Source organism: Macrotis lagotis, chromosome 1 (genome assembly GCF_037893015.1).
Source record: "Macrotis lagotis isolate mMagLag1 chromosome 1, bilby.v1.9.chrom.fasta, whole genome shotgun sequence".
Taxonomy (NCBI): Eukaryota; Metazoa; Chordata; class Mammalia; order Peramelemorphia; family Peramelidae; genus Macrotis; species Macrotis lagotis.
Window position 1 is genome coordinate 907,291,119 of NC_133658.1, and position 144,179 is coordinate 907,435,297.

Genomic DNA, 144,179 nt, shown 5'->3' on the forward strand with positions numbered 1-144,179 from the left:
ATAGTCCCAAACTGCCTTCAAAGTACAGTTCAATGATCCAACCATTCTGGAGGGCAATATGGAACTATGGCCAAAGAACAATAAAACTAATCATACCCTTTGACCTAGCAATACCAACACTAAGCCTGGGGAAGCTAGGTGGTTCAGTGGATAGAGTACTGGTTTTGGCTTCAGGAGGACAGGAATTTGAATGTGGCCTCAGACACCTGCTACTTTCTAGCTGTGTGACCTTGGGCAAGTCACTTGCCTCCCATCCAGGGTCATCTCCAGTCATTCTGATTCATATCTGGCCACTGGACCCAGATGCCACTGGGGGCCCTCAAATCTAATTCATGTGCTTGTCATGACATCACCTCCCTGATGACATGGTCTTCTTCAAAAATGGAGGACAAACATTATTATTATTATTATTATTATTATTATTATTATTATACTAGGCCTATATCCTGAAGAAATCATAAAAGATAGGAAAAGTCCAAAATATTCAGAGTAGCTCTTTTTGTAGAGGCAAAGAATTCAAAATGTAGAGGATGCATATCAATGGGGGGATGGCTGAACACGTTTTGATATATAAATGTACTGGAGCATTATTGTTCTATAAGAAATCATGAATGACCACACTCTGGATTATCACCGAGCAAATTATAGGAACTGCTGCTGAGCAAAGGGAGTAGAACCAAGAGAACATTGTACACATTAACAACAACATAGTGAGTTGACCAACCTTGGTGGATGCAGCTCTTCTCAGCAGTTCAGAGAGCTGTGACAATCCTAGGAGACCTGCTATGGACAATGCTGTCCACATTCCGGAAGAAGAAAAATAAACAAAATCCCAAAGAATCTACAGACTCTTAATGAACACTTCATTCACTTTTTTAATATTTCTCTTATGTTTTTCTTTCCTATCTCATCTTTCCTATCTAATTCCTCATACAGAAAATGACTAATCTGTAAACAAGTTAAACACAGAGGTGTCTTTGTCAGGGAAGGGGATGGGGAGGGTGGAAGGAAATGATGTACCTTAAAAATATGCATATGCATTGTGGATGAATGTTGAAAAATTTTCCTAACATGTAATTGGAAAAATGACATAAAATGTCAATTGGGGAAAAAACCAAAGTATAGTTCACGTGCTTCATAAGATGCAACCCCTCTCCCCCATTAATGCTCTGACACTTTTAATATTATATTTATATTTTTCTCTAGTGCTTAACAGATGCCTTAACATAGTAAACAATTTATACCTATTGTTGAATTGAATAGTTTATTTAAATAAGTCATTTTCAAGTTATTGAAATTTAATAACAAAACTTCCTTTATTCTTCTAATTTGATACTGGTTTTGCTCATTATTCTAACTAGTAGATAGCCTGACTGTACAGAGGGAGCTGATAACTCCTACATTAGTTAATTAGTAAATTCCTATCTTAAAAAAGTTGCATTTTTAAAAATAGTCTGTTATGAACATTATTACTTCAATAGAGACACAGAGTCCCAAAAAGGGATGCAATGATAAATCAGCTGCCTTCTGTTCTAGTCAAACCACAGAGTTTTAGTAAACACTGATGAAATCTGTATTAGACCTAAGGTCAACCAAGGAAGTGAAGGAACTGGAAACTGATCTTATAAAACAGGCTTAAAGAGAACACAAAGAAGGAAGATATGGCTTCAAGTATTGGAAGGGTTCTAAGTTTGGGAGAGAAATTAGACAGCCACAGGAAATAAAACTAAGAGTAATAGATGGAAGCTGTACAAAGGCAGATTTCTCCTCTAGTGTAATGTAAAGTTCTCTAACAATATGAGATGTTCTCCTAGATATAAGGGATACTGTAGAGGATGTGGTAAAGGGCTGACTCTTTAGTCCTTAAATGGGTATGTCCTCAGGCAAACTGAGACCTGGGAAAGATTTTAAGTTCAGAAGGCCAAGACTACCTCCTGCATCCTAGGTCATCTCCAGTCATCTTGACCTTTGTCTTGCCATTGTGTGGCCACTTAAATAAATTTCAGAGATCTCTTCTAGAGGTACAGGTCCCAATCAGTTACAGAGACAGGCAAAGGGAAAATGACCCAAAAGTCACATTTATCCTAACACAAACCACCACCACCCTCACTGACCCATTCTCATTTTATAATCCAAACAGAGACATATGCTCCTTCTTGAAGACTCAGTAGATAAGGAACAAAAGTCAATTTGCCCTTCCCATTCTGGTCCTAATAGCATTCACTGGTATCTCACAAGTTGTTTGTCAGAGGAAGGGGTCAGAAGAGACACAGTTGTAACCTATAATATTCTCCTGAAGAAATCTCAGACTTTATCCCACTCACCATTGGACTTTTATACTCTGTAGTAAATAATGAGTCTCCTTGACTTTGCCCTTCTCTGCCCCTCATATCCAATTCACAGGCAATTCAAGACCCCTCCCTTGATGACCCTGATCCTTTTCAAAAGACAAAGATGAATAAGAACAATCCTCTTTCAAGTGGAGGTGACAATTTCTCATTCTTAGGAGAGGCCATTGTTGGTGTTGTGATTGGAATCCTGGTAACCAAAGCTCTGATTGGAACCTTTATTTTTCTTTTTATCCAGAAATACTTGGATTTTGCTCCCCTCAACTCAAAGTTTGTCTCCCTAAAAGTTGGAGAGAGAACTATCCTGCCATCCTTCTCCCTCTCCAGAGCTCTGGTTTCCCTCCCTAAACTTCTGCTTCCCAGCACTAACTTCTCTGGTTGTCATTGTTCTCAAATTTTTCATCATACTGCAAAATCCCAACTTTTTTTTCTGTACGAAACAGTTTTTCCTTCCCCATTTTTTGGAGGAGAGGTACTAGACCTAGACTTTGCATAGATCTTCATGCAAAAGAGACGAAGTCTAGGCAGACAGAGAGGAGGGAAAGAATGGGGAAGCAGCAAGAGGGACAGGGAAAAACCTAGAAATAGATTCAGGTAGAGATGGAGAAGAGCTGTCATTAGCCTCATCAGTAAGTTGGAACTCAAGGGCAATGAGCTTCAGTAGCTCCATGGGCTAAACATAACCAAATTTGATGGGCTTCCTCTCTTCATTTCTATTTCCAGAATGACTTTGGGAGCTTGCAGCTCTGAACTGAAGAGGATTCCTGGACTAACTCTGGAGCAGAGCTGAGAAGCAGGAACACTCTCACAAATAACCCAACCCTTCCATGGCTCCCACATCTGCCCCGCTAGCATCAGATGCAAATCTGGCTTCCTCACTCATCCCTGGCCCCAAATCTTCATCTTATTGCAGGTCTCTTTATGCCCTCCAGATGGCACTAGCAGGACACAAAGGATTCTGGTCCATTACTCTCAGAATTCCCTGGAGACATCCTAGGTTGGAAAACGTTAGAACTATAAAAGGGTAGAGTGCAGACAAAACTGGCTCTGTTTCCTGGACAATCCAAAATATTCACATATCCCTTCAGAACTTCAGTTTTCTCTTCTGTAAAGGGAAATAGCTGGACTAGATTCCCTCTAAAACACCCTCGGAATCTAACTCCTAGCATCCTCTGAGTTTGGCTTTCCTGGGGCTTTTCCATTTGTCCCAGGAATTCCTTTCAGTATACAGAACAGAGAGCTCAGAACAAGGAGAAGCCTGTAATTTTGTTCCTACAGAGCCATGAAGCTGGCTGTCGTGACAGGGCAGAACCAGCAGCAGGAACTCCAAGTAGAGACAAGCCTACTATAGTGTTGCCAAAACCCAAATCTAAGACAAAAAAAAAAAAGAAATGGAATAGAAAGAGGTAACAAAATGATTACTTTTTACAGATAATATTGATGCAGGGGAAGATGAAGAGAATTTGAATGTAACAGAAAGAATTTGGGTGGAGATGTAAATTGACTTGAAGTAGAGAATTATGATTGTAACAGAAATAATTGTAATCTTGGGTAGGGACCCTCTCCATTTTTAAAGTACAATTGTTTAATGTAAAATTTGTATCCTGCTCTCCTTAGGCTTTATCCTCTACCTAATTCTGAGTTGAGTATAGGGGAAGTTTATTCACCTTTTGCCCTCAGGATGAGAGGCAAGACATAAAAAACGGAATTGTACTCCAGTTCAGGGCCAACTCAGTCTTCTCTGACAAGGGCCCAGCCAAGGCTGCTTGGTTTTTCTTTTATCTCTCTCTTTCTCTCTCTCTCTCTCTAGTCCTTCCAATGTCTTGTAACCATTTTAAACAAATTTTTGTTTTATTTCCACCCATGCTTTCCCAGTCTGAAAAATGAATCCTCATAGTCAGAATGGAACCCAAGTAGCCAGTGGCTACAATATGAAAGTATCCTTAGAAAACCCTAGAGAATCAATTAAAAATAATGGGTGCAAGAATTAACAGCTTTAGCAAAGATGCAGGGTAGAAAATTAACACATATTAATCATCAGCATTTTTCTATATTACCAACAAAGTATGACAGCAAGAGAAATCTGTGTAAAATAACTATATTTTATTATATTTATATATAAATATATTTATATATTTATATTATAAAATACTAGGCAGTCTGCCTCTCAAGTCAATTATATTTTATATATATAATTAAAACCCATTTAAATAACTAGAGAAATAATAATTGATCTTGGGTAAATTGAACTAATCTAATAAAAATGACATTCCTATCTAAATTAATTGACCTATTTAGTGCCCTACCTAAATAAAGGAGATTCAGGAAAACTATATTTTGCTAAAATGTATCTTAGACAATGTACCAAACATTATTGGCTCTGAAAAAAATTTTATAGACTGAAAGAACCAGATATAAAATACACAATAATAAATGATCATGGTAGCTTTGGGGCCAAAAACTATTTGAAAAAAACTGATGAGGAAACTGGAAAATCCAGATTTCTAGGTACAAGGTGGGAGCAGCTGGAGGGCACATTGCGAAGAGGAGGAGGATATCACTCCTCTGGGTCCTTCCAACTCTTGGTTGGTGGGCAGCCTTGGAGAGTTGAAAGAAGGGGCCTCTCTCCTCTTCCCCTTTCCCTGAAATTAGTTCAGAGCTGGGCCGGGAGACTGACAACTTGCAGTGTGAAGGTCCTGTGGAATAAGATCACAATCCACACATAAAGGAGGAAAAAAATCTCATTGTGATTAAAATTCATGTTAGTGATCATTGGGAATGGAGTCATGGCAGGTGGAGTCTGGGTATTGATGTTCTCAGATGCATGAAATCCATCCTCACCCTGAAAGGCAAAGAGTGAGATCAGTGGGGTCACACTGTACAGAGTGCCCCTTGGGGCCCATATGGTCTAATGTGTACCAGGAACCCAGACCCCCTCGAAGTCACCTTTCAGTCAGTGGTCATCCAGGCTATTTGTAAGACCTTCAGTAACAGGGGGCTCACCACCCCTAAGCAAGGCCACTCACCTTTTGAACAGTTCTCTGGTTTTATGGGAGGTACTTTGCCTTTTATGAAATCTTTTTTTGTGATTCTGGATGACACCATAGGTCTCAGTCCTATTCCCTGAATGAATCCTCTTGTATTGTACATGCTACTGGAGGGGACAGGGTTTTGTCCCTAATACAGAGTAGAGGGCCTTGTATTAAGCAACTGGTTGATAAAGGTGGGATGGAGGTCAATGTACCTGTGTGGCCCAGGTCAGATCAGCAGCCTCTTAAGGAATGAATTGAGGTATGGATTGATAAAAAAGAGTGTGAGGTGGGAGAGATGGAACTGAGAGGACTAAGTTTGGGTCCTAGTCCTGCTTCTGATCAGCTTGTTTCCTCAAGAACCAAAGCAGGAGAAAGCCCAGGCTGTAGTGCCAAGAGATGGATTGATTTGCAGACCACATATATGCAAGCTCTTATAGTTATTATTATCATCAGATTTCTCTGTACTTAAGCTGTACTGCTGGAATCATCTTTTGGTGGGAAGAATGAAGCTTACCCTATTAAGTGAACCGCAATAGCAGGTCTGACCTGGGAAAGCAGAGGACAATAGTTAGAAATCAGCATCAGGTCTTTTCATTTCTTGCCCTGGCCCAGGATTCTCACCTTCTCAAGGAAAGAGAAAGTGGGAGAAGAAGGAGACTGTGGGAAGGACCTGGGGATGGCAGAGGGACCATCAACCTTAGGAGGAAATGCTTCCTCAGTTCTCACAGTACTGAACCAGCACCCTTAGCCCCAAAGATTGGTATGGAGAGGTGCCTGGTTAGCCCATTGCAAATTTCCTTCACTCCTTAAAAATCTCAGTGTGATAACTATGTTCCTTGACTGGCGATTTCTAGTCAAGGGGAGGGGCAGGAGGATCCCAGAACACCTACAGGAAAGTCAACCAAAGGAAGAGATCCTCATCTGAAGTACAGAGCCATGAACAAGGAGAAGGAATAAGGTTGGGGACATGACTCCTGGAAACAGGAACCTGTGCTGCAGGCCTGGCTTGGCTGACTGGGGATGAATGGTTCCACTAATCTGTGCCTCAGAGGGGAGGTCTTTCTCCTCAGGGCTGGGAGGGGCACACTCCCAGATGCTCTTTGCTAGTTAGATCAAGACGTAGCCCTGGGAAGACTCAGAACTGGAGGTTAGAGGAATGTTTCATGGCAAGGGGGTCCTCAGGAGAATCGACTTGTTGCTAAATGGACTGGTCAGGGCCTTTATTTACTATGGTTGATTGCTGAGGATTTGTAAGATGGTGTTCTCTGGCTCCAGATAAATATTAGATATGATGTGACTGAAATCTCAGGCAAAGCAACTGAAGCCCTTGAACCAGAAGGGACACTTGGAGTATAGTTTAAAGAACTATCTTTGGATCACCTTAGATTTCATAGTCCTCTGTAGGTCTTCAGGCTTCTTTTTCCTCTACCACAGCTTATTCCTAAAGTACAACCAACTCACAGTTGGTTTCTTTACCTCTAGCTACTACTCAGCTATACTATGCAGTTTGGATCTGCCTCAGTGGCCTTTTCCTTGCTGGGTTTCTCACTAGGTTTTGAGTAGTTACCTATATTCTTTTTCCCTGCTGCCCCTTCCATCCTCTACTGCCTTCCTGCACTTCAGTCCCTTTAGTTGGGGGTCTGAGAAAAATAATGAAGTCTTGTTCCCACCCAAAAGGGGAAGTGAACACCTGTTTCCCAAAGGCCCTTTAGTATGATGGATGGGAGAGGATGAAAGCCTAGAAAAGGAAGTCACACAAGAGAATGAGTGCTGAAAAGTAAGACACTGGAAAAGGGAGGTTAGTTCAGAGTTAGGTCCAGAAGTGGATACAGGTTGCAGAAGAACATCCTAGTCTCTCTGCCCCATTCAGAGATACGGATCAGGAGGGAGGAAAACCAAAGGAAGCATCATCCTACCTTCCAGAGTTTCTGAAGAGTCTTCCCTAATGCACTGGCAAAAGCTGAAAACCAAAATGAGGAACACAGCTAGAATTCCAAGCCCAATGCAAATACCAGCCCATTCAGGGAGTGAGGAGCCCTTAGCTCTTCCTGTAAACATTTGGGGACAGAGAAGAGAAAAAGAACCTTCAGAGCTTTTTCAAGGATCTCAAACATGAAGTGCCTGGTCTTCCGTAAATAGTTAATGCATTGTTGATCAATGAAGTCAATGTGGTCTTTGTTCCTAAGAGCCTGGGAATCTCCTTGGCAAGGTCACATCACAGGGTATCTGGCAAACATTGGGGATACCTTGGAGAAGCACATCAATTCTACATAGTTAACTGCAGAACTCAGGATTTTTCTCCCCTCATTGTATCCACTGCCCTTCTCTATTTGTTGAAGGCACCACCAAACTCCCAGTCACCTGCTTTGAACTTTTCTCTCCTTCAAACTTTTTACCTAATCAATTGTTGTGGCATTCTACCAATGTTGCTATTATTTGTGTTGATTCTATATGGACAATATTTTTCACATCTAACCTCTCAGTTTCTACTCCAGACCCCTCATCTCTTCTCCAGAATATGATAATTTTTATTTATTTTATTCTAAAATTAAGAAATCACACAAACATTACCAGAACATAGTACGATAGAAAAAAAAGATGATTAAACATGAAATTGCAAATCTTCTGTACAACTTGCTATTCCTTTTAAATATATATTAAAGTTGCCATGTACCTTTATTTTTTCTTTTTTTTCTTTCCTTCCCCCTACCCTAGAGATGGCTACCATTAGGAACAAATATGTTCATATATGTAAAATCATTCTAGACATATTTTTTATTGGTCCTTTCTCTAGATGTATCTTCTTTCACATGTCTTTTGTAGTTAATTTGTTATTTATAATAAATCAAAATACCTTAGTCAATCAGTTGTTTTTAAAATATTGCTGTTACCATATACAACTTTCTCTTGGTTCTGCTCATGTTACTCATTTCATGTAAATCTATCCATATTTTTATAAGATCACTGTATTAATCATTTCTTATATCACAACTGTGTTCATCAGGATCAAAAATTAGTTGTTCAGCCAATCCCAATTGGAAGGCATCTCTAAAATTTTCAGTTCTTTGCCACCACAAAGAGAATTACTATAAATATTTTGGAATATAGAGGTTCATTTCCTTTCCCCTGATCATCTGTGTAAGCAGACCTAGTAGGCATGGGCATAATGACTCTTTCAGCATAATGTTGGATAGTTTTTCATAATGGTGGGATTAGTTCACGGTTCCAGCAATAGTAAATTATTGTCCCGATTTTTCAACATCTCCAACATTTGTTGATTTCCCCGTCAATCATTTTTACCCAGTTTGATAAATGTAAAATTATACCTCAAGGTTGTTTTCATTTGCACTTCTCTCACCAATAATGAGTTAAAGACTAAATTGTTTTGATTTCTTCATCAGGAAACTGCTTGTTTATGTCCTTTTATTTATCAATGAGGAACGGCTCATATTATTATAGAACTGACATAGTTCATTATATTGAAGAAATGAAACCTGTATTTGAGAATTCGCCTTTAAAAATTGTTTGCCCAATTTTTTGCTTTCTTTCTGCTCTTGGTTATGTTTAATTTTTATAAAACTTTTTAAATGTAATGTGCTTTAAATTACTCATTTTAAACCTCACATTGCTTTCTATTTCTTGTTTATTCATAAATTATTCATCTGGTCATAAGTCTGATAAGGTAATACATTTCATGAACTTCAAATATTTTTGTAATCTTTTTTACACAAATAAAAATTAGATTTAAAAAAGGAAATATGAATTATTTATGGGTAGCCAGGACCAAAGGCATAAAAATGACAGTTTTACTTAATTTATATTCAATTCCATCCCAATTAAATTACCCCAAAATTACTGAATTAGAAAAAAGCTAGAACAATTCATTTAGAAGTTCAAAACATCAGGAAGATCCCAGGAACTAATAAAAATGTAAAGAAGGAAGTCTAATAGTATCAGATCTTAAACTGCATTATAACATAATTATCACAACTTTCTGAGGCTGGCTAAGAAACAAAACGGTAGATCGGTGGAACAGAGTAAGGGTAGACTTGTAATTTACAGCAGCAAATACATATGGCAACTTCGTATTTGAGCAAAGGGCAGCGGATGGCGCCCGGCTCCCTGGCACGGCCTTCCTGGCCGTCTTCACGGCCCCCTCAGCAGTCCGCCTTCTGCCCGGCCCGGGCCTCCCTGCCCACCCAAGACCGCGGCGGCCCGCTACCTGCGCGCTTCTTGGGGCACCGCCCCCATGCCCGGGCCGGGCCTTCCTCTTGCACTTGGCCGCGCCCTCGGTGCCGCCCCTCGGAGCTCCGCCCGGGCTGACAGAGCAGACCTTGTCCCAGAGGGGCGGGAAGCGCCGGGAAGGGCCGCCCCGGGCCGGGTGGGAGCGCTAAACATTTTTTATCGGGGTTTTTTTTTATTGGGTACAAGGATATGCTATCTGCGTAGGGGAAGGCATTAATAAAAGTTTTGAAATTTACAAAAAAAAGCTTTTTCTGCATCTATTGATGTCATCACTTTTTAAAACTTTAATTATTGAGATAATTATGCTGATAGTTTCCCCTATGTTAAAATGTCCCTGCATTCAGGATATAAATGCCACTTGGTCATACTGTATAATACTTGTAATATATTGTTGTGATCTTTTAGATTTTTAGCATCTATAATGAATGAAATTGAACCATAATTTTTTTTAACTTTTCCTTGTTTAGGTTCAGTATCTTATTTGTTTCATGACAGGAGTTTAGGAGGATCCCTTCCTTATTATTCTAAATAATTCATTTAATATTGGAATTAGTTGCTCTTTAAACGTTGCCTGTTAAATCCATCTGGTCCTGGTTCCTTTTTCCTTAGGAAACTCACTGATGATCTGTTCAATTTCTTTTTCTAAAGTAGGTCTCTTTAGAAGTCCTGTGTCTTCTGATGCTAATGGCAGTTTTCTTTTCTTTTCTTTTTTTTTTTTTAGGTTTTTGCAAGGCAAATAGGGTTAAGTGGCTTGCCCAAGGCTGCACAGCTAGGTCATTATTAAGTGTCTGAGACCCTGAGAAAAGTGAATGGAAGCCGAAAAAGTCATAAAGCTAATGACATCTTAAACTAGGTAAAAAGATTTCCATCCGGTTTGGAAGTTTTCACTTACGAATTTCCAGCAAATCTGATCTTTCACCTCCCCTCGCTGGCTGTGCTAGTGGAACTTTCTGGACTGCTTTCGTTTCCCCCCCGCCCCCCGATTTTTTGAGAGATTCCATCTGAATGACTCCATTTCCTCCTACCCCTCGTATCACTTCAAGATAAACCTGATTCTTAAGTTTTAAGTCTGGGAAACTGGAGAAACAGTGCTGAGGTGTGGGGGTCCTGAGAGGGACAGGCTTGTGGACTACCCAGGACAGCTCATCCCCTCTGCCCTCCCTTGGGGAAGTTCCTGTCTCTGCCAGAGAGGCTCCACCCTTCCAACTGAGGAGAACAAAGGAAGTAAACTGAACTCTGCTCCAGGATTCCTTCTGCTTTCTGGATAACTGACCAATCCTAAGACTGAGAACAAGTGAGTGTGAAGTTGTGATTTGAAAAAAAGTAGACATTTGGGTATTTTGCACTTTTCTCTGGATGTGTCAGTGTGGCGGGAAACCCCAGTCACGTGGACTACTCCTGTCCCCAGAGCATGCTCAACCCACCTTTTATATTGATCCCTTATACTTTTGGCAGTGGATTTCGCTGAATCCCACAATATGAAATGCTTGGAATAAATTGCTCAGGTGTAACCTATGACACCAAATAACTGAATTTATGAATTGAGTTTCTGTATAACTTTTAGAAAACAGATCTAGATGGAATGAAATTTCTTTTGGTCATATTTTAAGTGAAATCTGTCTCTTCTAATTTGCTGTTTAAGTCAGAATTTATTATACAATTTGATATTAGGACAAACTGGGGAAATGGATGGATTTGCAACTTTTAAATCAAGTAAAGTGAAACAAAAATCACCTACTTGTAAAGTGCCTGGCAGAGGGCAAACAGAATAAATGTTCATGGTCAGTATTATTCCCTTAATTAGGATTAATGTTTCATACATACCTGAGCATTTTAAATGTGAATAGTCTATGATGCCACTGGTGACAATATGCTCCTAGGGAAATCTGAGTATGCATTAACTGGATTGAAGCTACCTTTTAAGGAATGAGTTCATTTTAAGTTTCTCTTTTTTTTTAATATTTATTTATTCTTTTTGTACAAATAATGTTTTTATACATTAATAAAATATTCTTGTTTAAGAGTAAACAGAATACCCCTCCCCCCACAAAATATAGACTCGCTTGAGCGATAAAGTAAAGGGGAGAGAAAAAAATTAAAATAAAAAAATAATAGTAATAATTGTAGGTATGGCCAGATGGCGCAGTGGACAGAGCACCAGCCCTGGAGCCAGGAGCACCCGAGCCCAAATCCGACCCCATACACCCAACAATCACCCAGCCGTGTGACAGGCAAGCCACCCGAACCCCACTGCCCTGCAAAAACCAAAAAAAAAAGGAAAAAAAAAGACCCAAAATAAAATAAAATAGTAATAATAGTAGGGGTGGCTGGGTGGCAGACAGAGCATTGGCCCTTGAGCCAGGAGCACCCGGGTCCAAATCTGGCCTCAGACACCCAAAGGTCATCCTGCTATGGGGCTCCAGGCAGGCCACCCAGCCCCATTAGCATTAAACCCCCCCAAATAATAATAATAATAAAAAATGTGCTTGAGTCTTTGTTCCAACACCAACAACTCTGTCGTGGGTGGATCACATTCTTTATGATAAGTCCATCGCAAAAGTTACTTCCATATTTTTCCAATGTTGCCATTGCTGATTACAACTCCCTTCTTTTGTATTTCTTCACTACCATGTACTATATTTTCTCTCTCCTTTTACTCTGACTCTGCTGTAGGGTAGCTGATTGGCGCAGCAGACAGATCCCTGGCCCTGGGGCCAAGAAGCCCTGAGCCCCCATACCACAACGTTAGGTCCAGCATCTACCTGGCCCTATGGACCTGGTCAGGCCATCCAATCCCAGCCCCTTGAAAGAATTAAAAAGGAAAATGTGTTATATCTGACCACTCTCCCCCCATGGTCCATCCTCTCCTCCATCACTCACATCCCCACCCCTTCCCCCCTGTCCCCCGCCTTACTCCAGATGTCTATACTCCATTGAATATATATACTATTTCCTCTCCTAGCCACCTCTGATGAGAGCGAACATTCTCTCATTCCCCCTTGCCTCCCCCCCCTTCCATATCACTGCAATAGCTCATTGTAATAAAGAAAAAACTTATATGAGATATCTTGGCCTATTCCCCCTCTCCATTTTCTTTCTCCCATTACATTTCCCTTTTTTCTATTGACTCCATTTTTATACATTTTATTTTCAAATTCAGTTTTCTCCTGTGCTTCAACTATAAAAGCTCCCTCTACCTGCTCTATTAACTGAGAAGGTTCATATGAGTATTATCTGTGTCATTTTTCTATTCAGGAATACATGCAGTTCATCATCATTAAGTCCCTCATATTTTCCCCTTCTCCTCCAATCTCTGTGCTTCACCTGAGTCCTGTATCTGAAGATAAAACCTTCTATTCAGCTCTGGCCATTCTAACAGGAACATTTGAAATTCCCCTGGTTCATTGAAGGTCCATCTTTTTTCCTAGAAGAGGACATTCAGCCTTGCTGGGTAGTTGATTCTAGGTTGCATTCTAAGCTCTTTTGCCTTCCGGTATATTATATTCCAAGCCCTATGAGCTTCCAATGTAGTTGCTGCTAAGTCCTGTGTGATCCTGACTGCAGCTCCACGATATTTGAACTGTGTCCTTCTGGCTGCTTGTAATATTTTCTCTTTGACTTGTGAGTTCTATAACTTGGCTATAATATTCCCAGGGGTTGGTTTTTTGGGATCTCTTTCTTGGGGGGAATCGGTGGATTCTCTCCATTTCTATTTTGCCGTCTTCTTCTAGAACATCAGGGCAATTTTCCTGTAGTAATTCTTTGAAAATGATGTCAAGGCTCTTTTCCTGATCATGACTTTCAGGTATTCCAATAATTTTTAAATTATCTTTCTTAAGTCTGTTTTCTATATCAGTTGTTTTTTCAATAAGATGTTTTACATTTTCTTCTAATTTTTAATTTTTTTGGTTTTTGAAGTAATGAATCCTGGTTTTGTCTCCTCAGAGAGTTTTCTTATCTCTTTTTCCATTTGGCCAATTTTGCTTTTTAAAGCATTCTTCTCCTCAATAACTTCTTGAACTGTTTTATGCATTTGACCCAAGCTGGTTTTTAGCACGCTATTTTCTTCAGCATTTTTATGGATTTCCTTGACTAGGCTGCTGACTTCATTTTCATGTTTTTCCTGCATCTCTCTCCTTTCTTTTCCCAGTTTTTCTTCTAACTCCCTCATTTGATTTTCAAAGTCTTTTTTGAGCTCTCATAGCCTGAGCCCAATTTCTGCTGTTCTTGGAGTCTTTAGATGCAGGAGCTTGTGCTTCTTCATCTTCAGACTGAGTATTTTGATCCTTCTTGGGCTCATATGCAAAATATTTCTCAATGGTGTTCCTCTTCTCTGCTCATTTTTCCAGCCTGAGCCTGGTTTTGGGGTGCTTCCTGAGCTTTTGGGACACTCCCACAAGGGTCTCAGTGTGTGAGGCTCTGTCCTCCTTCCTGGTCTGTGAATGACCATATGTGCCCCCTCTGCCACCGGGCTGAGGTGGGGGGGGGGGGGCTAGGCTGTGATCAGAATCTGAATGTGGTCAGAGCCCCAGAGACCTGTTCCAGGGGCAGAGGACAGCGCTCTGCAGTCTCTCTCTCTTCACTCCCTTCCCTCAGCTCAATGGGCTCATGCTCTGGGGCCTCCTGCTTACCGGCTCTGCCTGCTTCTGTTTCCTGGATCTGGGCTGTGGAAAGACCAAGTTGCTGTCTGTGTGCCCTGAGGGCTGGGCTCCAAGTGCTTGCTCTGGCAGAGGTCCCCCTGCTGTTCCCCTAATTTGTGCCTGGTGCTCCCTGGGGCGTAGCTCAGAAGACTCCCCCGCTGCTGTGAGCCATGCCTCCCAGCACCCTGGGGCTGCCTCGGGTAGGCTAAAGTTCTTTCGCTCTGGTGGGCCACCCCTCTGGCTGGCCGCCCCTCCGACCCCTGGGAACAGAGCCTTTCTGCTCTTTTCCAAGTTACCTTGAGTAGGAGAACTGCCTCATTAGGTCCCTCTGTGGGTTCTGTCTCTCGAAAATTTAGTTAGAGTCCTTAGTTTCGAAGTTTTATGAGAGAGTGCCTAAGAGATATTGCTCTCTTGTCGCCATCTTGGCTCCGCCCCTCATTTTAAGTTTCAAGTAGTAATGATAATTGTTTTTTATATTGGACAAAATGTAAACTTTTGTACGGATCATGTTGAACAACTTTCTATAACTTTCTGTAAGCCTTTGAATTCAACAGTTTTCTCCCTTTCTCTTGACAGTGAGTCATCTGAAATATAATACAAATATAACTATATGGATTAGATTTCTATATCTGTCAGGCTGTGAAAGAAGAGCCAGAACAAAAGGAAACAAAAAATGACGAGAGGGTAAAAATGTATAAACATTTTAAATGGAAAATAATCTGCTTTTGTCTGCATTCAGACTTCGTAGTTATTTCTCTGAATGTGAATGGCATTTTCTATCAGAACTTTAAAATTGTCTTTGATTATTGTGTTGCTGAGGAGAAATAAGTTCATGTTAGTTGATCATTACTCAATTTTGCTGTTGCTGTGTCCAGTGTTCTCTTGGCTCTGTTCACTTCATTCACCATCAGTTCATGTATGTCTTTCCAGGCTTTTCTGAAGTCCAACTGCTCATGATTTCTTCTTTTTTATTTTGGTTTTTGAAAGGCAGTGGTGTTAAGTGACTTGCCCAAGGTCACACAGTTAGGTAATTAAGTGTTTGAGGTCAGATCTGAACTCAGGTCCTCCCAACTCCAGGACGAATGCTCTATCCACTGCATGTCTGGGTTGTATGGAGGCTGAAAAAAATTAATAACTATAATCCTAACCAAAAAAAAGTCTGATTTCTTTCTATTGTAAGAAATGGAATTTTACTCCCCATATATTAATTGCAAACTTAGCATGACAATTGATTAAGGAAGTCAGAAAACTTGTTCTGACCTCTTTATACTTCAAATTCAGACGAGACAACATTTCATTCTCATTTAGACCAGGTAGTATTGTATCAGGATGACAGTGGTTTTTTTTTCTTTTTAGGTTTTTGCAAGGTAAATGGGGTTAAGTGGCTTGCCCAAGGCCACACAGCTGGGTAATTATTAAGTATCTGAGACCAGATTTGAACCCAGGTACTCCTGACTCCAAGGCCGGTGCTTTATCCACTACACCACCTAGCCCCCCCAGGATGACAGTCTTTGAAAAGCAACTCTGCTGCCCAATATTGTACAACCTTATAGACAGACCTCTAAGGAGTATGATGATTTCCCCTATCCTTTGCTTATGTTTAAATATTCCTTTTCCCTCTCTATCTGGGGAGCTCATCTTGGATAGAAGGCCTCTGCCTTTAAGTTTCTCAGTAAATATTAGAGACTAAAACTTCCTAACTCATGTCATTCTATCTTAAACCTAAATTGTTAAGTTTTATGTGACACAGCCTTACTCTGGGTTTGCACTTGGACTCTGTACACTCTCAGGAGGGGAAGACAGAGAATGCTGGGAAGAAAAGTAGTCACAGGTGGGGAGCAGCACAGACTTATGGAGAGACCCTCAGAAGCTGCTCACAGTGGGGGCAACACCTGGAAGAGGCTCCTGATCACAGGTGAGATACCAGCTCTGTTGGAACCCAGGGGAGATGAGAGGGAGCTTGGGGGATTCTAGCCCAGGTATAGACAAGTGAATCAACATAGGAAGGAGACCAGTCTGGGGGTGGGGGTGGGGTCCTATCACAGACACAATCTCCATAGACCTGGCCAGAAGAGACTTCCCTGAGCCAAGGGCAATGATGGAGGCAGCAGCTCAGAGCTATCAGTTCACATCATTGAAATTGGGGCAACACTCAGTGCTAGAAGTGAGAAACCTCTAAAGGTGCTAAGAGAGGCTTTGATGTCAGAGGATATCTTATTCTGGGGACAGTTGATGGTCCTGGGCCTCTCAGAAGAGACCTCTGCTTCTTTCTCCCCTCTCAGTCTCCATCCTTCACTGCCAGATCCAGCCAACACCTGCTCAAGGTGCTCCAGTCAATGTTGTGCCCAACCCTCCCTATGGCACCGTGGGCAGCAGCATCACCTTGAACATCCAGGGTTTCTCAGGACAGGCCCTCAGCTATACTTGGTACAGAAGGTCAGTAGAAACCTACCACCAGATTGCTGTCTACAGTGTTCCTTATGGAGTGCAGAACCCATCACATATCCGGCAGAAGGTGCTCCCCAACGGCTCCCTGCTCATCTCCAACCTCATCTTCAATGACAGCGATGACTACTTTATACAAATTGTTGATAATACAATTGGTGTGATAGAAACAGGAAAAAGATATTTATCAGTGTATGGTAAGTGCTGCCCTTCCCCCAGTTCAAGGGGCACTCCAATACTCTCCCTCCATCTGGGGTGAGGTCACCCCTAAGTTTCTTACCAAGGAAGCAGGGAGAATGTAGAACATGATGTACTCCTATGTAGAGTAAACCAAGGAGGTGAGAACCCCCAAACCCAGACCAACCTGGTTATGGTCATAGAGAGCATAGGAGAGCTCAGAGGTTCCCAGTCTAGCTGTCCCCTAGGTAGTATCTTGGGGGAGGGTAACTTCCTTCTCCCTCCCAGCTTTCCCAGGACATGCTCTGAAAACAGGAGGGATCAATAAGAGCTCAGAATGGCACCTGGCCCTTCCAGTTCTGCCTGGGATAGGTGACCTGTTCCTGAAGTTCACCTGCCCCAAGATATTGAAAAGTCCATGGGGCAGGGGGAGCATTGCTGGGGACAGTCACTGACATTCCCTTGCCAGTTGGGTCTAGCAGAGCTCAGATCTAGGCTGCCTACTCCCCAAGCAAGAAGCCTGGCTGCCTGGTGCCTAGGACCATCTGGATGCCCATTCATCCTAAAAGGAAGAGAGGGACTCTATGAGGATGGGGGGAAGGAGAAGGGCATCCAAGGCTGAGTGGTATAGTTCAGCCCTCTGTAGTTGGGATTTTGGAAGGAAGCTCAGCCCAGTAGACTCTCTGAAGAGCCTGGAAAGAAAGACACCCAAGAGAACCCAGTGATAGGAGCTGAGACAAGGAACTTGGGTGGGTCCAGAATTGCCTCAGTTTCCCTGCAGAGCCTCATCAAGTCTGGAAAGGATCATATCCAAGGATTGGGCTCTCCTAGGGCTTCCAGCTTCTGCTAGGAGGTGGGTCCAAGGAAAGCAGAGAGCTCTAAAGGTGCATCAGGAGATCTGGATTCCTATTTCTGTTCCAGCATTTACTGTGGGACTTCAGGTGAGTCACCTCAGCTCCAGGACTCTCTGTGCTCTCATCTGTAAAAATGGGGGTATGACTCCTAGCATTCCCTGCTTCTCTGGCTGTCCTGAGGAAAACCCTTCAAGGGTGATGGAGATGGGAAACACCCACACTCCTTGGATGTTCCATTAGCTCTTTCTGCTCAATTCATGTCATCAAATAAATTGAACAGTTATGTGGCCCAGTCCTTTATCAAGAGAAGAGTATAAAAACACTCTGAGGAAGGGGCTGCCAGCTGGGGCAGGGGACATGAAGGTAAGACCTCTTCAGAGAGGTGCAATGTGAGCTGAGCCAGGCAAGAAGAGGATTTGTGTAAGAAAAAAAAAAGAGGGCACTGGTGGTGATGGCAGGTCACAAAGGAAGGAAGACAACCCAGACTCTAGTACATTCTCTATCAGATATGACTTGATTTGAACAATTTTGTGATGGAAATCAAGGGCGCTAGAACATTTCCTGACCTGAGTCATCCAGGGTGGAGCCAGAGAGAATACCTGGAGAGACTGACTCCCCCAACTTTGTGCAGTGATGCCCTGAGACTAGAAGGGCTTATGTTGGGTGTCAGCTTCTGGTTTTTGGGTCTGGGATGTTGTGTTGTCTCTCTCAGGGAGCATGAGCTCTCCAGGCTGCTGGGGCTTCTCCTGCTGCTGATGGCTCTGAACACCCCCAAACCTATGAGGAGTATTCTCCTTGCTCTGGCCTCCTTCCTTCTTGTCGGTCATCCCTTCTCATCTCTTCCCATAGCCTGGGAATCTTGTAGGTCATGGTCTGTTGAGTCTCATAGGAGGGAACTCAGGCAGACACCAATATGATGCAAAAGCTGGTTCATTTATTGATCACAGGATACATACTTTCATACTCTTCATTTATGTAACCACTTACATAAGCGTTTTAGCAAGCATTTTTTCACATGCATTTCCTTGTTGTATGTCTTAGGTGAATGTTTTGAGAACCAAACAGTGTTTTGAGAAACAGAGTACAGAATGCTTTGAGAACCAAACGGGGTTAGGAGAAACCAGAGTGCAGAGTGTTTTGAGAACAGTGCAGAAGGTATTTTCTCAGAATGTGCTTTCTTATCTGAGACTGGGAATACATCTTGTTAGCTCAGACATTCAGCTACTCCCTTATCTAAGCTCTGAAGTACATCTTGCTTGTTAAGGCACATAGCTATTTCTGTGTTAACTCTTCATAGCTCTTAGCCTGGAACACATATAGACACCACAATGGTCATTCCTTTGGATCAATAAAAATGGGATTGTCCATGCTGAGGGAGCTCCCTAAGGAATTTCAACCCCAACCTGCTACTCCTTCTCTTCTCTAACGCAGAGCTTCCCTTGGACTGGTCAGAGCTGGTGTTTTGGCTAATGAGTAGACCTAGAGCTGGAAGGAACCTCAGAGACTATTTAGTTCACCATGAGGTACAGCATACTCTGGCTGCACTTTCTGTCTTGAATGTCTCTTGGGACTTTATTTAAAAAATAAATTTCTCTCATTTTCCTCTATGTAAGATATAATATATTGTGGTACAGTGAAAGAACAAAGGATAGAGACCCAGGAAGACCTGAGATCAAAACACTTATCTGATACCAACAATTTCTGTAGCAACAGGCTGCTCACTTCATATCTGAGCCTTGAAAAGCTTCCAAAGAAATAAAGAGATACAAAAGACCTGGGTTCAAATTCTGTTGTTACTTGCTGGCTTTTTGACTCTAGGAAAGTCACAACACAGGGTTCCAAGTTTCTCCTTTACAATTAGAACATTGCCTGATCTAGATCAGTGATTCTTAAATTTTAGGGGAACCATAAATGTGAATGGGAAAACATTACATCTTTCTTGTCACCAACTTCTGGTTTTCTATATTAGACTTTGTATTTCTTTTTGTGATTTTAAAACCATGACTTTGAGAATGTTCCATAGGCTTCCTCAGACTAAGAATCTGAAGGATCCATCAGACCCAGAAGGTGAAGAGCCAGCTGTCCTGATGATCTCTGAGGACCCTGCCAGCTCTAAAGCTGTTACCCTCTAACCCTATGAACTGTGATCCAAAGATTGGAGGTGGCAGAGCCTGGGGCACACCTCATACACAGACTGCCATTGAAATTGGTCAGAGGATATAATAGTGGAAAAGAGAGGAATGAAATAAGGTATAGAGAAAGAATGATTTAAGGGGCTGCAAGGACCTGAACATAAGTTAAAGGGCTTTGACCCTGAGGAGGAAAATAATAGTGAGCTCCTGAAGATCCTCATGGAGGACAGGCATGACATCACCTGATCCATATCTACTTCCTATTCTTTTCCCAGGTATGTGATGGGTGAACTGGGGGGGGGCACAAAGAAAGATACAGAAACACGGCCAATAAGAAAGCTGGACTCCTCAATTTAACTCTCAGATGTTAATACACCCCTCTCATTTTAGAAATGAGGAGCCTGAGACCTGGTGATTGAAAGAGACTTAGCCAGGGACACATAGATAGTAAAGATTTGAATAAAGGACTCTCTGATTCTAAATCCAAGGCTCTTTCCACTGTAACCTTTAGTGGGCAATGAGGAGTCTTGTATCTGGATTCTGTTCCCCTCTCTCCATGATCCCTAGCTCCTGTCAGACTTGCTCAGGGACCAGGATAGAGCATGACCTCAAAGCCTTGCTATGCCCTTTTCTCTCTCCAATAAAAGCCTTCTTAGTGGGACCTGCCTCCTTATAAAAACATAATAGCTCATGTCTGCACACTTTATGTTTTACAAAGAAATAATAGAGATGGTGTCATTTGTTCCTCTCAACATCTATGATTGGGCACTATGAATCCCATTTTATAGGTGAAGAAACTAAGACATGAGGGGTAAATGACTTGTTAGTAAATCAAATAGCTAGAATTTTCTGAGGCAGGATTGGAATTCAACTCTTTCTGAATCAAATAATTTTAACACTAGTCACACTGTCATATCAGGAACAATGTCCACAAAGGCTGCCAATGTGTTTTCCAAAAAGTCCTACCATGGTGTGGTGTTCTAATATGTTCCAGGCTAAGAGCTATGAAGGGTTAACACAGAAATAGTTATGTGCTTTAACCAGCAAGATGTACTTCAGAGCTTAGATAAGGGAGTAGCTGCAGGTCTGAGCTAACAAGGTGTATTCCCAGGCTCAGATAGATAGCACATTCTGAGATAAATACCTTCTGCACTTTGTTTATCAAATCACTGTTTGGTTCTCAAAACAATCTGCATTCTGTTTCTCAAAACACTGTTTGGTTCTCAAAACAATCACCTAAGACATACACAAGGATATGCATGTGAAAAAAATGCTTGCTAAAAGGGTTATGTAATTGGTTACGTAAATATAGAGTATAAAAGTATGTATCCTGTGATCAATAAATGAACCAGCTTATGCATCATATTGGTGTCGGCACTGAGTTCCCTCCTCAGGACTCCACACCATGGTGTTCATTCCTTGGAGTATGCTCACTGCTTTGCATCAGAGAAGGCTAGCTGGCCTCAGGTTTATAAGATTCTTGACCAATCCCACATAGCCTTACTGGATCCAAGGATCTCTCATTATTTTTTAAGAAATAGGGAATCTTCTTTCTCACTCCAATTTTTTTAGGTTCATTTTTTTTATTTCTAAGGTTCATTTTTTCATTTCTAAACTGAATACATCAATGCCTGCAGAACTAGCCTCAGAGTTGTTGTGTGACTTGTATAAGTACTGTAGATATCACACTAAAAGCTGAAAAAGCCACGTTCCCAAGAACCCATTATTCACTTTGTTAATTTACTTTTTTAATTTAATATTTATTCTCATTTTGTACAAATGTTTTTTTACATTAATAAAATATTGTTAAGAGTAAATGAAATACCCCCTCCCCCATATAGATTTGCTTGAGTGATAAAGGGGAGAGAAAAAAATTAAAATTAAAAAAATAATAGTAATAATTGTAGGTATGGCCAGGTGGCACAATGGACAGAGCACCAGCCCTGGAGCCATGAGCACCTGAGCCCACAGCCAGCCCCGTACACCCAACAATCATGCAGACATGTGACACACAAGCCACCTGAACCCCACTGCCTTGCAAAAACCAAAAAGAAAAAAAGAAAAGAAAAAAACCCCAAATAAAATAAAATAGTAATAATAGTAGGGGTGGATGGGTGGTGGACAGAGCATTGGTGCTTAAGCCAGGAGCACCCGGGTCCAAATCCTGTCTCAGACACCCAAAGAACACCCTGCTATGCACCCCCAGGCAGGCTACCCAGCCCCATCTACCCTGCACTCACCCCAAAAATAATAATAATAAAAAATGTGCTTGAGTCTTTGTTCCAACACCAACAACTCTGTTGTGGGTGGATCACATTCTTTATGATAAGTCCATGGCAAAAGTTACTTCCATATTTTTCCACTGTTGCCATTGCTGATCGCAACTCCCTCCTTTCATATTTCTCCACTACCATGTACTATATTTTCTCTCCATTTACTCTGACTCTGCTATAGGGTAGCTGATTGACGCAGCAGACAGATCCCCAGCTCTGGGGCCAAGAAGCCCGGAGCCCCCCTACCACCCCTTAGGCCCAGCATCCACCTGGCCCTATGGTCCTGGCCAGGCCATCCAATCCCAGCCCCTTGCAAGAAGTAAAAATGAAAATGTGTTAAATCTGAACACTCTCCCTCCATGGTCCATCCTCTCCTCCATCACTCACATCACCCCCCCTTCCCCCTGTCCCCCGCCTCCTTACTCCAGATGTCTATACCCCATTGAGTATATATGCTGTTTCCTCTCCTAACCACCTTTGATGAAAGCGAAGATTCCCTCATTCCCCCTTGCCTTCCCCCTTCTATATCATTGCAATAGCTCTTTGTAATAAAGAAAAATCTTATTATACGAAATATCTTGGTCTATTCCCCCTCTCCTTTTTCTTTCTCCCATTATATTTCCCTTTTTTTCTAGACTCCATTTTACACATTTTATCTTCAAATTCATCTTTCTCCTGTGCTTCAACTATAAAAGCTTCTTCTACCTGCTCTCTTAATTGAGAAGGTTCATATAATTATTATCAGTATCATTTTTCCAAATAGGAATACATGCAGTTCATCATCATTAAGTCCCTTATATTTTCCCCTTCTCCTCCAATCTCTATGCTTCACCTGAGTCCTGTATCTGAAGATCAAACCTTCTGTTCAGCTCTGGCCATTCCAACAGGAACATCTGAAATTCCCCTGGTTCATTGAAAGTCCATCTTTTTCCCTGGAAGAGGACATTCAGTTTGGCTGGGTAGTTGATTCTCGGCTGCATTCTAAGCTCTTTTGCCTTCTGGTATATTATACTCCAAGCCCTATGAGCTTCCAATGTAGTTGCTGCTAAGTCCTGTGTGATCCTGACTGCAGCTCCACGGTATTTGAACTATGTCCTTCTGGCTGCTTGTAATATTTTCTCTTTGGCTTGGGAGTTCTGGAACTTGGCTATAATATTCCTAGGGGTTGGTTTTTTGGGATCTCTTTCTCTGGGGGATCAGTGGATTCTCTCCATTTCTATTTTGCCCTCTGCTTCTAGAATATCGGGGCAATTTTCCTGTAGTAATTCTTTGAAAATGATGTCAAGGCTCTTTTCCTGATCATGACTTTCAGGTATTCCAATAATTTTTAAATTATCTTTCCTAAGTCTGTTTTCCATATCAGTTGTTTTTTCAATGAGATATTTCACATTTTCTTCTAATTTTTCATTTCTTTGGTTTTGAAGTATTGATTCCTGATTTCTGTTAAATTCATCAATCTCCCTGAATTCTATTCTTTGTCTGAAGGATTTGTTCTCCTCAGAGTTTTCTTATCTCTTTTTCCATCTGGCCAATTTTGCTTTTTAAAGCATTCTTCTCCTCAATAACTTCTTGAACTGTTTTATGCATTTGACCTAAGCTGGTTTTTAGCATGCTATTTTCTTCAGCATTTCTTTGGATTTTTTTGACTAGGCTGCTGACTTCATTTTTCATGTTTTTTCCTGCATCTCTCTCCTTTCTTTTCTCAATTTTTCTTCTAACTCCCTCATTTGATTTTCAAAGTGTTTTTTGAGCTCTGTCATAGCCTGAGCCCAATTTCTGTTTTTCTTGGAGTCTTTAGATGCAGGAGCTTGTGCTTCCTCATCTTCAGACTGAGTATTTTGATCCTTCTTGGGCTCATATGCAAAATATTTCCCAATGGTGTTTCTCTTTTTTCTCTGCTTGCTCATTTTCCCAGCCTGAGCCTGTTTTTGGGGTGCTTCCTTTAGCTTTTGGGACACTCCCACAAGGGTCTCAGTGTGTGAGGCTCTGTCCTCCCTCCTGGTCTGTGAATGACCATGTGCGCCCCCCTCTGCCACAGGGCTGAGTTTGGGGGGGGGAGCCTAGACTACAATCAGGATCTGAATGTGGTCAGAGCACCAGAGTCCTGTTGCAGGGGCAGAGGACAGAGCTCTGCAGTCTCTCTCTTAACTCCCCCCTCCCCCAGGTTCAATGGGCTCATGCCCTGAGGGCTCCTGATTAGGGGCTCAGCCTGCTTCCGTTCCTGGCCATGCTGCTCTCTGTGTGCCCTGAAGGCTGGGCTTCACTTCCCTCTGACAGAGGGAAGGCTCAAGTTCTTTTGCTTTGGCAGGTCACCCCTCCAAACCCGGGGAGCAGAGCCTTTCTGCTCTTTTCCAGGTTACCTTGAGTAGAACTGCCTCTCTGTGTCCCTCTGTGGGTTCTGTCTCTTGAAAATTTAGTTAGAGTCCTTAGCTTATGAGTTTTATGAGAGAGGGCCTAAGACAGGATCCTTTCTTGTCACCATCTTGGCTCTGCCCAATTTTTTTTTTTGCAAGGCAAATTGGGTTAAGTGGCTTGCCCAAGGCCACACAGCTAGGTAATTAATAATTACTTAATAAGTGTCTAAGGTCAGATTTGAACTCAGGTATTCCTGACTCCAGAGCCGATGCTCCATCCACTGTGCCACCTAGCCGCCCCTTCACTCCAAATTTCTTAATAGAGCATGGGAGGTAGTAGGAAATCTTTCAAAATGAGGAAGAATTCTGCTGTCATCTTTTGAAATTAGCCCTTAGAAAACTGGAAAGATGACCCAATGAGAGAGTCCTGTGAGTATGATGAATTTGTCCCAGAGACTATTCTAGGACACATATCTTAGTGGAAAAGCTGGTCACAGAGAACCCAAGGATAAAGAAAGGCTGTATCTGGGCCCTCTTGGATTTTGAACATTCAAGGAAACACCCCCTGCCCCTTCCCTGGTTCAGCTTTCATGTGAACCAACATATCTCATGTTGTAGGAAAGGAAACTGCGGTGGGCACCACAAGGGTAAACTGCAGAGGGGAAATCAAGGCGGTCACTCACCTCTAACTGAGGTCTTCGGGCGCGCTCCGGCTTCCAACCTGGGGTTAGGGAGGAAGTTCTTAACCACACACGAGCCTGGATCTCAGCATAAGCGTCTTTATTGATGCACAGATGAAAATGGCCCCCCGAGCCTCAGAGTCGCAGGTTTTTATACAGTTAGCCTTCTTTTCTGGGTACACGCTCCTCCCAAGTTCCAACCCACTGCTGGAGCCATATCCTGTTGACAAAACCGTCCCGGTACCCTATAAGATTTCCTTATAAGGGTAGGTTCAGACTTCCAGGCGTCTCACAGCCGAGGTCATATGACTATGACTCTCATGGGTGGCCTTGGTCCAGAGCTTCCCTTTACAATTCCCCCTTTTTGTTTAATGAAGGGTGTGTGAAGGCCTGCATTGACAATACATCAAGGCTTGAGCCAGCTTTTAACATTTCTATGGAATTACGTACGACTCTGGAGACCAGCGAAAGTATACAGGGTAACAAACATAGCAATAATGGGAGTAACAGAAGAATAACAACACCTATGAGAAGATAATGAAGGAACTTATGGAAATCAAGACCTTTAACCCAATCAAAAAATCCTTTTTCTTGCTTTTCCCCATCTTCCTCATATTTAATAGTGACATTTTGCATCATTTCAATTATATTGTCTAAAGCCTGTAATTCAGAAGTCACATTGGTCATGAATTTTTGATCTTTCAATATGTTTTCAAGCTTCTGAAACACTGTAGAATTAAACGGGATCGGTGTAACACAAACCGGGTAATATTTGTAGTGACATTGCATTCTCATGTACCTCATTAATAATGCTTGTTGATGAACCACTATCTCCAATACTTCTGACACCTTGCTTATTTGCATTACCATTACTTTATCTATAGCCTCTTGATGCCTCCAAGCTAGGTTATTTTGTATCATATAATTTTTCAAGCTTTGAGCAATAAAAGCAACTTCTTTCTGTATCTGAACAATTTGGACCTCTTCTACTATGGAAAGGGCTAAGTTTAGAACAGCCAATCCAGTCTCGAGTGCCCCTTCCCGTTTTTGCCTAGTCAGTTTCCTGATCATGTCCTCAGCTCGGGTATAAGGGAAAGGGGCAGCCCTCACTGGGTGGATAGTATGGGGGGAATCCTTAATAAGAATATCGTTCCTCGTTGTATTGATTCTTTATGTATTACATTGGTGATTCTTGCGCCAGAGCATACTACTGTCCAGCGCTCTTGATACTGATCCTGACTTTTATGAATGAAAGTGGAGTTACAGAGCAGGAAAGCTGCATTACCTACAGTATAAGTTCTTACTTGGAAGTCAAAACACATGACATCCTGATTAAAACGAGGGTGATTGTTACAGGTTCTGTTTTTCTTTTCAAATACCCATTTCCATTGTTCTTTTTGAATAATCTGTGCTGGGAGTTTATTGGGAGGCGCTGTCAACAAAGTAGACACGTGTAAAGGGGATATGGCAGCCCCTATTTTCCACAGATGCCATTGAACAATTCCCTCACCAATTGGGGTTGGTGCCACTAGTGCTGAAGTTCCATTCCTCCCTCCATCCCAAAAGGAAATATTAAGGCCAACAGGCTTATCGGGATGCTGAAGGATGCCTGTGGAACAACTCTGGAACGGGGAAAACAAAGGGCTAAAGGTTGACGAAGGACATGGTGGCAATGCACTACCTTTTTCTTTTGTGGGAGTATATGAGTCATGTGGAATAGCAAGCATCTTTACTGCCAACTGAACAGTGATGTTATTCAAGTCAGTCGCAGAGTGGGAGTGCTGTACAATAACATGGTTATCTAATTTCATACAATGAGTTACGTGAAGATTGACAGACAAACACAGAGGAATAGCATTGGTACTAAATGTCAAATTAGCAAATGTTTTTTCAACCCTTTGGCCCTCTGGCCCAGTCCACGGCCCCTCGAAGAAGGAGCCATTTCCTTTGGTCACGAGAGGGATCGCCTGATGTCTCCAGGTTATCAGCTGAAACACTGGGAGGTCAGGAGTCACCGCCCAATAGTTCGCCTTTTCAATAGGGGTTTGAAGATCTTTCCACGGAATTGCTTTTGCTGCAGCGACGTCCATGTGGAATAACAACATCATCATAGTCAAAGTACTTTTGATGATCTTACTGCTCCTGCGGTATTTCCTTTCCCGCCTCAGCCCTCTCCTTCCTCTCCTCCTCTTTTTTCTCCGTAGCAACTTCTCTGACCCATTTGATGGGCGCCCAGACTTCTTTTCCTTCTGTTCCATCGTCAGGCTGTATGGAGAGAAAGCCTCGTCCCCTTATCCTTACTGTCCCAGGACCATGCCAAATACCCTCATGATTTTTCCAGTACACCTTAGTGCCCGGTTTACATATTGTAGGGAGAGGTATAGCATCAGCTAATTTGGTCTCTGGGTATTGTATTTTTGATTGATTAAAGAAAAGCATTGCAGGAGTTAAGTTCTCATCAGAAATTGCTAGAAAATTATGGGTATATAGGGCCTGTGCTAACCGTGCCGGTAGGGAATTCTTTATGCTCAGGGGAATTCCCCCTTTTTGTTTATCAAGAAGGATCTTTATGGATTTGTTGGCACGTTCAACAATAGCTTGGCCAGTAGGATTATAGGGAATCCCAGTAGTATGTCATATAGAAAATTCAGAACAAAATTGCTCAAAGGCCCGTGATGTGTAAGCAGGACCATTATCAGTTTTTATACTTTCAGGGACTCCAAATGAAGAGAAACAGGTTAAAAGATGAATAATAACTGACCTAACAGTCTCTTTAGGTTGAACTGTGGCCATGATAAATTTGGAGTACGTGTCAACACACACGTGTATCAGATATCTGTTATAATGGGTAACATCCATCTGCCAAATTGCATTTGGACACATGCCCCTTGGATTAACAGAACGTTCTTTAGGTCTGGGAAAAAAGGGAATACAAGTTGAGCATCTTTTTACAATAGCTCTGGCTTGATCACGGGAAAGGCCAAAAAAATGTCTCAAAGATCTGGCGGATAGATGATATTTAGAATGTGCCATGGAAGCTTCTGTCTGTAAGGGACAGAGTAAGGCCCTGTCAACAACATTATTTCCAGAAAAAATGGGACCAGAGGTGGACACATGTGAACGGACATGAAGAACATAAATAGGAGAAGTCCTTTGACATAATAAAGTTTGTACTTTGTATAGGAGAGATGAGATAGTGGAAGAGCGAAGATTGAGCTGAGCTTCAGGAAGATTGCAAAGAGAAGTAGCACAGTAGAGGCTATCTGTAATAAGACTGAAGGGTTCATGTTGTAGTAATTGCAAAGCAAAGATTATAGCTTGGAGTTCATTTTTCTGAGCAGAAGAGTATTCAGTTGGGAAAACTTTCAAGATTTTTCTGGAAGGAACATATACAGCTGCACGGTTCCTTTTTGTAGCATCAGTAAAAACATTAGGACCTGCCACAGGGGACAGAGCTATAACAGATGGGGAACGTGACAATGGAAGTAAAGTCCATCCTCGAAGGGGAGGTGGTAAAGGAAGGGAAACGACAAAGCAAAGGCAGAGTAAAGAGGCCCACTCAGGAATTTCTTCTGAAAATGATCGCAAGGAAATCTCCGAAGCAGAAAGATTCAGAACAGGATATCGGCCATACAAGAGTAAAGAGCGTTCAGCAACAGAGAGGAAGAAGTTAGCTAGCATTTTCCATTTATTTGGAAGAATGCGTTTTTGTTTCTCAGGATAGAGCCACTCCAATACCCCATGCATTTGATAAAGACAGCCAATCGGGGTATTATTTTCCAGAACGGTGGCATATATGGGCTCTTTCGGATCTTGCAGAACCACAACTGATGTAATTTTGTCTAAAATACTACCTACCTGTTGTTTGGCCAAGGGAGTCAACCTCCTGGGGGAATTCAATGATGAGTCTCCTTTCAAAATATCATAAAGAGGATCCATCTGGGAATCTGGAATGGGAACTACCGAGCGCATCCATTGTATAGCTCCTATTAATTTTTGAAAATCATTTAAGGTTTTCAGCTTTTCCAAATTTAATTTTGGAGAATTACGGGAGACATTGTTCCCCTCTATCTTATGTCCTAAGTAATTATATGGCTGTGTAAGTTGAATTTTTTCCGGTGCTATATGTAATCCAAAAAGCTGCAGCTTATCTGTAGTTATTCTTAAAGTTTCTAGTACTTGCTCCTGTTTGGGAGCAGCTATCAGAATATCATCCATATAATGTATTATGGTTACTGTTGAGTCTAACTCTCTAATGGGTTTCAAAATGTTATGAACATATTGTTGACACAGGGTGGGGCTGTTGGCCATCCCTTGAGGAAGAACACAGAATTGATATCTGTCATACGGTTCCTGAAGGTTCTTAGAAGGAACGGAAAAAGCAAATTTGCATCTATCTGAAGGGTGAATAGGGATACTATAAAAACAATCTTTTATATCAATCACAGCTAGGTAAGTCTTTAGGTATGGCTGTCGGACTAGGTAATCCTGGTTGTAAGGGGCCCATGAGTACCATGTTTGCATTCACTTTTCTAAGATCAATAAGCATTCTCCATTTACCTGATTTCTTCTTTATTACAAATAAGGGTGAATTATAGGGGCTTACTGAAGATTCTATCCTCTTGGATTGAAGTAGGTCCCCCACTATATCTTTTAAGGCAGTGAGCTTCTCAGGGGATAAGGGCCATTGATCAACCCACACAGGTGTTTTTGTTTTCCACTGAATAGGGGGACAGCTCACATGTTCAATGACCCCAATTAGTTTAAATGCTCCGGGGTGGTCACATGTAAATTTAGTGCTGATATGAGATCTCTTCCCCATAATGCATAAGACAATCCTGAAATTTGCAACGATTTAAAGAGTCCTGAATGTTCTAAACAAAACCACTGAAGATACCTTGCAGATCGAAGGGCACCTTGGCTGCCTCCTACCCCCAAAATCGTCACTGGATCTGCTTGAGTTGGCCAATCTCCCCATTGATCCATGTTAATGCATGAATTGTCTGCACCTGTGTCTATCATTCCTATAACCTTTCTTCCTTGTACCATGACTTCCAACATAGGTCTCGCCAATTCTATTTTTGTGCACCAATTAATATGTGCCTCATGTTTGTCTTGTAATCTTGTCTCTTTGGCTATTGGTTTTTGTGGGTCAATCGGGATAGGGATATTATGTAAACTAGAAACAAGGATATTCCTCTGACTAGCACAAACGATTTGAGAAGGAATATTCAATAGGTGATTTGTTTCCAAACCAGTTATTAGCCTGTCGTAAGGTTGTTCCTCTATCTCAATTTCCTTGTTTGAGTAAGGTTCTAATAGGGAAGTTGATGAAGCAAGGGGATATATGAAATTTATCTTGGTCACTGGGCTGTCTCCTGTTTTTGAGTTATTCTTTCTCAACACTAGTTCCTTGTTCCCGAGCCACGTCCCCTCTATAAGTTCCTTGTCCCTTACTTTGTTTGTTCCAAGGGGCCTCTCTTGTGAAAAGGGAGGCCCCTCCCCCCGTTTCCCTGAAACGTTCCTCTTTTTGACTGACAGTTTTTTGCGACATGTCCTAACTTTCCACAGGCATAACATTTTGGGGGAGGTTTCTTTGCTTTACACTGAGACTTAAAATGACCCGCTTGCCCACACTGAAAGCCTTTCTTTTGATTAAGGACCATGACATTCTCAACAGTTGTGGCCAAATTGCTAACAATGCCCTGCATGGCTTGGAGGGGGTCATTGACAGGGACATCTATTACCTTATCTAAGAGCTCGTCCAAAGAAGCATTCTTAAGAGATATTCCCCACTGCCTGTTGATAAGGTGGGCGTAATCCCTCCTTGAACAACTGTGTAGCTAACACATCAGATCCTGGACCAGACCCCATGGTTCTTTTGACAGTCTCCAACACTCAGCTTAAAAAATCAGCCGGGTTTTCTTTGGGTCTTTGTCTTAAATTAGTTATCTTTTCTTTAACTTCCCCAGGGGAATCCAAATAGGTTAAGCCTTGTGACCAACATTTGTTAACTGCATTCCTAAGAGGCTCATCATAAGTAGCCTGGATGTCATTTAAGGCAAAGGGGCCTTCTCCCATTAACAGCTGCCTGTTACGGGTCTCTTGTCCTGGGGTATCAATACCCTTATAGAATTTTTCAACCTCTCTTCGTACTAGGGTTATGTAGGTGACATACTGTCCTGGGGAGAGAACTGCACTCATAGTTTCCTTCTAGTCATTTGGTGTCCATGGAGTGTTCATAGTGGCATTGTTCACTAATTGTTTAACATAGGGAGAAGCAGGACCATATTCTGATACGGCTCATTTGATTTCTTTTATCAACAAAAAAGGAACTGGTATTTGAGTAACTACTTCATTGCCCTGTTGATCACGATGATATTCTAAGGGGCAGACAAGAGGGGAAACACCCCATTCCTCCAGATCAAGTCTCTCTCCTTCATTTACCGCCCTCTGTAAGCTCTTCTCAAATTTACTCTCCGAATCTCCTCGTGGTTGTACTGAATGAGATAAACGGAGTCCAGAGGGGACCTTGGGTCCTTTGGCCTCTGGTCGGATTGAATGCGAAAGAAAGGAAGCAGGTGGTAAAATGAGTGGTTGCTCCTTCTTGTAATAATTACTGGAGTGAAGAAGCAAATTATGAGAATCAACTGGGCCCTCCCTGACAGAGTGAGAAAGAGAGGCATGCACTGGGGCTCCTATTATCTGCTCGTCCACTAAGTGGCCTTCCGGCTCCATAAATTGTATTGGTCCCGGAACTTCCTCATTCTCCATCTTCTTGGGCCACCGAGCAGTTCCTTCTTCTATATTTTTTCTGCGCCACTCCTCAAGTTCCTGTTTTCTATTTTCTGTGTGCCACTGTTCTAATTCCTGTCTAGCTCTGTTACTACGGGTAATCTCTTCTTTTATTTTATCCGGAATTTGGTGTAAATCATCCCAAGGATATAAGGCAGTCTCAGTCTCCTCGCCAGGCACTTCATCATAACCATGTTCAGATTTATCATCCTTCTCTGACCCACAAAGAGAAGGACCTACTTGGCTCGAGCCAGGCACTTTCACTTTTATCTCCTCTGGCTCTTCTAATAAAGAGCAAACAACTTTGTAAAATTTAAAATCCATAGGGGTAAGATATTCAGGGTCTGTTTGATGGTACAAACACATCTGCTGCCCTATAACTCTCCAACCCTTAGCATCTATCCTGGAATGTTCTACCCAGGGAGATACAACAACTAGCTTCTCTACAAAATCTTTGCATTGTTTCAAATGTGGCTTCAAACCATTTATTTTACACAGCTTATAAAGCTTGCAAGCCAAAACACCTTTGTCTGCAGGCTCCACCACCAGGTTACTAATACCCTTCCCCATCTTGAGATTTCTTACTTTCTCAAGATTGTGTGTGGTTCTCCTTGATTAGACCTGCTAATCAAGGCCACCTACAATTCTCCCTCATTTTTAGTCTGGTCCCTGTTCGGGCGCCATTTGCAGTGGGCACCGCAAGGGTAAACTGCAGAGGGGAAATCAAGGTGGTCACTCACCTCTAACTGAGGTCTTCGGGCGCGCTCCGGCTTCCAACCTGGGGTTAGGGAGGAAGTTCTTAACCACACACGAGCCTGGATCTCAGCATAAGCGTCTTTATTGATGCACAGATGAAAATGGCCCCCCGAGCCTCAGAGTCACAGGTTTTTATACAGTTAGCCTTCTTTTCCGGGTACACGCTCCTCCCAAGTTCCAACCCACTGCTGGAGCCATATCCTGTTGACAAAGCCGTCCCGGTACCCTATAAGATTTCCTTATAAGGGCAGGTTCAGACTTCCAGGCGTCTCACAGCCGAGGTCATATGACTATGACTCTCATGGGTGGCCTCGGTCCAGAGCTTCCCCTTACAGGAAACACCTAAGGACAGGGGGGAATCAGAAAGAGGATTCAAAAAATATTCTGTAAATGTGTATGATCTGTGCCTATATACAAGAAATAGTCCTGGTCACAGGGAATACTTTTATGGATTAGAAAACTCTGAATTTCAAGGAAGTCTCCTGACCGCAAGCCTAGGACTTCTGCACTCCACTGCTAACTGATCTCTGTCTTCTCCTTCCTTTTTTCCCTTTGCAGTTAATATATTCTTTTCCTCTCTGAACACCCATAGCCTATTTCTGACCTATCCCCTCAGGAACAGGACAAGATCTTTATCAAGGTGTGGAAGAGAACCTGTCTTCTTGAAGTTCAGGCCAAGTGTAAATAAACTCCCAGGTTCTGCCAAGCTAGAAATGCCACAAGTACAGTCCAAGAAATGGAATCTGTCATCCCTGGACCAACCTGCTGCTTTGACTTGTGAAGGTTTGGTATTGGAGACCTAGGCTCCAAGTGATGTCTTTGACTGCAATAGCAACTCAAGATGAGTTTTCTCCTAAGGACTGGAGAAACTGATATTTCAGAGAAAGAGATGTCCATGATAATCATATCATAGATTGTTTTAGATTCATCTTCTAGGGATTCTGACCTTGCTGTGGTTTCAGAGCCTACTTGAAAATCAGATAGTTGGTTGTAAGAGTAAGAAAAAGGAGCAAACAGTCATTTTTTTTCTATTTTCTGTCACAGAGCGACTATCCAAACCTACCATTGTCAGTACTACCATGGGCCCAGTGAATAAAACGGACAATGTCTCCTTGACATGCCAGACTTTGAGTCAAGATGTCACATTTCAGTGGTTCCCACCTGAAGGCTCCCCAGCCAGTGACAGAAGAAAACTGTCCCTAGACAACAAGACACTCACTATAATCAATGTCATAAGGGAAAACCAAGGATCCTATCAGTGTGGAATCTGGAGCCCAGTCAGTCACATCTTGAGTGATCCGTTCACACTGACTGTTACCAGTGAGTATTTCTCTTTCTCCTTGGTGCATCTTTATAGCCTAGTGATGTGATTTCAGAGGTCAGACTACTTCAGTCCCTTGTCAGAGCTGAAGATCAAGTCTCTGACTATTTTGTTGTTGATGTTGTCGTATTCCATCTTATGTTCCATTCCATTCTCCCTTAACTTCTAAGGTTGCAACTTCAATGAATGTCCCAGGAACCTGTGGTCTTTGCTTTATTCCATTTCATTTGTTTCTGTGGTCCCACATCGGGGTGTCTAGTCTTGGTTGCCATGGAAGTTATGATTCTTATAGGACTCACTCTGATTCCCTTTTTCAAATGAATTCTGGAGATAGGAAAAATTTAAATGTTGTCACTTTTATGCAAATAGATTTACTTTTGTAATGATATACTTTGTCCTTGTGACATGAAAAATAATATGGAAAATATGACTGATATGAAACCAGATTCTGTTCCAGGTAAAGGCTGCCATAGTTTTAGCATCAGGTAGCTGGGTCTAATTTCTAACCTCTGCCTCAGTTCACTGGCCTATTGGTTCACTTGACCATCAGCCCATGTGATAGTGGTTGCAAACTAAGAGTGATTTTGTGTCTTATATGATAGATCACTGGCGCTTTTGATTAGGAATAGAAAAGAATATCCATGGTTTCAGCCCTGTGTGGCATTTTTCAAAAAACTATGTATTAGAGAATATATGTATGCATTGAAGTATAAGACCTTTATAGACCAATGCGGAAAATAGGAGTATTACATTCATCTTATATAGCTCACAATTCAATAAAAAATTTTAGTCAACAAAGTCCTTAGAAGAAAAAATCGAAAATTGTAGATTAAATAACTTAATTCTAAAGTACTGGTGGGTTATATGTCCTCTTATCCAGAGTAAGTGAACCCATTTCTATGAGTAAACCTTTTTTTTTAACTTGTATAAAATGGTAATCATTATCTTTAATGACATGGAGCACTTGAAATGCAAAGATGACGGACATGGATTGGAAAAACAGACAAGGCAGAAAAATCAGTAAGGAGACTTTAGAAAAAATTAAGATGCAAAATTACAATGGCTTGAATTTAACCAAGCTACCATGGGGGAAGAAAAAGGTAACTGAGGAATGAAATCTAGGAAGGCTGGGAGAGACAGATCATCTAACCCAAACTACATTATTATTTTTTTTATATTTAATATTTATTTTTTCTCATTTTGTACAAATTTTTTATACATTAATAAAATATTCTTGTTTAAGAGTAAACAAAATACCCCGTTCCCCCCGCAAAAAACATAGACTTACTTGAGCGATAAAGTAAAGGGGAGAGAAAAAAATTAAAATTTAAAAAAATAATAGTAATAATTGTAGGTATGGCCAGGTGGCACAGTGGATGGAGCACCAGCCCTGGAGCCATGAGCACCCAAGCCCACATCCAGCCCTGTACACCCAACAATCACCCAGCCGTGACATGTAAGCCACCTGAACCCCACTGCCCTGCAAAAACCAAAAAGAAAAAAGACCCCAAAATAAAATAAAATAGTAATAATAGTAGGGGTGACTACGTGGCAGACAGAGCATTGGCACTTGAGTCAGGAGCACCTGGCTCCAAATCTGCCCACAGACACCCAACAATCACCCTGCTATGCAGCCCCAGGTGGGCCACCCAGCCCCATTTGCCCTGTATCCCCCCCCCAAAAAATGTGCTTGAGTCTTTGTTTCAACACCAACAACTCTGTCGTGAGTGGGTCACATTCTTTATGATAAGTCCATCGCAAAAGTTACTTCCATATTTTTCCACTGTTGCCATTGCTGATCTTAACTCCCTTCTTTCATATTTCTCCACTACCATGTAGTATATTTTTCTCTCTCCTTTCACTCGGACTCTGCTGTAGCGTAGTTGAGTGGCGCAACAGACAGATCCCTGGCCCTGGGACCAAGAGGCCCTGAGCCCCCATACCACCCCTTAGGCCCAGCATCCATCTGACCCTATGGTCCCGGACAGGTCATCCAATCCCAGCCCCTTGCAAGAAGTAAAAAAGAAAATGTGTTATATCTGAACACTCTCCCCCCATGGTCCATCCTCTCCTCCATTACTCACATCACACCCCCTTCCCCCTGTCCCCTCCCTCCTTCTTACTCCAGATGCCTATACCCCATTGAGTATATATGCTGTTTCCTCTCCTAGTCACCTCAGATGAGAGCGAAGATTCTCTCATTCCCCCTTGCCTTCCCCCCTTCCATATCATTGCAGTAGCTCATTATAATAAAGAAAAATATTATTATATGAAATATCTTGGTCTATTCCCCCTCTCCTTTTTCTTTCTCCCATTACATTTCCCTTTGTTCTATTGACTCCATTTTTACACCATATTTTATCTTCAAATTCATCTTTCTCATGTGCTTCAACTATAAAATCTCCCTCTACCTGCTCTATTAACTGAGAAGGTTCATATGAGTATTATCAGTGTCATTTTTCTATGCAGGAATACATGCAGTTCATCATCATTAAGTCCCTCATATTTTCCCCCTTTCCTCCAATCTCTATGCTTCACCTGAGTCCTGTATCTGAAGATCAAACCTTCTATTCAGCTCTGGCCATTCCAACATGAACATTTGAAATTCCCCTGATTCATTGAAAGTCCATCTTTTTCCCTGGAAAAGGACATTCAGCCTTGCTGGGTAGTTGATTCTCGGTTGCATTCTAAGCTCTTTTGCCTTCCGGTATATTATATTCCAAGCCCTATGAGCTTCCAATGTAGTTGCTGCTAAGTCCTGTGTTATCCTGACTGCAGCTCCACGATATTTGAACTGTGTCCTTCTGGCTGCCCCAGGGAGTAGAGCCTTCCTTTCTGCTCTTTTCCAGGTTACCTTGAGTAGGAGAACTGCCTCATTGGATCCCTCTGTGGGTTCTGTCTCTCGAAAATTTTGAGTCCTTAGTTTCATAGATTTATGAGAGAGCACCTAGGACATGATCCACTCTTGTCAACATCTTGGCTCTGCCCCCTACATTATTTTTTGGATTGATAAATTGATGTCCAGATTCCTCAGCTAGCAGATGACAGGCCCAGGTATCTAGATGACAACCAAGAGCTTGTTCTGTTCCAGTACTCTGCCTTTCAGGGATAGCCATGAGAGACACACTTGAATGATTTTTAATCGAATTTAGAGATTTAAGATTACATAGGGGAAAATGGTTTGAAGGATGAATTAGGAAGGTGAGAGAACAGAAACAGGAAAACTACTCAGAAAACTGTTGCCATTAGGAGAAGTAGGAGTAGACTATTTACATGGACCTATTTTAGATAAAGAAATTGAACAGGCTATAAATGAATTTCCTAAGAAAAAAGCAATGAGATCAGATGCTTTACAAGTGAATTCTAGCAAACTTTTAAAGATCAGCTAATGCCAATTTTACATAAAGTACTTGAAGTAAGGAAAAGATTCTCTTAAACTCTTGTCATGAAACAAATGATACTGATAGTAAAAACCAAGAATAGAAAAACAAAGAAAGAAAATAAAAGACCAATTATATTCATGGAAATGGATACCTAAATTCTAAACTAACTAAAATATTATGATGATATATTACAAAGATTATGCATTATAACCAAGTGGGATTTATACTAAGATTACAGGGATGGTTAAATATAAGAAAAACTATTAATATAATTTATATTTCAATTTCAAGACTTTTTGCCAAGTTGATTTAGGACAAAGGAAAAGGAAAAGAACCCATCTGTTGCAAAATAATTTTAGCAGCTCTCTTTGTGGTGGCAAAGAACTGAAAATTTGGAAGATGCCTGTCAATTGTGAAATGAACAAGTTTACTATTGTGCTTTAAGAAATGATATGCACAATGATCTTAGAAAAACTTGGATAGACTTGTATGAAATAACGAGTGAAATGCACAGAACCAAGTTAATATTGGATATACTAACAGCAATATTTTAAGGATAACTTTGAGTAACTAACACGCCTTATTATAAATAAGCAAATTAACTACAAAAGAAATGTGAAGGAAGATGCTATCAGCACCCAGAGAAAGAACTGATGAAAGGAAGCATGTATAGAATAGTTGCATGCATAGCCATTTCTAGTGTGGGGGAGATATGTAAGATTAAAAAAAAAGTTACCCCAATAGCTTTGATAAATGTTTAAAAGGGATAGCAAATTGGACACAGTAGATTTGCACTTTCATGCACAATCATCTTTTTTCTATACTACTATATTATAGAAATTCTTTATTTCTTAATTTCACAATAAAATAATTAAAAAAACTAATGACAATCTGGAAGAGAAAAGATGAGGGATTGTGGAGTAGAAGAGAAGAAGAAAGATTAGCTAGGAGAGATCCTGGTCAAAGTGAATCACTTCAAGCAATGACAACATTAGGAAGAATATCACAGTATTGGATTAGATGTGAGGTTTGAAGTAGGGAGATCAAAGCAAGTCAGAGATAGGTGATTGGGAGATTGGGGGTATTTTCAACCCAAACAGAGAATCCTCAGTTCAGAAATTGAGTATGTAGAGTCAAAGGGCTTAATCAATATTAAATTATCCTCAATAACTTGCCAGCTATAACAAAATGGACCTTGTTGAGTGGATACCCAGAGTGACAAACAGAGGCCAAGTTGGCTTCATTGATCAACAGGCATTTATTAAGAATTTATAAAGTGCTAAATTGTTCATGTCAAGAATCTCTCAAAAAATCTCACAGTTCTTTTCTTCTCTGTCTAAACAGACACATCTCCAGAAGGAAGAAAAGTCTCCTTATTCTCTAAAGGGAGCACTGCAGTCATTGTGACTGGAGTTCTCCTTGGAAGTCTCTTCTATTCTTCACAAGGGTAGATTTTTTTAAACAATGTTGTGACCAAAGAGAACTCTGAAGGACTTATGATGAAAAATATCATTCATCCCAAGGACAGAGCTTATGGCATCTGAGTACAGTTTGAAGCATCCTTTATTTTTTCCACTTTATATTTTTGAAATTGCTTTTTTAGCAGAGGGGTTATGGCCAACAAAAGATGATTGTAGTAATGTTTTTCATGACTAAGCATTTTTATAATAAAATATTGGAAGTTAAGAGTGATGCTTCCTCTGATTTTCATCCCTCCTAGTCTGTCTTCTGAGAGGAAACCAGATGATCTGCTGCACTCTGTACCCATTTGTGGAACCTAGTCTTCAGCCCTTTTTTCAAACTCCTCCTTTTCAGCACTGATTCTCTTGGGTGGCTGCCTTCCCTGGGCTGTCATGCCTCATACTTGATTGTTCCTTGGAAAAAGGTGTTCGTTTCCCACTGGAGTGGCTCATTCTTTCTCATAGCCTCAAAAGAACTAAATTCCAAGAAAGCAGAAGTAGAAAGCTGAAGTCAATCCTCTGGGGCTTAGGTTTGTCAGGGCTATGACCACTGAGGAATCTTTATGCTCTCCAGCTGACTAGAATCACAGAACATTAGAAATATGGAAGATGCCCAAAGTTACCAGGAAATCAGACCAGAGAGAGTGGAGGAGAAAAGTGAACTCAACTTTGTATTCAGCCTTCGACAGGCTTGGCCAGGGAAAGTTTTCTATCCACCTCTTTATCACTTGGAGTCTGAGGGGCTTCCTATTAGGAAGAAAATCCATGTACGGAGACTCAGTGTGGAAACAACTTGTTCACCAAGGTCCAAAGACTATACCTCTTCTCAACAAATCGAGACTAGGATATTTAATTTTGCATACCATGGGTCATTTGTCTTTCTTCATTTTTATTTTTTGTTTTCCTGCTCCTCATTCTCTCCAGTTAGTTTCTTCTCCTACACCAACTCTTGGGTGCCTGAGTAACAGGGGAAGAGAAGGTGAAATCCCAACAAGCTCAGCCTCCTTCAATAAGCCTTATGCCAGGTATGAACTCCCAACTTCATCCTACATTTTTATCACTTATAAGTCACATCACAGATAATTTATTTTTAAATTAATGTTAATGTTTAATACAAATATAAGAAAAGGAAAAATTGACATGTACACATCAGAACAATGGAGAGAATTCAATATAAAGCAATAAATTTCCATTTCAAGAAAGCCTAGATAATAAATATTTCACATTATCTTTTCTTTCTTTTATTCTCTGCACTGCTTTATTTTTTCTCATTTCCCATATATAAACACATAAAAATTCATAGGCAAATATAGATAAATATATGACCATACTATGCTTATTTTAACTTGTTCTCTCTCTGAAAGTGGATAACATCTTTCAATATATTTCTAGATTCATCAACTCATTGTTTCCTACACCAGAGCAATCAACCTTTTATTGTCTAGTTCCTGACTGTGCAGCAGGCCATCAGAGAAGGGGCTGTGCTCTATGAGCAAAGCAGAATTGAAGTAGCTCAAAGAAAACATGAGATGTGCAAGTTCAGAGAACCCACCTCATGTTTTCACAAGGACTATTTGTGCCCAACCTACGCTAGAGCATTCCAAGCTCGTATTGGTTTGATCAGTCAGTCTGACATCAGATGTTATGCCCAAGCTGATACAGAATGAAAAGACCAGAACTAGGAGTTCACACAGTAGCCAGAACAATGATTTGGAAGTGAAGAATTCTGAAAAGGTTCCAAGGGGGAAAAATCCCAATTTCAAAGATGGGTAATGAAACATTCCCTCCACCCCTTGATGAGAGGGGTGATGGATATGGCCCTTGGGAAATGAACCTTAATTTCCTGGAGAGATTAGAGGATGCTCAAAGATCCAGGTTTTGTCTCACAAAGCTAAGAGAAGCAGAAAGGAATGAATCAGAATAGAAAATGAGAGAATAAAAGTATTTCTTTATGCAGATATGATGACACATTTGGAAAATCTGAAAGATTCATTCTAAAAGTTAGCTGAAATAAATTTTAGTAAAGGAACAGAATATAAAGTAAATCCACAGGAACCCTCAGAATTCCTACATATCACAAAGCCCTACAAGAAGAAACAGAGATAGCTTGTTTAAAATAACTATACAATATAAAATACCTAGGCGTACACCTACCAAAATAATCCCAGGACCTATATAATCAAAATTATTTTAAAATTTTTATACAAGAAAAATCACATGTAAATAATAGGAAACATAATTGCTCATTGGAAGACAGTGCCAGTATAATAAAAGGGACAATTTTACCTAAACCAATTTATTTATTCAATTCCATCCCAATTAAATTATTTTAAAAATACCTTAATGAATTAGAAAAACCTGGGGAGATGATGCTATGCCTTCTGGGGTCCTGAGAGGGATCAGGTTGTAAATTAGTCAAGATTCACAGCTCAATCTCCCCTTCCCATTCATTCCACTGGATCAAGAGTGGCCCTTCCCACCCTGTCTCTTCAGTTCAGTTCTGCTTCAGAATGGCTTGATTCTGTGATTGCCCCTCTCCCCCTCCATTCCCTGAGACTGAATGTGCCACAGGAATGTGTTGAAGTTTATTTAATTTGGAAAAATACATTAATCAGCCAGGCAGGCACTGCTCTGAAGATCCCTGCATTATGAAGGTAACAATTCTGCCCATTCTCTCAAAGGGTATGATTGGTGTAACACTAATGGCAGCATTTTGAGGACAGGATGGCTGTTTCAAACAGCTGAGGATGAAGGAAGAGGGGGAGGAAAGAGGCAGAGGTCAACGGGGTCCCCCTGCTCTCCTGAGGCATCCAGGTCACTTGTCACCAAAGTATGGGTGATAGAAGCTGGGGGATAGGTGAGTGAATATTTGGAAGGGAGTCATGTACCTACATCTCCATCTCTCTGTTCCACTCTCTGCAGGGGTTCTGAAATTTTCAGATCCCAAACCCAAGGAGGATATTCCCGACCAAACACTGGGTGCATTTTAAGACTGACAAGAGTTTAGCTCATAAGAGGATATTGATTTTTCCAGGTAAATATAAGCTAAGAATGTTCAGTGAACTGTCCATGTTGATGCAGGGAAAAGATGGAGAGAATTATGAATGTAGCAGAAAGAAAATTTGTAAATCTTAAAGGCTTTGAAATCTTCTTAAATTGGTTAGAGGTCCCTCATTCTTGAGGTGTAAATCGACTACCATTATTTCATTGTTTAATGTAAAATTTGTGTCCCGATCTCCTCAGGAATCAACCCTCTACCTAATTCTGGGTCCAGTAAGAGGGAAGGGTATTCACCTTTTGTCCTCTGGATAAGGAGCAAGACCATAAAAATCTGGGTTGGACCTCCTCTGCTCAGGGCCAATTGTCTCTGACTCTCTGGCCCAGTCAACTCTGCTTGGCTGTTCTTTTATCTCTGTCTCTCTCTTTACCTACTGCTTTCTTATGTGTTGTAACTTCTTTTAATAAATCTGTTTTTCTTTCCACACCTGAATTCCCTGGTCTAAGTCTTGATTCTTCACTCGGCAGTAATCAGACTCAAACAAGCCAGTGGCTACTATGTCACACACCCAGTAAACATCAGAGCTGAGATCCAAATCCAGGTATCTGGTTAAACTTCCTTACTCTACATCACAGATTGCTTAATTCCAGGCCTGGCAGGTTGAAATGCCCCTTTTGTGCCCATTGCTAGAGGTCTCCTCTTAACTCTGCGTCTCTGTGGAGCTGATCCTTGTGTTGCTCATCAACAGGACAGGGTGAGGCCAATCCTCACTAATAACTCTTCTCAACCACCTGGGTCATTCAACACAGAAGCTTTCAGGTGGGGGATCTGGTGCTTTAGGAGAGGGTCTTGGAAGTAAAATTCCATGTTCTTTCGGTTCCCCTTTGGAATTCTATCTCCCCTAAAGCCCCAGAGGCTGGATCCTTAAGGAGCTGCCCTCCTGGAAGAGATTTCCCAGCCCTTATTAGGTCAGGATGGCAGACAGTTTGTTAGGCAACAATCGAAGTGGAAATTGGGATGTGGTCACAATGCTTAGGGAAGAATTAGCGCTTCATAAATGTTTGATTAAACAATAAACTAAGCATGAGTCAATATTTTGTGATGAAACAGCCAAAAGCATTCATCTGCTCTTACTTCAAAACTTCATGGATCTATAACTTCCTTATAATGTCATTCCTCCACCAATGCAGATTTCCACCCCTCTCTATTCCTTATCAGACTGCCTGAGACTGTCTGCTGTGGCTGAGCTGTCACTTGGTCTGAGATTATCTGGTGCTCAGCATCTCTGGTTTAATTGGACTGGTCCTCCCAAAACAGCTATGTCCCTGGGGCCATCATCTGAGCCTTTCCAGTCTATTAGATTGGAAACCATCTAGGACCCTGGGCCACCGCCCCATTGTTTCATGGAGAGTTTCAGGTTGCTGGGGGGAGATGATCACAGTCCAGTGGGAGGGAGCTCACGGTTGGCCCCAATACTGTTCACAAATCAGGGGAGTCCTGTCTCCAGCCACAGACCTTGCATTGAAAGGGGGGGGGGGAATCATCCAGAGGAGGTGACCAGAAGGGGAGGGGACTTGCAATTGTATCATAAGAGTGAATTGTACAAACAACCAGAGAAACTAAGACTTAGTGGGGCCTGGTCACCATCTGCAAATATCTGAAGTATTATTCCGTGGCAGAGGGAATCAGGTTGGTTCTGTTTTCCCAGAAGGGAAAATGAGGAACAAAGTTCTTGGAAATTCCAATGATTCAGCTCAGGAAAAAACTTTACAACAATCAGATGTCAATCTGGATTGAGCTATTTCAAGAAATGGTGAGTTCCCCATCACTAGAATTACTCAAGTAGAACCTGGATAAATATTGGGGGGGGGCATTAGGGAGAGGTTTCCTTCACCCTAATTAGGGGCATCTATGACTCTTTGTGCCTACCCTGGCTGTGTGAGTGAACACATTCAAGACTCTGAAAAACTCTCAAGTCCTGGAATAGAAGTCTTTCCTTCTCTAAGCAATCACATCAAACTCTCAAGCCTCCATTATCTGCTTTGTAAAGTGGGAGGCCAGGATCCTGCAGATGAAAGGAACCTAGAAAGCAGCTAGTTCAGCTCCCTCATGATACTGAAGAGGAGCTAAGGCAGCATATGGAGCTTCAGTTCAAAGCCCAGGGTAAGAATAATATGTACACTCAGTACTTTCTGGAAGGAATTGTGTACATTATGAAGTGCCGTAGGAACAAGCTCCAGGTGAGGGGGAGACTGAGGAAGATAGAATGATGGGAGCAGGGCTGCTTCTGATCTTTGATGCCAGAGACACTGGGACTGTCAGGCTGGTGGAGCCCAGGGACCCCATCTCAGGATGGTGTTAATAATGTAGAAAATGAAATTCAAAGGTAGTCGGTTCTCTTGAACCAGTTGTCAGCATTTTTTCAAAAAGGAAATTTATAAATTCCAGGTTAAGGACCCCTGGATTAGAATGAGATGGCTGTGAGAGGCATCAAGGAGCCTCAGTGGATAGGGAGGGCATTGGACCTGGTTTAAGAAAGACTTGAGTTGAAATTGGATCTTAGACATTTACTAGCTGTGTGGTCCTGGGCAAGTCATCTCACCTCTGCCTCAGTTTCCTGAAATGTAAAATGGGAAAAACAGTAGACTCTATCTTACAGGGTAGTTTAGGGAATCAAATGAAAATATATTTGTAAATTTTAATTGGTATGAATAATAATCTGATTAACCATATTGATGATGATAATGAGCATTTATAGAGCACCTATGATTTATAGAGGTATATAGTAAGCACTTAATAATTGCTTGCTCCTTTCTCCCATCCCCAACTTAGTCTCTAGTTTGTGTACCTCCTGGGACCTGTCTGGGAGAGTAGTCCATCTCACTTAGTCCCAAACTGCCTTCAAAGTACAGTTCAATGATCCAACTATTCTGGAGAGCAATATGAACTATGCCCAAAGAGAAATAAAACTGATCATATCCTTTGACCCAGCAGTACCAACGCTAGGCCTGGGGAAGCTAAGTGGTTCAGTGGATAGAGTACTGGTCTCAGATTCAGGAGGACAAGAGTTCAAATCCAGCCTCAGACACCTGCCACTTAGTAGCTGGGTAAGTCATTTAACCCCGATTGCCCCCATCCAGGGTCATCTCCAGTCATCCTGATTCATGTCTGGCCACTGGACCCAGATGCTACTGGAGGAGAAACTGAGGCTGGTCATTTAGCACAGCATCCCCTCCCTCAAATACAATTCACATGCTTGTTATGACATCACCTCCTTGATGTTGTGATCTTCTTCAAAAATGAAGGACAAACATCATTATTGTACTAGGCCTATATCCAGAAGAAATCATAAAAGACAGGAAAAGTCCAAAGTATTCACAGTAGCTCTTTTTATAGTGGCAAAGAATTCAAAATTGAGGGGATGCCTATCAACCAGGGAATGGCTGAATAAGGTGTGATATATGAATGTGATGGTGCACTACTGTCCTATAAGAAACCTCTAGAGAAGCATGGAACAAATTATACGAACTGTTGCTGAGCAAAGGGAGTAGAACCAAGGGAACATTGTACACAGAAGCAACAACCTTGTGAGTTGACCAGTCTTGGTGAATGAAGCTCTTCTCAGGAGTTCAGAGCCAGGACATCCCTAGGAGACGCGCTATGGAATGGACGATGTCGTCCACATCCAGGGGGCGAAAAACAAAAGAAAAACCCCAAATCTCCAGAATTCGAATCAACACTTCATTCACTTTTTTTTTTTTTACCGTATTTTAGGCACAGCGTTAAGCGACTCGTCTCATGTCTCACAGCTGGCGATTACTGTCCGGGGTCACGTTTGAACTCGGGTCCCCCGACGTCAGGGCCAGTGCTCTATCCACGGCGCCGCCCAGCCGCCGCCCTCCCCTTTGGCTCACCTTTCAAACACTTCTCTTAGGCAGACTATACCTATTATTGAGCTGGGGCCGCTCACAGTGACCGAGGCTCCTCCGCCGGCCCGGGTCCCCCCTGCGGGGCCGGGGATCCCCCCGCGCGGCCCGGGCTCCCGCCCCGTCACGCAGGGCAGGTTGGAGCGCAGGCTCCTCCATGCCCGGATGGGGGGCAGCGGGGGAGGGGCTGCTCCGGGGGGGGCCCAACCCCGCCCCCGCTGAGGGTCCCGGACAGGGGGTCCTGGGCTAGAGCCCCAAACTGGCCGCCCTCATCCCTCCCTCCCCGCCAGGAAGGGAGCGAAAGAATCCCAGGGCTCCGTACCCGTGCGCAGAAGACACTTCGGTACCATAGAGGCAGGGGAGAGTGGAGAGGCGCGGGGGACGGAGCCGGAACCGGAAGCTGAGAGTAGGGGGCGGGACCTGGGAGAAGGAGGGTCTGAACCGGAAGAGGAGTGGGAAAGAACCGGAAGAAGAGGAGGTGGGGGGCGGAACCTTGGGGTGAGGGGAGGGGACGAACCGGAAAAAGAGGAGGGGGGGGTTGCTGGACGACCGGAAGCCTCCTCCGAGCCTCTGGAACCGAGTGGGCCCTGCTCGGGAGCGGAAGGAAAGGGCAGCCAATGGCGCCGGGCTCGCCTCCCGCGTCGCCTCCCGGCCGGTGCTCCCGGCCCCCCAGCGGCCCACCTTCTGCCCGGCCCGGGCCTCCCCGCTGCCCGCGCCCTCGGCGCCGCCCCTGGGAGCTCGGCCCGGGCTGACAGAGCAGACCTTGTCCCTGCCTGAGGGGCGGGAAGCGCCGGGCCGGGCCGGGATCCGCCGCCTGCGGAGGGGAGCGCATCGGCAAACTACCAAGCCCTTTCCGCTTCTATGGATCTCAACGTTTTTTGCGTTTATTGTCGTGAGAATCGCTTCTGTTAATCATTTCCCAGGCGCTGCCACAGCCGTGCGGCCCTCGCTTGCGTCCCACTTGGCCGCCCTGCACGATCCTCCCGGTGTCTTGTAATCTTCCCGTTAGTCCTTTACCATTTTGGCGTGGATAGGTTGTTTTTGCAAGGCAGTGGGCTTAAGTGGCTTGCCCAAGCCACACAGTTGGGTCGTTATTAAGTGTCTGAAGCCGGAGTTGAACTCAGGTCCTCCTGACTCCAGGGCCGGTGCTCTAACCACGGCCGTACCCTTTGGCATCTCTAATGAATGAAACTGGTACGTATTTTTTTTTTTACTTCTGGCTGAGGCGTCGCTACCATGTCTTCCATGAGTCCAGAAGGATCCCTTCCTGGCCCATGATTCTAAATTATTCACTTCATATTGGAATCAGTTGATCCTCACAGGTTGCCTGTAAATCTGTCCTTTTGTCTTGGGAAGGTCTGTTCAGATCTCCTATTCTGCTAATGACAGTTTTCAGAGCAGTTTTCCTGCCTCTCTTCTCTCATCTAATTCTTTCTTCATACCTCTGTCCAAATCTAATCTTCCTTAAATACCATTTACTTTTCTCCTCAAAAACCTTTAAATCTCTCCTATCCGTCCCTGAAAGGTAGTGCACTAGAAGAGAAATAGCTCCGGGTTTGGAACCTGGAGACCTGGTCCCATCCTTTGTTAGCTTTGGCATCTGGGGCAAGTTCTTTCTGATCTTTCTGATCTGTCTCCAACACTCATCCCAAATTTAAATCCTGACCTTATCTTTTTCTCCTTCCACCCTACTCTGATGAAATTCAAAGCTTCATCATTTTCCATCTGAATTTTTTTCAATGCTTTCTTACTGGTCTTCCTGCTTCTAGTCTTTCTTACAATCCATGTCCTTCAGTTTTGCATTTCAAGAGCTCTTTGTATTATGGAAGATAATGATTAACATCTGCTATAGGATGGACTAAAGTTTGCTCATGGAAGTGGGGTCATTTACTCTGGACAAGAGGAAAGACGACCCACCAGTACTTTAGAATTAAGTTATTAGTCTATAATTTTCAATCCATTCTTTCAAGGACCTTATTAAATATAATTTTTATAGCACTGTGTATCCCAGATCAACTCCTGGGGCAAATTCAGCAGGCTCACATGACTCCATCCTTGGGTCATCCTTCCTGAGCTGTCTAAGGATTAATTTGCAGAGGACTAGGTTAGAAATATTTATTTTTCCTGATTATTTTTCTTCCCCATTTTGGTAGAGTCCCCACTCCTTCCCTAATTAAGTTTAGCATGAGAAAGAATGTTCCAGCTGTGTGACCTTGGGCAAGTTTTAACCCCATTGCCTTAAAGAAAATTTTTTTATCCATTAAGGCCATGTGGTATTGGCCAAGAATCTGGCAAAGCCGAGGTCAGCCAGCCTTCTCTGATGTGTGGTGAGGATATGCAGGCCACAGTAAAACTTTTTGGAAGTTGCCTTGGGAAGCCCTTGTGGACCTTGTGCCTGGCACAGCTGAGTGACTAGTGTGGGAATCAGAATCAGAAAGGCTGGAGTACAAATCATGCCTCAAAAAGATAATAGTTGTGTGACTTGCAGGCAAGTCATTTTTTTTTTTAGGTTTTTTTTGGAAGGCAAATGGGGTTAAGTGGCTTGCCCAAGGCCACACAGCTAGGTAATTATTAAGTGTCTGAGACCGGATTTGAACCCAGGTATTCCTGACTTCAGGACCAGTACTTTATCCACTACACCACCTAGCTGCCCCCTTGGTCAAGTCATTTAACCCCTGTACCTGTAAAATGGGATTTATAGTGCCCACCTCACAGTTGTTGAAAGGTTCAAATGGAGCCATCTCTATAAAGCTTTTTTATAAAACATAAGGTGCTTTATAGACATGAGCTATTAGGTTTTTATAAAGAGGCAGGTCTCCCTAAGAGGGCTTTGGCTGGAGGGAGAGAGGGACATAGCAAGGCCTTGCTGACATGCTTTATCCTGATGCCTGAGCAGTTAAGAAAAGTGCTATGGATCATGGGGAGAGGGGAGCAGCACACAGGCTCCTGGAGACAAGACACTGCTCTTTATCCTATGTGTTACAGTAGAAAGAACCCTGGATTTGGAGTCAGAGGATCCTGGGTTCATATTCTTGCTACCTGTGTGTACCTGGCCAAGACTCAATCTGCAGACCTCAGGCTCCTCATCAGTTAAATGAGAAATTTGTACTATCTTCTGAGGGCCTTTTCCAGCATTAAATCAAGGATTCAGTCATCCTACAAGATTGAATTTCTCTAGCTTTCTCTGGCCCCTCCAGCTCACCAATACATCACTGGGAAAACATTAGGAAGTGTTTGTGGATCTGGTCATGTCATTCCCTTCCTCTCATCCTTCAGGGCTCACTGTTACCTTCCTTTTCAGGGTCAAAATCCTTTAACTGAAGTTTAGACCCCTGCAGCCTTTTGAGTCATCCTTCCTCTGCAGCCTTATCTCATCCCACTCCTTTCCACCAGAGTTGTATCCTCAACCAGACTCAAACAGTATCTTCCTACAAGTATGCCCTAGGCTCTGCCACCTCCAAGTCTTGAATCCCAGTTATAGAATTAGAGGGTATCAGCCTTAGAGCTGTCAGGGACCCCAGAGATCATTAGGACTGGTTCTTCACCTTCCTTGTCTCATGGGTCTCTTGGGCAGTCAGTCTAAGGAAGCCTATGGCTCCATCTCAGAGTCATGATTTTAAATTCACAGAATGAAACAGAAAGATTATAAAGAAAACCAAAAGTTAATGAAAAGTTGTAATTTTTTCACATTTATAAAATCTAAGAATCCCTGATAAAGGTCAGTGTCCTCATTGTTAGAGGAGAAACCTGAGGTCCCATATTGGGACTTGTATGAGATTAAAGAGTCAGCAATTAGCAAAACTTTGAGGGCTTCTGACTCCTGAGTCACTCCTATCTTTTCTTAGGAAGTTACTCAAGAGACCAATACACTGCTACAGCAGTTGGCAGGGTCTTTCCTATCTCATGGAGAGTCTTGATTTCAGGTCTTCCAGTGATTGAATCCTGTCCTTTCACCATACTGTGCTGCTTTGTTTTGCATAGGATGAAATGAAAGAAATTTTGTTGGAAAGTACAGCCATTGTCCCCTGTCCCTCCTGCTGAGATACATAGTCTCTGAGGCTTTTTCTAGTTCTAGGTCCTCTCATGGGCCAAAGCCTCAGCTCTGACCAGGCCAAGGAAAGCTCCATGTTAGAGAAGAGGAGGAACAGCAGATGGGGGACTGAGATTCCTGGGGAGCAATGAGCCAGAAGCCCAGGCAACGGATCAGAAGGGATGGACAGCAAACATGGAGGAGGCCAGAGCAAGGAGCACAAACACCCCAGGAAAGGGTCAGGAGCCTTTAGGGACCATCAGCAGCAGGAGAAGGGAGGGAAGCCCAGAGGCCTTGTGCTTGCTCCCTGTTGCCAGAAACAAACCCAGAAGCCAAGACCCCAACAAGAGCCCTCCTGGCCTTCAGGCATCCCCACAGAAAGCTGGGAGAAGCACTCCCTTTCCAGGTGTTCTCTCTTTTAACATTCTGGGTGGATTTTGCCTCTCCTCTTCATGTCTATGTTCCAGCACACTTGACTTCCATCACAGTTATTCAGGGCAAGCCAGAGCTAATATAGCATTTACTCAGTCTAGGGATTCTTCCTTCCTTTGTCACCTGACACCCTCCTTCCCTGTACATCTGCACTGGAGGATCCCCGCAGATATCGTCTTCCTGCCAGGCCCAGCTCACTTTCTACTTCCCCGATGAACCCTTTCTTCATGTCCCCTGCCTCAGCTGACAGCCCCTCCTCAAATTAACTTAGAGCCCTCTGGCCAAGATTCAGCACTGTTCCCCCTGGACCACCTTGCTGCCCAATTCATTTATTGATTTGGATTGAGCAGAAAAAGCTAATGGAACATCCAAGGAGAGGTGATGCTTCCCATCTCCATCACACTTGAAAGGTTGTTCCTCAGGAAAACCAGAGAGGCAGGGAATGCTGGGAGTAGTACCCCTGGTTTTACAGACAAGTCCATGGAGAGTCATGGAGCTGAGGGGTGTCATGTGAGGTGACATAGTAAATGCTGGAGCTGGAATAGGAAGCCAGATCCCAAGTCTAGAACTCTCTTCTTTCCTTGGTCCCAGCCTTCTAGCAATCCAGTGCTGCCTCCAGGCCTGAGAAGGCTCTGCAGGGAAACTGAGGCCACCCTGCTCCTCCTGTGCTCTTTGTCTCAGCTCCTCTCACTGGGTTCTCTTTCCTCCCAGGCTCTTTAGAAAGCCCAGTGGCTGAGCTTCCTTCCCAGGTCCCAACTTCTACAGTGTCTTGTGCTGAAGAGTGGGCCATGTCCCCCAACCTTGCCTGCCTTCCTCCCACCCTCCCCCTTGTAATTCCCCTCTTTTCTTTCATGATACCCCTTACACAGGGCTTTCCCCAGGAAACCTTTCCTGATGCCATCTTATATTAGTGCATTCCCTAAGAAGAGGGCCTGCTTGGTGCTAATTCTGCCTCAGCACATACCAGCAACTTAATCCTGGGCAAGTGCCACCCCCTTAGTGCCCAGAAGAACTCTGTAAGCATTTGCAAACAAGGAGCCAGTTGGCACTGGTGGAGAGGTTGTCTCCCCCAGAAATTCCCTCTCCCCAGGAAACAATCCATCGTGGACAGATTCTTCTTCTCATATTTGTTCCACATACATGTTTATAGGTTTCCTCAGCAGGATGTATATTCCTTAAGCAAAACAACTTTTGTTTTTGCCTTTTTTTTTTTAACAGATTCCCAGCCCACTTCCTTTGCACCCGGCAAGTGTCTAATAAATGTTTGTGGATCAACAGATGAGTCCTATGTCCTCCTTCTTCCCACAACATTCTGTGCCTAGGGGCTGAGGGACAGGAAAGACAAATGGGGATGACCTCAGGGTTCTCTCCAAATGCTGGCTCCAGACTCTGACCCTGAATGCTCACCATATAAGAAACCCCCTCCCCCAGATATACTGGACTGACCACCGTCCTCACAGACCACATACCCTCAAACCTAGAAATCCCCCAGAGGCCTCTGGGATTCTTGTTTCTGGGCCTCAAAGGGCATCTTGTCCAACCCAGGCCTGGTGAGCCAAACGTCTCAGGTAAATGATCATCTGAACTGGGCTTGAAGATTCTTGGTGTTGGGGTGCTCACTGACTTTAACCCTCTGTGGTAGTAGTAGTAGTGCATGGAATGGTGGACATGAGGTCAGGAATCCTGCCTCAGCCACTGACTAGCCCTGTGACTCCAGCCATGCCATTGGCCATCCTCCCTGTGGGGTCCTTCTCCCAGCATGAAGACATCCACATGGTCCTGGGCACTGCCCGGCAGCCAGCCTTCTGGCTCTTGAGTGGGAACTCCGGACTTGAACTCTACTGGGCCCAGCTGGCTCAGGAGTGTCAGAGACTGCCCCTCAACAATGCTCTGCCTGCCCCATGGACTTGAGTATCTTGGGGCAGGTGATCTTCCGGAAGAAGCCAGCATATCCTGGGAAAACTGCAGGAAGAAGGAAGTTATCCCCCAAAATACTGTCTAGGGCCTCAGACACTGGGGACCTCTGAGCTCTCCTGGCTCAGACCAGGGTGGTCTGAGTTTGGGGTCTCACCTCCTTGGTCTGTACTCTGCAAGGGATCATATTCTCCCTTTTCCCTGGGTAAGAAACTTTGGGGTGGTCTTCACCCCAGACTGAGGGAGGGTGCTGGAGTGACCACCTGAGCTGGGGATGGGTAGCATTTACAGAGACTGGTAAATGGCCTCAAGCCATCAGGACCATTCTGTGAATTAGCAATTTGAATCATATAGCTCCCCATGTCGCTGGGGGTGAGGTTGGGGATGAGCAGGGAGCCTCTGGGGAGCACCCTCTCCGGGATATCTGCGGGGGTCTGCTCTCCCAAAGGGGCACTGTGATCAGCGCTCTGGTCGGGTGTTTCTAAGGCTGAGGACCTGCCCTGAGAAACCTGGATGTCCAAGGTGACGCTGCTGCCCACGGGGCCAAGGGATGGGCTTGGCACAACCCAGAGGAACATCTGGAACAGACGTCAGCAGCCAGGATGGAGGCTGAAGGGAGGGAGAAGGCAGAGGCCAGCAGGGTCCCCTGGTCCCCTGAGAGACCCAGGCCCCTGAGCCCCGCCCCACTGAATGGAGGGAGGGGCGATGCCAGGCTGTGCCAGGCCCAGGCTCCAGAGGGTCTGAGAATCTGTTCTGTGGGGGACCAGCCGTGACTCGGGAAGGCTGTGGCGGGGTGGTGGGCACACGTGGAGGGGGGCAGCAGAGCCACGCGGGGTGGGGGTCGGGGCAGCCCTGGGAGGACCTTGGAGATCCCTGACTCAAACGTCCCCAGTTTACAATTGGGAAAAATGAGTCCCCGCTGAGGGAACAGAAGTGAGCCGTATTAAGGGGAGGGGGGCAAGAGCAGCATTTGAACCCAGACCTTCCGAGCCCCAAGCCCGGGGGAGCCTTTGCCACTTAACTGGCCGCATTTCCAGGCTCCAAACAACGTGAGCCGGGGGTCACCGCTCGGAGCTGGGGTCCAGGTGCCCCCCCCGCAGAGCCCGCGTCTCTCGGGCCCCCGGGGCTCCCCCGCGCCCGGCTCCCCAGTCCTGAGCCGCGTCTTCCCTGAGCACGGGACCGGGGCAGACCGGGGGGCTGTTGGGCTGCTCCGGGGCCCCAGCCCGGCTCTCCCGGCGGCCCCTCCCCCGGGGGCGACGCTTCCTCCCCCTCCTCACCGCCCCCGGGGGGCATCACTGAGAGCTGGGGGCCGGGGGGTCCTGTGGGGGGCACTAAGATGGGGGAGTTCTAAGGGACGCTCCGGGGATCCCAGCTAAAAAGGCGGATTCCTAAGGACCACTCGCCTCTGCCCGGTCCGCGTCTCCGGGCATTAACTGCGGCGCAGACGGTTATGGGGCGCGGGGGGCCGGCCCTGCCCGATGCCTCGATGGTGCTGTAGAGGGGTGATAGTCTTGGAGGCGCAATCGGATCACCTCATTAGAGGGCAGTCTTCCCAGACAGGCCAACAAGGAGTTAATGATTAACCCTATCCTTTCTGCTTTTGTTTTTTTTTGTTTTTGCAAGGCAAAGGGGTTAAGTGATTTGTCCAAGGTTCACACAGCCAGGTAATTAGTAAGTGTCTGAGGTCCGATTTGAACTCAGGTCCTCCTCCTTCCAGGGTGGGTGCTCATCCACTGTACCACCTAGCCCTGCCCCTGCTTTTTAGATGAAGATTCCCCCTCAGTAGATTGGGGTGATCATCTTGGACAGATGGCAAAACTTCATGTCTTACCTATATTTTCTGTCATTTTATTGAAGCTGATATTTTTTAAGGTTTATAGGTTTTGTGCCAGGACGTGTGGCCATGGACAGGAATTTGAGGAGGAATAGGCCCTTGTTCTCCCCTGGGACATGCTCCTTGGAAGGAAAGAGGTCAATAACTTTTCTTTTTCCTTCTGCATTTTATTTTTTCCAATTACATGTCGCCATTCATTTTGTTGTCAGATGTTGAGTTTCAGCTTTTTCTCCCTCCCTCCCTTCCTCTTCCCTCCCCTCTCCCCAGTTAATCTGATGTAGGTGCTCCGTGCAAAATTATGTCAAATATATTTCCAAATTAGTCGTGCTGGGAAAGAAAAATGAGAACAAATGGGAAAATTACAAGAAAGAAAAAAGTAAAAATAGTTAAATGAAAACAGTATGCTTCAGTGTTAAGACTTGATAAATTTTTCTCTTTTAGAGTTTGTTATTCGTATCTCTGTATTGCTGAGAAGAGCCAAGTGTATTGGAGCTGATCATCACACAATGTTGCTGTTAATGTGTACAATGTTTTCCTGATTTTGCTCATTGTACTCAGCCTTGTTCCATGTATGTCTTTTCAGGTTTTTCTGAAATTCACCTGCTAATGATTTCTTATAAAAGTATTCCCTATCATTCATATACCCCAACTTGTTCAGCCATTCCCCCATTGCTGGGCATCCCCTCAATTTCCAGTTTCCTCCTTCCTTCCTTCCTTCCTTCCTTCCTTCCTTCCTTCCTTCCTTCCTTCCTTTCATTTTTCATCCATTTGTACATGCATATTTCCAAGTTACAAAGTTTCTCTCCCCCTCCCTTCCCAACCCCCCTCCCTTTAGTTGGGAACAGTTAGGTTAGCATTCTAAATACATATTTTGTTAAACCTATTTACAAATTAGTAATTTTTCGTATGAGGAATTAGGATTAAGGGAAATAGATCCTTTTTTAAATTAATTTTTATTAAAGATATTATTTGAGTTTTACAATTTTCCCCGCAATCTTACTCCCCTCCCGCCCCCCATGGAAAGCAATCTGTCAGTCTTTACTTTGTTAGGGGAAAGAGATCCTTAAGAGATAATTTTTATAAAGTGTTCATCAAATTCGGTAGGGGTGTTTTTTTCTATGTGTTTTGTTTTTCTTCCTCTGGTTGGGGATAACAGAATCCATAATCTGTGAAATACAGTTGCCCTAGCTCTCTGAACTGTCCTGAGGAGCTGCTTCCATGAAGGTTGCTCATCTCATAATGTTGTTGATGTGTACATTGTTCTCTTGACTCTACTTTTTTTTCACTCTGCGTCAGATCCTGTAAGTCATTCTATGCTTCTCAAGAATCTGACCATTTATTGTTTCTTATAGAATAATAATATTCCATAGTATTCATGTACCATAACTTGTTTAGCTATTCCCCAATTGATGGGCATCCCCTCAATTTCTGATTTTTTTGCCTCTACAAAAAAGAGCTGCTATCAATATTTTAGAACATGTAGAACTTTTCCCATTTTCTGCAATTGCTTCTGGATATAGTCCTAGAATTGGAATTGCTGGATCAAAGGATATGGACAGTTTTATTGCTCTTTGGGCAGAGTTCAGTATTGCTCTCCAGAAAGATTGGATCCATTCACAACTCCACTAACAATGCATCAATGTCCCAATCGTCCACAACCGCTCCAACATTGATCATCTTCCCTTTGTCTCATCTGGGCTAATCTAATAGGTGTGAGATAATACCTCATTATTGTTTTAATTCTCATTTCTCTAATCAAGTGTGAATTGGAGAAATTTTCTTTTTCTTTTTGCTTTTTTTTTGAGAAAGATTTTATTTATTTTGAATTTTACAATTTTCCCCTATTCTTGCTTCCCTCCCTCCATCCCCCACAGAAGGCATTCTGTTAGTCTTTACATTGTTTCCATGATATATACATTGATCTCAGTTGAATGTGATGAACAGTATAAGAGATAGCAAAATTACATAATAAGATAATAGGTTTTTTCCTCCAAAACTGAAGGTCTTTGGTCTTTGTTCAAATTCCACAGGTCTTTCTCTGGATACAGGTGGTATTCTCTATTGCAGAGAGCCCCAAATTGTCCCTGATTGTTGCACTGATGGAATGAGCAAGTCCATCAAGGTTGATCATCACCCCCATGTTGCTGTTATGGTGTACAATGGTTTTCTGGTTCTGCTCATCTAGTGGAGCATTTTTTCATATGCTTATATTTAGCTTTACTTTCTTCATTTGAAAACTGCCCAGTCATATCCTTTGACCATTTATCTGTCATTTCTTATAGCACAATAATATTCCAATATAATCATATGGCACAATTTGGTGAACCATTCTGATGCAAAACCCTTCCATTTCAAATTCTTTGTCCCAACAAATGCATCTGCTATAAATATTCCTATACATATAGGTCCTTTTCCTTTGTTTAGTCTTATTTTGTGATACAGACCTAATAGTGGTATTTCTGGGACAAAGGGTATGCATAGTTTTAGAGCCCATAAGGCAGAGTACCAAGTTGTTCTCCAGAGTAGTTCTATTAATTCACAACTCCATCAACAATGCTTTAGTGTCTCAGTTTCCCACATCCCCTCCAACAATTTTCATTTAGTTTTTCTGTCATATTAATCAATCTTATAGGTATGAGGTAGTGCCTCAGAGTTGTTTTAATTTCCATTCCTTTAATCAATAGTGATTTAGAGCATTTTTTCATATTAATATATATATATATATATATATAACACTTATTTCTACTTCTGGAAACTGAGTTCATATCCATTGACAGTTTATCAATTGGGAAATGACTTGTATTCTTATAAATTTGACTGAATTTTTATATATTTGAGAAATCAGTCCATTATCAGAAGTACTGACTGTACAGTTTTACCCACCACCCACTCAAATTCCCTGTTTTTCTTCTAATCTTGGCTACATTGATTTTTGTGTAAAAACTTTTTAATTTAATGTAATCAAAATTATCCATTTTATATCTCATAATGTGCTGTATAACTGGTTTGATTTTAAATTCATCCCTTATCTATAGATCTGACAAGTGAATTATATTATGATCCCTTGATTTGCTATCTAAATTATGTTGCAAATAGTGACTTTGTCTTGCTTTAAGCTATGAGATAATGATCTTGTGAACAATGAGATATATGAGTGTGTTTGTTTTAAATTGTCAAAGTCTGTTTCTCTCCCTCAAATCAGAGTGCAAAAAATGAAAATTCCCTATTGTGACAGGATGACATAGACATCCTGGAGAGGAAAATCTCATATTTATTGGAAATCTGTGAGTCCAAGGCCTGGACATCCTGATCTTTTATCACTTTTTGTCTTTCTTTCATTTTGAGATCAACTAATCAGATTGACATGAGGAAGACATCCTGAAATCAGGAAGAGAGAACTCTCCTGTAACTTCATTGGCTGCTGGCAGTCCCAAAGCTGAACTCCCCATTCATTTGCAGTTTCTGGCCACAGAATTCATAAAAACTCAAACTTGTATGTTCAGAAAATCTCTGTTGTTCTGCCTTAAAAATATAATACAAGTTAATCTAATACTATTAACTCTGGAGGTTAGCATAATGTAGTTTTACTCTTTATTAGGGTCAAAAATCATGATCTGTTTATCAACTATGAGTGCCTTAGACTCAATTTGGAGGGGTAAAGTGAACCATTAGGCTTTTTTGGACAAAATGTGAGTAAGGGCCCTTGGGGGCTTGAAAGAGGAAAGTCTGTTGTCCAGTTTCTTGTTCTAACTTGAACCCAGATAAGTGCTTTCTAGGCTCTCCTAGGAGGGCAAAAACTGCCCAGGTTTTGCTGTGGTCTGGGTTTCTCTAAGGAGTACCTGTCGATATTTGGACAATGGTCAATAGGATTGGGGTGCTGGTGGGATAAAAAGTGAATTGACCCTAAATTTTAGTCGACCAATTCTGGTTAGCAGATTTCAAAAGTGAATGGAAGCCAAAAAAGTCATAAAGCCAACGACAGCTAAACTAAGGTTAAAAGAGTTTCATCTTTTTTGGAAAAGTGCTTTGCATGGGTTTCCAGCTCCTCTGAACTTCAGCTCTCTCTCCTCACTCCCTCCCTCTGCTAGTGTGACTTTTCTGGGCTGCCAGGCTCACATACTTCCCCTCCCCTCCCCCAGGATACGGATTCTGGAGGGAATCCAGCTCTGAAGAGATTCCATTTGGATGACTCCATTTTCTCCTCCTGCCGCTGACTATCTTTTAAAGGTAAACCTGATTCTTAAGTCTTAAGCCTGGGAAACTGGAGAGACAGTGCTGTTGGTGTGGGTGTTCTCAGAGAGGCTGGCATGTGAACTAGCTGGGACAGCTCATCCCTCCTCCCCTCTCTTGGAGGTGCTCCTGTCTCTACCAGAGGGTCTCCAGCCTTCCAACAGGCAGGAAAAAGGGAAGGGAATCCTGCTTTCTCAAAAGCCTTCTGTTCCTGACCCTCCCCCCCCCCAACTCCTAGAAATCCAGAAATAACTGAATGTGAATCTGATTTGAAAAACTGTACTAATTAGGTAGCCAGTCATTTTGCGGTTTGTTATGGGTGTGGCCAGAAACCACCAAAAGTTAGAGCATTTTCAACTTTCCTTTTGATAGCTGATCATGTAAATTTTTGGTAGAGGATTTAACTGTATCCCACAATACGAAATGCTTGGAATAAATAGCTCAGGTTTAAAATAGAACACCAAATAATTGAAATGATAAATTGAGCCTCTGTAACATTTAGAAAATAAATCTAGGTGGAATCAAATTTCTTCTGGTCGCATTTTAAGTGAAAACTATCTCTTCTGATTTGATGTTTAAGATAAGTCAGAATTTATTATACTGTTTAGCATTAGGACAAATTGAGAAAGTGCAGGGATTTGAAACTTGTGTAACATGAAATAAAATCATATGATTGTAAAGTGCCTGGCAGAGGGCAAACACAATAAATATTAACGGCTGTTATTATTTCCTTAATTGAGATTAAGTGCTTCATACCTGATCATTTTAAATGTGAATGATAAATGATGACATTGGTGACAATATATCTGTAGGGAAATTTGAGCATGCATTTAACTGAATTGAGATCACCTTATAAAGGGTTTGTTTTAAATTTTAAGTTGTAATTTTTTTGGTTATGTTGTGCAAATTGGTAAATTTTTGTATGTCATGTTAACAACTTTTTTCCATCTTGCATATCATTAGAGTATAAAATGAATTATTTTAATTAATTAATTAATTATTCTGACTATATGCAAAGATAGCTTTTAGCATTCTTTTTGTAAGATTTTGAGTTCAACACTATTCTCCCTTCCTTCCCCTCTTACCTTTGTATGGGATAAAAAATCCACTAAAAAATTGCAGAGACTTGTCTGAGCAAAAGAAAGTTTATTTTCTTTTCTCAAGATAATGGCAAGGATTAACAGTTTGCACCCAAAGGATAGTTAAGCAAGATTATATAGATTCTAATGCAGATCCCCCTCCCTAACCACCTTCTCCTTTAACCCACTGGCTGAGTCTCCGGAAGCACAATCTTATTCTGGGAAAATCTACTCCAGCAACAGACACAGAGAAAACAATGAAATGTTTTCATATTTTTCCTAACAGATGGTGAGGCAACTTGGGACCTTCATCACTATCTTAATGACATAATGTCCTTGGTTAGACTGTTTGTAAAAATAGTCTTAACATAAAGCAGAAGTCTCTGAACTTCCTTTAGAATGCAAGGTCTTTCTAGGAATTGTCCAACAATAATAGTATGTTTTTTCTTAATATTTCTCAACTCTGAGAGGACTTCACTAGGAATATTAACCCTGTGAGGGTTTTACTGGTAATATTCCATTCACCTTTGACAGTAAGGAATCTGATAAATGTTATACATACATAACTATATGAAGCATATTTTAATATTAGGCATGCTGTGAAAGCAGAATCAGAACAAGGGGAAACAAAAGCCATGAGGGTTAAAAAAGCACAATTTTTTTTAAAATGGAAAATAGTATGCATTGGGCTACATTCAGACTTCATAGCTATTCACATCTCTGGATGTGGATGGCAATTTCCATCGTAACTCCTTTAAAATTGTCTTTGATTTTTGTACTGCTGAGAACTAAGCCCATCATTGCTGATTATCAATTACTGTTGCTGTTACAATGTACTGTTCTGTTCACTTTACTCACCATCAGTTCATGTAAGTCTTTCCAAGTTTTTCTGAATTCTAGCTGCTCATGATTTCTTACAGAATAAGAATACTTCATTGTGTAACACATTTGTGTACCACAATTTGTTCAGCATCCAAATGATGGACATCCCCTCAAATCCAAGTTCTTTGCCACTACAAAAAGTTGCTATAAATATTTTTGTATATGTGGGTCTTTCCTTCTTTTTTTGTGATCTCTTTAGAATACAGACCTAGTAGTGGTACTTAAGCCGAATTGTATTAAAAATGACTACTATTTTATTAGCCATGCTAATCCTGTTTTATAGAATTTAATTTCTGACCTTAAGAGAACTGGATTTTTCCACTTTTGCCTAAAGTTACGAGGAAATTTGAACTACAGTTATTTGACTATTATTTATAAAAGTAAAAGTTTTGATCAAGTGTTCACAATCTATAGCTAGCTTCTGCCAAATTGCTTTCCAGCTTTCCCAGCAACTTTTGTCAAATAACGTTGTTCCAAAAGCTTGACCCTTTCTGTTTTTTTTTCCTTTCTGTTTATCAAACACTAGATTACTGTGTTCCTAAATTATGCCTATTCTGTTGACCCATCATTGTATTTCATAGCAAGTGCCAGATTGTTTTTGATGATTACTATTTTCGAATACATTGTGAGATCTGGTATAGCTTGATTACTTTCTTCATGTTATTTTTCACTGACTCATTTGATATTCTTTGACCTTTCATTTTTTCAGATGATTTATTTTTTCTAGCTTCATGAAATAAATTTTTGGTAGTATGATTGATATGGCAGTGAATAAGTAAATTCATTTAGGTAGAATTACCTCTTTTGTTATATTGGCCTACCCTGTGATGTGATGCTTGTCTTTTGTTCTCAAAGAAGACCATGACATCAGGGAAACGATGCTATGGCAAGCACATGAATTGGATTGTAGTAAGCAGGTGCTGTGCTGAGTCACCAGTCTCACTTTCTCCTCTAGAGTCATCTGAGTCCAGGGGCCAGATATGAATCAGGACGATAGGAGATGGCCCTAGATGCGAGGCAATCAGGGTAAGTGACTTGCCCAAGGTCACACAGATAGTGTCAAGTGTCTGAGACCAGATTTGAACCCAGGTTACCTTGAGTTCATGTCAGTGCTTTGTTCTCTGTGCCACCTAGCTGCCCGCTCTGGTTTGCCCTGGTCATGAGCAATTAATATCTTTCCTGTTTAAATCTAACTATTTTTGTGTGAATAGTGTTCTGTATTTGTATACACATAACTTCTGGGTTTGTGTTGCCAGGTAGACTCCCAAGCATTTTATATTGACTGCAATTATTCTGGAAGCAATTTCTCTTTCTATTTCTTGCTACTAAATTATTTTGGTAATAATATATAGAAATGCTGGTAATTTATGTGGGTTTATTTCATATTCTGCACTTTTGCTCATTATTATTTCAACTAGTTTTTTAATTGATTCTCTGGGATTCTCTAAGTATACCATCATATTGTCTTCAAAAAGTTATAGTTTTCTTTCCTCATTGCCTCTTCTTGTACCATCTATTGACTTTTCTTTTACTCCCATAACAGGCATTTCTACTACAATACTGGATAATAGTAGTGATAATGAGCATCCTTCTTCACCCCCTGAACTTATTGAGAAGACTTCTACTTTATCCTCATTACAAATAGTGCTTGCTGATGGTTTTAGATATATACTATTCATGTCCTGTTTTTATGGCACAATTAGGTGATACCATAGATAGAACATCCTGGAGTCAGGAAAACCTGAGCTTAAATCTGACCATAGACACTAATTGTGCGACCCTGGGCAAGTCACTCAATTCTGTTTGCTTCAGTTTTCTCATCTACAAAATAAGCTGGAGATGGAATAGGCAAACCACTCCAATATTTTTGCCAATAAAATCCCAACTGGGATCACAAATACTATGAAACAAATCTGTTTTTATAGAGAGAAGAAAATAATTTATATGTAAGGGTAAAATAATTCTCACAGGTCCAATTATAAGAAGGGGTTGGTGTGGCCTCAAATTGTCCCCTGCTGCAGTATTATAAGGAGATGGGATTACTGTGCATATCTATCATATTTGTAGAACACTGTCACCTGCAGGCTAATTGTGCAGATATCCAAAGTTTCAGGATCATGAGGCCATTCAGCAATAGATGACTTTGTACAGGAACATACTCTCCTTTGAGGCAGCCCATGCACCTCTTGTCCAGATCCACTTGTTTGAGAAGTTTTTTCCTTATTGTGGAGGCTTAATCTGCCTCTCAGTAAAGCCTGGACATTGCCTTACCATTTTCATTCTGGGGCCAAACAGAGTGTGGTTAAAGAAAGTTCCCTTAATCACTCTCAGCACTGGGAGGGAGAACTAATAGCCTAGATCCCAAAGTTTCCCAATTATTTAGAAGAGAGGAACAAATTTATGGTGGTTAAGTGGAAAGTCTTATACTTGGGTTTGTTATGCATAATTTTCTTAGGTGAAAAGTGAAATAACAAAATGTTAGTTTTATCCATGAAGTTTTATCCTCCAGGATCTTGCTAACCCTGGGTGGATGATATCATTAAAAACACCTATGAAGAGCTTAATGAGGAAACAAGATTTATAGAAATCTCACAAAGAATCATAAAATTTTTGTGGCCAACTAATGAAGTTACAAATTAGTACATAAAGTTGTCATTGATGACTTGATGATTCTCTAACCCATCCATAAGATCTCTTCTACTTCAGAACTGACATAGATCCAATTAGCAACAGTACTGCTGTCACCTCTTCTGACTTGATAGTTAGACATATAAAACTCCCTTTTCAAAATGTCATAAGTAGGAGAATTTCTTCAGTCCCTTAGAGAGATAACCAGACCTGCCTTCCCAGAATAGTCTTTACTCTGATTGCTTACACAACTGTGAAAGCCTAAAGGCAGATGCAATTAGAAGTGGACTAGGCTGTTTCACACAGAGCCTGCCCTTACATTTATAAGTGGGGAGACACCAACCTGGAGGGGGGGCTTGCAAACCCATCTAGAGGCTGATAAACCAATTTTTCATCAGAGATCTAGAATTAAAGAGTATAAGACTTAGGTTCAAAAACTAAAACACACAAGTCCAAGATGTTTTTGCTGTGTCTATAGAGCAGCTGGGCGAAAGACAATCTGAGGTTTGTTTGTGTTCCATGGGCCACAATAAGCACCTGGCTTGACCTAGAGCCAAATCAGCTAAAGTGGTCTTGGACTTCATAAAGTGGCAATTTATTCAAGAACAAAGTAGATGACTTTGTTGTTCAATAAAGATTCACCTCTTTTTCTTGACTAAATTTATTAATGGTTTAATACTTCAGTTTTTTTTTAATCCTTTGGGAGGATTTCTAGGTTCGATTCTCATTTATTCCCCTTGCAGTCTGCCTTGAGTTGATGCCAAATGATAGATCGTCAGTCCAAGAAATGATTATTTTACTTCATAGACAATGGATCATTACTGAAGGCTTTTAAAAAGTGGCAAGTGTGAACCTGGACATCAGGAAGATTACTTTATCTCTGGTGTGAAAATTGGAATGGAGAAGGGAAACACAGGAGCTAAAGAGATCAGGGAGGAGGTTTTAAAAACTGTCTAGGCAAGGAGCAATGAGGGCTGGGACCAGGATGGGGACTCTATAAAAGAAAAGACAGAGTGAATAAGAGGGATTGCTACAAATTATGTTTCCTACCTCTGTATATTTAATTTTAAGAAATGTCTTGTTCCTCACCTTATACATATCAGAAGATAACTTGAAAATGTTGTGTTGCTACTTTTGTGAGCTATGTATAAGATTTTGACTGCATTTTGAATACATTCTGAAAATTTTTATAATTTGATTTTTGGGGTAAATTTGAAAATATTTCTATATTGAAAACTCTAATCAAAAGATAAGGTATAAAATCTTTTGGGGAATATGGAACCCTGATTTGAAATAGTTTAAAATGTACCTATATTTTGGGGAAAAATTAAAATCCTAACATCATAAAAATAAGTTCAGCACTAATTTGAAGAACTCTCAAGAAGTAATTGCCTTTGGTGTCAGAATAAAAGATGAAAATCCTGTTCTGATATTAACTATTTAAAAATATATATAACATGGAATGCTAAATTATTAATCTAATGGTCCATTTTTATAACATTTATAAAAAAGTAATAAGTTTCATGAACAATAGAATTCATTTCTTGCCCCAGTCTAAATGAAATGAAAGTTCTAAAATGTGAATTACTCCTTTTATTTGTTTGGGCTTGGGATTTAGTTTTTAATAAAGACTAATTTCAAATTAAAAAGCAATAACAGATTTTTTATCCAATTTAGGATATGATCATTTTTTAAGACTTCAGGGCCTAGTTCCATGCTAGAATAGAATAGAATAGAATAGAAATTTTTTAATAGTATGATGACTTGGTTTTAGCTAGAAACAGCAAAGATAAGTTTTCTTTTAAAATATCAATTAGTAAATTGTGTTTAACTTATAGAGAGAGTTCGAGATAAATATAGGAAGTTTTTTGAAGATAGCCACACCTTGCTAGCAGCAAAGCAATTCCCTTGAACACCACATGCTATCAGACCATAGTTGGTTTGATTTAAGAGAAACAAAAAATTTCGTGCTGAAGGGAAAAGGATCAAGACTACTTAGATTAAGAAATGTATTAAACTCTATGATTTCTTTTAATTAGATCTCTATATTTCTCTCACTAGCTATCTATATCTGTGTGTGTGTGTGTGTGTGTGTGTGTGTGTGTGTGTGTGTGTTTGTGTGTATATGAAATTTGGTTCTTGTCCTTCATTATTGAAGAAGATCAAAATGACATCACTATGTTTGAGACAAATGACAGTATGTCCAGCTGTGCCTGTTCAGACCAATAGGAGCTCAGAATGCTCTACCACAGGTTCGGCACAAATAGTACCTGTGAACTCCTGGGGTGGGTACTCTAAATGAATGTATGTCACATTTCCCTGGAGCTGCTGCAATTCTGCCTTCCTCAGGGTACAGCTCCCTCTATGATGAGGGCATGCCATGCTGGGTGGTCCTGTGCCAGTGTCTCCCAGGCTGCACAGTTTCAAAGTTCTTAAGAGAGACCTTCAGGGTGTCTTCTGACCCTGCTTTGTGAGCGCTTGCCCTGTGTGAGTTCTCTATAAAATAGTGTGTTTGACAAGCATATGTCTGAGATTCTTATGTGTCCAGCCCATCATAGTTGCACTCTTTGTAGTAATGTTGGAATGCTAGGCAGTTTAACTTGAGAAAGAACCTCAGTGTCTGGTATCTTCTCCTGCCGGGTGATCTTCAGAACTTTCCTAAGACAATTTAAATGGAAGCGATTCAGTTTCCTGATGTGGTGCTGGTAGAGGGTCCAGGTTTCACAGGCAAATTGCAATGAGGTCAGCACAATCTTGGTAAACCTTCTACCAAATTGAAATGAACTGATATTCTATGCAAGGTAATTAAAAAAATTTATGAAATTAAATTAAGAAATTTAAAAATTTTAAAATGCATAGTTGTGATCATGGTATTTTCAGTGTGCTAAATGTTCAATATTGGTAAATAATTGTATCAACTATGAGTCCTAGTAAAGACATTAAATAAGAGATTAAATTATACTGTTGACAATAAACAGAATGAATTAACAAAATTTAAGTGAAATAAATCTCTTATGTATTTTTTCTTTATTGCTTTTTGTAACTAAAATAATAACTATCTAGTCCTAAAATGTGAGTAGTGACATTTTGCATGTGGGATAAAACTGTTGGGCATATAACTGATTTGATCTTGCTATATGTATAGTACTAATGCCCCAATTGTTTTTCTCAATTGGAGACATTTGTGAAAGTTTCCCCAATTAAGAGTAACAATGATTACCTGATTTGAAAAAAATGACCACTATACTATCATTAAGGCTCTTGAGATTACTAACTGAAGTACAAAAAATCTTGTAATCCTTGTACATGCTTATTAAGAATTTTCTGTGTAGAATCTTTGAAACTGGGATGTGCTTCATAAGTTTCTTTTTTGCCAAAAGATAAGTTTGTTGAAAATGCTTTACATAAATTTGGTTTTGATAAGTTTAAATTTTAAAGATTTATTTTTCATTTAAGGCTGAATAAGAACAAGATGTTTTAAGATGTGAATTTAATGTTACAACCTGTAAGCTGCTTTAGCACAATAATTTGATGTTAACTATTTTGTCCGAGTTATTTAATTAGTGTGTTCTTGGGGACCTTTGAAGTTTCCCCATTGTCAGATTTTGCTATTTTTATATGGATTTTCGTTCTGGAGATAGTTATTTAGCACTCAGACGGTATGACCTATCTTCAGATTAGTAGAATTCTTTTAGCACAACTGTTAAGCATCATAGTTCAGTAGTGAAGAGGACTACTGCTAAAGTTGTTTTTTTTTTTGTTTTTTATTTTTTGTTTATTGTTTATTTTTTGTTCTTTTTAGTTTTTGCAAGGCAATGGGGTTAAGTGACTTGCCCAAGGCCACACAGCTAGATAATTATCAAGTGTCTGAGGTTAGATTTGAACTCAGGTACTCCTGACTCCAAGGCTGGTGCTCTATCCACTGTGCCACCTAGCCGCCCCTTAAAGTTAATTGTTGATAATGGTCCTTCTGCTCTAGGTGAATGTGACTTGAAATCCCCTTTTGAGCCCAACTATTGTGATGAATTGAGACTTTGAATGTCTCTATTTGAGTTTTCCTAGGTCTTGTCTATATGATTAGCTATGTCCCTGTTTTTAATTCTCCTAGAAATGATTCTATTTTTCAAGGTACAAAAGTGTAAATTGAATATTTGTGAAACATTTTGTCATTTGATAAATGCACCTAAACTAAATTAGTGTCAGTAGAAAGGACTTTGTCATTCTTGATCTGAATTTTTTTGATGTATTTATCAAAAGTATATAATTCCATAAAAGTATATAATTCCATTCCTAAAGAATTTCATTTTCTTTTTTGAGATCAATATGAGTATTTTTGAATAGAAGTAGGTAAATATAAAAATAAGTAAAATTCATTATGTTTATAAGGTGAAAGTTAGGAAAATCTCAATGCTGCTTTTGCTATTCTATGAAATACGATTTGAGTGTGAAAACATTATGTTTAATGAAATTGATGTGATGTCCTACTTGGAAAATCACTTGGAAATATGATTTTTTTATGATTGTTTTATTTCTTTTAGAATTAGAAACATCTGTTGAAATTATTTTAAAGTCAACCTCAGATGCTCTTATTGTTTAAAAGGATTTTAAAGTAATAGTTTGTGTTTAGAAGTATCTTAAACATGCTTAATCACTGAACAAACTTTTCTATAAATTTTGTTTTTTGTAAAACTGGTTTTAGATGCAATTTAGGATTATTGGGTATTTTTTTTAACAGCCTAAGTTTCTATTTATTGTATTTCATTTTTAAGTAGACTTGATAGAATGACATATTCTGTTCCTTTGGAGCTGAATTCACTCATGATCATGTGAATGTGCTATCAGAGACCACAAGAGACTAAAAGTTGACCTACTCTCTAAGGGGGAGTCCATGTATCAGGTAAGTTTATGTTGGACTAAGGTCCTAGAAACCAGCTACACAGTGTGGTTGGATATACTACAGGTGACAGACTCCTTGGGAAAGACTAGGAAAATGACTTTGAATTATTCATTTATTTCCCCCATTTGGATGATACTGTTCCACTAACAAAAATAACTACCAAAATTATAAGGATTCTACTTCAAAATCTAAGGTTGAATTTTCCTAACTCCATTCTCCAAACGTGTCTCATCTGGCACTTAAAATCTGACTCAAAGTACCTGGTCATTGACATAGCTTTACCTGGAAACTGTCATCTAAATAAAAAAGGAAAATTTCCCTTTTTTATATCCCTGGTTCTTATAGTAAATTTCTATAATGATGTCAAGTGATCAGTTAAAGAAAATAAAATTAATTCCTGCCATTTTTGCTAAGAACCATCTAAACTTTAATAGCCATCGAGGTTAGTATATACCCTTGGGATTTGTTGTAAGCTACATGTTCCTTTGAGAATTAAGATCCTTTAGCTTTTCAAAATGCTGAGGGGATGTTTAAATAAATTTCAATAAAGATTTTGTGACATCAGGGTACGATTCTTTATTATAACTGTTCTATTTTAAGAAAAGGAACGTTAGTCAACTAAGTATGTCCAAAAAAGAATGGCCAGTGGGGCTTTTTTCATTTTTTTAGAGAAACTCATTTTTCACCAAAGATTTTTTTTTATTGTTTTAAACATAAGCAAAAATTTAAGTTTTATTTATAAATCACCTACTAGATGCATACTGTTCTAAAATGATTATCAAATGTATATGTTGCAACTCAAATTGATATGAAAAAAACAATTTTAACTTACATAGTGGAATCTTCACTAGTTTTGTAGTTATTTTTGTTAGTGGAACAGTATCATCCAAATAGGGGAAATAAATGAATAATGCCAAGTATAAAACTGGGATGTTTGCATAAAACTGGTTTGGTTTTCAGATTTTCTATTTGTAATTAAGTTCTTTGTGTGACAAGTTAGTAATTTCCATGATTTAAGAAGGGTCAAAATTAAAAGTTTTGACCTGTTAAAATTTGTGTTGAGTGATTTCTATAAGGAATCTAAATTTTCTGGGGAAAAGCCTGGTCTTTGATTCAACCCAGTGAAGGGAAAAATCAGTTTACCCATTTTATAAGATCATTTCAAATACTAACCATCCAAGGCCTGATTGAGCAATCCATGAACTCTACTGATTATTGGCAGCTGTAACTCCAGGAACTAGCCATTCCAGGAGCTGTTTATTCTCGAAAGAAGTTGGTGACCTCCTTCAGGATAAACAATTTAATTAAGAATATGCTGTTTACGAGCACATGGCCTTCAGCAGGTCACGCAATCTATAGATGGCTTTTTAAATTTATTACTGAATACTGGAACTTAGCCCAAGCCTTGGCTGTATGCTTTCTTTGTCCTCTAATGTATAAAAATCACTTTCGGATTGAAAAACACCGAAGCCTCTCCCATGTTGCTGACGAGTTGCCTGGGATTCCCTTCGGGTCTCAGCTGGACTGATCCAGGGCTTCTCCAGCATTGACTTTGAGAGACGGTGTTCCCCCGAAGTGGTGATGTTTTCTTTTTCTTTTTCTTTTTCTTTTTCTTTTTCCTCTATCTTAATAATTATTGTCATAGTTTTAATACTCTGTGTAATTTTGCATTGTTTGTGTCAGTGTCGTTTGTCTTACTGTTCTATTCCTTGTTTGGTTTAATAAATCCCTATTAAAATGTGTTGTATGAGAGCGTCATTTTGTGGGAGCAGACCCATGAACACTTAAAATCACAATACACCCAGATTTATAGAAGTACATCAGCTGTCTTCAGAATTAAAAAGAAATGGAGCCAGGATGTTGTGTTTTTGTTTACTTTCTCCCTCTTGTGCTTATTTGTACAAGTTATTTAAGCAAAGGAGACTGTTCCCTTTTGACTCTGTAAATATGTAATTCATCCTTATGCCCTTTCATAGACCATTATGCTGCCTGCACATTCTTCTAGCATCCCTAGGTCTCCAAGATATGTTATTTCTCCCTCCAATAAGTGCCTCATTTTTGTCCATTTTTTCTATACCTCTTTAGTTGATCTACCATTGATTTCATATGATGTCATCTTTGATCAAAATGGAGAAATTAGAAAATTTAATATGCAGTTCAAATTTATATTCCTGTTTTAAAAAAGTCATTTCTTTCTGTTTTCTAATGCTATCTCCCCATGTGTTGATAACATACTCTGGGAGACAAATGATTCCGAAGTCAGAAAATTTGTCCTACATTCATTATGCTTCAAATCCAGGAAGAGAGATAGCACTTCATTCTCATTTAGACCAGATAGTATTGTATAAGGATGAAAGTCTTTGAAAAGGAATTGTGCTCCTAATATTGGTCAACATTAAAGACAGGTCTCCAAGGAGTATAATGTTTTATTTCCCTTATCCTTTGCATATAGAGAAATATTCCCTTTCTCTCTCTATTTGGGGGGCAGTCATCTTGGTAAATCTTAGAGAATAAAACTTCCATATCTAGCCCATGCCATGACATTTAATTGTAACTAAATTTTTAAGGTTTACAAAGCACAGCAGGGACACTTCCAGAGTCTGTACTTGGGCTCTCTACAGAGAAAATACAGTTCAGTAGGGGAAGACAGAGATTCTTGGGAAGAAGAGAAGCAGTCACAGGTTGGGGGTCAGCACAGAACTTATGAAGAGCCCCTCAGAAGCTCCTTGCAGTGGGATCAGAATCTGGAAAAGGTTCTTGATTACAGGTGAGACACCAGCTCTGATGGAGAAGAGATGGAGCTTGGGGGGATTCTAGCCCAGGTATAGCCAAGTGAATCAGCTTAAGGACCTGGGGAAGGAGACCATACTCGGGGGTATCTGTGCCAGACACAGTCTCTATAGACCTGGCCAGAGGAGACTTCCCTGAGCCAGGAGCAATGGTGGAGGTATCAGCTCAGAGCTCTCTGTTCACATCATTGAGAATTGGGACAACAGCAAGTCCTGGAAGTGAGAAACCTCTAAAGATGCTAAGGGAAGTTTTGCTGTCAGAGGAAACCTGGCTGTGGATCCCAGCCCTGAGGTAGGACCACTGAGTCCTCTTAGCTTCAGTTGATCTGGAACACCAGCTTCCTTGTTTGGGAGCCTTAAAATGCACCCAGGGTTATGTAGTGATGAGGTGTGGGAGCGTTACATGCTGTTGTCTCTAAGGAATTAGGACTCACAGACTCCCAGTCAAGTAAAGGGTATTTATTGGGGTAGGGGTGTCACACTCCCCACTGGACCCCACTTCCTGGGGAGGCAGGGTGCTGAGCTGGGTGAAATTAGGGGCTTATCTAGGACAAGTATGGCTGTGATTCTAATAGGACATGATAATTCTGCAGTACAGGGAGGAGTTTGTGCTATGAGGGGGCCACATAGACTTGATGGAACTGTGCAAAAATTACCCAGAATGCATAAAGAAAGGCCCACTCAGCTTGATTTCATCATAAGTTTTGCCAAAGGACAGTGAAGAAGGGGTGTGCAGACACTTCTGTAGGGAAAGTCCCTCCTGTGATTTATAGTCCAGAGTACTGTTTTCTTATTGATTGGTCTAAACAGAGTTATTTCAACTTGGACTTGGGGAAATTGCAGAATTGGGGCTGGGGTATATTTTTATTGATTTGGCTCTGTGGTATGTCTCTACAAGATGATGCATCCAGCTATTGGGTTTCCCCTTCAATCATACCTCACTGAGCCCTCAGAAAACCCTGAGTCAGCCTTTAAAGCCCCCACCCTCATGCTGGGGACAGATTAGGGTCCTGGGCCTCTTAGGAGTCAGTGGGATTCTATTGACCTCTGCCTCCTTCCTCCCCTTTCAGTCTCCATCCTCTGCTGCTGTATCCAATTGACATTTGCTCAAAATGTTCCTGTCAGGGTTGTGCCAAACCCTCCCTATGGCACTGTGGGCAGCAGCATCACCTTGGACATCCAGGGCTTCTCAGGAAGGGCCCTCAGCTATACTTGGTACAGAAAGTCAGTAGAAACTCTCAACCAGATCGCTGTCTACATTGTTCTGACTGGAGTACATCTATCAACTAATAGCTGGCAGAAGGTGCTCCCCCACGGCTCCCTGCTCATCTCCAACCTTACCCTTGGTGATACCGGTGACTATATTATACAAATTGTTGATTTTACTACTGGAGTGATAGAAACAGCACAAGGACATTTATCAGTGTATGGTGAGTACTGCCCTTCCCCTGGCTCAAGGGGTCTCTTCAGTACCCTCCCTTAATCTGGGGTGAGCAGTCATCCCTAAGTTCCTTATCCAGAGATCTGGGAGAATGCGGAACATGATATGCCCCTACACAGAATAGACCAAGGAGGTGAGAACCCCCAAACCCAGGCCAGCCTTATCATAGGTCACAGAGAGCCCAGGGGACCTCAGAGCTCCCTAGTTTTGGAGGGTCTTGGCAATCATTAATTAGGCAGTAACTTTCTCCTCCATCTCAGCTTTCCCAGTGGCACCTGGCCCCTCCAGTTCTGCCTGAGACAGGGAGCCAGTTCCTGAAGTTCACCTTCCCCAAGTTACTGAAAAGTCCATGGGGCAGGAGGAACATTGCTGGGGACAGTAACTGACACTCACTTACCAGCTGGGTCTGGCAGAGCTCAAGTCTAGACTGCCCATTCTCCAAGAGCCAGAAACCTGGCTGCCTGGTGCCCAGGACCATCTGGAGGCCAGTACACTCTGGCTGCACTTTCTTCCTTGAATGGCTCTGGGAATTATTTTAAAAAAAAATACAAATTTCTCTCATTTCCCCTTATGTAAGGAAGAGAGGGACTCTATGGGGAAGAAGAAGGGCATCCAAGGCTGGCAGACATAGTTACCCTTCTCAGCACAGGCCACTGTAGTAGTTGAGATTCTAGAAGGAAGCTCAGCCCAGGAGTCTCTCTGAAGAGCCTGGGAGGAAAGGGCTCCATGAGAACCCAGTGATAGGATCTGAGACAAGGAACTTGGATGGGTCCAGGATTGCCTCAGTTTCCCTGAAGAGCCTTCTCAAACCTGGAAGATCAGAGGATTGGGTTTTTCATCAAACCCAAGGATTAGGCTCTCCCAGGGCTTCCAGATCCTGCCAGGAGGGTGGGTCCAAGGAAAGAAGAGAGCCCTAGAGGTGCATCAGGAGATCTGGATTCCTATTCCAGTTCTAGCATTTACCATGGGACCTCAGGTAACACACCTCAGCTCTCTGACTCTCTGTGGCCTCCCCTGTAACAACGGGGCTACTACTCGCTGCTTCTCTGGCTGTCCTGAGAAAAGACCTTTAAGGGTGATGGAGCTGGGAAGCATCCCTACTCTTTGGATGTTCCATTAGCTTTTTCTGTTCAATTCATGTCAGCAAATAAATTGAACAGCTATGTGATACAGCACAGAGTCCTGTATCAAGAGAAAAGAGTTTGAAGATACTCTGAGGAGGGAGTTGTCAGCTGGGGCAGGGGAAAGACTTCTTGGGGGAAGTGGCCTGAGCCTGGCAGAAAGAGGATATGCATAGGGGAAAAAAGGAGGGGTGCTGGTAGTGATCACAGGTCAAAAAGGAGGATAACCTAAATGCTAGTAAATTCTCTGTCAGGTAAGTCTTGATCTGAACATTTTTGTGATGGAAATCAAGTGAGCTAGAACATTTAGAGTCTAAAGAAGAGTGGCAAAATCAAGACAGGAGGAAGTTTTGCTGAACTGAGTCATCCAGGGTGGAGTCAGAGAGAACACCTGGAGACACTGACTCCCCCACCTTTCTGCAGTGATGCCCTGAGGCTAGAAGGGCTTATGTTGAGTGTCCCCTGCTGGGTTTTGGTTCTGGTCTGTGTTGTCTCTCTGAGGGAGCATGAGGTCTCCAGGCTGCTGGGGCTTCTGCTGCTGATGGCTCTGAACACCCCCAAACCCATGAGGAGTTTGCTCCTTGCTCTAGCCTTCTTCCTTCTTGCTGATCATCCCCCCCTCCCCAAATCTCTTTGCATAGCTTGAGCATCTTGTTGGTCATGGTCATTCTTTTGGATCAAGAGAATAGGGAGTGTCCATGGTGAATGGCCTTCCTGTGGAATCTCAGCCCCTCATCTGCTGTTCCTCCTCTTCCCTGACATGGAACTTCCCTTGGATTGGTCACAGCTGGTGCTTTGGCCAGCAAAGGGACATAGAGGTGGAAGAAAGCTCAGAGACTGTTTAGTTCACCATGAGGTACAGTACACTCTGGCTGCACTTTCTTCCTTGAATGTCTCTGGGAATTATTTTAAAAAAATAAAAATTTCTCTCACTTCCCCCATTGTAAGACATAATACATTGTGGTCTAGTGGAAGAACAAAGGGCAGAGCCCCAGGAAGACCTGAGATCAAAACCCTTCTCTAACACCAACTTCTGTTGCAAAGTGCTGCTCACCTTATATCTGAGCCTTGAAGAACTTCCCAAGAGATAAAGAGGCCCAGAAGCCCTGGGTTCAAATTCTGATCTACCTGCTGGCTGTTTGAGTCTGGAAATGTCACAACACAGGGTCCCAAGTTTCTCCTCTAACAATTAGGATATCGCCCAAGATCAAGGATTCTTAGATTTCAGTGGATCTATAAATGTGAATGGGAAAATATTACTTCTTTCTTTTCATTGACATCCAGTTACTTTATCATTCTTTATATTTCCTTTTGTAAATTTAATACCATTAAAAATCTAAAATTTAAACACAGTCCAAGGGTTCCTTAGAACGAACGGATCCAAGTGATTCGTCAGACCAAGATGTGAAGAGTCAATTGTCCTGATGATCTCTGAAGTTCCTACCAGCTCTAAAGCTGTTACCCTCTAACCTTATTATCTGTGATCCAAGGCTTGGGAGTGGCAGAGCCTGAGGCATACCTCATAGGTAGACTGCCATTAAATTTGGTCAGAGGATATAATGAGGGAAAGCAAAGGAATGAGGTAAGGCTGTAAAGAAAGAATAGCTCAAGGGACTGCAAGGACCCGAACATAGAAGGAAATAATAATGAACCTTGAGAAGCAAAATAATAACGAGCCCCTGAAGATCCTTGAGAAGAGGAGTGACATCCCTAGATCATACCATACTTCCTATTGTTTTCCCAATGGTATGATGGGTGAACTGGAGAGACACAAAGAAAAGTAGAGAAACCCAGCCTTGAGAGAAGGCTAGATCCTTGGTTATATCCTGGAAAAGGCCCTCAGAAGTTAGTACAACCCTCTCATTTTACAAATGAGGAGCCTGAGGCCTGGAGCTTGAAAGAGACTTGGCCAGGAACACACAGGTAGTGAAGAATTTGAATCAAGAATCCTCTGAATCTAAATCCAAAGCTCTTTCCACTATAATTCATAGTGAGTGATGAGCAGTCTGGTGTCCAGGGGGTCTGTGTTCTGTTCCCCTCTCTTCATGATCTATAGCTCCTGTCAGACCCGCTCAGGCACCAGGCTAGTGCATGACCTCAAAGCCTTGCAATGCCCCCTGTCTCCCTCCAGCCAAAACCCTCTTAGTGGAACCTGCCTTCTTGGAAAAGCATAATAGCTCATGTCTGTATAGCACCTTATGTTTTACAAAGAAATTTATAGAGTTGGCCTCATTTGATCCTCCCAACAACTGTGAGGTAGGCACTATTAATTCAATTTTACAGGTGAGGAAACTTAGGCACAGGGCTTAAATGACTTACTGGCAAATCACACAGTTCAATTTTTTGAGGCAAGATTGAAACTGAACTTTTTCTGATTTGAGTAATTCTAACACTAGTCTCTTTGGCATATGTTATAAATGAATGAAAGAAAAACTTGCTAGAGTAAGAGAAAATTTTCATTTTTTATTATTTTATTATTTTATTTTTATTTTTATACACAAACCTTGCAAGACACAGATACCTCACCTGGCATCCTGGCATGAGGCATGAGGTGGCCTTGGAATATCAGGTAATTTATAGTCTTCAGAAACTCTTTCTCCTCCCTCTTGGATTTTCATAGGCTCTCAGAATTTGATTACAATCTAAGAGGCCCACCCATTTCATGACATGCACCCTAATATGATTTCCCAGCATATCATGTGTTATATGGGACCCCAATGCTGATGAACCCCAGTCATCACAGGGGGGGGGTGTAGGTTAGTGTTCAGTTACCTAATTGTGCAAACTCAGTTGCATTAGGTCAAGGTCTCTAGGCCACTCTTGACTCGTTGAGAACCAATTTGGGGTTTGCCATCTCTGAAATGGGATTAGGAAAACTCTCCCAGTTTTGTGATTGGCTGGGCCATTTCCCCTTTGTAATGGATTCCCTAAGGACCCTCCCCTCCACACCCTGTGAAGACCAACACCCTACATTCCTCACAGCATATCCACAAAGGCTGCCTTGGTCTTCTTTCCTAGAAGCAGGCTCACTGCCCTTCCTGTCCTCATCATATATCAAGATGGCCAACTAACCTCCATCTTCTCAGATTCTTGGCCAATAACACATGCCCTTACTGGATACAAGGATCTCTCAGCATTTTTTAAATAGGAGGAATATTCTCCTCACTCTATATTTCTTAATAGAGTCCAAGGGAGTGAGTTGGAAACCTAACAAAATGGGGGAAGAAAGATGGTCAGGAAAAATGAAATATTTTTGATTTTGTCCTTTTTGCAAATTAATCCTTAAGATAACTGGAGAAGGATGACCCAAAGAGGGATTCCTATAAGTAAAATGAATTTTCCCCAGAGATTATTCTGGGACACTTACTTTTCTCACTGGAAAGGCTACCTGCCAACCACAGAGAACTCAGGGATAAGGAAAGACTAGTATCTGGGCCCTCTTTGGGCCTTGAAGGCTCAGGGAAGCCTAGCCCACCTTGGTACAGCTTCTTTGTGTAACAACATATCTCATATTGTAGGAGAGGAAACAAATAAGGAATGGGGAGAGCAGAAAGCAGGGAATTCAAGAAGTATTATGTAAATAGCACAAGGTATGCTATTATGAGGTCAAAACCCCTGGACTTCAAGTAAGTGTCCTGACTCCAAGCCTAGGACTTCTGCATTCCACTGCTAACTGACCTAAATCTTGTCCTTCCTTTTTTCCTTTTGGAGTTAAGGTATTCTTTTCCTCTCTGAAGACTAGGTCCCAACAATCTGTCTCTGACCTGTCCCCTCAGGCCTCCACCAACATCCTCATCAAGGTGTAGAAGAGACCTTGGCTTCTTTAAGTCCAGACCAAGGTCCTGCCAAACTTGAAATGCCACAAGTACAGTCCAAGTAATGGATATCATCCCTAGACCAACATGCCTTGACTTGGAAAGATTTGGCACCAGGGACTTGGGCTGCAGGTGATGTCTTTGTGTGCAACAGTAACTCAAAACAATCTTTCTACTAAAGACTAGAAAAACCATGACCTACATTAGAGAAAGAGGTGTCCATGATAATAAAATTACAGATTTTTAGCCTAAATCTCTAGAACCTCCAACTTTGTTGTGCCCTTGTAGAACCTACTTCCAAACCAGATACTTGGTTGGAAGGGTAAGAAAAAGGACCAAATACAATCATTTTCTTTCTGTTTTCTGTCACAGAGGCACTATCCAAACCTACCATTGCCATCACCAACATGACCTCAGAGGAGAACATGGACACTGTCTCCTTGACATGCCAGACTTTGAGTCAAGATGTCACATTCTGGTGGTTTCCACCCAAAGGTTCCCCAGCTGGTGACAGGATGATGCTGTCCCTAGATAACAGGATACTCACTATAATCAATGTCACCAGGGAAGACCAAGGACCCTATCAGTGTGAAATCCGCAACCGGGTTAGTGCCACCAGGAGTGACCCATTCATACTGAATGTTACCCGTGAGTAATTCCTTTTCTCCTTGATGAATGTTTATAGTTGGGTGGTGGGTTCTCAGAGGTCAGGACAATTCAGTCACTTGTCTGAGTGCTGAAGGTCAAGTCTCTGAGGATTTTTTGTTGCTTATGTTGTTTTTATAGTTGTTCTATTCCATCCTAGAGGCACACAATCCTCTTTCTCCTTAATTTCTAAGGTTACAACTATAATGAATGCCCCAGGAACCTTTAATCTTTGCTTAAACCCAATTTATTTGTTTCTATGACTCCACATGGAGGTTTCTAGTCTTGGCTGCCATGCAAGTTATGATTTATGGAGGATTCACTCTGATTCCCTTTTTCAGAGGAATTTTGGACATGGAAATAGAATTTAAAAAGTTGTCTCTTTTCATGTAAAGGGACTCACTTTTTCATTGATATATTTCCTCTCTTGACATGAAAAATAGCATGGAATTATGCCTGATATGAAACCAGGTTCTTTTCCAGGTAAAAACTAACATAGCTTTGGCATCAGGAGTTGGGTCCAGTTTCTGACCTCTGCCTCATTTCACTGGTCTATTAGTTGACTTCACAATCAACACTGGTGACAGGGGTTGTAAGCTGTGAATGATTCTGTGACTAATATGAAAGCCCCTTGGTGTTAATTGAGTAGGAATAGTAAAGAATTTCTAATTTCTCAACTATGTGTGGCATTTTACAAAAAAATTGCCTATGCATTAGGGTTTAAAACATTGACAAACCAATGCAGAAAACAGAAGTATTAAATACACCTCATGATGCAAGGAAAATCATATTCAATAAGGTCTTGATAAGGTCTATAGACTAAATAACTTAATTCTTTTTTTCTTAAATTAAATTTTATTTAATTAAGGCAATGGGGTTAAGTGATTTGCCCAAGGTCACACAACTAGGCAATTATTGTCTGAGGCCAGATTTAAACTCAGGTCCTCTTGACTCCAGGACCAGCACTCTATCTGCTGCACTACCAAGCTGCCCCTTAAATAACTTAATTCTAAAATACTGGTGGGTCACATCTTCTTTGTAAGTGAGTAAGTGAGCCCATTTCCATGAGCAATCCTTACTGCATACTGTAGCTCATGGTGATCATTATCCTTAATGCCAATACATGGAGCATTTGAACTACAAAGATCAAGGTCTCAGATTGGAAGAAAGACTAGAGTAAAGAACATCTGTAATGAGGTTATTCAAAATATTAAGTTGCAAAATGAGTGATGGCTTGAATTTAACCCAGATTGCATGGGGGGAGAAAAAGGTAAACTCAGGAATTAAATCTGAGATGAGTGTTATCTAATCTAAATACCTCATTTTTTAGATTGGGAAATTGATGGCCAGATCCAGAACTAACAAGTGACAGGGGCAGATCTTCAGATTCCAAATCTGAAATTCTTTATGTTCCTGTGCACTACCTTTCAGGGCTAGAAGAGAGAAGCATTCCTTTCAAGGTTTATGATGAGAAAAGTGACATAAATAGAATAGTATTTAAGAAAGATGCAATAGGGACAATGATATGAAGGATGATTTAGAGAGATGAGAGACCAGAGGTGGGAAAACTGTTCAAAAAACTACTGCCAGTAGGGGAAGTAGGGAGAGATGATCTTAAATAGACTTAATTTAGGAAAAGAAATTGGACAAGTAATAAATGAACTTCCTAATCAAAAAGCAATGGGACCAGATGTTTTACAAGTGAATTCTAGCAAACATTTAAAGACCAACTAATTCCAATAATGAATAAAGTATCTGGAATAAGAGGCAAGAAAAGGATCCTACTAAACACCTTTTATAAAACAAATTATATTTTTAGATCAAACAGGAAGAATGAATACAAAGAAAGAAAATTTTAGACCAATTTCATTCCTGAAGATGGATGCCAAAATTCTAAATAAAGTACTTGCTGACGATTGCAATAATGTAATGCAAAGATTATGTTCTATGGTCAGGTCAGATTTATACCAAGAATGTGGGGATGGTTTACTCTAAGGAAGACTATTATCATAATTGATTATATCAATATAAAAGTAAAAATAGCATATGATTTTATCAATACAGAAGAAGCTTTTGATTAAGTACAAGGCTCACTTCTCTTAAAGATATTTGAAAGCATAGGCACAATTGGAGTTTTCCTCAAATTGATTTAAAAAAAATATTCATCTCAAACTGTTGCTGCTGGGTTTGAATATCCACTGGGAAGAATCACTCCAAGACCCAGGAATGCAGGTGTAAAAGAAAATAGATTTTTATTAAAGAAGTTACTTTTTAAGAAAATTTATTTATTTATTTTCATCCATTAGTACATGCATATTTCCAAGTTACAAAATTTCTCACCCCCTTCCTTCCCACCCCCCCTCCCCTTAATAGGGAACAGTTAGGTTAGCATTTTACATACATATTTTCTTAAATATATTTACAAATTAGAAATTTTTGGCATGAGGAATTAGGATTAAGGGAAAGAGATACATAAGAGATAATTTTTATAAAGTGTTCATCAAATTTGGTAGGGGTGTTTTTTTCTATGCGTTTTGTTTTGTTTTGTTTTGTTTTGTTTTTCTTCTTCTGGTGAGGAGCTGCTTCCATGAAGGTTGTTCATCTCATAATGTTGTTGATGTGTACATTGTTCTCTTGACTTTACTTCTTTCACTCTGCGTCAGATCCTGTAAGTCATTCTGTGCTTCTCAAGAATCTGACCATTTATTGTTTCTTATAGAAAAATAATATTCCATAGTATTCATGCACCATGACTTGTTTAGCCATTCCCCAATTGATGGGCATCCCCTCAATTTCTGATTCTTTGCCTCTACAAAAAAAGATGCTATGAATATTTTAGAATATGTAGGATTTTTCCCATTTTCTGCAATTTCTTCTGGATATAGTCTTAGAATTGGAATTGCTGGGTCAAAAGGTAGGAATAGTTTTATTGCTCTTTGGACAGAGTTCAATATTGCTCTCTAGAAAAGTTGGATCCATTCACAACTCCACTAGCAATGCATCAATGTCCCAATTGTCCACAACCTCTCCAACATTGATCATTTTCCTTTTTTTCTCATTTGGGCTAATCTAATAGGTGTGAGGTGATACCTCATTGTTGTTTTAATTTGCATTTCTCTAATCAATAGTGATTTGGAGCATTTTTTCATATGCTTATATATAGCTTTAATTTCTATATTTGAAAACTGTCTGTTCATATCCTTTGGCCATTTATCAATTTGGTAATGACTTGTGATCTTATACATTTGATGCAATTCTCTATATATTTTAAAAATGAGACCTTTATCAGAACTAGTTGTGAAAATTGTTTCCCAGATTTCTGCTTTTCTTCTAATTTTGCCAGCACTAACTTTATTAGTACAAACACTTTTTAATTTAATATAGATAAAATCATTAAATTTTGCAGTTTATAATGTGCTCTAATTCTTGTTTGGTTAGATATTTATCCCTTTTCCACAGATCAGATAAACAGAGTATTTTTTGGTTTATTAATTTTTCTATGATATCACTCTTTATGTCTAAATTCTGTACCTATCTTGATCTTATTTTGATATAGGGTATGAGATGGGGATCTATGCCTAGTTTTTGCCATACTATCTTACAGGTTTCCCACAATTTTTGTCAAATAGTGAGTTCTTATCCCAGAGGCCAATGTCTTTGGATTGTCAAACAGTAGTTTGATGTAGTCATTTGCTACAGTTTCTTAACAAGTACCAGGCAGTTTTGATGACTGCCATTTTATAGAATAGTTTTAGATCTAGTCAAGCTTGGCCACCTTCCTTTACATTTTCTTTCATCGGTTCCTTGCCCTTTTGTTGCTCCAGGTGAATTTTGTTACTATATTTTCTAGCTTGGTAAAGTAATTATTTGAAGGTTTGGTTGGTGTGGCACTAAATAAGTAATTTAATTTGGATAGAATTGTCATTTTTATTATATTAGCTCTACCTAACCATGAGCAATTGACATATTTTCAATTATTTAGATCTGACTTCATTTGGGTGAGGAGACATTTATAATTGTGTTCATACAGTTTCTGGGTTTGTGTTGTGAGGTAGATTCCCAGGTATGTAATGTTGTCTACAATTATTTTAAATGGAATTTCTCTTTCTATCTCTTGTTCTTGGGCCTTGTTGTTAATATATATATATATATATATATATATATATATATATATATATATATATATATATATATAGAAATGCTGATGATTTATGTGGGTTTATTTTATATCCTGCTTCTTTGTTGAATTTGCTAATTGTTTCAAGGAGTTTTTTAAGATGATTTCCTTGGGTTTTCTAGGTATTACATCATATCATCTGCAAAGAGTGAAAGTTTTGCTTCCTTGTTGCCAATTCTGATTCCTTCAATTTCTTTTTCTTTTCTTATTGCTACTGATAGCATTTCTAATACTATATTGAATAGTAATGGTGATAATGGGAAGCTTTCTTTCATGCCTGATTTTATTGAAAATGTTCCAAGTTTTTCCCCATTAATTATAATATTTGTTGAAGTTTTTAGATAGACACTGTTTCTCATATTAAGGAAAATTCCATTTATTCCTAAACTTTCTAGTGTTTTTAATAGAAATGATGTTGTATTTTATCAAAGGCTTTTTCAACAACTATTGAGATAATCATTGATTTCTATGAGTTTTGCTATTGATATGTTTAATTATGTTGAGTGCTTTCCTAATGTTGAATCATTTCTGCCCGCTTGGTATAAATTTTACCTGATTGTGATGTATTATCCAGGTAATAACTTGGTGTAGTCTCATTGCTAAAATTTTATTTAAGATTTTTGCTACAATATTTATTAGGGATATTGGTCTATTATTTTCTTTGTTTTGGTTCTTCCTAGTTTAGGTATCAACATGATCTTGAGTTTGGTAGAACTCCTTCCTTTCCTATTTTTTTTTAAATAGTAGAATAGGAATTAATTGTTTCTTAAACGTTTGGTAGATTTCACTTGTAATTCCATCTGGACTTGGAGACTTTTTCTTAGGGAATTTATTGATGGTTTCTTCAATTTCTTTTGCTGAAATGGGATTTTCAAGTAATTTATTTCCTCCTGTTAATCTGGGCAGTTTGTATTTTTGTAAATATTCATTCATTTCACTCAAGGTGTTCAATTTATTGGTATATAGTCCAGCAAAGTAGCTCCAAATTGTCTCTGTAATTTCCTCCTCATTGGTGGTTAGTTCACCCTTTTAATTTTTGATACTGAAATTTGATTATCTTCTTTCCCTTTTTAAATCAGATTAACTAGAGCTTTGTCTATTTTATTGGCTTTTTCATAAAACCAACTCTTAGTTTTATTTATGATATCAATGGTTTTCTTGCTTTCTGTTTTATTAATCTCTTCCTTGTTTTACAGTATTCCTAATTTGGTATTTAATTGGGGATATTTAATTTGTTCTTTTTCTTGCTTTTTTAGTTGCATACCCAATTTATTGATATCTTCTTTCTCTATTTTATTCATATAGATATTTAGAGATAAAAAGTTTCCCCTCAAAACTGCCTTGGCTGCATCCCATAAATTTTTATATATCTCATTATTTTCATTTTCTTGGATAACATTATTGATTATGTCTATTATTTGCTGTTTGATCCACCCATTATTTAAGATAAAAATTATTTAATTTCCAATTAGTTCTTGTTTTATCTTTCAATGACCCTTTCTTACATGTGATTTTTATTGCATCATGGTCTGAGAAGTGTATATTTATTATTTCTGCCTTTCTGCATTTGATTTTAAGGTTTTTATGCCCTAGCATATGGTCAGTTTTGGTGAAGGTGCCAAGTACTGTTGGGAAAAAGTTTATTCTTTTCTATCTCCATTATGTTTTCTTGAGAAGTCTATCATATCTAAGTTTTCTAAGATTCCATTCCCCTTTTTAGCTTCCTTCTTGTTTGTTTTGTTAGATTTATCTAGTTCTAAGAGAGGGAGATTGAGGTGTCCCATTATTAAATTTTTGCTGTCTATTTCTCTTTGTAATTCACTCAGCTTTTCCTCTAGGAATTTGGATGCCATGCCACTAGGTGCATACATGTTTATTAATGATCTATCTTCCTTTCCAATGGTGCCTTTTAAGAAGAAGTAATTTCCTTCTTTATCCCTTTTAATGAGATTGATTTTTGCTTTTACTTTGTCTGAGATTAGGATTGCTATTCCAGATTATTTTACTTCTACTGAGGCATAATATATTTTGCTCCAACCTTTTACCTTTACCCTGTGTGAATCTCTTTGTTTCAAATGTGTTTCTTGTAAACAACATATATTGTCAAATTCTTTTTTTTTAATCCATTTTTAATCCATTTTGCTATCTGTTTCCATTTTATGGGACAGTTCACCCCATTCATATTTACACTTAAGAATACTTATTTTGTATTTCCCTCTATGCTATCTTTCTCCATTATATTTATCTCTTTCCTCCTCACCAAAATTTTACTACCTTTCCCCTCTGACTTTTCTTTTAAAAATCTAACTTTCAGTTTATTTTCACTTATACCTTCCCTTTTATCAGTCCCTTCTTCCCTTATCTTTCCCATTCCCAGCCTCCCCCTTGCGTGTAGATTAAGTTAGATTTTTAAACCCAAGTGGTAATGTATCTTATTCCCTCTGTGTCCCTTCTTTTCCCCCTAAAATTATAACTCTTTGTGCCTCTTCCTTTGGTGACCTAATATTATTAATCAGGTATTATCAATCACAGTTCCATTATTTGATTGCTTGATAAGCTCCTATTGTTATCAAGGTATCATCACAGATTGTTTACCTGATTGATTGATAAGCAGCATTAACTCAAATTGTGTCAAATTATAATTAAAGTCATTTTTTTACCTTACCCCCTTTTCAAGTACCTTTCAAGCATATACAATCCTCCTCACAAGTCAAAGTGTCATCCAAAGCCATATCATTTCTTGAACTTTTTGTGCCCTTCCCCCAGGCCCATTTTCTGTCATATTTACCCCCCCCCCCCAACTTAACACCTTGTTAGTGAACCAAGGCCTATTGCTCCCACTTCACCTACCCATTCCCCACCCAGGGAACTTAACCCCTAGTTAAGTGAAAGACTGATCTAATTAACTGAAAGAATCTTGAAGATCTCTAAGTATTTGGAGGCTCTGGATGTCTCACCTGATAACTTTACAAATGATTGTAAGTAACAGCAATACTGTTTCAGGTCCTTGAAGTTTATGACACCCTCATTAGACAAGGTGCTTAGCACTGTGTGATTAAAGTGAGTCAAAATATAATGAGACACTTAAGTTAAAGTTAACATCCCTACTTTTTTTTTCAGGCCTTTTTGTCTCAAGCATAGGGACGTGATCTTGTACCTCTTCAATTGAGAGACAAGACCCAATTATACCCATATCCTTTAGGTTCATTCTCTTTAAATATATTCTACCCTCTGATTATCCTTAGAGAAATAAAGTTCTAAAGTATTAGAATTGTTATATTTTCCCTTTTTGGGGACCAATATTTGTTTAAAATTTTCTCAGTCCCCCTTTTCATTTACCTTTTTTATGTAACTCTTCAGTTGTATATTTGGCAATTGAATTCTCTGTTCAGTTCTGGTCTTTGTGTCAGGGAATTCTGGAAGTCCTGTACTTCATTGAACATCATCTTTTTTTCTTGACAGCATATGCTGAATTTTGCAGGGTAGTACATTCTGGGTTGTAATCCCTGGTCCTTAGCTCTCCCAAATATGTTATTCCAGTTCTTCAGATCCTTCAGTGTTGAGAGTGATAGGTCCTGTGTCAGTCTGATTGTGTTCCCTTTGTATTTGAAATGTTTTCTTTTTGCTGCTTGCAACATTCTCTCTTTTATTTGAGGGCTTTGGAATTTGACTATTATAGCCCTTGGAATTTCTATCCTGGGGTCTTTTCTGGAGGGATTCTGTGGAGGCTTTAATTGTTATATTGTTATCTTGTTCTAGTAGTTTGGGGGCAGTTTTCCCTTATAATTTCCTGCCTGATGTCCAGGTTCTTTTGTTGTTCCAGGCTTTCTGGTAGCACAGTGATTCGTAGATTATCTCTCCTGGGTCTGTTTTCCAGGCCATTCATTTCCCCTAGAATGTGTTTTACATTCTCTTCAGTTTTTTCAGCCATTTTATTTTGTTTGATGGAATCTTCTATTCTTGTAGATTCATTGGTTTCTAACTGTTCACTTCTAATTTTTAGGATTTTATTTTCTTCTATTATCTTCTGTGTTTCCTTTTCCCATTGATTATTTTTACTTTGAATGGAGTTGATTTCTTTGGTCAACTTTTCACAATTTTCCTGCATGATTTTAATTTCTTTTTTTCCATTTTTCTTCTTCTTCTCCTTGGTTCTAATTTCTTTTTTTAAGTTCTTTGATTAGCTTTTGTATTTGAGTCCAATTTTTGACACTTCTCCATTCAGTGATTTTTCACTGCTTTCTTCTTCAGATATGACATTGCTGTCATCTTTATCTGTGAAGTATTTTTCTATAGTGAGCACTCCTTTAGCTTTTCTGTTCATCTTTGTTGTTGCTGTTCTGCTCCTGGAGTATAGGGATTATAGATCCAAGCTTTTATTTTGTGGCAGCTGGGGTCTGATCCTTGGCTGGTTGTAAGTCTAGATGTTGCCTGTGCAGTCCAGACTTTGCCTTTGCAGATGTTTTTGGTTTTTTTCTTCCCCTTTATGTCCAGGTTCTGACAACAGAGGATTGCCTCCAGTCTTGTTTTTTATCCCAGTCTTTTCAGGTTTCAGACTTTGTTTGAGGTTGGGATTCTCCCTGTTGGTTTGCTATCTAGCTGCCAGGACCTCTGTTATTATTAAGCTGTCTGGATCTGGCTTGCATTCTAGCTAAAAACCTCCTGCTGGCTTTCCCATCTGTCCTGCCTCCTGGACTTTTCTTCCCCTTTTCCCCAAAGAGACAGACCTTCACTGGAGATCCTCCACAATGTCTGCAGTTGAACACTTCTTTGAATCTTCTCTTGGGAGAACTTCCCATCAGCATTCCTATAAATCACAAACAATCCTCTGAAAGAAAAAAATAGAAAGAGATAATCCATTTAAAATAATTCTAGGCAATTTGGAATTACACCCAAAGGGCAACAAAAATGTGCAAACCTTTTGATCCAGCAATACCACTACTGGATCTATACCCTGAAGAGATCATGTAAAAGGGTAAAAACATGACTTGTATTGGAAACTGAGTGAATGTCCATCAGTTGGGGAATGGCTGAACAAACTGTGGTATATGTATGTCATGGAACACTACTGTTCTATTAAAAAACAGGAGGGATGGGAATTCAGGAAAGCCTGGAAAAATTTGCATGAACTCATGATAAGTGAGATGAGCAGAACCAGAAGAACACTATATACCCTAACAGCAATATGGGGGTGATTATCAACCTTGAAGGACTTGCTCATTTCATCAGTGCAACAGTCAGGGACAATTATAGGATATCTGTGAAAGAGAATATCATCTGAATCCAAAGAAGGAATTGTGGAGTTTAAACAAAGACCAAAGTCTGTTACCTTTAATTAAAAAAAGTTATCTTATAGAATTTTGCTATCTCTTATAATTTTATTTTTTTTCCTTAAGGATATGATTTTTCTCTCGACACATTCTCTCAACACAATTTTGATCAATGTATAGCATGGAAACAATGTAAAAACTAACAGACTGCCTTATGAGGGGAGTGGGGGGAGAGAAGGAAGATTGGGGAAAAATTGTAAAATTCATAAAACAATAAAAAAGTTTTTTAATGAAATAAAATAATTCTAGATAAAATAAAATACCTAGGAGTACATCTACCAAAATAATCCCAGGAACTATATAAATAAAACTGTTATTTAAAAAATTTTCTACAAATAATAGGAAACATTAATTGTTCTTTGGTAGACAGGGTCAATATAATAAAAATCAGTTTTGCCTAATTTATATATTCATTGCCATCCCAATTAGATTACTGAAACAAATTTAATGAATTAGAAAAAGTAACAAAATTCATTTGGAAGAACAAAAAGTGAAAAATATCAAAGGAACTAATGAAAAAATGTAAAGGAAGTAGTTTAGGACTGCATTATAAGACTGTAATTGTCAAATTTTCTAGTGCTGGCTACAAAAATAGAACCTTGGAATATCATTAAATACTTATCAGACTGATTAAAGGAAAGCAACAAAATCGGAGTGGATGTGAAAAAAATTAAGACAGTAATTCACTGTTGATGGAATTGTGAACTGATCTTATCATTTTGGAGAGCAATCTGGAATTATGCCCAAAGTGTTATTAAACTGTCTATATGCTCCAATGTCTGTTTGTTAAGTTGCTTAAGAAAAAAGGAAAAGAACATGTATTTTCTGAAATATTTATCACAATTTTCTTTTTGGTGACAAAGAACTGAAAATTTTGGGAATGTCTGTTATTTGGTAAATGGCTGAACAAACTGTGAAATATAGTAGTGATAGAATTCTATTGTGCCTTAAGAAATGAAGAACCCAATGAGATTAGAAAAAATTGGATAGACATTTGAAGTAATAGAATTAAATGAACAGAACCACTAAATCACTGAACTATTGAGCACAGTAACAGGAATATTTTAAGAACAACTTTGAATGACTAAGATACTTTGATTATTTTAAATAAAACCAAATTAACTCCAAAGAACATATGGAGGAAGATAACATCTATAATTGAGAAAAAACTGATAAAAAGAAGTATATATGAAACTTTTACATATTTACAAATATATATATCTAATATCTATCTCTAGGGTGGGGAGAGTAAAGGAAGATTAAAAAAAGAAAAAAGTTACCCAATAACTTTTATATATATATATATATATATATATATATATATATATATATATATATATGGAATAGCACATTATACATAATAGATTTGAAGTTTCATGTGAAAACCTTTTTTTTCTAATCTATTATGTTATGGACATGCTTGTTTCACTTCTAAATTTCAAAATAAAAATCTTTAAAAAAAAAAGGAAAGCTACTGTATTCTGGAAGAGAAGACATGAAGCTTAATGAAAAGGTTGAATATGAGATATCTCATATTTCATACAGAATCTCCACAAACATTAGGAAGAATATCACAGCAATTGATTGGATATGAAATTTGAAAGAGAGAGAAGGTCAAAGCAGGTCAGAGATGGGTGACTCAGAGATTGGTGGTGACTTCAACCCAAATAAAGAAGGGCAGTGTGGACAGTATGGGGAAAAAATTCAGAAATTGTGTTTTTAGAGTCAATGGATTTAACCAATATTCAGTTTTTTTGTGACTTTGTAAAATGAATACTCAAGTTCTGAGGAACAAAGGCCAAGTCAGCTTCATCAATTAACAAGCATTTATTGTCAGGAATTCCTCAAACACACTTAAAGTTCTCTTCTCTATCTTCAACAGATATGTCTCCAAGAGGAGATAATGACTCCTCATTTCCTGGAGGAGATAATGACTCCCCACACCTTAAAGCGGTCATTGCTTCGATTGTAATCCTGGTGTCTGGAATGACTGTGGTTGGAGGCTACACCTATTTTGTTAGAAAGCCTGGAGGTTGGGTGATGCTTTCTCTGGTTTTCCTCCCTCTTGCTCTGTCTCACTGAATGGGGCAGAGAGATTAGGATGTCCTTCTGCCTTTTGAACCTCCTTCTGGGTCCTGTCTACCTCTCTTTCCCAAACTCCTACTTTTCGGCATTAATTCCTTGGGTGGCTCCTCCTCTGGGCTGTCATCATCCCCTATCTCTCACACTTGATTGTCACTTGGAAATGGATAGTCTTCCCATTGGGATGGAAACTTTACTTATCTATTTTTCTCAGATCCTCAGTAAAAGGGATTGTGGTCTATGAAGGCAGAAGTAAAGAATGGAAGGGGCAGCAGGGAGAAAGGAGATGGGTTATTACTCACAACTTAGTGAGAAACCAAGTGAGGGAAATGACCACTGCATAGACTAGCTCAATAGGATAATCTAATATCTGGGGTAAGGAAACCAATAGTGAGCTGGTTGTACTTCAAGGATAAGTACTGACAGGGAGAAGTATTGACAGGGAAAAGAAACCTAGAACAAGGGAAGAAATTTGCCCATGAAATCTAAGGGGATGCAAAGACTCTTCTGGTTCAGGAGGTTCAGATACTCTGCCTGATAACTATCATGTCTGATATTTATTTAGGTCCAGAAGGCACCGTCTCACAGAACCCACAAGACACCATCTCACGGAACCCACTTCCTCAGTACCCAACCACAGTAGGTAAGAAAGACCTTGACCCTCCTCTGAACCACAGATTGGCAGGGTCCTTCATTCCAAGCTGCTCAAATCAGGCCTGTAGCACAGGGACCTGTCTTCAGGAGACGTGTCTTCTTCCTTATTCCTTCCCCTTGCTCAAGGCTCCATACATGGGATGAGGCTCTCTTCCTTTAGTGGGCTTTCTTGTGGGTGTTCTGAGATCCTCCTACCCCTTCTCATGAATGAAAATTGCTACTGAGGAATCTAGCTAGCTAAAAGGAAATCAGAATCATGTTTAAACTTTTTTTTTTTTTGGGGGGGGGGACTGCATGGGACTAACCAGGCATCTATCCTTGCCAATCTTCTATGCTTAGCCTGCTGGCCCAGGACTGATCACTGAGGAAGCATTTCCCATTTCCTCCTGAGTCCCTCTTACAGTCTTCTTCTTCCTCTTTCTTTTCCCTTGGAAGAAAGTGAGAATCCTGGGCCAGGACAAGAAATGAGGAAGAGGGTAAAATGAACTTCCTCTTCTAACTGCCCAGGACAGATCTGCTGCTGATTTCTACTACTTTCCCTCTGCTTCAAGAGATCAATCCTACTTTGACAGTTCACAGGTTAAGCTTTATCCCTTTCCACCAAGGGCCGCCTCTATTGATACAAATTAATTACAGAGAAATTAGAAGATAATAAAAATGAACTTATTATATATGCAAAGATCTTTAAAGTCTCCAAAGCAATAACCTATCTCATTTGACTCTTAAAGCATGAAATTTCTCTTCATTTGGCTGGTGAGGAATTTGAGGTTGATCAGAAACTGGCTTAGGACTCACACCCTGTCCTCATGGTTCCATTCCTCCCACCTCACTGACCCCTCTTCTCATCAGTCTAATTCTGCATTCATTCCTGAAGAAGTTGCTTCTCTAGCTGACTTGGGCCCCACAATGCATTCACTCCCACCTCAAAACCACTGTCTCAACCACTTGCCTGTTCCAAAGCTTGTGGGTACACAGGCTATTCTAACAGACATGACACAAATCATTTCCAAGTAAACCGCCACCTGGACAGTCTCAGGAGCTGGCATGTTGCCCTGAGAGATAAGGTGAGCCAGAGTCCTTGGGAGCTGGACATTCCACCCCACTGACCAAGGGCACTAGACACAGCTGTGCCTTATCATCTCCTCCCTAATGTACCCTCCTATCCTGTAATGCAAGACGCTGCACGTACACACTGCTTGCACCCCATTCTCTCGTTATTCTTTGTTCTACCCCAGAAGACCTCACAGCATATACATATATATATATATATGCATATATATATATATATATAATAGCTAAGCAGTAATAAAATTGAGCTGGAGGCATAAGGCAGTAGTAGCTTGACTCCTTATTCTCAGCTCCCCTCCTGGAGAGAGGTCGCCACTGTGGGCCCCAAGGAAGCAAGCCACAACAAATGAGCGATGAGGGCACTCAAACTGATGAGAAATCCACTTGCCCCCCTCCTCCTAAGCCCTCCCTGGATCCTCCACCTGACAACCCCCGCCAAAGCCTCCTCGTATCTACCCTAATTTGCCTCGGGTAGATGACTGGATCCAACCACCCCCCAACACTCCCCCCCAGAACCACTCTGGACACACAGTAAAATCCCTGACAATCTCATTGATGATAACACCTGGGGCCTGAAGCATCAAGTTCTTCCCCTGCTCCCTCAGCAGCTACTAATGACTTCAGGAGTCCTGTCAGATGAGAGATTCCTGCTGGGGTGCATTTTCCCTCAAGCCAGAACCTTTCACTCAGGCTTTCCTGGTTAATGTCAACCCTACCCCACAAAGACCCTTAAGGTGGTATCCCACAGATGCTAAGATCCTGGAAAGAATAAGGAAGGTCCCCAGGGAGGAAGGCCTTAATAGCCCCTACTTGCAAAGCATGTTAGACACTTGGAGCATCGACCTTAATTGCCCAGGGGACTATAAACAACTCATGTGTACCCTTTTAACCCCTGGGGACTTTCTCATGTGGAAGGCAGCCTTTTATGATGAATATGAACAACAGGCTGAGAGCAATAGTCATAATGGCGCCCAGCTAACCTTTAACATGCTGGCAGGGGAAGGGACCTTTAGTACTACCAACATCCAGTCCCAGTACCCCTGAGTGCTATGACCAGGTCAGGCTCTGTGTGCTATGGGCTTGGCATCACACACCACAATCAGGCCCCTCTAAAGAGCCCTTGTGCAAACTCATCCAAGGACCTACAGAGCCCTTTTCTGATTTCCTTGCTCCAGTCCAAGAGGCTGTTGAATTTAAAGTCACTCACACAGGAGCAGACAATGCCCTTACTAAAGAACTCATTAAGGAAGGCTGCTTCTAGGAATGCCAGAGGCTGATTGATGTTTCTAAATCCACTCACATAGAAGATTGGGTTTTAGCCTGCAGGGATGTGGGGTCTACATCAAGCCTCTGCCCTAGTCTGAGCCCTAGAGACCTTGCAGATACAAGTTCAGAGTGAAAAAACAGGGAACCAAGACAGGAAATGTTATGCATGTGGGGGAACAGGCCACCTAGCATGAGAATGCACTAATCAGCAATGACAATTCCCTGGTGCCACCCCCAGCCATGGGCCCCAGCCCTCACAGACAGGAAAACCATGAACGTCCTGCCCCAAGTGTAAGACAGGCCTTCATTGGGCAAAAGACTGTCATTTGGATCTCACTCCCCTTCCTCCTTCCCCCTTGGGAAATGGGATGTGGGGCAACCCTCAGCCCCACACCTAAGAGGGAACAACATCCTCTGGACAGCACCCATTCAACTTGGGTAGCCCAGAATGTCCCTAAAATTGGCTGGGTCAGTCTGGACTGGGGTCATTGACACAGGAGCTGACACCACCATTATCCCTGCTGATCAGGCCCCCAGTGAATGGCCCATTGAAAAAGGACCCACCATCATGGGGGTCTGTGGGGAAACATCCACTCAGATGCTATACAGAGACCTCCTATGGGAGGACTGGGAAGGTCATTCAGGATCCATCCGACCCCTCCTGGTACCAGGTGCTCCCCATGTCCTTTGGGGAAGAGACCTCCAGAAATAGATGGGTCTCCACATATTCACTGATGTCTCTATCAGTCACCCCCAATTCTAGAGGCCACTTCTTGGCCCCTTCCGTCCTTCCATCCTTACCCCCCACCTACCCCAATGCAATGGAAGGACGAGACCCCCTTATGGATGGATCAGTGGCCTTTACCTACTATAAATTGACTGCTCTTCTCTCTTGTCTCAGAGCAGCTTTCCCCTGGGACACATTGTTCATTCTACCAGTGCCTGGAACTCCCCGATTTTTGTTATCCCAAAAAAGACACCAGGAAAATACCGTCTCTTACACGACCTCCGGGACCCAACAGCTTGCTTGTCCCCATGGGCCCATTGCAACCAGGTCTCCCTCACCCATCGGCTATACCCCAAAACCAACTAACCTTTAATAGACATTAAAGACTTTACAGCATTCCCCCTGCATCCTCAGGATGCCCCTCCCCTTTGCTTTTTCCGTTTCCACTACAAACTTTGAATCTCCCAATGACAGCTTTCATTGGGTGGTTCTGCTTCAGGGCATGGCAAATAGCCCCCCCTTTGTCAGAATTATGTTGCAGCAGCCCTCAAACCCATCCATACCTACCCACATCTAACGGGCATCCACTACATGGACGATATATTGTTGTCCCACCCCTCTCAGGCCACCCTTAAGAAAATAGAGACCTGGGTTATAGAGAGTTCTAATTTTGGCCTGAAGATAGCCCCGATAAGGTTCAGAGGCTCCCCGCCCATTTACCTACCTGGGCTTTACAGTGCATTCTTCCTCGGCCCTCTTAGGGCGGCCAGTCATTACCATTCCAAAGACCCTCACTCTTACTTCCCTCCAGGAGATTTGTGGGAACATTCACTGGCTTCGCCCCTCCCTGCCTGGCTCCACTAAAGACTTGCAGCCTCTCCTCAACTGCCTTAGAGGCTCCCCTGATCCCTCTAGCCCCCTGTGCTGACCAGAGAGGCCGTGGCAGCCACTGACAAAGTTAACTCGGCTTTACGCCTAGCTACCGTCTCCCGAAGGGACCCTCAACAACCCTTCTCCCTGGTTGTCTTTCCGCACGTTGCCCTCCTCTGGCAGAGTGCACCCCTGCTTTGGGTACACCTATCACGGTCCTCCCTTCCCCGTATAGCCTCACTGGTGCTGTCCTTGGCTCATCTCATCCTAAAGGGTCGGAAGGCTGCCCAAGTTCATTTCGGACCCGACCCTGACGAACTTGTCCTCCCCATACCCCTTCACCATGTCCCTCGCTGCTTTTCTGACTCCCCTGATCTCGCCTTGGCACTCCTGGGCTTTGTGGGGTCTGTTGGTAACCATGACCCGCCCTCCCCTCTCCTCAAGGGGATTTCAGCACTCCCTGTCAGCACAAACCCCTTCTCATTTCCTTCCCCTCGACCCATTCCACAGGCTTATGTAGCCTTCACAGATGCAAACAGAAAGCACCTGGGCTATGTTATCTACAGAAATGGATCCGTTAGATTCACTCCTAAGAGCCCTCACACCCAGTCGGTGCAAAGGGGAGAACTGCAGGCCCTGGCCTTGGTCCTTGCCCGCTTCCCCTCCGATCCCATCCACATTTTCAGTGACAGCGCTTACGCTGTGCAGACGCTTTCTAGCCTCCCCTTTGCATCCCTGCCCCCCGAAGACGCCGACCTCATCTCTGCTCTGATGCATTCCTGCCAGTCACTTCTACACAGCAGAGTAGCACCGTGGTTCCTCTCCCACATCCGCTCACATACCGGGCTGCCAGGCCCCTTGTCTGCAGGCAACGGTCTCGTGGACAATCTTATCCTGTTAACTGCCCCCTCTGACCCCCTGCAGCAGGCAAAGGAGCTCCAGCACAGGTTTCCTTTGTCCCCAGCATCCCTTCACCGTCTTTACCCTGATCTGACCATTGAGGCATGCAGACACCTCTCTCGGCAGTGCAGTAACTGTGCCCCCTTTTAACCCCTCGGACCACTCACTAGGACAGGAGTCAACCCTCGCGGGCTCCGACCCAACTCTTTGTGGCAGGCTGATGTCACTCATTTTGCACCTTTTGGCCGGCACAAATACATATCTACTTGTATTGACACTTTTTCTCACTTTCTTTTTGCTGAAGCCATGACTTCTGAAACTTCCAGAGCAGTTGTCACCGCTTTGATGGCCACCTTCTGCACCCTAGGGGTCCCTCACACTATAAAAACAGAGAATGGCCCCTGCTTTACCTCTTCCCCCTTTGCCGCATTTTGTTCCCAGTGGAGAATTAAACATGTCATGGGAATCCCTCACAAGCCACAAGGCCAGGCAATTGTTGAACGGACTCACGGCACGTTAAAGAACACTCTCCTAAAACAAAAAGACAGTGATGCCCACAACTGGCGTGGCTCGAAAATTGCCCTGCACAGGGCCCTCTTTACTATGAACTTCCTGACTTTTGATTCTGAAGGGTTTTCCCCCGCCTTTGAACACTGGGGGGCCCTTTTCCCGGCCACACCTTTGCCCATGGTTCACTGGAAGGGTCCTATTTCTAACAAAAGGAGGGGACCTGACCCTGTGCTAACACAAGGGAGAGGGTTTGCTTGTGTTTTTCCCACAGATTACACTGCCCTGCTGTGGATTCCCGACCGTTTGATCCGACCTGCCTCTCGAGATGACGCCCCACGTGCAGAGAATGTCGTGGAACAACAGTAAACGAGACCCGAGACACAGAGGACGGAGTGGGGAGGAGGCGATTCCCCCAACCTCCCACAGAACTCCAGGATGAGCGCCTCAACTTGGCAAAAAGAACAATGGACTTTAAGCCCAGAGGACACTTGTCTCTTCACCAGCTCCTCATTACTAGGCTGTTCCCGCTGAACACCCCCGAAGTACAGGCCACCCCCGATGGGCACTCATCCCCTCCCCCCAATTCTTTTGCCTGTAGGTTATGATGCATCTCTCTTCCCTGCGCTCTTTGCCAGTAGTGGAACTGTGGGTCTCCCACACTCTCACCAGAAGAACAAGCAGCCACACTGTTTCCTGGGACTCTTAACGTTTCCAATTCTGTTGGTTTCACCTTTTACTGGTCCTTTGCACACCCATACTGGGTCCCGCTAACCCACTTGTTTCAAGGGGACCTTTTTGCCTTTGACTCCTCTGATATAAGATTCCCAGCTGGAAGTCTATGGGGATACAATGGTACTGGTGTGTGCCGGCCCAAGGATTTGGGAACACTGTACTATGGACCTGAGAATACTGAACCACCTCAAATTCCACACTCCCCTCCCTGCCCTTTTCTCCCTGATGTTTGACACTCCCCCGGGTTCTGGTCTCCACAGATCCCCTGGGTCCCATGCAGAGGCCCCTATGCATTCCGCATCAGTTCCCAGCTCAGTATTTATTCTGATTTAGATGAGGTTGGGGCACCCCCATTGAGATATAGACCCTCCATATGCAAAATACACTGCCCTGTCACAGGCCCCACTGTGCGGCCCTTCAGCCTACACAGACATTAGATCTCTTTTTTTTCATGACGTTTTGTCTGGTATAATGGAACTTGGGGATAAATGGACCCTGGGCGGTCCAAGCTAGCACTCGTTGAGCCTACAATACAGCCAGAAAAATCAGTACTTTTACACAGTCTCATACCCCCATTTTTCTGGGTAGCTACCAATCTGACCCCTGACCATTCTGATATCCTGAATTGCTCCCATAATAATTCTTGCTGTCTTACCTCTTGCACCCTGCCTGATGCTGACACACACGTCCTGGTTCATACACCCAGGTATCTCTGGATATCCGTGACCACTGATGGATGGACACAACAAGTTACAATCTATCATAGGGAATCCCAAGCCATTGGCCTAATTGCCCTGCTCATAGCATCCCTTATTACCTTTATAGCCTCTGCAGCCACCTCCATAGCCATCACCCTTGCCACCACCCCACAGCTGGAGGATATAGAGCACATGATCAGACAAACGGCTGGAATCTTCACCAGCAAAATGAGGTCAATAATCTTCTGTGGGGACCTATTCTTAACCTGAACCAACAGTTAGCCTTCATTAATGAATGGATGTCCTTTGTAGAACAGCAAATTGGGACCATGTGTGATGCAAGATATACCTCCTTTTGTGTGACACCATTCCTTGTAAAAAACCTTTCCCATTCTCAAACTCTCTTCAATAGGCAGCTTTCCTCCCAATGGGACTCCCCCTTGCAATCCCTGCTTGCCAACATGACATATAATGTCCTGGACCTCAATAACACAATCATCCGACCACAACTAGATAGTGATTCCATAGACATACTCTTGCATGATTTTTTTTAGCTGGACTTCCCCAACTAAAATTATTCTTGGGGTTCTCATTCTTATTTTTCTGTTACTCCTCCTCTGTTCTTTAATTAACCGGCGCAGAGCAGCACAAGCCCTTATTGGCTCTTCCATGACTATCCAGGCCCTCCAGGACCTAAATGAAAAGCAAGAGGGAGATGTAGGTATACAGGCTATTCTAACAGCCATGGCACAAATCACTTCCAAGCAAACTGCCACCTGGTCAATCTCAGGAGCTGGCATGTGCCCTTAGAGATAAGGTGTGCCAGAGTCCTTGGGAGCCCCACAGAACAAGGACACTAGACACAGCTGTGTTTTATCTCCTCCTCTCTAACGTATCCCCTTATCTTGTAATGCAAGATGTTGAACATACCCCGCTTGCACCCCCATTCCCTCATTATCCTTTGTTCTACCCCAGAAGACCTAACAGTATATATGTAATAGCTAAGCAGTAATAAAATTGAGCTGGAGGCATAAGGCAGTATTGGCTTGACTACTTATTCTCAGCTCCCCTCCGGGAGGGAGGTCACCACTGTGGGCCCCAAGGTGAAGCAAGCCACAACAGGATTTGTGAGACACTCATGTCCATCACCTACTGATATCTGTATCACAATCTTCACTAGATAAAGAAAATGAATTTTATGCAGCTGTCTGTATCCTGTGCTGATTAATTTGGACAGTAGATAGCGAAGATCCTGAAAAAGTCTAACAATTCTATGATGGGAAGTTGCATCCCTGAGTCAATGGTCTGAGTGCAAGTGCGATTTCTCTGGGAAGGCAAAAACCACATAGCTGAAAAGGGTCTTCCAGATGTTCTGCTGTGACTTCCTCATTTCATAATAAAGGCAATCTTGGCCAAGAAATTAAGGGACCTGCTTAATGATACCTCACAGATAGTAAGCAGCAAAGGGGCAATTCAAATAAAAATCATTTGACTCCAAAGTCAATGCTCTCACTCTTTCTGTTTTGCTCAGAAGAGGTCCAACTACGCCCTGAGACACTGCTTCCTCAGCTTTGAGGCTCAGCCTGTGTGTGTGTGTGTGTGTGTGTGTGTGTGTGTGTGTGTGTGTGTGTGTGTGTGTCTAAGGGGGCCCAGCTTCCTGGTAATCTGTGGAGAGGGCTCTTAGGAGGTGTTCAGTCAGAAAAAGAACTTGAGGATTTGGGGGCTCTATGTTGCAGTGTCATTCAAGGAACACTCTGAGATCTAACTTACCCCCTCCACTTTCCTCTTCCCTCTTCTCTGAGAGGTTAAGGCAGGCTCTCTGGATATTCCCTTATCTTCCTGGAAATTCAAAGTCAGATTCCCAAGGATTGCAGCCACATTGTGATTTAGGAAGGTTCAGATGCCCTGGATCCCACTGGAGGTCAGTTAAAAAACTTTTTAGGAGGGGTCTGATGTAGAACAGAGAGGACCTCCAGCTCCCTCTATCTGGGTCAGGATGAGGTGAGACAGAGCCTTTGTGGCCTGCTAGTGCCACCTGGAGAGTTACATCCAAAGATGGAGATGGGACCAAAGAAGGTTAAGGCTGATGCCACCCGGGCATATGTTAGCTCCAGTCCTTACTATGTAGGTTCTGGGCCAGCTCTGTTCCTGCCTGGGATTCCCAACTCTGCTCTAAAGCCATTCCAGAAATTCTGGTCAGTATGGCATAGCAGGCCATCGAGTCCATCTTGTAGCATTGCTGAGCAGGGAGAACAATCTAAAAAAGAGAAGAGAATCTTGACAAACCTTAGAGTCAGCAACAACCATAGACAAGGGTTCTTGAGCCCCTGGTGTGCCCTAGGACACATCATCAAATGGCATACCATGTGTAAGGAGCATCTCAAATTTTAAATGTTAGAGAAAGAGTAGATAGTGTTATCATTAACTATCATTATAAACATTCCCAAAATCAGAGCATGAATTCAGGGGCAATTACATGTTTCAATGAGCTGCACCAGGAAACCTCCTCTTCAGAGACAACTTGCTTTTCTCATGAACTCAAATTGGGGGTGGGACTAGGGGAGAAAGCAACAACCATTGCTTGCCTCATTGCTCCAGAGTTTCTTTAAGCTTCTTTCTCCTGTTAGAGGAAAGAGACGAAAATAGGGCAGAACTCATGCAACCAAAACCAATCCTAACATGCAACTGCCTATATTTATAAACGGTCTTTCATTACCTTACCTTCTGGTCCTTCTCGGTGGTCTTTTTTCCATAAAGATTACAACTCTGCTGGTATCCCGAATTCCTCATTTTCTTTCACTTGTAAGCAGTCACAAAATCCTATCCTTTCTCTCTCCACTACCCCTATTCCCTTTGTTCCTCTCATCAACCACCACCCTAGTTCAGAGCCTCCTCATCTCTGCTATTTTGTTAGCTCCCTAACTGATTGTTCTGGCTCAAGCCTTTCCCCTTTCCCATAGTTCTCTCACACACCCCACAAAGCAACTTTTCCTGTATATCACTTTCTAAAGTACATCTGAATGTCTTACTACCTGCCACTCAGAGAGATCTGGGGCTTCCCCAATTGCATCTGGGATCAAATATTAATCCTTCTGTAGAACATCTAAAATTCTTCACAGCTTTACCCCTTCCTACCTCTCTTAGTTACTTTCCCATGAATATTAAAACTAACAAACATTTACATGGCACTTTAAGTTTTGCAAAATGTTGTGAGTATGGAACATTATTTTTCCTCTAAAGAATACAACTCTGTTGGTATCCCCAATTCCACATCTTCTTTCAGTTCACATTTGCAAGTAGTTAGCAAATCCTATCCTTTCTCTCTCCACTACCCCTATTGCATGTATTTTCTTTGTTCTCATCAACCACCACCCTAGTTTAGACCCTCCTCATCTCTCAGCTGCTTTTAGCCCCCTAATTATTCTGGCTCAAGACTTTCCCTTTCCAATCCTTCTCCCATACAGACCCCAAAGGAGCTTTTCTGAAAATCACTTTCTAAAACACTTCTGAATGTGTTATCCACCTGCCACTCAGAGAGGTCTGGAAGTTTCCCCATTTACCTCTGGGGTCAAGTATTAATCCCTCTGTAAGGCATCTAAAGTTCCTCACAGGTTTGCCTCTTCCTCTCTAACTTACTTTCCCATGATTAATAAAACCAACAAAAATTTATATAGCAATTTTGGGTTTGCAAAATGTTGGATCTGGAGTTTCCCCATTTACCTCTGGGGTCAAGTATTAATCCCTCTGTAGGGCATCTAAAGTTCCCTCACAGTTTTACCCTTCCCACCTCTCTAACTTACTTTCCCATGAACAATAAAACTAACAGAAATTTACATAGCAATTTAGGGTTTGCAAAATGCTTTGAGTATGGAACATTATTTGATCTTCAGCTAAGCCCATAGAGATCTGGTCTACTTGCTGCCCCCCACCCACCCCCAGGATCTCCATCTCTCAGCCCTTCCACTGTCCTGCCCCCCTTTGCCTAGAATATTCTCCCTCCTCAGCCTTATCCTGTGGATCTCCTGGTTTCCTTTCATATTAATCTGAAGCTTCTGCATCAGCCTTTCCTTGTGCACTGGGCTGGTTTTTATCCAAGGTTACATAGTGTCTGAGTTGAATAGGTTTGTGTCTGCAAACACATAAATGTAGTCAGATTAAAGACAACAATTTTTGTGGGCAGAGAAAGTCTTTCCATGACTTTGTGGGAGCTGTAGACTCAGAACGACCTTTGCTGTTTCCTCTCTCTTGAAAGAGAAACAATATTTCAGTAGAATTTCCCTGTCTAAGCCTCCCATCATCTAAATGAAATGATTGCACTTTCTGATCTTGAAGTCTCTTTAAAAAATACCAATTCTGGGGATCTAGGTGGCACAGTGGATAGAGTACCAGCCCTGGAGTCAGGAGTACCTGAGTTCAAATCCAGGCTCAGACACTTAATAATTACCTAGCTGTGTGGCCTTGGGCAAGCCACTTAACCCCATTTGCCTTGCAAAAAACAAAACCTTAAAAAAAAGAATTAAAAAACCCCCAATTCTCCAGTCCCCTATGAATTTTGAAGACTTTGACTGAACTGGAAAGCTGAAAAAAAAAAAAATCTTGGTTTGGGCCTCTCCCTAGTCAATTAAGGGAAACTCAATAAATTTGACAAGAGGAATGTGTTGTTTTCAAAGTTAGCTTCTGTTTTGAACTTCAAAGTTAGCTTGTTTGAAATTTTTTATTTTATATTTTCTCAATTACATGTTAAAAGAATTTTAAACATTTATTTTTTTTTAAGTTTTGGCTTTTGCATTCCCTCCTCCTCTCTATTCCCAGGCCCCTTCTTAAGAAAAGAGGCACTTTGATGTAGTCTATACATGTAAAGTCATGAAAAATATATTTCCTTATTAATCACACTGCAAAAAAGAACACAAAGATATAAGAAAAATAAGAAAGTTTTTTACAGGTATAATACAATATACATTGATATTCCATCAGTTCTTTCTCTGAAGGGAGAGAGAATTTTCATCATAAATCTTTTGGAATTGCCTTGTATCATTGTATTTATGAGAACAGATAAATCCAGCTGAACATCATAAAATATTAATGTTATTGTATACAATGATTACCTGCTTCTCACTCCAATTTTCATCTGTTTATGTAAATCCTTCCAGGTTTTTCTGAAAGCATTTTGTTGTCATTTTTTTAATTGATATTTTATTTTTCAAATTACATGTTATGGAAATTTTTCAGTATTCACCTACATGCAGATTTATAAGTTACACATTTTTCTACCACCCTTCTTTCCCACTTCCCTCCCCGATTAGTGAACAGTCTGGTAAATTCTGGTAAAAGTACATGTACTTTTGTGTTTAACATATTTACATATTAGTCATTTTGTGTAAGAGGAGTTAGGACTAAGAAAAAAGAAAGAAAACCATGGGATAGGAAGGAAAAACATAAGAGAAGTTTTTACAAAGTAAACATAGTTTACATTCAGATTCTATTGGGGTTTGTTTGTTTTGTTTTCCTCTGAATGTGATGGCATTTTCTGTAAGAGGTTTCCAAAGGTTGTCCTAGATCTCTGAAGAGCTGAGAGGAGCTGCATCCATCATAATTGATAAACTCGCAATGTTGTGGTTAATGTTTACAATGTTCTCTTGATTTTGTTCCCTTCACTAGCTTCACTTCATGCAATTCATTCCATTCTTCTCTAAAGTCCCACCATTCATGATTTCTTAACAAAACAATAGTGTTCCATAACATTCCTATACTGTAACTTGTTCAGCCATTGCTGAATGTCTGAGGCCGCATTTGAACTCCTGACTCCAGGGCCGGTGCTCTATCCACTGCACCACCTAGCCACCCTAGCTGTTAGGTTTTTATAAGGAGGCAGGTCCCACTAAGAGGGCTTTGGATGGAGGGAGAGAGGGGCATAGCAAGTCTTTAAGATCATGCTTTATTCTGATGCCTGAGCAGATATGACAAGGGCTATGAATAGTGGGGAGAGGGAAGCAGAATACAGGTCCCCTGGAGACAAGACACTGCTTCAAAATCCTATAGGTTACAGTAGAAAAATTACGGGATTTGGAGTCAGAGAGTCCCGGGTTCAAATCTTTTCGTACCTGTATGTCCCTGGTCAAGTTTCTTTCAGTCTCCAGGCTTCAGGCTCATCAGTTAAATGAGAAAATTGTAGTATCTTCTGAGGGTCTTTTCCAGGTTAAATCAAAGATTCAGTCATCCTGAAAGACTGGGTTTCTCTACCTTTCTTTGGCCCCTCCAGCCCACCCATCATACTACTGGGAAAACAATAGGAAGTGTGTGTGTGTAGATCTGTTCATGTCACTGCTCCCCTCCTCTCCTCAAGGAACTTCAGGGGCTCACTATTACCATCCATTTGAAGGTCAAATTTCTTTAACTGGTATTCAGACCCCTGCAGTCCCTTGAGCCAACCTTCTTCTGTAGCCTTATCTCATCCCACTCCTTTCCACCAGAATTGTATCCTCTGACCAAACTCCATGACTATCTGCCTATAAGTGTGCCCCAGGCTCTGTCACCTCCAAGTCTTGGATCACAGTTCATAGGATTAGAGAGTATCAGCCTTAGAGCTGGCAGGGACCCCAGAAATCATTAGGACTGCTTCTTCACCTTCCTTCTCATGAGTCTCTTGGGCAGTCAGTCTAAGGAAGCCTACAGATCCATCTCAGAGTCTTGGTTTTAAATTCACAGAATGAAATAGAAAGGATTTTAAGGAAAAAAAAAGTTAATGACAAGTTGTTATCGTCTCACGGTTCCCATTCAAACTTATGAATCTAAGAATCCTTGATAAAGGTCAATGTCTTCATTGTTAAAAGGAAAACCCAGGTCTCCTATTGTGACTTGTCTGGAATCAAACAGCCAACAATTGGTAGATGGATTTGAACTCAGGACCCTGGACTACAGGGTGAACCCTGTCTCCTCCTAGGAAGATGCTCAAGGCCATACCTTCCCATAGCCATTGCTACAGGAGTTGGATGTCAGAGAGGGGTCCTGATTTCGGGTCTTCCTGTGAATGAATCCTCTGTCCTTTCACTATACCATGCTGCCTTATGTTTTGCATAGCATGAAATGAAAGAAATTTGTATTTTTATGGAAGGAGTCCCAGAAACTCTAAAGGAGGAAAATGCAGCCACCAGCCCATCACTCCTACTGAGCTACACAGTCTCTGCAGCGCCTTCTCCTTTTAGGTCCTCTCATGGGCCAAAGCCTCAGCTCTGACAGCTCAGGAGAAACTCCATGTTAGAGAAGAGGAGGAACAGCAGATGGGGGTTGAGATTCCTGGAGAGCAAGGAACATGGCCAGCCAGTTGCCCAGGCAACAATCAGAAGGGATGGACAGCAAGCATGGAGGAGGCCAGAGCAAGGAGTAGAAACCCCTCAGGAAAGAGTCAGGAGCCTTTAGGGATCAGCAGCAGCAGCAGCAACAGAAGGGAGGGAGGCTCAGAGGCCTTGTGCTCCCTGTTCCCAGAACCAAAACCCAGAAGCTAAGGCCCCTACAAGGCCCATCTCCATCACACTTCAGCAGCCTTTCCTCAGGACAGATGGAAGCAGGGAATGCTGGGAGTAGTACCCCCAGTTTTACAGACAAGGTCATGGAGATTCATGGAACTGAGGGGTCTCGCTTGAGGTGACATAGTAAATACTGGAGCTGGAATAGGAAGCCAGATCCCAAGCCTAAAGCTCTCTTCTTTCTTTGGTCCTACCTTTCTAGCAATCCAGTGCTGCCTCCAAGTCTGAGAAGGCTCTGCAGGGAAACTGAGGCAGACCTGCCCCATCCATGTTCCTTGTCTCAGCTCCTCTCACTGGGTCCTCTTGGGCCCCTTATGACCCAGGCTCTTCAGAGAGTTCAGTGGATGAGTTTCCTTCCCAGGTCCCAACTTCTACAGTGTCCTGTGCTGACGAGTGGGCCATGTCCCCCAACCTTGCCTGCCCCTCCTCCCACCCTCCCTCTTGTAATTCCCTTCTTTTCTTCCAAGATGCTCCCCCAGTTAATCTTGCCTAATGCCATCTTACCACTAGTGCATTCCCTAGCTCCTGACTTTGTCTCTTAAGTAGAGGGCCTGCTTGGTGCCAATTTTCTGCCTTAGCAAATAGCAGCTGCTTAATCCTGGGCAAGCTCCACCCCCTTAGTGCCCAAGAGAACTCTACACACTGACAAGGTGCCAGCCTGCACTGGTAGAGAGGTTCCCTCTACCCAGGAAATAACATATCTTGGACTGCTTCTTCCTCTCCTCATGTTTATTCCACCTACATGATTATAGGTTTCCATACATTCCACAGAATGTAAGCTCCTTCAGCTTTTGCCTTTTTTTGATGATACCCAGCTCACTTCCTTTGTACACAGCAGGTGCCTAATAAATGCTAAGTAGGGGTGCATCGTGTGCTGGATTCTCCTTGCTCTCTGGATAAGTAACTTTGAGGTGACTAATGGGGGGTACTGGAGTGAGCACTTGAGCTGGGAGTGGACAGCACCTACCAGAGACTGCCTCGAGCCATTACATTAATGCCATGCCACTTGTGAAATGAACAATCTGTACCATGTCGCTGGGGGTGAGGTTGGGGATGAGCAGGGAGCCTCTGGGGAGCACCCTCTCCGGGATATCTGCAGGGGTCTGCTCTCCCAAAGGGGCACTGTGATCAGCGCTCTGGTCGGGTGTTTCTAAGGCTGAGGACCTGCCCTGAGAAACCTGGATGTCCAAGGTGACGCTGCTGCCCACGGGGCCAAGGGATGGGCTTGGCACAACCCAGAGGAACATCTGGAACAGACGTCAGCAGCCAGGATGGAGGCAGAGGGGAGGGAGAAGGCAGAGGCCAGCAGGGTCCCCTGGTCCCCTGAGAGACCCAGGCCCCTGAGCCCCGCCCCACTGAATGGAGGGAGGGGCGATGCCAGGCTGTGCCAGGCCCAGGCTCCAGAGGGTCTGAGAATCTGTTCTGTGGGGGATCAGCCGTGACTCGGGAAGGCTGTGGCGGGGTGGTGGCCACACGTGGAGGGGGGCAGCAGAGCCACGCGGGGTGGGGGTCGGGGCAGCCCTGGGAGGACCTTGGAGATCCCTGACTCAAACGTCCCCAGTTTACAATTGGGAAAAATGAGTCCCCGCTGAGGGAACAGAAGTGAGCCGTATTAAGGGGAGGGGCAAGAGCAGCATTTGAACCCAGACCTTCCGAGCCCCAAGCCCGGGGGAGCCTTTGCCACTTAACTGGCCGCATTTCCAGGCTCCAAACAACGTGAGCCGGGGGTCACCGCTCGGAGCTGGGGTCCAGGTGCCCCCCCCCCCGCAGAGCCCGCGTCTCTCGGGCCCCCGGGGCTCCCCCGCGCCCGGCTCCCCAGTCCTGAGCCGCGTCTTCCCTGAGCACGGGGCCGGGGCAGACCCGGGGGGGTCTGCCTAAGGAGATGAGGATACAAATTTTACATTAACCAATGAATCACTGGTAATGGGACTCTCCATCCAATTTGAGCAGCCATTAGGATTACAAATTGTTTCTGTTACAATCATAATTCTCTATTCTAGTTGATTTACATCTCCATCCAATTTCTTTCTGTTACATTCACAATTCCCTTCATCTTTTCCCTGCATCGTTCTCCCCTCGAAATTATTCGGAACCCAGATTCTTCTGGGCCTTTCAAAGTCCCTTTGGTGATGAATGCATTACAGTGAGGACTTCATTAAGGCAGGGTCCAGAGAATGATCAGCTGGCACTGCTGGCTGGCATCCTGCAGAGACTGGTCTTGGAGCTATATAGCTAAGAGAAACAAATCTCAAGGATAGAAAATTGAGCAAGTAAAAACTGGAGATATTGTAACAGAAAAGGCTATTTAACAGAGGTTCAATAGTTAGGAAAAATAAACTAGAAGATCTAAAAAGGGTTAAGAATTATAAACCAGATACTCTTTGACCCAGCAATACCACTACTGGGTCTATGCCTTGAAGAGATGATGAAAAAGGATAAAAACATCACTTGTACAAAAATATTCATAGCAGCCCTGCTTGTGGTGGCAAAGAATCGGAAATCAAGTAAATGTCCTTCAATTGGGGAATGGCTTAGCAAACTGTGGTATATGTATGTCATGGAACACTATTGTTCTATTAGAAACCAGGAGGGATGGGAATTCAGGGAAGCCTGGAGAGATTTGCATGAACTGATGCTGAGCAAGATGAGCAGAACCAGAAAAACATTGTGCACCCTAACAGCAACATGGGGTTGATGATCAACCTTGAAGGACTCGCTCATTCCATCAGTGTAACAATCAGGCACTTGGGCTTGTCTGTAATGGAGTATACTATCTGTATCCAGAGAAACAACTGTGGAGTTTGAACAAAGATCAAGGACTATTCCCTTTAATTTAGGAAAAAAACCTGATATCTTATTGTCTGACCTTGCTATCTCTTATACTTTCTTCCTTAAGGATATGATTTCTCTCTCATTACATTCAATTTGGATCAATGTATACCATGGAAACAATGTAAAGATTGGCAAATTGCCTTCTGTGGGGGTGGCGGGAGGGAAGTAAGATTGGGGGGGGATTGTATATTCAAAATAAATAAAATCTTAAGAAAAAAAGAATTATAAGGCGGGGGCAGCTAGGTGACATAGTACATAGAGCACCAGCCCTAGAGTCAGGAGGATCTGAGTTCGAATTTGGCCTGGGACTAAATTGGTTATATGCTTTGAGGGGAAAATACATATGTAACATGAGGAAGATAAAATAATGATGATGATTTGAGATTTCTTTGTGGCAATCTCTAGCCAATTGTTATGTGAGAAGTATGGAGATGATGGGCAACATTCTAGCCAGAAGGAGATTTTTAGTTATTTTAAACACAGTTAATAACTAAATGGGTTCATTGCCAAAAAGTTGATTTTATAAAAAATATGAATTAGGTTTATTGTTGTTTTTATATCTCAAAATCTGTTTATTACACTTCATTTACAACACTGTCCTTAGCTACATGAGCAACAATTGAATTCTGATTTTTTCCCCCTCTGGATCTCTTATACCTTATATCTTTTATACCTTATATCTCTTATACAGCCTAGCACACTCTTGGTTCTCCTCAGTGCTCAAGTCACTCGAAGCTCTGGTTATATTGCTATATTACAAAGTATTGATAATTGATCTGCCTGACATCAGGTATGATAAAATAGACAATATGCAGATGAAGTCATTTAGCCCTATGGGGTTTGATGCTAAATGCTGTAGATGGAGTAAATGACTTTTGAAAGAATGGTTCTAGCCTTAGCAGGAGAAGATATCTATACATAAACTTTTAACTCCTAGTCATCTTCAAAATATAAATTATGACTTTCAGAATTCTTTAAAACTATTAGAAAATCTTAGGTATCCTTGAATTTCTAAAATGTGTTATTTATTCCCATGCAATCAAACAATAGTAAAAACAACCAGGCATTTACTAAGTCAATTAACAACATGGGATATTAAATTTTACACAATAATATTTCCATCATTATATTATGCACGAATCCACAGATGTATCTCAGAAGGGGGTCATGATTTGTGATATTTTCCTTACCACCCCTTCAAAGCAATCACATGTTAATTCCAGGCTTTAACATTACAGTATTCAAATAGCTTACATGTTCACAAGAGAATCAAACACTGTTAATATAATTTCTTTGAAGTTACAAAAGAATATCACCCAACTGATACATATATATATATATATACATATACATTCCCTTCCATAAACATGTGATGATAGATGATAAGAGACAAAGATTATTATAAACTTTCTTCCTTTACCAACGAAAGACCTTGTTCACAAGAGATTGTTGACAATGGATATCGATTTAACATCAAAACAACTCAGGTCCTCCTCCTTCCAGGGTGGGTGCTCATCCACTGTGTCACCTAGCCCTATCCCCTCTTTTTAGATAAAGATTCCCTTCTCAATAGATTGGGGTGATCATCTTGGACAAATGGGCCTCCATCTATACGTTTACTCAAGTAAATCCTTGAGAAGAAAACTTCATGTCTTACCTATATTTTCTGTCATTTTATTTTAGCTGATTTTTTTAAAAGTTTATAGTTTTTGTGCCAGGACGTGTGGCCCTGGACAAGAATTTGAGGAGGAATAGGTCCTTGTTCTCCCCTGGGACATGCTCCTTGGAAGGAAAGAGGTCTATAACTTTTCTTTTTCCTTCTGCATTTTATTTTTTCCAATTACATATCGCCATTCATTTTGTTGTCAGATGTTGAGTTTCAGCTTTTTCTCCCTCCCTCCCTTCCTCTTCCCTCCCCTCTCCCCAGTTAATCTGATGTAGGTGCTCCGTGTACAATTATGTCAAATATATTTCCATATTGGTCACGCTGTGAAAGAAGAATGAGAACAAATGGGAAAACTAGAAAAAAAGAAAAAAGAAAAAAATGAAATGGAAATTGTAAGCTTCAATCTGAATTAAGACTTCATAATTCTCTGGATGTGAATGGAATTTTCTATTGCAAAGCTTTTAGACTTATCTTTGTATGGTTCAAATTGCTGAGAAGAGCCAAGGTGTATCATAGTCACAGTTGATCATCACACAATGTTGCTGCTAATGTGTACATTGTTTATAAAAGCTCAGGATGTCTAGGCCTTGGAACCACAGATCTCTAATAAATGTGAGATTCTCCTCTCCAGGGTGTCTGTGCCATCCTGTAACAATAGGGGATTTTCATCTTTGCACTCAGATATGAAGGAGAGAAGCAGATTTTGACAAAAAATATGTTTAAAACATCCACACACACATAGATCATGATTTATGAAAATGCTTAAATTTTTCTGATAAGCAAATCTCTGTTGTTCTGCCTTAGGATCTAGACTAACATTAGTCTAATAACATTTATTTCTTATTAGGGCAAACTCTGGAGATTAATATATGTAGTTTTAGTCTTTATTAGGGTCAAAAATATCATGATCTGTTTATTGTTTATGGTGCTTTAGACTTAGATTGGCTGGGTAAAGTGGACCATTCAGCTCTTTCTGATGAAATGTGAGTTAGGTACACTTGGGAGACCTTGAAAGAGGAAAGTCTATCATCCAGTTCCTTGTTCTAACTTGAACCAGGAGGAAAGATTTCTAGGCTCTCCTGAGAGGGCAAAAGGTTTTGCTGTGGTCTGCGTTTCTCTAAGACGTACTTGTAGATATTTGGACAATGGTCTGTAGGATTAGGGGTGCTGGTGGTGAAATCACCCTAAAGTTTGGTTTTGACCAGTTCTGGTTAGTTGATTTCAAAATGGCTTTTCTGGGCTGCTTTAGTTTTCATACCCACACAGACACAAACACAAAAACACACCCACAGAGGGACACACACACACACACACACACACACGTGCATGCATGCAGTCACATGCACACACAAACATACAAGCACATGCAGTCACACACATACACACATGCATGCACACACACTCACACACACTCATATACACACACTACCCCTCCCCCCCACTTTTTTGAGATAAATTTGATTCTTAAGTTTTAAGCCTTCGAAATTGGAGAGACAATGCTGTGGTATGGGGGGTCCTGAGGAGGATTGGGTGTGAACTAGCTGAGTCTCCCTTCCTTCTGCTGGTGAAACTTTAGTCCCAAGAGGAACCTCCTCCCTGGGGCAGGGGAGGGGAAAGGGAGTTTCCAGGAGGGTGTGGGGGGGAGGAAAGGGACTTTCTCTAAACCTTCCTTTCCTGACCCCCTTCAGCTTACTGTCCATCTCCTCATCTCTCACAAGGTCCTGACAGACTGAAACAGGTGAGTGTGAATCTACTGAATTTGAAAAACTGTATTAATTGGTTAGTCTGGCATTTTAAAATTTGCTATGGCTGTGGCAGTGTGGGGGGGAGGGGAGAACCCCATCTTGTGCTTATAACCTCCAGAACATGAGCTACTTGTGTCTCCAGAGCATGTTCAACCTGCCTTTTGTTACATGATCACCTAAACTTTTGGCAGTGGATTTAGCTGTACCCCACAATATGAAATGTTTGGAATATATTGCTCAGATGTAAACTATAACACCAAATGATTGAAATTATAAATTGAGCTTCTGTGTAACATTAAGAAAATAAGTCTAAGTTCTACACTTTTATTTGTTTCTTTAAGGCAATGGGATTAAGTAACTCGCCCAAGGTCTCACAACTAGGCTATCATTAAGCTTCTGAGGTTGGATTTGAACTCGGGTTCTCAGGACTCCACTGAGACCAGGTGCTCTATCCACTGAGACAGGTGGCTACCCCAGAAAATAGGTCTAGATGAGATTAAATTTCTTTTGGTCACATTTTAAGTGAAAAGTGTCTCTCCTAATTTGATGTTTCAGATAAATCAGAATTTATTATACTATTTGGCATTAAGACAAAATTGTGAAAGTGGAGGGAGATGGACAGAGTAAAGTGAAACAAGTTATCTTACCTCTTTTTATTTCGTATGATTAAAAAGTGCCCCACACTGCCTGATAAAGGGCAAACACAATAAATATTATTTCCTTGATTAGTTAAGTGCTTCAAACCTGATAATTTTAAATGTGAACAGTATATGGTGCCATTGGTGACAATATGTCCATATCTGAGCATGCATTTAACAGGCCTGAAGTCATCTTATAAGTAATGGGTTTGTTTCAAGTGGTAATATTTTTTTCAGTTATATTGCACACATCGATAAACTTTTGTACAAGTAATGTTGAACAAATGTTTACATCTTGGATATGATTAGAGTATAAGCTGAATTATTTTTAATCAATTATTCTAACTACATAAAAATATAGTTTCCATTATTCATTTTGTAATATTTTGAATTCAACATTTTTCTCCCTTTCCTCCCCCTTCCCTTGACAAGTGAGTAATCTGAGATATGTTATATATGTATAAATTTATGGAATATATTCCTATATTAGCCATACTGTGAAAGAAGAGTCAGAACAACAGGAAACCAAAAAAAAAAAACCTTTCATGAGAAGACTAAAAAAGTATAAAATTTTTTAAAGTGGAAAATAGTATACTTTGATCTGCATTCAGACTTATTTCTCTGAATGTGAATGACATTTTCTATCACAACTCCTTTAAAATTGTCTCCTCTGGGAGCGGCTACGTGGTGAAATGGTTTCCCTGGCAGAGGTTTCCCTGCTGAGCTTCCAAGTTGTGCTTGGTGTTCCCTGGTTTGGCAGGAAAACTGCTTCTGCTGCCATGAGCAAGTGCTCCCAGGGACCTAGGCACCCTATGGACTATTCCTGGAAGTCTGGAGCTCTGTTCTGGTGTGGTGATCCTGAGCTGCCACATCCTCCAACCTCATGGAACAGAGCCTTACCACGATCTTCCAGGTTACGTTTGGCTGGAGAATTGCCTCACTGGTTCTGTCTCTCGAAAATTTAGTTAGAATCATAATTTTAAGGTTTTTGAAATGTTTTGGAGAGAGCTCCTAGGAAAGACTTTGAATCTGTAAATGTGTTGTCCTTCCTTATGCCCTCTCATAGACGATCATGTTGCCTGATCATTTACCTAGCAACTCTAGATGGCCAAGAGATGCTATTTCTCCCTCCATTATGCCCCTCATTTTCACCCTTCTTTTTTTCTGCACTTTTTAATTGATCTACAGTTGATTTCAAGTGATGTCATCTTTGTTCAAAATGGGGGGAAATGAGAAAATTTAAAAAGTATTTCAATCCTATATTCCTTTTTTTTAAAAAAGTCATTTCTGTTGTAAGAAATGGAATGTTTTGTCTCTATATGTTAATTACAAACTCTGGATGGCAAATGATTAGGAAGTCAGAAAACTTGTCCTGCCCTCACTATACTTTAAATCCAGGAAGAGATAGCATTGTATTTTCATTTAGAACAGATAGTATTGTATAAGGATGATAGTCTTTAAAAAGCAGTTGTGCTACCCAATATTGCACAACCTTATAGACAGGCCTCCAAGGAATATAATGACTTCCCTTATTCTTTATATATGGAGAAATATTTCCTTTCTCTCTATTTGGAGGTGGTCATTTTGGATAGATGTTCTGTATTTATAGGAATCTCAGTAAATCTTATCTAACTCATGCCCTATTATTTTTTTAACACTAATTTTTTAAAGTTTACAAGGTACATCTTTATTCTGGAAACCAGCAGGAACACTTCCAGAGCCTGTAAATGGCTTTTGTTCAGAGAAAACACAACTCATGAGGGGAAGACAGAGGCTCCTGGGAAGAAGAAAAGCAGTCCCAGGTTGGGGGCAGCACAGACTTTTGGAGAGCCCCTCAGAACCTCCACACAGTTGGGGGTAGCCTCTGGAAGAGACTCCTGATCACAAGTGAGACACCAGGTCTGTTGGAGGGGAGATGGAGCATGGGGGCTTCTAGCCCAGGTATAGCCAAGTGAATCAGCACAAGGACCTGGAGGAAAGAGACCAGTCTCAGGGATGCCTGTGCCAGACACTCTCTGTAGACCTGGCCAGGGGCAATGGTGGAGGTAGCAACTCAGAGTTCTCAGTTCACATCATTGAGAATTAGGAAGTGCTTCCTAGGGGAGGCAGGGTCTGAGCTAGATGAAATTAGGGGCTTATATAAGGAAAGAAGGACTGTGATCTGACAGGACATGATAATTCTGGAATACAGGGAGGAGTTTGTGCTATGAGGGGGCCACATAGGCTTGGTGGAGCTGTACATATGGTTATCCAGAATGTATAAAGAAAAGCCCACTGGGGGCAGCTAGGTGGCACAGTGGATAGAGCACCAGCCCTAGAGTCAGGAGTACCTGAGTTCAAATCTGGCCTCAGACACTTAATAATGACCTAGCTGTGTGACCTTGGGCAAGCCAATGAACCCCGTTTGCCTTGAAAAAACTAAAAAAAAAGCCCACTGAGGGGAATATTAATGTATGATAATGATGTTATAATTAGCTTGACTTCATAAGTTCAGCCCAAGGACAGCAAAGAAGGAGTGTGCAGATGCTTCTCTAGGGAAAGTCCCTTCCGTGATTTATTGGCTGTTTTCTTAATGGCTGGCCTAAACAGGATCTGTGCTTGCTATTCTGGTGAGTAATGGGTGCTTTGGGGTTGTTGGGGAATTGGGACTGGGTTATATTCTTATTGGCTGTGTTCTATGGTATGTCTATATAAGATGACATGGCCAAGTGGTGTGGTTGGATCAATGGGTGCTTTTCTCTACTAGTGAGGCCCTATGACAGAATCAGGAAATTGGAACTGGGGCATCAGCTAGTATCCCAACTTTGGGAAAGGACCTCCCTGGGTTTGGGGTCAGAAGATCTGGGTTCAAATGCTGCCTATGCTATTTCCTATTTAATATTAGTCATATGTGTTACCTTCTCTGGGCCTCAGTTTGCTTAATTTAAATTGAAGGTTTTTGATTTGGGGATCTCTAAGGTCCTGCCCAGGTCTAAGATTTTATTTCTATTCTTAATTGCACCCATTTATTGATTCATATCTTGCTTCAATATCTTTCCTTCACACAGGCATGTCCTTTGTGAATCAAATCTCTGGAGGGAGCTGAAATTCAATATAGACCAAACATTTAGATGCTCTGCAAAGACTGGAACTAACAGATGATATGTAGGCACCTGAATCTCCTTCAACCATTCTTCACTGAGTCCTCAGAAAACCCTGAGGCAGCCTTCACAGCTTGCACCTTTATGCTGGGGACAGATTAGGATCCTGAACCTCTTAGGACACAGGGGACCCTTCTGAGCTTTATCTGCTTCCTCCCCTCTCTGCCTACAACTTCTGCTACTGTATCCAGTTGACATCTGCTCAAAGTCCTCCAGCTGGTGTTGTACCCAACCCTCCCTATGGGACAGTGGGCAGCAGCATCACCTTGGACATCCGAGGCTTCTTAGGAAAGGTCCTCAGCTATTCTTGATATAGAGTGTCAGTAGAAACCAGAAACCAGATGGCTGTCTACATCGTTCCTTCTGGAGTGCAGACCCCAGCAGATATCCAGGAGAAGCTGTTCCCCAACGGCTCCCTGCTCATCCCCAACCTCACCCTCAGTGACATTGGTGACTATATCATGCAAATTGTTGTTTCCACAACTGGTGTGATAGAAACAGGACAAGGACGTCTATCAGTGTAGGGTAAGTGCCCTCCCCCTGGCTCAGTGGTCTCTCCAGTACCCTCCCTCAGTCTGGGGTGAACGTCACCCTAAGTTCCTTATCCAGGGAATAGCAGGGAGGATGAAGAACATCATGTACCCCTACACAGAGTAGACCAAGGAAGTGAGAACTTTTAAATCCAGACCAGCCTGGTTTGGGGTCACAGAGAGTCCAAGTGAAATCAGAGGTACCCAGCAATTGAGGCCCTAGGCACATATTATTTGGGGGAGTAACTTCTTTCTCCTTCTAACTTTCCCAGGACATGCTGTAAAACTAGTAGGGGTCACTAAGGTTTCAAAATGTCACCTGGCCCCTTCCAGTTCTGCCTGAGATCAGTGGTCTGTTCCTGAAGTTCACCTACCCCAAGGCACTAGAAGTCTTTGAGGCAGGGGGAGCATTGCTGGGGCAGGGGGAACAATCACTGACACTCCCTTGCCAGCTGAGCCCAGCTAAGCTCAAGTCCAGACTCCCCAAGATTCAGAAGTCTGACTGCCTGATGCCCAGGATCATCTGGTTACCTGTTCATCCTGAGGCTCCCAGTGCTAGGAGAGGCAGTCCAGGGGGAGAATACCCACAAAAGCTTCATTTCCGGAGGAAAAGTCAAGACAGAGAATATCAGGATCCTCTGAAGGGACAGACAGGATCCCAGCTCCTGCTGAGGTCTGAGCTGGGCAAGGAGAAGAAAAAAAATTCAATACGAGGAGCAAAGAGGTCACCTGGGGCTCCTTTCCCCACAAGGAGAGCTTTACAGTTAGGGAATGGGCTAACAAGAGTTACCATTTATATAGTGCCTGAGAGGGTTCAAAGGGTTCTGTGTATCATATTTCATTTAATTGGGATGGAGGCATTATTTTATTTTTGTAAGTGAAGAAAATTAGACTGAGAGATTATGTGACAAGACCAGGGTCACATAACTACTCAGTACCTGGAACAGGATTCCTGACCCCCATCCAATATTCCATCCACCACAGGTCCTAGCTTTTTCCTAGCATAAAAGGTTACTCTAGGAGATAGTGACCTCTCCAGTCCTGGAAACCCTCAAGCCCAGACCAGATGACCATAGCTAGGAATATTTGACTGGGGATCCCTCATCAAGTCTAGGAATACCAGAGATCTCTGGAGGTTTTTAGGGAAGGGGTTCACAGCCCAGTACATGGTGGGGGGGGAGCTTTCTTCCATAGTGTTTCTTCTGGAAACTATCCAAGACTTCTGTCTGTGACAGGCGGTATTCAAAGGCTACAGGGTCAGAGACAGGAGCTAGGAATTGGAGAGGGTCCTACTCATCATCCCCATTTGTCTTTCTGTCTCACAGCTCCTGAGGAGAGGATATTGTGGGAAGAAGGACCTAGGAATCATCAATCTGTTAATCCAGAACTTTTACTAGGCACCTACTGTGTGCTAAGGAACTGGGCTAGGCATGGGGTATAAACATCAAAAGTCACTATCCTCAAGGAATATATGTTGTGTTGAGGAAATGTAAATATAATCAGTCCAAGACTGAGGATTTCCTGACTAGAGGTGTTTCCATAGGCAGGCAACCCCTCCACCAGTACAGACTGGCTCCCTATCTGCAAAGCCAGGTCTTTGAGAGTTCTCTCGGGCCCTAAGGAGAGTGGAGTTTGTCCAGTGTTGAATAGTTGGTATGTAACTGAGGCAGAACCAGTTCCCAGGATCTTGTGACTCTCTCCAGTTATGCAGAAGGTCATTAATAACAGTGGGGGCTGGCAGCTGATGGTATTAGGAAGAGAGGGGCTGTGTGAGGGTGGGGGGAAGAGGAGGGCATCCAAGACTGGGGGCATGGCTCCCTTTCTCAGCACAGACGACTCTCTGAAGAGCAGTTGGGATATCAGAAGGAAATCCAGCCCTGTAGACTCTCTGAGAAGACTGAGAAGAAGGGGGCCCAAGAGAACCCAGTGATATGAGCTGAGTCAAGGAACTTGGATGGGGTCAGAACTGCCTCAATCCTCTGCAGAGTCTTTTCAGGCCTGGAAGCATCAAAGGGTTGGATCCTTCACCAAAAGCAAGGAGTAGGTTCTCCCAGGGCTTCCAGCTTGTACTAAAAGGGTGGTCCAAGGAAAGAAGAGAGCTCTAGAGGTGAGGTCAGGAGGTCTGGATTCCTATTCTAGTTCCAGCATTTACTGTGGGATCCTAGGTGAGATACTTCAGCTCTATGACTCTCCATGGCCTCATCTGTAAAATGAGTCTATTACTCCCAACATTCCCTGCTTCTCTGACTGTCTTGAGGAGAGACCCTTCAATTGTTATAGGAATAGGAAGCATCATTACACCTTGGTGGCTCCCTCATCTGCTCCTTCTCTTCAATCTAGGTTAGGAAATGAATTGGGCAACTAGGTGGCCCAGTGCATAGAGTCCTATATCAAGGGGAAAGAGTTTGAAGATACTTTGAGGAGGGCCCCAGGGCAGAGGGACAGGGGACAAGAGGGAAAGACTTTTGAGGGGAAGTGGAAAGTGAGATAAGCCTCAGAGGAAGAAAATTTGTGCCAGGAAAAAGAGGGGAAAGTGGTGGTAATGGCAGGTCACAAAGGAAGACAGAACACCTGGAATCTAGTAAATCCTCTATCAGGTATTTTCTTTAGAGAGTCTGAACCACTTTATTTTTCTCTAAAATCTAATAATGTGAACATCACATTGTAATTTCCTGTCTTTAAAAATCCCTCCCCTCCCCTCATTGCTTATCTTGCATAAAACCCCTTTTCTTCCAACTTTTCCTCCCTTGTCAGTTACAGGAGATCTGCTGTTCCCCAGGAGTGTGGGAATCAAACCCCCAGAGACAAACAAAACCCAGAGACTCCAAATGGGGAAAATGTCTTTTCAATATATGGCCATTTGTTTATATATAATCCTTATAGAGAATATTTAGTAAAATTAACATTGTCTATAACTCAGTTCTTTTGATATTTTTTAAAGGGTCACTGATATTTCAGCCTACCAGGCAGCTCAAAATGCTACAACAGAACCAGAGAGGTCTGGTCACTTCTAAGCACTAGGCTAGTGCTATCTATTCACCACAGAGATGTCTTAAAGCTTAATTTCTATTTCAGTAGATGCTTCAAATTTACCTGAGTAATGTCATAGACAATGTATTCATTATATAGGAGACAGGTGACATTAAGACCAGAAGGAACCCCAATTTCCAAGGCTATTTCCACACCATTAAGGGTGACACTGGCAGGGCAACTATGCCCCTCTCTCCCTGCAGTCAAATCCCTCTTATTGAGACCTGTCTCCTTATAAAAACATTGTAGCAGGGCAGCTAGGTTGCTCAGTGGGTAGAGCACTGGCCCTGGAGTCAGGAGGGCCTGAGTTCAGATTTGACCTCAGACACTTAATAATTACCTAGCTGTGTGACATTAGGCAATTCACTTAACCCCATTGCCTTCCCCCCCAACAAAGAGTGACCCTGGCTTTTGGATCAGGGGGCAGTTTTGCCCAAGCCTTTGACACTGTACTTTCCCTTGTGCAACTTGCTGGTGTGGACTGCACTTAGTTCATATGTGTTCCCAAGGGCAACTTCTCCCAGGAGGAGCAAACCTATTGGGTCTCATTGAGAGGTGTAGCAGTAATTGGCACTCTTAGAAACCATGTCAGCAAAATAGATTTCATTACCTAACATGTAGCCAGTCATGGAGACTTCAAGTACAGAAATTAGAAGACCCTGAGAAAGTATGCCAGCAAAGGTGGTGGCACTGGATCCATGCCATAGCAGCCACCAGTTATGCTTAAAGGGCTTGTAGTATTGACTTCATGCTCAATCTTGAAGATATCAAAATCTCTATGTTGTGGGCATTGTGAGTTGTAGCATGTGCATTCTTCACATATTGCCTTATGATGTTAACTTCTTAATTCTTTTCTACCTTATGATGTCAACTTCTTCTGAATTCCAATTCCCACTGTAATATCAGTTTTTAGCTTCTCATAGTTGACATCAATGGGATCCTTGCTGCCATCTTCAGATCCATCATGAAGTAGAATATAGGCTACTTCAATGTCCAGCATCTCTACTTTGGCACATAATCAGTGTTGTTGAGGAGTGGACTCTTCTTCATTCCAAAGTCATGGAGGATCAGGGTATTGAAGCAATTGGAAAGGTCCAGAATCTGAGAGTCACTACCACCCTGGGACACCACTCGCTGGATCTTCCTGATGTTTGAATATGCAGTTCGGATCTGCCTCTTACTCAGCTTTCCCAATGGCATCTTTTGAAAGTCGACCTCGAATTCCATGACTGTTTTCATGCTTTTCACATCAAAGATCAGCTTGATAAAGTTCTGAATTGAATTGGGGAGTTTTGACTTGGTGTCAGCTCTAACAGCTTCTTCGAGGCTCTTCATCCTGCCTGTGGTCAATCTCTAGGGGGTAGAACTCACTAGAATGCCAGGAATATTCCATTTTCTCCTCATATAACTTCAAAAAATGATCAATAGCATCTTCCCTGGATGACATCTGTTCTAGTTTAATACTGCCAATCACAGTGTCCACTCAGCCCCAAAATCTGAAAATCTAAATATCCAATATCTCCCACCTTCTTATAAAACTGTAATAATTCACTTCTGTGAAACAACTTACAGTTTATAAAGAACTTCATAGAGATGGTCTCACTTGATTCTTCCAACAACTGTAATTTGGGTACTACTAATCCCATTTTACAGGTAAGGAAACTGAGGCTCAGGACTTAAGTTCTGTAAATCTCTCAACTAGTTATTTTCTGAGACAGGATTGGAACTCAGCTCTTTCTAACTTGTTTAAGTCTAACACTAACAGGAATGAGAGCTACAAAACATGCCACGACATCGTTCATAAAGTCCTACCTTTTTTTGTAGAAGTATGCTCACTGCCTTGCATGTCCTTACCACATATCAGAGATGTCTAACTGACCTCAGCCTTATCAGATTCTTAGACAATCCCACAGGGCCTTACTAGATACAAGGATCTCTCAATGAGAAACCTTCTCCCTCACTCTAAAATTCTTTTTTGTTTTTTAGGTTTTTTTGCAAGGCAAACGGGGCTAAGTGGCTTGCCCAAGGCCACACAGCTAGGTAATTATTAAGCGTCTGAGGTCGGATTTGAGCTCAGGTACTCCTGACTCCAGGGCTGGTGCTTTATCCACTGCGCCACCTAGCCACCTAGCCACCCCTCACTCTAAATTTCTTAACAAGGACCAAGAGAGGGAGTTGGGAACCCTACAAAATGGAGAAGAAAGATGGTCATGAAGACTGAAATATTTCTAATTTAGTCCTCTTTGTAAGTTAGTCTTTAGATAGCTGGAGGATGATCCAAGGAGAGAATCCTGTGAGTATGATGAATTTTCCCCAGAGATTAATCTGGGACACATACCTTTATCAGTGGAAAAGCTGACTGCACAGAACCCAGGGATAAGGAAAGGCTGGTATCAGGGCCCTCTTGGGCCTTGAAAGTTCAAGGAAACTCAACCTCCCCACCCCACCCCCAGTTCAGCTTCCATGTGTAACAAAATATGTTGTAGGAGAGGCAACACGTAAGGAATAGGGAGAGTAGAAAGCAGAGAATTCAAGAAATATTCTGTAAAAGTGTATGATCTGTGGCTATGGGGAATAAATAGTCCCGAGCACAGGGGATGCTATTATGGGTTAGAAATCTCCGGATTTCAAGCAGGTCTCCTGACTCAAAGCCCAGGACTCGTGTACTCCACAATTATTCTATCAATGTCTTCTTCCTTTTATCCTTTAGAGTTAAGGTAATCTTTTCCTCTCTGAACACCGATTCCCCATAGCCTGTCTCTGACCTGTCTTCTCAGGTCTCCACCAATATCTTTATCAAGGTTTGGAAGAGATCCTCTCTCCTTTAAGTCCAAGGCAAGGGTAAATAAACTCCCAGGTTCTGCCAAGCTAGAAATGCCACAATTACAACCCAAGCAATAGAATCTGCCAACCCAAGACCAACCTGCTTTGGCTTAGGAAGATTTGGTACTGGGGACTTGGGCTCCAGGTGATGACTTTATCAGTTCAACAACTCAAGATGAACTTTCTCCTAAGGACTGGAGAAACTGTGACCTACATCAGAGAAAGAGGTTCATGATAATTATACCATGGCATTTTAGATTAATCTTCTAGGGCCTCTGACCTTGATTTGGTTTTACAGTCTTCTTGCAAACCAGATAGTTGGTTGTAATAGTAATAAAAAGGATCAAACATGATCATTTTCTTTCTATTTTCTGTCACAAAGTCACTATCCAAACCTACCATCAACAGCACCAACACGGCTCCAGTGGAGAAAATGGACACTGTCACCTTGATATGCCAGACTTTGAATCAAGATATCACATTTCACTGGGTCACACCCAAAGGCTCCGCAGCCAGTGACAGAATAGAGCTATTCCTAGACAACAGGACATTCACTATAATTAATGTCCTAAGGGAAGACCAAGGACCCTATCAGTGTGGAATCTGGAACCCAGTCAGTCACATCTTGAGTGACCCATTCACACTGAATATGACCTGTGAATACTTCTCTTTCTCCTTGGTGCATGTTTGTAGTCTGATGGTGTGATTTCAGAGGTCAGACCCTTGTCATTGGTGAAGATCAAGTCTTTGAGGTTTTTGTTGGTAATGTTGTTGTATTTGTTCTATTCCATCTTACCTTCCATTCCATTCTTCCTTAATTTTTAAGGTCACAATTTTAATGAATAGCCTAGGAACCCATGGTCTTTGCTTTATTCCATTTTATTTGTTTCTGTTGTCCCACATGGAAGTGTCCAGTCGTCACTGCCATGCAAGTAATGAGTCATGGAGGACTCACTCTGACCCCTTTTTTCAGATGAAGTCAGGAGATGGGAAGACCTTAAATGCTCTCACATTTTATGCAAATTGATTTGCTTTTGTAATGGCATACTTCATCTTTGTGACATGAAAAATAATATGGAAATATGCCTGACATGAAACCAGCTCTTCTCTAGGTAAAGGCTGACTTAGTTTATTATCAGGTGGTTGGGTTTAGTTTCTCACCTCTGCCTCAGTTCACTGGCCTAATAGTTTACTTGGCCATCAAGACATGTGACAGTGGTTATAAACTGAGAGTGATTCTGTGTCATATATGATACCTACCTGGAAATTATTGATTAGGAATAGGAAAGAATATTCATATTTTTCAGCTCTGTGTGACAGCTTTCAAAAAACTATGTATTAGACTATAAAAACTTGGCAAGTCAATGCAGAAAACAGAAATATTACATCATCTTATATAGCTCACAGTACAATGAAAATTATACTCAATAAGGTCCGAAGAAGAAAAGATTGGAAATTATAGCCTAAATAACTCTCCTCATGTCCAGAGTAAGTGAGCCCATTTCCATGAATAAACCTTTTTTGAACTTGTATTAGGTGATAATCATTGTCTCTAATGATATGGAGCACTTGAAATGCAATGACAAAGGACATGGATTGGAAGAAAGACTAGAGACATGAAAATCAGTAAGGAAGTTTCTGAAAAAATTAAGATGTAAAATTATAAAGGCTTGAATTTAGCCATGGGATCATGGAAGGAGCAAAAGGTAACTTGGAAATTATTTTTTTAATTTTTCTTTAATTTATTTACACATTACTAAGATATTCTTGTTTAAGAGTAAAAATACCCCCCCCCCCACAAGAATATAAAAGCTCATGAGAAATAAAATAAAAGAAAGGGGAAAAAATGTGTTTCAGTCTGTGTCCCAATACCATCAGCTCTGACTTAGGTGGATCACAGTCTTTATCATAAGTCCATCATAGAAGTTACTTCAATATTTTTCCACAGTTGCTGTTGCTGATTATAATTCCCTCCATCCATTCCTCCCCACTACCATCTATTATATTTTCTCTATCCTTTCACTCTGTCCCTTTTTAAAAATGTGTGGTGGGGCAGCCGAGTGGTACAGGAGACAGTGGGCCCCAAGCCCACATCCCACCCCAGAGACCAAGCAACCACCTGGCCTTGTGGTCCCAGACAGGCGATCCAATCCCAGCCCCTTGCAAGAAGTTAAAAAGAGAATGTGTTATATCTGACCACTATCTCACAATGGTCCACCCTCTCCTCCATCACTCACATCCCCCCCCTTCCCCTGTTCCCCTTCTCTCCTTTTTACTCTAGATGTCTATACCCCATTGAGTATATATTCTGTTTCCTCTCCAAGCCACCTCTGATAAGAGCACAGGTTTCCTCATTCCCTCTCACCTTCCCCCCTTCCATATCATTTCAATAGCTCATTGTAATAAAAAAATCTTATTATATGAAATAACTTAGCCTATTCCAACTCTCCTTTCTCTTACTCCCATTACATTTCCCTTTTAACCACTGACTCTATTTTTACAATATATTATATCTTCAAATTCAGCTCTCTCCTGTGCTTCCTCTATAAAAGCTCCTTCTACCTGCTCTATTAAATGAGAAGGTTCATATGAGTATTATCAGTATCATCTTTCTGTGCAGGAATACATGCAGTTAGTCATCATTAAGTCCCTCATATTTTACCGTTCTCCCCCACTCTCTATGCTTCACCTGAGTTCTGTATTTGAAGGTCAAACTTTCTGTTCAGCTCTGGTCATTTCAACAGTAACATTTGAAATTCCCCTGGCTCACTGAAAGTCCATCTTTTCCCCTGGGAGAGGATGTTCAGTTTTGCTAGTAATTGATTCTTATTTGCATTCCAAGATCTTTTGCCTTCTGGAATATTATATTCTAAGTCCTATGAGCCCTTAATGTGGATGCTGTTAATCCTGTGTGAGCCTGACTGCAGCTCCACAATATTTGAAGCAGTCCTGACTGCTTGTGATATTTTCTCTTTGACTTGGGAGTTATGGAACTTGGCTATAATATTCCTGGGGGTTGTTTTTTTGGGATCTCTTTCCAGGGGAGATTGATGGATTCTCTCAGTTTATATTTTACCCTCTGCTTCTAGGATATCTAGGCAATTTTCCTGTAGAAATTCTTTAAAAATAAGATCAAGGCTCTTTTCCTGATCATGACTTTCAGGGAGCCCAATAATTTTTAAATTATCTTTCCTGAATCTGTTTTCCAGATCAGTTGTTTGTTCAATGAGATGTTTCACACATTCTTCTAATTTTTCATTCTTTTGGTGCTGAAGTATTGTATCTTGACTTCTCATAAAGTCAGCAGCTTCCTTTAGCTCCATTCTACATGTGAAGGATTTTTTTTCCTCAGAGAGCTTTCTTATCTCTTTTTCCATCTCTCCAACTCTGATTTTTAAAGCATTCTTCTCCTCAATAACTTTTAGAACTGTTTAATCCATTTGACCTTAGCTAGTATTTAACATGTTATTTTCTTCAGCACTTTTTTGGACCTCCTTGACTAAACTGCTGACTTCATTTTCATGTTTTTCTTACATCGCTTTCATTTCTTTTCCAAATTTTTCTTCTATCTCCCTGACTTGATTTTCAAAATCTTTTTTGAGCTCCATCATAGCCTGAGCCCAACTTCTATATTTCTTTGGAGTCTTTAGTAAGCACTCAGGGTGCAGCTGCCTTGGGGACTCCTGCTGGGCAGCTTCACAGGCCTGTTTTCATTTTCTGGGATCTGGGCTGCACCTTGTTCTGTGGCCATGCTGAGGACCTGGGTTTGTGCTCTCACTGGCAGATGTCTCCCTGCTGATCTTCCAATTTGTGCTTGGTGCTCCCTGGGGTTCAGGTTGGGAAACTGCTCTTGCTGCTGGAGCCTGCACTCCTAATCACCCTGGGCCTGTTCCCAGGAGGCTGAAATTCCTTTGCTCTAGTGTGATGCCGCTCCTCCAACCCCATGGAACAGTTTTTCCACTATTTTCCATGTTACCTTGTGCTGGAGAATTGCCTCACTGGATCTTTCTGTGGGTTCTGTCTCTCCAAAATTTAATCTGTTATAATTTTAAGGTTTTTAAAAATATTTTGGAGAGAGTACCTAAGAGAGGCTCTTCTTCTGTCACCATTTTGACTCCACCCTTCTAACTCAGGAATTAAATCTGGGAAGGGTGTAAAAGACAAATCACCTAACCCAAAATACATCTTTTTTTGGATTGGGAAATTGAAGTCCAGATCCCACAGGTAGCAACCGATAGGGCCAGGTCTCTAGATTCCAATCCAGAGTACATTTTGTTTCAGTACACTTCCTTTCAGGGATAGGTATGAGACACTCCTTTAAAGATTTTTGGGGAGAAAGGTAATATTTAAGTAAGTAATATTTCAGAATATATTTCAGAAATATTATATAGGGACAATAGTATAAAAGATTAATTAGGAAGGTGAGAGAATAGAGGCAGGAAAACTGCTCAGAAAATTGTTGCCATTAGGAGAAGTAAGATTAGACTATCTAAAAAGATCTGTTTTAGAAAAAGAAATTGAACAGGCTATAAATGAACTTCCAAATAAAAAAAGCAATGGAATCAGATGTTTTATAAGTGAATTCTAGCAAATATTTAAAGATCAATTAATTCCAATTTTACATAAAGCACTTGAAGTATTAGGTAAGGAAGGGATCCTATTAAACTCCTTTCATGAAGCAAATGATAGTGATAGCGAAACCAAGAATAGAAAAACAAAGAAAGTGATAGTCCAATTACTTTCATGAATATAGATGCCAAAATTCTAAACTAGGTAGAAGATTATGATGATATATTACAAAGATTATGCATTTTAACCAAGCAGGATTTATACAAAGAATGCAGGGATTGTTTAATATGAGAAAAACAACATAATTTACATTTAAATAAAAAGTAAAAATATCAAATGATTATATCAATATATGTAGAAAAAGCTTTTAATCAAGTTCAACACTCATTTCTATTAAAATATTTGAAATTACTGGTTGAATGAATTTTTCCTTACATTGATTTTTTTAAAAATAATTATATAAAACACTCAACAAACATTATTTGTAAAGCGGATAAGTTAGAAACCTTCCCAGTGTGAAACAAGGATGCCCAATGACACCAATATTGTTCAATATTGTATTGGAAATTCAAGCAAAGGAAATAAGAGAAAAAGAAGTAGAAGGAATCAGAATAGAATTTGAGGGCATTAAAGTTTTTCTTTTTGCAGATATGATATGATGGCAAAGTAGCAGAATATAAACTGAATCCAAAGAAACCCACAGAATTCCTAAATATCACAAAGCCCTGCAAGAAGAAATAAGAAAGATAGCTCATTTAAAATAACTCTAGACAATATAAAATACCTAGCAGTACACCTTCCAAAATAATCCCAGGAACTATATAATCAAAATTATTTATTTATTTATTTATTTTCTTATTAAAATTTTATTTGTTTTCCATTTATATACAATAGTAGTATCTACCTATCATTTATTGTAAGGTTTTGAATTTTACAATTTCACCCCCCTTCCCTCCCCCTCCCACAGAAGGCAGTCTGATAGTCTTTACAGTGTTTCCATGCTACACATTGATCAAAATTGAATGTGTTATAAGAGTAAACATAACCCCCCCCCAAGAAGATGAGAAACATCAAGAATATATATATAGAGAAAAATAATTTTACTTTAGTCTTTGTTCAGATTTCAATGGCTCTGTCTCTGGGCTTTGTTCCTTTCTTTATCATAAGTTGCTATTACTAGCTGTACCTCCACTTTATTCTTCCCCACTATCATTTATTCTATTCTCTCTCTCCCTTGATCCTGGCCCTGTCCAAGAATGTGTTGTATATGAGTACCCTCTCCCTCAATTTTCCCTCTCTTTTATCACCTACTCCCTCCTTCCCTCCCCACATTCCCCCTTATCCCATCCCTTTCTTCTTATCTAGAGTAAGACAGATTTCCTCACCCTATTAAGTGTGTATGTTATTTCATCTCTGAACCATTTCTGATGAGAATGAAGGCTCACTCATTCCCCCTTATCTTCCCCCTTTCCACTACATTGAAAAAAAGCTTTTTCTTGACTCTGTTGTGAAATTTCTTAGTTTCTTCTTCTTCATCTCCTTTCGCTTCCTCGCAGAACTTTCCTTTATCACTGATTGACTCCATCTTTTTACTATATTATACCATTATATTCCACTCCTTTCTATGTCCTATCTATATATGCTCCTTCTAATTGCTCTTATAAATGAGAAAGTTCATATGAGCTATCAATATCTTCTTCCCATGCAGGAATACAAACAGTTCAGTATCATTAAGTTTCTCATACTTAGTCCTTCTCTTCCACGCCCTCTATGGTTCACCTGGAGACCAAACTTTCTGTTCAACTCTGATTGTTTCAATAGGAAAGTTTGAAAATCCCCTGTTTCATTGAAAATCCATCTTTTCCCCTGAAAGAGGATGTTCAGTTTGTTGGGTAGTTGATTCTTGGTTGTAAACCAAGATCTTTTCCCTTTCAGAATATCATATTCCAATCCCCACGAGCCCCTAATGTAGATGCTGCCAGATCCTGTGTAATCCTGACTATGGAGCCTCAGTAGTTGACCTATTTGCTTCTGGCAGCTTTTAGAATTTTCTCTTTGATTTGGGAGTTTGGGAATTTGGCTATAATATTCCTGGAAGTTTTTCTTTTGGGATCTCTTTCAGGAGGTGACTGGTGAATTCTCTCGATTTCTATTTTACCCTCTGCTTCTAGGATCTTAGGGTAATTTTGATGTATTATTTCTTGAAAAATAAAGTCTAGGCTCTTCTCCTCATCATGGCTTTCAGATAGCCCAATAATTTTAAAATTATTTCTTCTGGATCTGTTTTTTTGAGGTCGGTTGCTTTTCCAATGAGATATTTCACATTTTCTTCTAATTTTTGACTTTTTTGGAAGAGTTTTATTTCTTCCTCATTTCTTGCAAAGTCATCAGCTTCCTTTAGTTCCATTCTGCATTTGAAGGAGTTATTTTCTTCAGAGAGCTTTTTTATCTCTTTTTCCAGCTGGCCAATTCTGCTTTTCAAGGCATTCTTCTCCACATTTGCCTTTTGTTTTGCTTTTTTTTCCATTAGGCCTAAACTGGTTTTTTTTTTTACTTTTTTCAAAATTTTATTGAGATAGCTTATTTTTTAACATCAAATTTTCTCCCAAATCCTTCCCCCTCCCACCCTGAGAGTTATCACATATAACAATATTTTTAAAGAGAATAATCAGCAAAAGTCTAAAAAATATGTGCAATGTACACATACACAGGATCATCCCAATGGAGGAAGATGGGAGTATCTTTTCATATCTCTAATTTGAAGCCATGCTTTGGTTTGTTTTGTTTTTGAGACTGAGTATCAGGACTTTTGGGTCCCTTGACCAAGGACTAGACATCTATGCAAGATCTAAAGCATTCCATTTTGCTCCAATATCTCAGACACCCAGCTCTAAATATGATCACTCAGCATTATATTCCCCATTGTTACGATAGCAATGCACCAACAGATCAGGGTTTTTGATAGAAACCCCACCCAACCATCAAATGTTTCAGAAATCCAAGAAGCATGGTAGCACTGTGAGGCAGTAGCCCTCTGAATAACAGTTCTCTCAGTACTTCAACAGTGCTCATTTAGAGAACTGAGAAATAGAAGGAACCTGGGCAGGACACATATGTGTAATTGTGTGGCACCTCCACTGAACCAGAAGGAAAGAGCCCATCATCCAGCTGGGTCCACTTGTCCCCCCAGATAGTACTTGGGGCAGAAACCAAAGCTGGTGAACCTGGAATTGCCTATCATAGGAGAAGACTTAAGACAGCTTTGATATATAGTCCTCAAGGAAACAGATATCCCAAGAGAAGAAACCAGAAAAAAATGAAATTATCAAAGATCTCAGGAGGAATAAAATGCAGAATATCAAAATTTATGACCTGAATAGCAGAAATACTCAGTGGAATAGAAGATTGAATCTATAGTCCAAGTTTCACCAAAGAACTAAAAACAGAAGTAAAAGACTATCTGGAAGAAGAAAAGCCTAAAGCAATAACATTAAAAGAAAACATGATTTCTATAGGAGTAAAATATTAATCTCGAAGTCAGAATGTATAGAGAAAACTTAAGCTCTCCAAAAAGAACATGACAAGTCAAAAAACCAAAACAAACAATACAAGAATATTGTCAAGAACTTAAGAACAGAAAAATTAAAGTGCTAATTGAAAGAATCAATAAATCGCTTCTGGAGAAAGACAGCTCCCCCCCTACAAAAAAAAAGAACCCAAAGCAATCTAAACTGGTTTTTAATGTATTATTTTCTTCAAGTTTTTTTGTATATCTTTCACCAAGTTTCGATTTGGTGTTCATGATTTTTTTCTTCATTGTTCTCATTTCTCCTCCCAATTTTTTCCTCCATCTCTCTTAATTGCTTTTCAAAGTATTTTTTGAGATCATCCATAGTCTGAACCCATTTTCTATCTCTCTTGGAGGTTTTGGATATGGAAACTTCAATTTTGTCATCATCTGAGTATGTGTTTTGATTTTCTATAGGACTAAAGTAATTCTCTATGGTCAGATTCTTCTTTTTTTTCTAGGGTTTAGTCATTTTCTCGGCCCAAGACAGCACTTCCAAAGCTTTGGGTTTTTTTGTGGGGGCACCCTAATGGGACCTTTATTCCTTCAGGGTCTTATGCTCTCTTGCCTGTGCTTTGATATGTAGATGGCCCCTGTACTTCCCTCTGCCCTGGAGCTATAAGGAAGGATCCAGCTTGGCTACTTAGTATGGAAGCCCAAACTGCAGTCTGGATCTGAATGTAGGCTAGCAGCAGAATCCTACTATGAGGCAGAGCAGAGAAATCTCTTCCCTTTCTCCAGATTCTCCCTGCAGGTTCTGTGGCTGATGGATGCTGGTACTCCTTTCTCCCTACTTATTCTGGTGTAGCGGAGTTCTCTTCCTGCCCCTTCAAGCTGTTGCTGGTGATTTCTGGGCTGGACTGGGCTGGGTTGTGCTGCAGCTGTGGCTTTTTTCCAACCCCCAGTCCTGGTGAAACACACCTTTCCCGTGGAACTTCTGAGTTATCTTGGACTGGGAAAATATATCACTCAGTCTTTCTGTGGGTTCTACGCTTCTAAATTTTGGCTAGAGTCATAATTTTGGCTTTTGGAGTTTGGGGGAGAGGAGTTCCCAGGAACTGCCTTTACGCTGACATCTTGGCTCCTTCCCCCAAAATTGTTTTTAAAAAATGTTTATATGAGCAAAATCATATTTAAATAATAAGAAACATAATTGATCATTGGAAGATAGGACCAGTGTAATAAAAATGACAATTTTACCTAAACTAATTTATATATTCAATGCCATCCTAATTAAATTACGTAAAATACTCTAGTGAATTATAAAAACTAGTAATAAAATTTAATTGGAAGAACAAAAAGTGAAGAATATCAAAGGAACTAATAGAATGTAAAGGAAGGTGGTTTAGTAGTACTAGTATTTAAACTATATTATGAGACTCGAATTATCAAAACTTACTGGTACTGGTTAAGAAATAGGAAGATAGATTAGTGGAGTAGAGTATGTATAATGTAAAGCAATAAGCACATAGTAACCCATGTATTTGACAGGTGTTAAGATTTAAGTTTTGGGGATAAGAATTCATTATTGAATTCTTGGAAATTGTTGGAAAACCATTGGAAATTAGAAAGTTGATGGTAAAACTGGAAAGAAATCCAACAGATATTGGGTGAACATCAATATCTTACACGATTTATCAAGATAAGATCAAATAGATGCATAATTTAGATAAATAATGGATATTACAAGAAAATTTCAAGAACTTGGAGTATATTGGTTATCAGACTTATGACTAGGTGAGCAATTTATGAATAAAAAAGAGAGAGCAAGGGAGACATAAAAGGGAAATTTTCATTGACATTAAATTAAAAGGTTTTTATACAAGGAAAACAAATGTAGCCAAAGATCAGAATCAAAGCCAACATCCGTGAAAACATTTTTATAGACAGATTCTCAGACAAAGGTCTCATATATTAACTATATAAAGAATTCTGTAAACTCTAGAAGAATACAGGTCAGCTGCCTATTGATAAATCACCATAGAACATGAACAACAAGTTTTCTGGTGAAGAAATCAAAAAATTTATAGTCTTAAAAAATTCTCTAACTCATTATTGGTTCAAGAAATGCCAATTAAAACAACTTTGGGAGATCATTACACTTATCAGATTGGCTAAAATGATTGGAGTGGAAAATAACAAATGTTGGAGGGGATGAGGAAAAGTTGGGAGAATAATTCACTTTTGGTAGAGCTTTGAACTGATTCCACCATTTTGGAAAACAATCTGGAATTATGCCCCAAAGAGTTATTAAACTGCCTATACTCTGCTAAGACTCTTTGCCAAGTTGATGAAGGAAAAAAAAAAAGAACTTTTATGTTCCAAAATATTTATAGCAGCTCTCTTTCTGGTGGCAAAGAACTGAAAATTTGGGGGATGACTGTCAATTGTGGAATGAAGAAATTGTGATACAGGTAGAGATGGAATACTAATGTGCTGTAAGAAATGATAAGCACAACAATCTTGGTAAAAATTGTATAGATTTGTATGAAATCAAGAATTGAAATGCACAGAATCAAGATAGCAACATTTTAAGGACAGCTTTGAGTACCTACGGTACTGTGTTTATTATCAATAAACAAATTGACTCCAAAAGACATGTGAAGAAAAATGCTATCAACATCTGGAGAAAGAACTGATGAAAAGAAGCACATATAGAATGATTAAACATATATGTATATTGACACACACCCCCTTCCTTCTCTTCCAGAAACACAGTCTTCCAATGTAGAACTTGTGGTGGGCATCAGGACTGGCATGATTGTGGTTGTCCTCTGCATCCTGGGCTTCTATTGCCTGTACACCAGAATGTGCCCATGTGAGTCATCCAGTCTCCTTCCCAGCAAGTTCCCTTCTCAAGGTAGGACTCCCACTGTCCAGGGTTCCTGAAACCAAAGCCCTACACAGGGACAAGTATGGCAGAAACCCAAGAACACAAGAGTAAGGGAGGAAGCAAGACAGGACTGGGGATCCTCTAGACCCTCTGGGAGATAGGGAAGGAAGGGGAAAGCAGAATGCACCAAAGAAACCTGGTCAAGTGAAACAGGAAGGGGGCAGTCTAGAGATCATCAGATAAGGTAAAATCAGTGTTATGGAGAGGAACAGAGTGACCTAAGGACCTAGTCAGCAGTCCTTCATTCCAGCACCACACCCTGAAGTGCCAGATAAGTTCATTGTCAACAAATACTCCAGATAGAAACTCACCTTTTCTAAAACTGAAAGGTAGAAGGCACCTTCTCCTTTCAAAAACCTGAGGTTGGGATTGTTCTTCCCAGTTTTACAGAGCTTGAAACTGATACTCAGAGGGGTGCCGGTGACTGACCCACAGTCACACTATTAGGACATGAGATGCTAACTACATCAAGCAGGGGAAAGAATCCTGGAGGTCAAGTTCCTCATTTTACAAATGAAGAAACTGAGACTTAGGGGAGTTTCAGTGACAAAGTCAATTAGCAAGTGGTAGGACTGGGATTCAAACAGGTCTCTTAAGTGTCAAACTCAGTCCTCTTTCTATCACACCTTAACTGAATTTGAGACCCCCTGAGCTGAGGGGAGTCCTAGAATGGCAAAGAGAAGAAGAGCCCTAGTATAGAAAATGTGAACCTCTGGGAGGGTCCTGAGGACAAGGAACATCGGAGTTGGGAAAGCCCTTAGAACACAGTATGTCAGAGCTGGCAGGGCTGTTAGAAGAGGGATTGGCAGAGCTGGGAGAGGCCTTAGAATAGGGGATATCAGAATTTGGAGGGGCTTGAGAACAGGGAATGTCAGCTGGGTGGGGTCTTAAAGGAAAAATATCAGTGATGGGATGAGCTTTAAAAGTCAGCTGCTTGACTCCCCTCCCTGGATTTGCCCACCATCTTTTGTCAGTGACTCCCAAGGCCATGTTCTGCCCTCTGAATTAACCAGTCATATAGTCAAACCTTTCTCTTCTCCAGGTCAAAGCTGCCATAACTTTTCACCTAATAAGGTAAGGAGCTGTTTTTTTCCCCCTTTGATACTGGAGGAAGCAGAGAGAACACTGCAGAGGATCTGGCTGTAGTCCCAAACTCAGTGCAGGGAAGTCATAATTTGAGGGGTTCAGGGAAAGAGAGAACCACATCAAAGGATGTTTGTTTGTAGAAACTAATTACTACATAACAAATACCATGTCAATGAAAAGCTTGTGTGTGTGTTTTGTGTGTGTGTGTGTGTGTGTGTGTGTGTGTGTGTGTGTGTGTGTTGGTGGGGTGGGGATATGGCCCCCTGAGGATCTTATCTGTTTTATGGGCTGTGAATTGAATCTTTGCAATCCAGTCAGCAGCAGCTACAGAATGGGGTTTTTGTGCCCTATGACACATCATCAAATGACATAATGTGTTTAAGGAGAATCACAAAGTTTAAATTTCATACAAAGAGTAGACAGTGTTATTGTTAGCTATTACTATAAATATCCCCAAAATCAGAGAGTGGCTTCAATAGCAACTATATGTTTCAATGAGCTGCACCAGGAAGCCTCCTCCTCAGAGACAATTTGCATCCCCCATAATATCAAATTGGAGTTGGGTTGAGGCAGAAAGCAACAACCATTGCTTGCCCCATTGCACCAGAGTTTCTTTTACCCTGATTCCTCCTGGGAGAGGAAGGAGACCACAAAAGAAAGAACTCTGATGAATTCAAACCAGTCCTAGATTTACAAACTGTCTTCCATTTCCTTATCTTTTGGTCCTTCTCTGTAATATTTTTCTCTAAAGATTAAGACTCTGCTGGATCTCCACTTCCTCCTATTCTTTCACTCCACATTTATAAGTGGTTACAAAATCCAATCCTCTCTATCTCCACTACCCCTACTGTATGCATCCTCTTTGTTTTCCTCAACCACCACCCTAGTTTAGACCCTCCTCATCTCTCTTCTGCTATTTTTTATTAGCCCCCTAATTATTCTGGCTCAAGCCTTTCCCTTTCCAATCCTTCTTCCATACAGCCCTTAAAGTTTCTTTTCTGAAAATCACTTTCTAAAGTACATTTGAATATGTTATTTCCTGCCACTAAGAGATCTGGAGTTTCCCCATTTACCTCTAGGGTCAAGTATTAATCCTTCTGTAGGGCATCTAAAGTTCCTCACAGCTTTACCCTTCCTACCTCTCTAACTTACTTTCCCATGAATAATAAACTAACAAAACTTTGCATAGTAATTTAGGGTTTGCAAAATGCTATTGGTGTGGAACATTATTTGATTCCCAGATGAGTCCATAAAGATCTGATCTATTTGTTGCTCCTCCCCTAGGGCACTCCATCTCTGAGCCCTTTCACTGTCCTGGCCCCCCCTTACCTAGAATATTCTCCCTCCTCAGCCTTGCCCTATGGGTCTCCTGGTTTTCTTTCATATTAATTTGAAGCTTCTACATCAACCTTTCCTTGTGCCCTGGGTTGGTAATGTCTTCTCATCCAAGGTTACACAATAGGTTTGTGGCTACAAACACATAAATGGAGCCAGATTAAAGACATCAGTTTCTGTGGGCAGAGAGAGTCTTTCCATGATTTTAATGGAGCTCTAGACTCAAAAAGAAAACAGTTTCCCTTCTCCAGTCTTTCAGGAGAATTTCCCATCTAAACCTCTCATTATCTAAATGAAATGATTGTACTATCAGTCCTTATAGTCCCTCAAAAGCCCAACTCTCTAATCCCCTAGGACACTTTGAAGACCTTGACTGAAGTGGGATGCTGAAAAAACATCTTGGTTGGGATATTTCTAGTCAATTAAGGCAAACTCAGGAAATTAGACAATGAGAATTTTTTTTTCCAAAGCTAGCTTGTGTTTTGCTTTTTTTAAGTTTCATTTTATTTTCTCAATTACATGTAAAAACAATTTTTAACATTTATTTTTTAAGATTTCTGAGTTTTAAATTCCTTCCTCTTCTCTATTCCCTGGGCCCCTCTTAAGAAAGCAAGCATTTTGAATCTATACATGAAAAGTCATGCAAAATATATTTCCATATTTACAATACTGCAAAAAAACACAGAAAAAATATAAGAAAATAAAAGGTTTGTTTTACAATTATAATACTATATGCATTCAGATCCCATCAGTTCTGTCTCTGGCAGTGCAGTGTACTTGGAATTGCCTTGCATCATTGTATTTATGAGAACAGCTAAGTCCAGTTGATCATCATGAAATATTGATTTTATTGTATTCAATGATCATCTGCTTCTCATTTAAATTTCATTTGTTCATGGAAATCTTTCCAAGTTTGTCTGAAAGCATTTTGTTTAATTTCTTTTTCTTTTAAATTGATATTTTATTTTATTTTTCCAATTAAATACTATGGACGTTTTTCAGCATTCATTTACAAGCTGATTTTTAAGTTACACATTTTTTCTACCATCTTCTCTTCCCATTTCCCTTTCTGGGTCAGTGAGTTGCCTGGTAAAAGTTGTATATATTTTAGCATTTAACATATTTACATATTAGTCATTTTGTGTTGGAGGAATTTGGACTAAGGGAAAAGAAAGAAAACCATGAGATAGGAAGGAAAAATATAAGAGAAGTTTTACAGAAACAAAGATGGTATCCATTCTGATTCTTTGGGGGTTTGTTTTGCTTTCCTCTGGATGTGATGACATTTTTTATAAGAGATTTCTATGGGTTGTGCTAGATCTCTGAACTGTTGAGAATAGCTGCATCCAACATAGTTGTTCTACTCAAAATTTTGCTCTTAATGTCAACAATGTTCTCGTGGTTCTGCTCCCTTCACTCAGCATTAGTTCATCTAGTTCTTTCCATGCTTCTCTACAGTCCCATCATTCATAAAACAATAGTAGTCAATAACATTCATATGCCATAACTTGTTTGGCCATTCCCCTATTGATGGGCATCTCCTCAATTTTGAATTCTTTAGCACTCCAAAAAGAACAACTACAACTATTTTTGGCCATGTGGGTCTTTCCCCATTTTCATGATTTCTTTTGGATATAGACTAAGTATTGGTATTGCTGGGTCAAAGGGTTATAGTCAGTTTTATTGCTCTTTGGGCACAGTTTCAGATCCACAATGTGTTCAATCATTTCCCAACTGATAGGAAACCCCTTCATTTCCAATTCTTTGACATACCAAAAAAGAACTGCTATAAATATTCCTTTACATATAGGTGCTTTTTTTCTTTGTTCAGTCTCTTATTTTGGAATAGAGATCTAATTGTGGTGTTTCTGGGACAAAGGGCGTGCACAATTTTATAGTCCATAAAGCACAGTAACAAGTTCTTCTCCTGAATGGTTCTATCAGTTCACAACTCCACCAACAGTGCATAAGGGTCTCAGTTTTCCCACATCCCATCCAACAATTTTCTTTTTCTTTTTCTGTCATATTCACCAGTCTGATAGATATAAGGGAGTGCCTCAGAGTTGTTTTAATTCCATTTCTCTAATCAATAGTGATTTAGAGTAATTTTCATATTACTACCTATGAAATTTATTTCTTCTTCTGTTCATATCCATTAACTGTTTATCAATTGTGGAATGACTTGTATTCCTTTAAATTTGACATAGTTTTTATATATTTGAGAAATGAAGCCAGTATCAGAAATACTGGCTGTCCAGTCACTTAACCCACCCAGATTTCTTGCTTTTCTTCTAATCTTGGTTGACTTGCTTCTGTGTAAAACCTTTGTAATTTAATGTGATCAAAATTATCTATTTCCTGTCTTATAGTGTGTTCTATACCCTGTTTGATTGTAAATTCTTCCCCTATCTATAGGTCTGACGAGTAAATTGTATTATGTTTTCCTACTTTTCTTACATCTAAATAATGTTGCATAGTGCCCTTATCTTGGTATAAGATATGAGATATTTATTTTGGGAACCATGAGATGTGTGTATATGTGTGTGTATGTCTTAAACTTATATTTCTTGTTACAATCTGCTTCTCTCCCTCAAATTTGAGTGTAAAGTTGAAAATTCCATATTGTGACAGATATCTTCCAGAGGAGAATCTCATATTTATTGGAAATCTGTGGCTCCATGGCTTAGACATCTTGAACTTTTATTCCTTTTTTGGCTATTTTCATTTTGAAATCAGCCCATCAGGGGCAGCTAGGTGGTGTAGTGGATAAAGCACCGGCCTTGGAGTCAGGAGTACCTGGGTTCAACTCTGGTCTCAAGACACTTAATAATTACCTAGCTGTGTGTCCTTGGGCAAGCCACTTACCCCATTTGCCTTGCAAAAACCTAAATAAAAGAGAAATCAGCCCATCAGCATCTCACTCTCCTTCTGTATGACTATGTGCCATGAGGAAGACATCCTGAAATCAGGAAGACAGAACTCTACTATTTGTTCTCACTTCATTGGCTGCTGGCAGTCCAAAGCTGGACTCCCCATTCATTTATATTTTCTGGCCTCAGAACTGATGAAAACTTTTAAACTTGTCTGTTAGGCAAATCTCTGTTGTTCTGATCGAATACAAGTTAGTCTAATACCATTTATTCCTTATTAGGGCAAACTCTGGAGGTTAACATAAGTAATTTTTTTCTTTACTAGGGTCAAAAACCATGATCTATGTTCATCTATAGTGCCTTAGCCTCAGGTTGGATGGGTAAAGTGTACCATTAGGTTCTTTCTGACAAAATGTGAGTAGGCACCCTTGGGGGCACCTTGAAAGATGAAAGTCTTGTCCAGTTCCTTGCTTTGATTTCAACCAGGACAGGTGTTTTCTACTTTCCCCTTCTTTGAGGTAAAGCTGGGGAATTGGAGAGACAGTGCTGTGTGGTGTGGGGGTCCTGAGAGGGACTGGCTTATAAACTTCCTGGGACAGCTCATCTCCCTCTCAGCCCTCTTGGGGAAGCCCCTGTCTCTACCAGAGATGCTCCATGCTTCTAAGTGAGGAGAACAAAGGAAGTAAATGAGTTCTGTTCCTGGCTTCCTTCTGTTTTCTGACTGACTCATAAATCCTTAAGGCTCTCTGTCTCTGTCTCTGTCTCTGTCTGTCTCTGTCTCTCTCTCTCTCTCTCTCTCTCTCTCTCTCTCTCTGTCACTCTCTCTCTCACTCTCTGTTTCTCTTTCTCCTTCCTTCTCTGTCTCTCTGTCTCTCTCTGTCTCTCTGTCTCTCTGTCTCTGTCTCTCTCTCTCTCTGTCTCTCTCTCTCTGTCTCTCTCTCTCTCTGTCATCTGTACATTTTATAGACTTCTATATTAAATCCTGAGCAGTTTAAAATCCCAGGACTAGATGGAAATTCATTTACTTTCACCAACCCTCAAACTCAATGGGAGACTCCAAACTCTGGCAACATGAGTGGTTGATCGCCAAAATGAATGGAAGCCAAAAATTCATAAAGCTAATGACATCTAAACTAAGGCATAAAGGTTTCCATCTGGTTTGGAAAATTTCTTTTTTCACTTAAGGATTTCCAACTCCTCTGAACTTTTACCTCTCTCTCATCACCCCCTCTGCTTGGACCTTTTCTGGGGTTGTTTTAGTCTTCCCCCCCTCACCCCCCCACACTCCCCCTCCCCCCATCCCCACCTCTGGAAGGATTCCATCGGAGTGACTCCATTTTCCTCCTCCTGCCTCGGATCACTTCTTTGAGGTAAACCTGATTTTTAAGTTTTAAATCTGGGAAATTGGAGACACAGTGCTGAGGTGTGGGGGTCCTGAGAGGCTCTGGCTTGTGGACTACCCCACCCCTCTCTTGAGGAAGCTCCAGTCTCTAGCAGAGATAACAAAGAAAGTAAATGAATTTTCTTTCTGGCCTCCTTCTGCTTGCTGACTAACTCACAAGTCTGGACAGGCTGAAAACAAGGGTGTGAGAATTTTTCATTTGAAAAATTGTACTTACTGGGCATTCAGGCATTTTGCAATTTGCTACGCGTGTGGCACTGAGGCAGGAAATCCTATATTGCACTTCAAACCTACAGGCACATGAACTACCCGAGTCTCCAGAGCATGTTCAACCTGTCTTTTGCTACAGGATCACCTAAACTTTCAGCAGTAGATTTAGCTGTTCCCCACAATATGAAATGTTTGTGAGAAATTGCTCAGGTATAAAACAGAACACCAAGTAATTGAAATCATAAATTGAGCTTCTGTATAACGTTTAGAAATAGATCTATATGGAACTGAATTTCTTTTGGTCATGTTTTAAGTGAAAACTGTCCCTTCTAATTTGCTGTTTAAGATAAACCAGAATTTATTATGCTACTTGGTATTAGGACCAAATTGGGGAAGTGGAAGGATTTGAAACTTTTAAATCAAGTAACATGAAACAAAAACCATCTAATTGTAAAGTGCCTGGCAGAGGGCAAACAGAATAAATGTTCATGGTCAGTATTATTCTCTTAATTAGGATTAATGCTTCATACATACCTGAGCATTTTAAATGTGAATAGTCTATGATGCCACAGGTGACAATATGCTCCTAGGGAAATTTGAGCATGTATTAACTGGATTGAAGTCACCTTTTAAGTAATGAGTTTGTTTTAAGTTTCAAGTAGTAACAATAATGTGTTTGCTTATCATGTGCAAATTGTGTTGAACAACTTTTTACAGTTATGAGTATAAGCTGGATTATTTTTAATTAGTCAAGTATTCCAACTACAAGCAAAGATAGTTTTCATCATTCATTTTTAAATTCAACAGTTTTCCCCTTCCCATGACAGTGAGTCATCTGAAATATAATGCAAATATCACTATATGGATTGGATTTCCATATTTGTCAGGCTGTGAAAGGAGAGTCAGAACAAAAAGAAACAAAAAAATGATGAGAGGGTAAAAAAAAAACTTTTTTAATGGAAAACAATCTACTTTGGTTTGCATTCAGACTTCATAGTTATTTCTCTGAATGTGAATGACATTTTCTGTCACAACTCCTTTAAAATTGTCTTTAAATAGGGGTGGCTAGGTGGCGCAGTGGATAAAGCACCGGCCTTGGAATCAGGAGTACCTGGGTTCAAATCTGGTCTCAGACACTTAATAATTACCTAGCTGTGTGGCCTTGGGCAAGCCACTTAACCCCATTTGCCTTGCAAAAAAAAAAACCTAAAAAAATTGTCTTTAATTATTATACTGCTGAAGAGGACTAAGCTCATCTTAGCTGATCATCACTCAGTGTTGCTGTTGTTGTGTCCAATGTTCTGGCTCTATTCACTTCACTCAGCATTAGTCCATATGAGTCTTTCCAGGCATTTCTGAAGTCCAGCTGCTCATGGTTTCTTTTTTCTTTAATTTGTTGTTTTTTGCAAGGCCATGTTTTTTTTTTTTGACTTGACTTATCCAAGGCCACACAGCTAGATAATTATTAAGTGTCTGAGGTCGGATTTGAACTCAGGTCCTCCCAACTCCAGGGCTGGTGCTCTATACACTGCATGTATGGGCTGCATGGAAACTGAAGAAATTTAATAACTATAATCCTAGTTTTAAGAAATGGAAATTTATTGCCTTATTTATTAATTGCAAACTTGGGATGAAAATGATTAGGAAGCCAGAAAACTTGTTTTGACCTCTTTATACTTAAAATTCAGAAAGAGACAACATTTCATTCTCATTTCAACCAGGTAGTATTGTAGCAGGATGACAGTCTTTGAAAAGCAACTCTGTTGCCCAATATTGTGCAACCTTATAGACAGACCTCTAAGGTGTATGATGATTTCCCCTACCCTTTGCTTATGTTTAAATATTCCTTTTCCCTCTCTATTTAGGGAGGTCATCTTAAGGCCTTTGCCTTTAAGTTTCTCAGTAAATCCTAGAGAGTAAAACTTCCTAACTTTTTTTTATCTTAAACCTAAATTTTTAAGTTTTACGTGACACAGCCTGACTCTGGGTCTGCACTTGGACTCTGTACAGAGAAAACACTCCCAGGAGGGGAAGACAGAGATTGCTTGGGAAGAAGAGAAGTAGTCACAGGTGGGGAGCAGCAAAGCCTTATGGAGAGTCCCTTAGAAACTGCTCACAGTGGGGGCCGCATCTGGAACTGGTTCCTGATCACAGGTGAGACACCAGCTCTGCTGGAGCCCAGGGGAGATGAGAGGGAACTTGGGGGATTCTAGACTAGGCATAGTCAAGTGAATCAACATAAAAAGGAGCCAGTCGGGGGAGGGAGCTCCCTATCACAGACACAATCTCTGTTGAGAGCTCAGAGCTGGCAGTTCACACCATTGAGAATGGGGCAGCACCCAGTCCTGGAAGTGAGAAACTTCTAAAAATAGTAAGGGAGGTGTTGCTGTCAGAGGAAGTCTTATGATGGAGATGGTTTAGGACGCTGGACCTCTCAGGAGCACAGGACTCTGCTGACCTCTGCCTCCTTCTCTCCCTCTCAGTCTCCATTCTCTGCTGTTATATCCAGTCTGCTCAAAGTGCTCCTCTCTGTATTGTGGTGAAGCCTTCTTATGGGACAGTAGGTAGCAACGTCTCCTTGGACATCCAGGGCTTCTCAGGGCAGCCCCTCAGCTATACTTGGTACAGAAAAGCAGTAGAAGCCCCCAACCAGATTGGTGTCTACAGTGTTCTTTCTGGAGTGCAGAGACAACTACAGATCCTGAAGAGAGTGCTCCCCAACGGCTCCCTGCTTATCTCCAACCTCACCCTCAGTGACATTGATGACTACATTGTGGAAATTGTTGATTCCAAAACTGGCTTGATAGAAGCAGCAAAAGTTCATCTATCAGTGTATGGTAAGTGCTGCCCTCCCCCTGGCTCAAGGGGTCACTCTCCCTCCATCTGGGGTGACAGGTCACCCCTAAGTTCCTTACCCAGGAAGCAGGGAGAATGTGGAACATGATGTAAGCCTATATAGAGTAAACCAAGGAGATGTGAACCCCCAAACTGAGACCAAGCTGGTTATGGTCACAGAGCCCAGGAGAGCTCAGAGGTCCCCAGCTATTGAGGCCCTAGGCAGTACCAGACGTAATATATTGAGGTCTAGTGAAAGAACAAACAATTAGAGACCCAGAAGGCCTCGTTCTAATTCTGCTCTGTTACCAGCTGGCTTTTTGAAATTTTTTAGGAAAGTTACAACACAGACCCCAAGTTGCTCCTCTAATAATTAGGACATCACCCAATCTAGATCAGATTCTTAAATTTTAGGGGAGCCATAAATGTGGATGGGCAAATATTGCATCTTTCTTTTCACTGCCTTTTGGTTTTCTCTATCATACTTTGCATTTCCTTTTGTGATTTTATAGTCATGACTTTGAGAATAGTCCATAGGCTTCCTCAGACTAACAGCCCAAGGGATCCATCAGACCCAGAAGGTGAAGAGCCAGCAGTCCTGAAGATCTCTGAGGTCTCTGCCAGCTTTAAAGATGTTACTCTCTGACCCTATGAATTGTAATCCAAGGCTTGGAACTGGGGCACAATTCATAGACAGACTGCCATTGAATTTGGTCAGAGGATTCAATAGGGGAAAGGAAAAAGATGAAATAAGATGTGGGGCCACAAGGACCTGAACATAAGTTAAAGGACTTTGACCCTGAGAAGGAAGCAAATAGTGAGCCCCTAAAGGTCCTAGAGGAGAGGAGTGACATCACCAGATCCACACCTGCTTCCTATTGTTTTCCCAGTTGTGTGATGGGCAAATTGAAGGGACACAAAGAAAGATAAACTGGGCCACTATCTGAACTGCTTGATTTAACCCGGGAAAAGGCCCTTAGAAGTTAGTACAAACCTCTCGTTTTAGAAATGAGGAGCCTGAGGCCTGGAGATTGAAAGAGACTTGGCCAGGGACACATAAGTGGTAAGGATTTGAATCAAGAACTCTCTGATTCTAAATCCAAGGCTCTTTCCACTGTTACCCAGAGTATGTAAGGAGCAGTGTCTTGTGTCCAGGGGGTCTGAGTTCTGCTTGCCTCTCTACATGATCCATGATCCATATCTTCTGTCAGACCTGCTCAGGCAGCAGGATAGTGCAAGACCTCAAAGCCTTGTTATGCCCCTCTCTCCCTCCATCCAAAGCCCTCTTAGTGGGACCTGTCTCCTTACAAAAACATAATAGCTCCTGTCTGCACAAGACCTTATGTTTTACAAAGAAATTTATAGAGATCATCTCATTTGATCCCCCCAACATCTGCAGTTGGGCACTATGAATCCCACTTTACAGGTGAGGAAACTGAGGCACGAGGGGGGTAAAAGTAAGTCACAGAGCTAGTATTTTCTGAGTCAGGATTTGAACTCAACTCTTTCTGACTCAAATAATTCTAACATTAGTCAAGCTGTCATATCATGACTAAGATCCATAAAGACTGCCAATGCATCTTCCAAAAAATCCAACCATGGCCTTCTTTCCTCAGAGTATGCTCAGTGCCTTGCATGTCCTCACAACACATCAGAGATGGCTAGTTGAACCCAGACTTATAATATTCTTGACCAATCCCATATGGCCTTATGTAGCTCACAAAGCAACAAAAATTATACTTAATAATGGCCTAAGAAGAAAAGATTGAAAATTATAGTCTAAATAACTTCATTCTAAAGTACTGGTGGATTATAGCTCCTTTTGTCTAGAGTATGTGAGCCCATTTTCATGAATAATCTTTTTAAAACTGTTTAAGATGCTTATCATCAACTTTAATGACAAGGAGCACTTGAAATGCAAAGATGAAGGACAGGGACTGGAAGAAAGACTGGAGGAAAGAAAATCAGAAAGGAGGTTATTGAAAACATTAAGATGTAAAATGATAATGGTTTGAATTTAACTATGGTTTCATGGAAGGAGAACAAGGTAACCCAGGAATTCATTCTGGGAAGGATGTGCAAGACAGATCACCTAAACCAAACTATGCCATTTTTTTTGGATTGGGAAATTGATGTTTGGATCCAATAGGTAGCAATTGATTGGGTCAGATCTCTAGATTCCAACTCAGAGCTCATTATTTTTCAGTATACTGCCTTTCAGAGATAAATATGAGGGGCACTCCTTTAAAGATTTTTGAGGAGAAAAGTGACATAATCAGAGTCATATTTAAGAAAGATTAGATAGGGTGGCGAGGTGGCGCAGTGGATAGAGCACTGGCCCTGGAGTCAGGAGTACCTGAGTTCAAATCTGACCTCAGACACATAATAATTACCTAGCTGTGTGGCCTTGGGCAAGCTACTTAACCCCATTGCCTTGCAAAAAGTAAAAAAAAAAAAAAGATTAGATAGTGACAATAATATGAAGGATGAATTAGAAAAGTGAGAGAATAGAGGCAGGAACCTCCTCAGAAAACTCTTATCATTAGGAGAAGTAGGAATAGACTATCTAAATAGATCTATTTTAGAAAGAGAAATTGAAGACTCTACAAAAGAACTTTCAAATAAATAAATAGGATCATATGTTTTATAAGTGAATTCTACATATATTTAAAGATCAATTTGTTAGAACTTGAAGTCTTGAAATCTTAGGTAAGGAAGGGATTCTATTAAATTCCTCTCATGAAACAAATATTACTGATAGTAAAAACCAAGAATAGTAAAAACAAAGAAAGAAAATGAGAGACTAATTACATTCATGAATGTGGATGCCAAAATTCTAAACTAACTGAAAGATTATGAGGTTTTATTACAAAGATTATACATTGTGACCAAGTGGGATTTATACCAAGATTGT

At 41.2% G+C, this 144,179-nt stretch overlaps 4 protein-coding genes and 1 pseudogene across 19 annotated transcripts in view; 3 read left to right on the forward strand and 2 right to left on the reverse strand.

Annotated features, from left to right (window-relative positions):
• Positions 1 to 10,333: 10,333 nt before the first annotated feature.
• LOC141509655 (cell adhesion molecule CEACAM7-like) lies at positions 10,334 to 40,190 on the forward strand. Of its 5 annotated transcripts, none has more exons than XR_012474684.1 (5): positions 10,334 to 10,919; positions 16,056 to 16,180; positions 16,548 to 16,907; positions 17,719 to 20,148; positions 33,776 to 33,848. XR_012474684.1 is itself a non-coding variant. In XM_074219349.1 (5 exons), exons 2-5 carry the CDS (start codon positions 16,072 to 16,074, stop codon positions 38,884 to 38,886), a joined length of 852 nt encoding a protein of 283 aa, XP_074075450.1. In that variant the 5' UTR covers positions 10,345 to 10,919; positions 16,016 to 16,071; the 3' UTR covers positions 38,887 to 40,190. The 5 variants fall into 5 exon arrangements, 3 of the variants coding, with proteins under 3 accessions (XP_074075451.1, XP_074075450.1, XP_074075449.1); XR_012474683.1 differs by lacking the exon at positions 33,776 to 33,848 and having other exon boundaries at positions 17,719 to 19,264; positions 19,765 to 23,426; XM_074219349.1 differs by lacking the exon at positions 17,719 to 20,148 and adding an exon at positions 38,780 to 40,190 and having other exon boundaries at positions 10,345 to 10,919; positions 16,016 to 16,180; positions 33,776 to 34,051.
• LOC141509653 (uncharacterized) lies at positions 24,000 to 46,246 on the reverse strand. 7 transcript variants are annotated; one of them, XM_074219343.1, is made up of 4 exons: positions 46,142 to 46,246; positions 32,716 to 33,073; positions 29,039 to 29,091; positions 24,000 to 27,445 (listed from the first exon to the last, which is right to left on the reverse strand). In XM_074219343.1, exon 4 carries the CDS (start codon positions 27,436 to 27,438, stop codon positions 26,287 to 26,289), a length of 1,152 nt encoding a protein of 383 aa, XP_074075444.1. In that variant the 5' UTR covers positions 27,439 to 27,445; positions 29,039 to 29,091; positions 32,716 to 33,073; positions 46,142 to 46,246; the 3' UTR covers positions 24,000 to 26,286. The 7 variants fall into 7 exon arrangements, with proteins under 7 accessions (XP_074075444.1, XP_074075443.1, XP_074075442.1 ...); XM_074219342.1 differs by having other exon boundaries at positions 29,039 to 29,139; XM_074219341.1 differs by having other exon boundaries at positions 29,039 to 29,166.
• An 11,029-nt stretch (positions 46,247 to 57,275) lies between these two features.
• On the forward strand, positions 57,276 to 97,604 carry LOC141509656 (cell adhesion molecule CEACAM1-like). Of its 6 annotated transcripts, XM_074219354.1 has the most exons (8): positions 57,276 to 58,256; positions 61,176 to 61,246; positions 67,621 to 70,512; positions 71,605 to 71,964; positions 77,284 to 77,559; positions 88,946 to 89,095; positions 89,711 to 89,788; positions 95,412 to 97,604. In XM_074219354.1, exons 3-8 carry the CDS (start codon positions 70,449 to 70,451, stop codon positions 95,504 to 95,506), a joined length of 1,023 nt encoding a protein of 340 aa, XP_074075455.1. In that variant the 5' UTR covers positions 57,276 to 58,256; positions 61,176 to 61,246; positions 67,621 to 70,448; the 3' UTR covers positions 95,507 to 97,604. The 6 variants fall into 6 exon arrangements, with proteins under 6 accessions (XP_074075455.1, XP_074075453.1, XP_074075452.1 ...); XM_074219352.1 differs by having other exon boundaries at positions 57,276 to 69,323; positions 70,313 to 70,512; XM_074219351.1 differs by having other exon boundaries at positions 57,276 to 67,745; positions 70,313 to 70,512.
• A 20,076-nt stretch (positions 97,605 to 117,680) lies between these two features.
• Positions 117,681 to 119,067, reverse strand: LOC141508673 (poly [ADP-ribose] polymerase 1-like; annotated as a pseudogene).
• Positions 119,068 to 132,527: 13,460 nt separating this feature from the next.
• The window catches only part of LOC141491979 (cell adhesion molecule CEACAM3-like), a 15,207-nt gene continuing 3,555 nt past the window's right edge, over positions 132,528 to 144,179 (forward strand). Inside the window, exons 1-3 of the mRNA XM_074192672.1 lie at positions 132,528 to 132,601; positions 140,441 to 140,584; positions 140,914 to 141,267. Coding sequence (XP_074048773.1) covers positions 140,521 to 140,584; positions 140,914 to 141,267 — 418 coding nt within the window. The 5' untranslated portion in view covers positions 132,528 to 132,601; positions 140,441 to 140,520. The remainder of the gene's footprint in view (positions 132,602 to 140,440; positions 140,585 to 140,913; positions 141,268 to 144,179) is intronic.

Excerpts from the sequence above, each read along its gene's own strand:
- LOC141509653 (XM_074219343.1), bottom strand. The coding sequence starts at position 27,438 with ATGGAACAGAAGGAAAAGAAGTCTGGGCGCCCATCAAATGGGTCAGAG.
- LOC141509656 (XM_074219352.1), top strand. The coding sequence starts at position 70,449 with ATGAAGAGCCCCTCAGAAGCTCCTTGCAGTGGGATCAGAATCTGGAAA. Across the intron at positions 70,513-71,604 it reads GAAAAGGTTCTTGATTACAG|TCTCCATCCTCTGCTGCTGT; the intron begins GTGAGACACCAG and ends CTCCCCTTTCAG. Across the intron at positions 89,096-89,710 it reads TTTTGTTAGAAAGCCTGGAG|GTCCAGAAGGCACCGTCTCA; the intron begins GTTGGGTGATGC and ends ATATTTATTTAG.
- LOC141509655 (XM_074219349.1), top strand. The coding sequence starts at position 16,072 with ATGCTGGGAAGAAAAGTAGTCACAGGTGGGGAGCAGCACAGACTTATG. Across the intron at positions 16,181-16,547 it reads GAAGAGGCTCCTGATCACAG|TCTCCATCCTTCACTGCCAG; the intron begins GTGAGATACCAG and ends CTCCCCTCTCAG. Across the intron at positions 34,052-38,779 it reads GTTCACACTGACTGTTACCA|ACACATCTCCAGAAGGAAGA; the intron begins GTGAGTATTTCT and ends CTGTCTAAACAG.